At 42.2% G+C, this 127,123-nt stretch overlaps 4 protein-coding genes and 1 long non-coding RNA gene across 8 annotated transcripts; 2 read left to right on the top strand and 3 right to left on the bottom strand.

Annotated features, from left to right (window-relative positions):
- Positions 1–60,827: 60,827 nt before the first annotated feature.
- arf2a (ADP-ribosylation factor 2a) lies at positions 60,828–71,237 on the bottom strand. Its single transcript, XM_034711125.1, has 5 exons — positions 71,180–71,237; positions 63,363–63,520; positions 63,137–63,247; positions 62,924–63,048; positions 60,828–62,438 (listed from the first exon to the last, which is right to left on the bottom strand). Exons 2-5 carry the CDS (start codon positions 63,508–63,510, stop codon positions 62,277–62,279), a joined length of 546 nt encoding a protein of 181 aa, XP_034567016.1. The 5' UTR covers positions 63,511–63,520; positions 71,180–71,237; the 3' UTR covers positions 60,828–62,276.
- A 3,953-nt stretch (positions 71,238–75,190) lies between these two features.
- wnt9b (wingless-type MMTV integration site family, member 9B) lies at positions 75,191–81,155 on the top strand. Its single transcript, XM_034711544.1, has 4 exons — positions 75,191–75,387; positions 75,891–76,144; positions 77,548–77,813; positions 79,211–81,155. Exons 1-4 carry the CDS (start codon positions 75,302–75,304, stop codon positions 79,670–79,672), a joined length of 1,068 nt encoding a protein of 355 aa, XP_034567435.1. The 5' UTR covers positions 75,191–75,301; the 3' UTR covers positions 79,673–81,155.
- Positions 78,027–91,967, bottom strand: LOC117832427. 3 transcript variants are annotated; one of them, XR_004635181.1, is made up of 5 exons: positions 91,916–91,967; positions 89,942–90,039; positions 88,987–89,145; positions 83,861–84,012; positions 78,027–79,656 (listed from the first exon to the last, which is right to left on the bottom strand). It is a non-coding gene; the product is annotated as an uncharacterized LOC117832427 (long non-coding RNA). The 3 variants fall into 3 exon arrangements; XR_004635182.1 differs by lacking the exon at positions 88,987–89,145 and having other exon boundaries at positions 78,027–78,212; positions 78,302–79,656; XR_004635180.1 differs by lacking the exon at positions 88,987–89,145.
- Positions 91,963–95,377, top strand: gosr2 (golgi SNAP receptor complex member 2). Of its 2 annotated transcripts, XM_034711545.1 has the most exons (6): positions 91,968–92,193; positions 92,452–92,516; positions 93,161–93,269; positions 93,727–93,859; positions 93,951–94,091; positions 94,590–95,377. In XM_034711545.1, the coding sequence occupies exons 1-6, from the start codon at positions 92,165–92,167 to the stop codon at positions 94,749–94,751; spliced, it is 639 nt and encodes a 212-aa protein (XP_034567436.1). In that variant the 5' UTR covers positions 91,968–92,164; the 3' UTR covers positions 94,752–95,377. The 2 variants fall into 2 exon arrangements, with proteins under 2 accessions (XP_034567438.1, XP_034567436.1); XM_034711547.1 differs by lacking the exon at positions 93,951–94,091 and having other exon boundaries at positions 91,963–92,193.
- A 295-nt stretch (positions 95,378–95,672) lies between these two features.
- gpatch8 (G patch domain containing 8) lies at positions 95,673–126,744 on the bottom strand. Its single transcript, XM_034711548.1, is given in 13 exon segments — positions 95,673–97,404; positions 97,406–97,551; positions 97,553–97,767; positions 97,770–100,029; positions 100,031–100,320; positions 100,373–100,800; positions 101,137–101,267; positions 101,395–101,538; positions 101,689–101,775; positions 103,686–103,753; positions 111,732–111,804; positions 119,765–119,842; positions 126,620–126,744. Coding segments are annotated over 13 exon segments (4,497 nt in total). The 5' UTR covers positions 126,665–126,744; the 3' UTR covers positions 95,673–96,872.
- Between the last annotated feature and the right edge of the window lie 379 nt (positions 126,745–127,123).

Here is a 127,123-nt window from a genome sequence, read left to right as displayed (position 1 = left end):
CCTTGTGGACTAAACAGACTTTACATGTCTCCTGGCTCCCTTAGTAAACAATCAGCAAAAGATCTTGCCTGATTTCAGTGAGAAGTGCTTTGTTGCTTGTTTAGAGGACGCGTGGAAGACATTTCCCATGATACACAATATCATTGTCCGTAGTGAATAAGTCTTTTCTATTCTCTGGTTATTCCCGCTCTTCAAGCTTATATGATGTCTTACGGTGCTAATGCATAACCTTGACCCTGCCTGACTCATAGGAATAATTTATACATCCGGTCCATCTGCCTCTTCCCTTCTTCCTGTGTGTATTATTGACTGGCTGTCCTTACACCATATTTATGAGACACTAATCTCCACATGTGTGTGCCTGCGTTTGGATGCACTTTTTCCCATTCATTCAGCACACAACAATTGATCTTTGTGCACATGCATCAAGGGTATCAGCTTGCTTTGCCTGCTTATAGGAAATAGAGCTTTTTCACTCCTCCTCCCTGATGCGCTGCCTCCCTCTCTGTCTCCACCACTGCTGCATGTGCTGCAAGCGTCTGAATTGGGTGGTGAGCAAAGGGATGAAAGGGGTGGGGCAGCCATACAGAAGGATGCCTGAGTTTCTATGGTGATGTACTGTAGGTGAGCAGGGGAGAACAGCAGGTTGGCACGAAGGAGGAGGAGGAGGAGATGACGAGTTAGACATTAACAAGCTGTCAGCGCCAACACAACACAGCACCCACAGAAACAAACAAAAACAGCACAGACAACCCCCTGACAGGCCCGGTGTGTATACAACAACCCAACAGACATACATTCTGGTGCATCCACAGTGAGTAGCTTTGAACCGTAGAGGAGAGGAGCAAACCACAGGTCAGGTTTGGACAAGTTAAAAGTAATGAAACTAATTAAAGAAACATTCTGCTTGGAACTGTAGTTTCACCTAGTAAAAGTCAGGAAAAACAGCAGCAAACTTTCTGTCCCCCCAACCTCGATGTCTCAGCTTTCTCCCAAAGGCTTACCACAGCAGGACGAGGATTAGCCAGTGTTGCTAGCGCCACTTCAAAACTTTCTTCAACTGCAGCAGTCAAAATCGATCAGCCAAAAAGAAGAGAAATGTTCAGATGTGCTCTGTGTGGGTGAGTTGACTTTGTTTTTGACTTCAGTGAATCAGCAAAACATTTAACACTATAATTCTCTCTTTCTTGGTTGATTCAGCTTTATAGGAGATCTAGAAATGCATTTAAACATCAAGGAAGATTTGATCAAAACACATTTTTTGATTTGATAAAAAGTGCACCACTTCTGATCTCTTAATGCTTTGACCAAGAATTTCCCCCGCTATGCTCCTGGTATATTTTCAGTTACTCTGTACTCCATGTTAGGTTCAATAGCTGGAAGGCTTTAATGCAGACACACTAACAGTTTACTGAAACTCAAAGAATCACACCAGTGTTATCCTTATTTACAGATTCTGCATACAAATTTAGAGCCATTATTTTAGTATGGAAAACATTCTGGTGTTTGTTTGTGGTACATTTGTAGTCCAAGCCGTATTGACCAATCAAATATCAGCAAGCTCTGGTGTACGTAGGAGGAAAAGTCAGGGTGGAAAGCAAAGCAGGCAGAAAAAAATCTGCAGTAATGACTTTCCAGCTCCCGAAGAGATTATTTAACTCTAAAGATACAAGCAGCTAACAAGCCATTCTGCATGAAAATTTAAACAAATCTGCTTGACGCTGTGTCATGAAGGCCAATCTAAATCAACCAATACAAATTACTTTCGAAGAATCTGCACCATGGTGTTGTTTTGGTATATTAAATACCATTGATTTCAATTGATTCATTAGATAGTTGGTTTGTTATCAGATTGTACGCTAAAGTAAGCCAGAGTGAACGCTTGACTGTAACTTAGCTGTTTACAGGAATCTGAGACTCACCAGAGACAGCTGAATGGCTGTCCTCTTGAGGATGTAATTCACCAAGAAATGACTGCCTTTATTTTGGTGGTGCTTATGTTTTGGTGGTTATCCTAACTACTTGATAGAGAAGTGGCTGTCGTTACCAGAGTCATATATTGTCATACATGATAGCTAAGGAGCTCTATATGACACAAGTTAAAATAAGATTCATTATTGGTCCTGGGCAATGTAATTGGCAGTATTAGGCTGTAGTGATGAAAACCCTTTGAATAACATCCCATAGAACTGCTGCCTCTCTGGGCATGCAGGCTGGCTATCAGAATGGTGCTAAAGCGAGAAGAGTTAGAAGTCCTGTGGGGCCATGTGCCCTTTAAAAAGTGAGAACACAGTACCCTTCCTATAAATGGAGACATCATGAAACGTCTCTATTTGGTGATAGTTACTTCCCTTTATTCTCACACCTGCACGCTGAATGAAACTGAAATCTGACAATTGCTAAGTGTTCTGCCCCACAGCCCCAGAGCACTTGGCAGAACGGCCCATGCTAATCCAGTAAGCACTCGAACTGACTCCCAACTAGCTGGGAGACAGATAGAGATTGAGATTGACAAAGAGCAAGAGACAAAGCATGCTACAGAAAACGAGGGGCTACGATTAGAAGTGGATGACAGACACAGACGGAAATGGGAATACAGAGGCTGGCAGAAAGAGGTGGTGAAGAGGAGACGAGTGGATGCTGCAAAAAGACAAAACAACTGGAAGTGCAGAGAGAAGTGGGACACGCAGGATGTGTGGATACAGGGAAGCAGGGTGAGAGGGAAGAAACTAAGAAAGAAGTGGGTATTGGGGCCAGAGGCCGGATGAGTTATGAAAGAGGAAGGTGTACAGTGAAGGAAGCTTAGGTGAGCAAGGTGTCCTCCAAATCTATCTGTCACCCAGAGACTCATTAGTGTTTAGTGGACATGTTGTTATAAATAGGCTTGAAGCATTTGTTGACAGGAGGGAGTCTAGAATTGGACGGCAGGACATTAATCTCAGCAGAGAACTCCCGGGAAAGATGGTGGGCTTGACAAACAGACGGATGCACCCAAAACAAGACCATATTTTATCTGCCAGCAACCCCCAACTACTGTCTCCAAACTCCAGCCAGTTTCACTTTTCCCTGTGTGCACCTGACACTCGGGTAAAATGTGTCTTGTTTGTAAGAGCTGTTTTAAAAGCAAACTCTCACTCTCTTCTGTCATGCAGTCCTCGCTACTTTTTGTCTGCATTTTCACTTTTCCTCCAAGTCTTGACCGCAGTACTCTTCATGCTTCGCTTGGCACTTTTAAAATATTTCCTGTTCCCACTTCAAAGCTTGTCAGTCTCTTACGGCATGTTCTCCCACTTCTTTGTCCTTTTAGACTTGCAGTGGTTTTATTTGTATCCCTTCCCCCCCGGTCCTTAAAATGCAACACTTTCACTACCTTTAATTAGAAAAAAGCTATCCTCATCTCCAGCAGACATCTGGTATGTGTTCTGTTTCTAACCTGCTGCTCCTCTCACCCTCTGGCCACTTGGAGCAGATGTGCACAAATGCTCCATTTTTCTCCGTCTGTAGATGGCGCCTCTAGCTACAGCTCTGCCCTGATGTCAACCCCCCCCCCCGCCACCACCTCCTGCCATACACAAACTATTTCAAGCTCTACAAATCCAGTCCCGCCAAGCATCAGCATGGTTTCTCCGCAAACCTACAGCCCCCAGGTGGCTCCTTGCTAACCTCAGCAAGGCCCTTTGCCCCCCCCCTACACTGTGGATCATGGTGACATAACCTGTCACTGAATGAGGGGGATGAATGGAGGCAGCACAGAGCCACAGCTCAATCGTGACCTGAAGCCATCTGCAAATAGTCAACCCCGAGCTGCTTTAGACTGACTGATCACTACTAATGACTGGTTTATTGATCCTGTGTAGTTCCCTCACTCCTCAGCGCCGCCTCACTTGTGGCACCAGATTTCTGGTAACTGATATAATTCATACAGACACAAACTTATGGAAACTACAAGAACTTGAAACACAAGAAAGAGAAATAATTATGGTACACAGCACTTACACTGTATATGAATGTGAGGAACTTGTTAGTTTGCAGATGAGGTTATGCTTAAAGTTATAGCTTATCCCGGGTATGCGAATCACTGTAGGCGGGGGGGTCATTGCCTTTACACCCACTGGATGGCAGGAAGCTCATATAACCTGGTCGGGAGCAGATTATGTCCAGAGTTTCGACTATAATTCAGCCGAGAGGCATCGTCTATTTCTTAATATTTTATAAGGGCTGTTCAGATCCTCAACTGAGATAATACATACATAGAAATATATAGAAACGTTATGTCAATAAATCTACCGAATGAAGCCGTGCAGTTACAGCGTCACATTACACGCAACCTGTCACAGGAGCCTGGATGCAGTTAATGATCTGACACCCGTCTAGCTTCCATCCATCTTCTTTTTCTACCCGTCTGCCTCAGGTAAAATGAACACTGAAAAGTTAGAAGATTATCAGCACAGTAAAAGAAAAGACAATGTAAGCATAGTAACTGTGGATACTGGATTATGATTTTATGCATGCTTTCTGATATCCTAGAAAGGCTGTTTAATATGGATAGTTTTTGCAGGGACAAATAATCATTTATATTTTAACATTTACCACAGATTCAATTAAATCAGTAGAATAAATTTGACTTCTTTTTGGTTGAATACTAAGTTGTTCCATGTTGTTTTCATGAAGTTAAGGTTGACTAATAAAGCTAATTGCAGACCTGACTTTGTGTATGGTTGTGTTTTCGAGTTTTACATTGTAAAAGGAAATTAAATCCATCACTGATTAAACTGGGCCTTCAGGTTTTGCTTTGTTTACTTCCCTGACTTTGAAATCAGATAAAGAAATGTTAAGAAACCAGATTTCTGGACACATCAGTTTCAATATTCCAGTGTGTCTTTAGTTAACTGTAGAGATCTCAGATGAGTATCTGCTTACATTCAGGTCACTTGGACTCAACTGTTTTAATAAAGGCATGAATGCAGCCATGTTGCAGGCTGTTTTGCCACTCAGTCAGACAGACGTGGGCGAGTACTGGTAGAAGCATCCCCTCTTCAGTTTAATAATTTATCATGTTAACAATGTAAAAGACTTCACCACCAGCGTTACTCTATCTGGACTAAACAGCAGACATTCAGACATGAATCATTTAGCAGCTTAGAGTTGGTGGTAGGGACCAAAAATGAGCACAAAATGATTTTGAAAGCTTGTTAAATTAATAGGGTATATAAATTGCATATGTTTGGTTTACTGAGATTTATAAAGATAATTTAACCCCACTTAGTTTACATGGAGCACAAAAGGAATGAGTTGAACAACATGGTCCTGAGGCTATAATATCGGATTATTTTTAGAAGCAAAAGCTTTAGTTGAGTATATTATATTGATTCTCATATTTCTGGCTTCGGACAGGCTGATTTTGCTTTGAGGTGGTTAAGACTTTTGAGCTAAGATTTAAACTAATATTACATTTTGCATCTTGTAAGAGATAAACCCTTGTGTAGGTTTAAAATATTCACTACTACTTTAAATCCTGTTGTTCTAAAATTTAAGCAGACCTCTGTCTGAAAAAAGAAGGACCCAAGCCCATACAGTAAACTTCAATCATTAAAAAAAATTCAAAAAGTGTCAGGAAAGCTTAATTATCGGAGAAAATCTGCCATCACTGATTACTTCAAAAGGAACACTCGGTGGTGGGAACACAATCCCACAGAGAGCCAGTGCCACAGGTCGACTGTTCATGTCGTGCCAACGTGACTGCACAGGAAAAGGAAAACACATCACAGGGAAACATCACTAAAGGAGAATACTTGAAATACAGCGAGCCACAGCCCTTCATCGTCTCCTCGCTCTTCACGACCAATTTCACCCGCACATCTCACTTCTTCCCTGCACGGGTACTGACACACACTGCAGAGGCTGGAGTTTCAAGTTTGACCCGTGTGCGGAAAAAAAAGTGAGGCTGGGTAGAGCTGCACCTTAGTCTTCAACCAACGACCAGATTCAATAGATTGTGTTGTCAGTTTGATGTTATATATAGAGGTTGTGTTAAGAAAGTTATTTTAATCAGAGCCTAAAATAATTACAGTTTTCAGATTTTGAGATTTTCTTTGTTCTACTTCATTGATGGTTAATACTGGAGGATATCATTTAGGGCTCTCGTAAGAGGTGGTTTGCATTTACAACTAGAAAGACTAACCAGATAATTTCTCTGTCTTAAAATAAAAGGTATCTAAAAATGAAGGGGAATATTTCTCTACAATCCAAGTTCACCTGAGGTTAAAAGCTGGTAAAAAACACAGTCCTATAAGCTGCCTCCTTCACACACACCTACGTTTGGTGTATTAGGAGAAATTGCAGCATAAATACAAGTCAACAGCCTCGTACGTTTGTCGCCCACTGCTTACTCCACAGGTGTCTTGAATCCTTTAAACCCATTTTAAAGAAACAAAGGAGGTGTGTTTAGAAGAGTGGAATAAGGGAAGTCATTTAAACATTTAGAGATCCTCTGTTTTAATCTGTGAAGCTGCTGCTCTGCTTAAAATGCACACTTCTTAGTGTGCACGTGTGTTTTTGATCATCTCACTCTGTGAACCCCTGCATCCTGCATTAATGCACACACACATACACACACACACACGCATGCTATCCAGTATTAGGATGGAACAGAGAGCATGATGAATAAATTATGGTTTTAAACTCTGGAGGTTCACTTGACTAATTAACAGGGGAAAAAGATTCTTCAAGAGAAGCAACATTACAAGAGAGCGAGGGAAGGCCAAGCAGTACATCAAGGATCACTGCACAGGCATCCACACAGACACCAACACACACATTCAACATATATATATATATATATATATATAAATATAAATATAAAGACACACATATGTGCACATTCTAATTTGCAATTCAGTGCTGTGAAGGGAATAAGACAAGAGAGGAGAAGAGAGGTGTTGGCCTCTATTGACTCAAAACCATGTGGGCTAATGAGCACTGTAACACACAATACAGAAACACACACACATTTCTGTCACAACACAGTGGTAGAGTGTGATCTCACCAAAGCCCTCTTCATATAGGGTTGTAATCGAAGAATATCAAGCAAGAGGAATCCCAGATACGTCTTATACTTTGTTGCTCTGTCATTATCGTGCATCCCACTTAAACACACAAACACATACACACACTGTTGGGTCATCAGAGTGGTATAATTCTGAAGAATAAGCTATCTAGCTGGCCCAGCTGTCCTGCAAACAGCATCAGGCTAGTTTTCCCAGATCTCAAACATTCAGTATGAGCAGGCAGCAGAGCGACCGAAAAATTAGAATGAGGCATAGTTTGAAAAAGGGAGTGGCAGCACTGACTGACTGACTGACTGAGAGACTTTTTTTGCCATGCTGACATCTCCTTCAAAGGAGATGTGTTCGATAAACAAGGAGTAGCAGGCACTGTCAGAGGGAGGTAAACCTAAATATGCTTCGATGGCAACAAAAAAACATTTATTCACTCTCTCGCATACATGCAAATGTGGATCAGCACAGCAGCACAAGACGCAAAAGTAAAGTGACTGGCAACACATGATTTTAAAAAGTCCCAAAGGGTGCCCGGGAAGCCATGACAGAGTTTGTGAAGATGCTTGTCATGAATGAGGCTACAGCAGAACCAGCAGCAGCCCGAGTCCTGGAGGAGCCACGGAGTTCCACTGCCTTGAACGTACAGGAGGCAGCAGCAGACAGCAGAGCTACGTGACTCCCATGACAACAACTACAATCACACAAATACACAAACACACAGCCACAGAGTCCCTCAGTGCTGGAATAAAACACCAAAAGCGTTCAAGAAAATGCAGCAACTAAAAGGCTGTCTAAAAACAAAGTGAAAGAAGGAGACAGGAGATAGAAGATGGAGTAAATACACAAAAACAAACAGGAGTGGGAAACACAGAGAGGGGGACCACTGCAAGCGCCCACCTGAGGGTTTCCCAGCATTCTCCATCTGTGCTTCTTTCAGCCCTCTATCCCTCACTCTCTGCTCTCCTCTTGGTCATTCCATCCCTCCACCCAATCTTTTCCTCAGTCATCCCCGTCACTGCCTCACTGGGACGCTGGCTCAGGCGGAATATTGTGTAAAAAGAAATCAAAGAGAGGAAAAGCAGGGAGGGACAAAAGGACTGTGAAAGAGATGGGAGAGAGGAGGAGTATAGGAGCAAGGAGCAAGGGAGAGAGAGCGAGAGAGAGCCTGCCAGTTCTAAGCAGTGTCTCTTTTCTTTCTTTGTGATTGCGAGTCCCATGCTGGATGTCTTGCAGGCTCCTCTCTCTCTCTCTCTGTGTTTCTCTCATTATGTCCATCTGAGTGGTCCTGTCAAGCTAGCAAGGCAGCAGGAGGAGAAAAAAATTAAGGCTGGCTGCGGACTCACACAACACCTTGCAGACCGGCCACCTCCTGCTGGACACTAACCTGTTCACACTGGTGGTGTGCTGGGGGCCATGGATGTAGCAGGAGAGCGTGTGAATGTGTGTGGGACTGTCATGCCAGCCAGCCAGAGCAGCAGATTACTGACGCTCCAATGGCACGTCCCACTTCATCCTTCTCTCCTGTCACCCCGGCAACACCTTCACTCCCTGTCCACTTCCCCATCATCCTCCTCCTCTCATCATCCTCCACTCCTTCCCCCTTCTCTTCTCCCTATCTTCCTCCACCTCTCCCTCCCCACCTACTTCCCTCCTACACTCATCGTAACCTGAGAAGGAGTCTTTAAATTTAATTTCATCCATCTCCGAAATCCACACCGGCAGAGCTGACTCTGTGTAGCCCACAGGAATAGTGAAGATCGTCTGTCTCTGCATCATGATCTGCTCTAATAAAAAGAGCCCCATCAAAACGATGCGTGCACACACACACATACACATACACACATACACGGCCTCCAGGGTACTTCCATACTCAGATAAAGATATCCAATCACGGGCTAGGGAGGTGAACAGAGTGAAGCAATAATTACACCAGTGGGCCAGGACCTTACATCCGTATCAACACTCCGCACAGCTCTGAAACCACACGACCAACATCTACTCTTAAAATGAGAGGCATGAGAAGGCAAAGGCTTTGCTTCCTGCTCGCTGAGTACAATTTATGATGTTAATTAACTTGTAAGATTCAGTGCTGTTTTCATAAAAAGGCAGGAGAGGTCAAGGTGAGGCCCCCTACAGAGACCAGTACAGGGAAAGAGGCTCTGCAGTCAGTCAGAGGTAATCTGTTTGACAGAGGGAGCGTGTTCATGTAGCTTGTTTGTGTGGTTAAGGTTAAGGTAATGTTACATGTGTTAAATTATGGCAGGAAAAATGGAAGGAAAAAAAACGATTTTTTTTTTCCACAAATGCTATGACTGGGATATAACTCAACCGAACTTGCAGTCAGCTTATAGACAGGCAAAGAGGTGGAACTGAGGAGGACTTTCAGCCTCCATTGTACCTTGGTACCACACATACTGTATAAATAATGGACGTATAGTATCCGCGTCGTCACCCATCTGTTCCTGAGAACTGTTTTGAAGCCAATCGTCGGCGGGAGCCATAATGGAAATGCTGAACTCAACTTAACTGCTGGCGAGCTAATGTGAGGTAAAGAGGCAGGGTTTGAGCCTCCTAGCCAACAGCTAGAGTGTTCCCGCCTGTCAATCAAGTTAGTAATGTCCTTCAATGGGCAAAACTCAATCTTAATATCTTCTGAACCGTTGTGTTATAAAAAATTCACCCTCCATACAGTTTGTGCCCATAGAGAAATTAGCTCTGAAGCAGTTTTTTTAACCAGGCTTTAAACATGTTTATTTCTGCTGCAAAGATCGTCTTCTTTGAATGGGTGTGTATGGGTTTTGGGTGTTTCTGCAGCCAGCCTCAAGCGGACGCTCAGTCAACTGCAGTTTATAACACTTCCGCATAGGCTCATTCTTTGCGACCGGAGGTTGCCTCTTGGTACAGTTAGCTGAAAAGCATACATTTGGGCTGAACAGACATTAAAGAGATGCAGAATCTAATGAAGTTATGACATTTAAATTTGCAGGCCCATAGCTTGTTTCTTTGCCTCTTATTTATCACTGTTGGTTATTGTTTAAGTTGCAGTAAACAGCTGGCATGACTGTGTTGTGTTGCAAGCCAACATGTACACAACACAAACTAAACAGGAAACCGCTCTGAAAAAATATTGCTCCAAAGCATACTTGCAGTTTTCACTGTCATCAAAATGACAGTCATTAGTGTGTGCATGTCTGTGTGTGTGTGACTGTGAGACAAAGGCCCACCCATCACTCCCACAGTAGGGTTGAAGAGCAGCGGATGACACCCACAGATATGTAACCCTGTGCTGAGCTTCACCTGCTGAGCTGTTGCAAGGTTAACAATGACCACATACGGCTTAACAACTGCTGAACATGCAGATTTGCTTCCCACAGGGTTCACACATACATGCACATACACACACATTGAATTATTTACCGGTGTGAGCCTTAGCACATACATAGAGGAAGGGGCATGCCTGTTTTGGTCTTCACACTTTCTATTTTGGTGCCTGTGGGATTTTAAATGACATACAGGAAGCGTGTGTTAAGCTAACACAGAACGATAATGCCTCACAAGGACAAGTAAACAACAAGCATACAAAATGCTGTATCCTCTACCCACAAAGCAATTTAGCACCTACAAATACATACAGATGAGATATTAATGGCTTACTGTGTCCTCTTTGACCTTTTAATTATTCTGATTTGTGTACAGAACAGGCGTGCCATAATGCATTAGCATCTCTGCAGGTCTACTTAATGTTGCAGGAGAGGGAGGATAGTGATCGGGCCAGCAGATACGATAACGTTCCCTTTCTTTTGTGTAGTAATAATCCACTGTGTGTGTTGCTGCTTGAGAGCATGCCTGTGTGGTCGCAGTAAATCTTTAGAGATTTATTAGCTCAGTTACCCTTACTCAAACTGTCTGACGTGCAATTATGCACTATCAGCAAATAAATGATTTGGCCATTACAGGCAATAATTGGTTATGGACCATAGAGTACAATATATTGTCCGTCTCTTTGCAGCTGTTTAACACCCTGTCCAGCTCTTTGCTGCTTGTTTTACTAGAGTACTCTACTTGCCCCCTGTTTGCCCCCTCTTCCTATTCCCCATTTCCTCTTCCCTTTCCTCTGAGTGTTTCCCAGGAGAGAGACCATTGCTCCTTCTTTCCTTTTATCTTTGGAGCAAGGCATCTCAAAAACAGGGTCTGTCCATGCCACTCATCATCACGTTTAATCATCCCAATGTTTATGCAGCTCTCCGCCCTTCCCACCATGCCTACACCTCCCTGACTCTCCTTCCCTCCCACTTGCCTCGCTCCCTATGCCTCAGCTCTTAAACACAGCATCCCTTATCGCCGCGCAGCATCTTTTCATTTCTATCTTTCTCTCTCCAATTGTTTTCTTCCCCACCATCTTCCCTCTGCTTGACAGTTTGTTCTCTTACATTTCCTCCCTGGCTTACAGTGCTTTTGTCCTGGAAGATGCTGTACCATTTTCATATTATAGGATAGAGGACAAACAGACGAATCTGGACACCGGCATTTCTAAAGCTTTGCAGTAATCCCATCATACATAATGTAAGAAAGCTTTCTGTATTCAAACACATAACAGGTGCTGTTCGTCACTGCTACGCTTCTGTGCTGAGGAGGTGTTGGTGTGGTTATCATCCGTTAATCAGATACCTGCTGGCTACATCGCAAGACATTATCCTTTCCCCCAAAGTCTTCGACTTTATCAGATGATAGCCGCAAGGTTCAGTAATTGTGTTGTGAGTCTCACCTCTAACTTTTCTGTAAAATCACGTAAAAGTCTATTTATTTAAATTCACCGGATGGATAATAGCTACTGAATTCCCTACAGTGTTTATAAAGGCAGTGTAAAGCTATGCAAAGACGATACCTGGGCAGGCTGCAGAAGTATTTTTCAGCTGTCTGATATATTTGCTGATCATTTACATTTTTACTTTGTTTTTAACCATCCGCCATCAATGATGTATTCGATCTCTTGTTACTTTCTGTCTATTGAATCAATTAAGATGCAGCGACTGACACATGCTCTTCAGATGATCAGAGAGAGGCAGAGTGGTACTTCTGTGTCTGAATCGATTGAGCCGCGTCGGCTCACTTTAAGTGTGAACCTTCTCATGCTGCTGTTTTGAAATTGATGTGCAGCTGGTTGCTGCCTATGTCACCCTGCACCGTCTTCATTTTGGAACATTGTGAAACGCTATATAATGAACAAACTGTTGTATTCACAGAATATCGAGTGTAATATTTCAAAAGGCTATCTGTTATTTGTGCATCTTATGAGGTCTGAGGTCTGCTGATCAGATGCGTCTTGTAGCAAAAAGCCGACAAAAGACGAGGGGTGACTGAGCTTTTTCAGTGGTAGCTCCTAAACTGTGGAATGAGATACCCACCCAAGTCAAAATGCCCCCCAACCTGGATACTTTTAAATCACGTCTTATAACTCATTTTTACTCCCTGGCTTTTAATACAGCATGACAGTTTATGCTGGTCTCTCTTTGTCTTTTAATGTACTGTATTTTAAAATTTACTATTATTTATTTCTACTGTTTGTATTTGTTGTGCAGCACTTTGGTAACCTTGTTGTTTTTAAAATGTGCTAAATAAATGAAATGGATTGGATTGGATCTTTATGAAATGAATTGCTGATGAGCACTGTCAAAAGACCAGACATATACCCCTGTAAATTCTTAAGAAATGTAGTTTACGGTGGGAATATTGATCTAAACAGTTTTAAATCAGTGTCAAAAGCTAGGCTGTTGACACGTCTATGTGATCTCCCCACAGTTCAATTATATTCCTTGCATAGTAGACACTAGTACAGAGTACACGCCAGCTCTACATCTCATTCAAAGCGTTCATTTGCCAAGGTTTGTTTTCGTCAGGTTGTAAAATCCAGACATTGCAGACAGAGTGAAGGCAGTTTTGTCAGGGTGGCAGTAGGTGAGGGAGACTGATGTAAAGCTTTGGGCTACGTTCGGGATCACTCTGCTGCCTAATTAACGCTGCCTCGTTCCGGTTCAACAACCTCTGTGCTGCTGTCCTCAACTGGGACATCCAGGAATGATGCAAACAGAAATCGTGAAGGAGACAGAGAGAGTCTGTGATGACAGCACAGTGAAAACAAGCATGACCTTTTGGGTCAGAGCATATTCTGACATGGCATGTAAACAGTCCTGTCCAGCTCATAGAGTTTCATGGAGAGGGATACTGCTGTTATCGCTCTGTGAGAGGCTGGATGAGGAGGAAGCACATGTCTCATTATACTCCGCCTCGGCCACACAGTACAACTCTCAACCTCGAGCTAGATAAGAGGAAGCCAGAAGAAAACTTTGAGCCGATAAGGACTGGTCTTAGAAAACGCAGACACTGACAAAATAGAAGAAGAGTTTGACAGAAGTGCAATGGGGAAAGGGTGAGGCGAGGCAAGGCAAGGCGAGGTGAGGGAGAGAGGATGGATAGGTTTGCTGAGTAAACGGCTGCAAGCTAATCATGACGCTAATAGTAATGGATAGACAAGGCTGTTCAGATTGCCTCATTTAAGGACACTTGAGTATCGTTTAGGTAATCTCTCTGATGCATTCAGTGGATGTGAGGTGGTGCGACGTAGTGGTGCATGCTGAAACAAATGACAAGCGCAGATTATTTGTCCAACCTTCTTATGCAATGTGGCAAAATATAAACTAACACAAATTTGTTCTGCTATCCTTCCACAGCAGCCAAAGAGCCTGACCTTTACTCTGCACCCGGGCGTTTGATGATGTAGAAATGCTGGATGCATGGTGAGCTGACATAGTGTGAAAGCAGCACACAAAGTCAGATGAAGCTCAAGATGTGTTCCCCGAGTTTTGCTCTCCTTTGATCCTCAGCTGGAGGCAACCCACAAGAATAAAAATCAGTAACCCTGAACAACCTTCACTGAGATGTTTGAAATGCACACACCCACCTCTTCACACAAACTGAACACCAATCCTTCGCCCTGCTATGGCCTTTGAACTCAGCTACAATTTAAAGTCAGGGAGACCTCTATCAGCACTTCTTTTGTTTCTGGAATTCCCTCTCTCCACGACTTTGCGTCTGCTATATATTTCCACTAATCTGTTTTTTTATCCCTCCACATCCCCGACAGCATCTAGGTTTTGTTCCAGTCCTTCGTCTCACAGCACAGTCAACAACACCTCAGAGGACCCCTCTGAGGTGTTGTATACTGCACTGTGACCCACACTGCAGTAATCCAATATTATTGGGAGGGATATAACTCAGTTTTATGTGATCAGGAGCTTGCAGCCCCGATCGCTGCACCTTGTGACAAACGACCAGAGTCAGACCAGGAGTGAGTGAGTCAGCCACACCGAGAGGCCGTGACGACACCGAGTCTTCAAACCTTTTGTATTTCTGACAATCCCGGGCTGGGTGTCAAAAAGTGCGTCAGTCATTGATTGTCGCTGTGTGGGAGAGTTTCTCCATCAGTGTAGAGTCGGTGCTGCAGAGTTACATTAACATTAAATGTGATCAGTCCACGAGGAATCCGAAACAGACAGCACAGCCATGTTGGGAGCCAAGCTTTATGAAATGCTACAATGTAAGACCACAAGTGAATCACAGTGCTGTCTGTTTGTACTGCGCTCTCAGTGGGAGAATCCTGACAGCTTTTCCTTTCATTTAACCCAGAGCTTCTTCGACAGCACACAAGAAGACATTCAAACGCTGCTTGTCTCTTCTTACTCTTGAACCAAGGCAAGGGTAAAAAGGTCATTGTTTTTGTTTATTAGCATTTATTAGCCTCATGAACCAGAGTGCGAGAGGCAAGCAAACAGCAGCTGTCGGCAGATTTGGAAAAACAGAATGTGCTAGTGCTATTTATAAAAAGCCAGAGTACTTTAAATGATTCTGGACGCATTTTTAGATAAATCAATCTGAAACTGAGAGGGAACGCAGCCTTTGACTCCCTTCGCTTTGTCATTGAAAAAATAACTGGAGATCTTCATGAGGTACAGATGTGTCATGAAATTGTGCAGCATATGAATACATGATTGTTAACACATCACTACTACTACTACTACTACTACTACTACTACTAAAATACAGTATTTAACTTTTTCACGTTGACGAACAAAACATCTGCATCATGAATACTGTACTAAAAATAATGAAGGCTTACTTATTTCAGTTTCACCAACTTTCACTAGCAGGACTTTGTAAAATGAGCACATCTCATTTACACTCCCTCCATATGTCTCTGCACAAAGTTTGTTCCAAGCTTCCTTTTGCATGGAGGAACACTTTCAGCATCTAAAAAATATTCCTTTAATAGAAAGTGAAAATCATGGAGAAAATACAAATGAGCAGCTGATTATGCACCAGAGTCTCTTTAAGTAGGCACAAAAAATAACTGTTGGACTAAAGACTGTTTGCACTGCAAATGATATATGTAGAATACGAATTCAGAGTTTTGCAGGGTTTATATCTTTTATACAAAACTGTTTACGTTTTCTTGAACCAAAATGAATATTAATGTTTCCTATAAGGTCAAATAAATCATAAATATCCCACTCAAAAGAAGTCAAGTGAACCTTTGTTCTGTGCTTCAGATTATAGACAGAGCTTTACATTAATCATGCTGCTGTACTACGTCAGCAGTTCTGTGAAGTCGCCCTCTCAAGGTCTATCCATCAATCCTCCGTCCCTGATGACCGCTGTGTTCCATGACGATGGCCAGGGTAGTCCTCTCCTTCTCTAGGATCCCACTAAATGCTCAAAAAGAGGATGGAGCTGTCACTGTGTCTTCTACGTTTATTGCAGCTCAGATGAGAGAGAGCTCTTCTCTGCTGTTTACTGAGAGCGCTTCAATGATCTATATTTGTCACAAATCCTGCACAGAACCCTGAAGATGCATTTATGTGTATTAATTATGTAGATTTTTTGGCACAAAGAACTAAAAACACTCTCATCCAAATTAGCATCAATAAGTTTAGGAGAGGGAAAGAGAGGAGCCCAGTGTACTGTGACATCCTAAGCAGCTTTTTAGAGACTGTTGGAGAGTGCACACAGGCCTGAAGGCAGAGAGGACACATTAGCATTCAGCAGCAGAGAACATAGAGACTCAGTCAGGTCTGAAGGAGATTCAAAGGGAGTAGGGCGGCTCTTTGAATGGGAGGCTGGACAGGACTATGTGACATATCGATCGGTTATTGGCCACGCAGTACTGCACTGAGGGCTCCTTCACTGTCACGGCTACACTGTCACTCCCTCTTTTCGGCTGTTAATTTGTGGTACTCTGCATCTTAACATTCTGCCCTACACTTTGGAAGCCATCACACCCAGAAAGAGGACCACTACATCAAATTGCTGCTATGACAAAAGGAATTTTAACCAATCAAGAGGGGGTATGAATAAAGAAGCAGTTAGAATCCACCATGTTTCTGATACTGTACGTCTACAATTTCTCCTCTGTGTTACCCTACATTCACCTCCTAATCTGTTATAACGTTGCACTTAAACACATTCATTCTTGATTTAGTCTACACCCTGACATTGATGTGCTGCATTATAGTATTAATATTTCCAGGGTGGCAAATTACGAGTGCTTCCTATATAAGAGGCTTTCCGGCTCCAGCAAGCAGCTTTTTAACTGTTCTGCTCAAGCTTATCAGTGCAAATCCAGACGTCCTTGTAAGAAAAAAAGACAAGGTTCTGCTGACAATAAGGCGGCAGAAGTGGGTTTTGTGATGTAAAAAGTAAAGTTTCTGTTCAGTCTTTGTCCGCGCAGATGTTGACTTGGATAATCTATGAGCAAAGCAAGAGACTGTATCACTAATGAATCCATTGATTGGCTCTGTAATTGGCTGCAGTTAGAGAGACATCTGTATCAAACAGAGAGTTCAAATATCAGCAGTAATGACCTGCAGTATCTTAAAATGTAAATACCAAATGAGAGGATCGAGGTTACCACAGGGGGAAAGAGGGAGAGAAAGGGCAAGATAATAGGGAGGGAAATATCTCACGGTGTTAAAGAGGCAAAAATACAGGAAAATAAAAGGTTTATGCTTGGTTCTCTCTGATGAAAAGGCCAGCTCCGGGCCTTTTGGGGGCCCTTGATAAAATGCAATTTGGTCTCTTCATTCCTGACTCTGTGTCAATGCCATCCACACACCCACAACAGTTTATCTTCCAAGCATGACTCAGTTTTATAAACAAAAGACAACATATGCTGGCTTTCAAAGCAAAAAAAAATTAATAAAAATGAAACATTTGAATCTATGAAAAAATACAGTTCAACAACAACAAGTAAAAGAACATGTTTCAGAATGGTTTTATTTGTGTACACTTAGGGGGGAATTCATGGTAAAAGGATTGCAGCTGCTGATAGCACCAAGGCATATCATTTCTCACTGCTATCTGCTTTGTCTAAAGGTTCAATTCACACAGCACATTTCACTGATGACATTCAAGCGCAAAAACGCAGCTCCAGTCCATACAGTTTGCTCTTGTTTCGCAATTACATAAGCTGTCGGCATCTCCACCTTTTGCTGTATAGTTCACTCTCATCCTGACATTGCTCAATTCTGTCTACATACAGATGATGAGATGGATGGAGAGAGGCACTTCTTACCAGTTTATTGTGGAGCAGAGGCATGACAGATCAATTTCCCAGTTTATATCCATTTTTCTTCCTGGAGTAAACTAGCAAAAAGCAGCTTGTTCAAAAAAATAACCCAAAAAAACAGTTGTGCGTAATGGCCAAGCCACAAACAGCCCAGACTGATTCAACCCCTGGTTATTATGAAAATAGTCTCAGTATTATTAACAAAGTTATCATATGTGTATTTTATTCATAGGTGGAATTGTTGTCACAATCACTGAAAAGTTTAAGCATTACATTAGCTCTTATAAATGCTGGAGCGCAAATACCTCCAACTCTCAATGTGTGTGGCTGTTTGCGCTGGTGTTTGTGAATTAGGTGTTTTTGAAATGAGGTTCGTTTGAATGGAAATGGACCTATTTTGCCCCAGATGAATGCATAATAGCTCATTTAAATGTATGCAAACAAAACCCACCCACAGTGACTATGTGCTCTGCAGTGCAGTCTGTTGTGCATTTAAACATTTGGGCCTGCTTTGAGAATTAGATGATGTCTATTTGGCTGTTTTTTTTACAGGTTTAGCAGGCACAAAAAGTGTGCCATCGTTTGGTGATCCAGGCTCTTAAATTATTACCTTAATCATCAGCTTGAACTATGATTAAATTAGCTGCAAAATATTGAGCTCTCCAACCATACTTCTTTAACAATGGCATGCCAAACCATAGCCTTTGCTTTGTCAGACAATTCTACTCTGTCTTTTTGTTAAAGACATAGACACTTCATTTTTGATAATTCCAGGAATAGGACTTGTCGTCAGTAAGGCACTGTTTAAACATCAGAAATGGGTCATTAAAAGAAAACATGTTGGTATTTAGGGAGTAAAAGCTGATTTATGCAGACACATGCACCAAAGGGAGGCACCGTTTTGGAAACAAACCTTAATGCCACTAATACAGCATCTCTGACTAATATATAGAGTGTGTATGGTATGTTGGTGTGGACTGGCAGGTCAGGTCTGCTGTTGCAGAAAGCCATGAGTGTGGGCGGACAGTCTGTCTCTTGAGCTGCTAGCAGGCTGCAAGCAGAGCCATCTGGGAGAGGAGCCTGCATAGCCTCACTGCGGCAGAGTGCCGCTCACAATTAAGAGCTCACAAAAAGTTAATTCACGTTTCAATGCTGCTGTTGCAACAAAAAAGGCTTAAAACAAAAATATTCCCCTGCAAAAAATCATGTACTTTTTTTCTCTGCAGTGCCCTCTGATGGCTAAAGAGAGATGGACCTCACTGGTTCATCCTATGTTGTTCCATTACTCCTACAGTGACACATGCAGCCCATAAAACAGACAGGGTTTAAAGCCACAGCCAAATATAATTATTATTACTGCTGTCAAGTAATTTAAATGTTCCTGCTGCCCTGGTGTAGAGGACCACTGTGAATTTAATCACAATTAAAGGTCTCCTGTGGACCAATGTTTCTATGAGTCCCAATCCTAGCTCTGGTGCATGTGCACAAAGACACAAATACACATACAGGAGTTGAGGATTAACATTCAAGTCATTGGTTACACAACTCCACTGATCATCAGTTGGAGTTCACGTCTAAAAAGGGTATTCAGAAGAAGCATGTGAAGATTAATGTAGTGTACATGACACAGTCTGAATCTTAGAACAAGAATGAGGTTTGGTAACACTCTGAGGAATGACTTAAGAGAAATGCACATTTAAAATGTTAAGCACAAACCGAAAGTAAGTGTTGTTCTTGTCTCTTGTGTCAAAGCTTTGCTGGATGCCTAGATATGAAAATACTTAAATTAGTTTAAGAGCGCTGAGTGTTTCTTCAACTCACACCACATTATCAAAGCCACCGACTGACGACATCAGAGGCATAACAAAAATAATTCCAAGCTGTCTGCTTGACCATTAACAGGTGTGGTGCGGAGTCAGAATTACAGGTTATTTAAGAAAACTACATAAAGTATATGTATGTGTAAATAATGCCACAAGCTGGTCTTTTTTTAAAGTTTAGCTAGGCCCAGGGTACATTTATGTTTACATTTGCTGTCATGTTCCTGAGCTGTAAAAGTATGCAACGTCCGGTTGGTGATGCTCCTGAGTCTACTCCTCTCATTGGTTATTGCCATTATTCCTACAAGAGGTAGTCCGACCTGGAATCCTAAATATCAAACATGTTTGATGGTGCATGTTTGATATTTAGGATCCCAGATTGGACACAATTTGGACAAATGGGTTATGACCTCTCCCGATCATTGGGGTGGCAAATCTGGCCCTGCGGCAAGTCGAAAACAAACATCTCTAGTATCTGCTCGTATATTCCTGATGCATCTCTTCCTTCTTAATTTCCCTTTCATTATATCTCCTCTTTATTTATGAATGGCTTAAACATGGCTCAGAAAGTGTTTTCTTCCTAAAAATAATGACCTTGTCTGCCATCACTTACACTCACTAAGTCATGGTTGGCTGCCCTAAGCTCAAGAGCAATCCCAGTTTCTTGTTTTCCTCACAAATCATTCCGATCAGCTTCATGCCGTTTGCTTCACAGATATTTAATTTATTAAAAATCTATTAATTAGTGTAACATCAGTAAATCGGTATTAGCAGCTACCCTGAGTGAAGGTACTGTTAGTAAAATCACTCTGTTGAATTAAGCACTAAACATCAAGGTTTCAGAAGAGCACTACTATTGTGGATGAAAGGAAGAAACAGTTATCTCTATACACAGACACAAACACACACACACACACACACACACACACACACACACACACACACACACACACACACACACACACACACACACACACACACACACACACACACACACACACACACACACACACACACACACACACACACTGTTGCACAATTACACAGAGCTATACGTAGGGTTTTGTTTTTCTTAAGAGATCATTTTGGCTCTTGGATCTGACGTGTCTCACAGGGATTTCCTTAACTTTTACTGTCTCAGCTAAAAACACATTCATGTGCATTGATCGTAACTTTAATCTTTAAGTGTTGTGACAGAAAACAAAACTATTTTGTACATTTTAAAAACTGAGGGCAACCAGCCTGTCACCCCTGAACAGCACATCAAACCCCTGTGTTAACAGGTGAGTAGAGAACCAGCAATCCTGGTTTCTGTCAGCCAGTTCATTACATTAATCTATAAGATGATCCCCCAGCCTTTACCTGAACCCTGCTTCCAGCCTGAGCCTCGCCCTGGAACTGCAGTAAAACTTTACCACCCATAATAAGTCAGTGCTGTTTAAGAGAGGCACTGATCAAGATGACATTACATGACAGACCTTGTGTTACTGATCCAAACTACAACAACAAAGAAAATAACCCGTCATTCAGCCTGTTCGGCAAAAATGAACTCCTAAACCTGAGAGCAGAATCTGGGACATTTTGTCTCTCTAAGAGCACGAGAAATCATGACTCTCCTACAGTGAATCCTAATAAAACTCCAAGGTTGCATAAAGGTCATGTTTTCATAACTTACTTTGATCGTGACACTTAACGCGAGCAAATCTCTAGAGGCTCTCGAGGTTCATCATCCTTTGGTCATCGAGACCTTCAGGGAGTGAGATTTAATGGACTCCAATCAAATGCTGCTATCTATCCTGTTTAATCCCCCTCTCTGCTGCAGAGATTCCTCATCTGTCTCTATAAAACCCCATTGGTCTCCACGGGACTGTGCTGAAACTTGAGAGGCCTGTTCACCTGACTGAATATCAGACCGGAGATCTGATTCCCCGGTTACTGCAGTGGAGCCATTGCCATGGAGCCGACACCTAAGAGATTCATGCATGTGATTAGGGCATCCTCAGAAGTGTGGAAGTGTCTTCCGGAGAGTGTGTGTTTTCACCTGGAACATTAAAGCAGGTACAATCATCCCCCATATCTTCAGGTCAAAGGAAAGGCTTGACATTTGCTTTGTTTGTCTCTCCTTCCCGACTGCACATCAGTGTCACTGGCAGAAAAAATTAGGAAGCATGCAGAGTGTGCCGAGTGTTAATAATGAGTGAGCAGAGGAAATAGAGAGAGAGGTAAGAGGTGTAAGAAAAAAGAAGAAAAGGGATTCAAAAGGAAGACTTGTAAATATGAAAGCAACAGATGACAAAAACTAGAATAAATGATGAAGTGAACTGAGGAAAACAGAGAGGCGCAGCAAGGTCTGAGAGCAGCCCCTGTCATCTGTTGACAGTCCAGAGATGGAGGGAGGGTTGCCTGCCCTTGTCATTTCGACATCACCATGATGAGAACCCGTGTAGTGAACCGCAGAATCACTACAAGTCGAGGTTATTACAGTGAGTATCTAACAAATGAGATCCTGCACTTAGTAAACCTTGAGGAAAACCCGCTTCCACCAACAAAACCACACGAAAGAGAAGCCAGACATCTCACTTGCTGCCTTACTCACACTCTTGGCTCAGTGTTGGGATCTTAATATGCTTTGAGTCCTCTACTTTCAGGGATGTGTGAGTGTGAATGTGTCAAAGGGATACAGGATGGGACACCCATGGGGCAGGACGTTCAATCCCATTGCCCTGCCCTGCCAGGGGCAAAATAGGAGGAAAGCACTCAGTCCTCCTCCTCTCAACCAACCTCTTCCCCTCTACCCTCCTCGCACTTTCCAGCTCGTGCCCTTTTTCTCCTTTGTGTGTCTGAGTGGTGATAATGGCAGGCTGTCCGTCACGCAAGGTCTGACCCAGATTCACTCTGGGAGGAGAACGAGGACAGTGAGTGGGGTGATGGGAGATATCTCAGCCCATCACCAATGGGACCTATCCTTCACATGGAGAGCTGCACACCCCCCCAGACGAGGTCAGCAGGAGGCAGCAAATTCAAGGGTGCTGTCTCACCAGCGTCTCCTGTCTGTGCCACTGCAAGAAAAGTCAGACTCTATGATTAGGTAGCTGTCTGATATGTGTGCCAGACGAAAGCCAATGAACCTCAAAGTTTGAGGTCAAATATGATGCCGGATAAAAAATGCCAATGCCTCTGCCGGTCCTAGGACATCCAATAGCCAGGCCAAAATGTTGCCGCATAAAGATTTTGGACAAATCTGATTAATAATGAAGAAGAGATGAAGCAGAAAGGGGCAGCATGGAAAGATGAGGGGGGATGGACCATGTGCGAAAAAAAAAATTGTCAATGATTTAAGAATTTCACTAAAAGATCAGGGTACAACATTATCAGAACAAAGAGGTCAGACCTGGATCAACTTTCATATGTCTGGAAAATGCAGCTGAAATATTCACATTGTTTTTTATTGTTTCTTGTGAATGTTATGTTACAACTTGTTGGAAAAAAGTCACCCTGGAGCGTAAAGTGTGACCTCAACCTGCACAATTATGCAGTGTATTTACAGCTCTGTTACACTCATAAACACATCTGGTGAAGAAGCTAAGATGGTATTTGATTTGTCATCGTTTCCCAGCTTCCTTACTCATCATCAGGCTGAGTCAAATGCTTGATTTTGATAGGTCAAAACCTCTTATTTAGGGGTCTTGTCTCACCCTCTTGGGATTATACCAGCTGATAACTATAGATTATCAAATAACCAACATAATTCAAATCAATACTCCTTACTTAGATGTTAAACAAAGTTTAATACTGGAAATCATCCTCTGAGGAAATTGATTGTTTGCACCAAATTCCATACAACTACAGATTGTTAGAATGACTGACCAACATTGTTCGTCCTACAGCTAGGCTAGCAGCAATACTATAAATAGTAGACATCGAGAGACAGAGTTGTTTAAGCAGTGACCTCGATACAGTACAGCATCTCATCATAATCTGACCAATTAACAGTCAATTCATGGTGATGGGCACCAGTGGTAGTGAAGCAGAAAAGTGTCAGGAGAGGGAGATTCATGATCAGAAAAAAAAGAGACAAGGAGAAAAATCTGAAAATAAATCTGAAAACTTGTGATCTGAAACAGTGACTTTTATTGGAACGAAACTGCAATGATGTACTATCACCTGCACACTTTTTAAAATGAAACTTACAGACTAGTTAAGGATCCACAGGAACACTGCAGAGACACTTTGTTTCAGGTTAGCAAGGTTGCACTTGGGTTTGAGAAAACACAAGCAGACGGCAAACAGAGATAAAAAAGGTTGACATTTTATTGTAGGAGTCTTAATAACAAAATGTAACTGCAAAGAAAAGTAGTGTCATGTAGAACAGAAACCAGACATCCATATTAGATTCATTCAATGTCTGAATCTGTTGTTGTGATGTTAGGATGTGCTCAAAGTCCAACTTCATTACAAGTATAGAGAAGAATTTATCACAAGGATTCAATCTGTCCTCAAGGTCCTCTCTCTCTTTCATGATACATTATCTTACTAGGGCTGCAGAGTGACTCGAAACTGTCTTTATAAGCCGTTACAAATCCCACCATTCATCACTATGTGGAGAGGAGTTTATAATGAAAGCTAGTGTTAAGTGCTTATTTTGAAAGACTGGTTTATTTTTCAGGAGGGGCAACACTTGGCTTTCTTAAGGCGCTCTCACTAGAGAAAGAGATACAGTTAAAATTACTTTCTTAAATCAAGGCACTTATTGTGAAAAAAGGGACTATAAACAGAGAACTGGTTTTGAGCACACAGGCTCTTCTTCAGGGCGTGGTCAAGAAGAGTCAAGATGCAAGGATAGAGGAAATAAGGTTTAATTAAAGGCATTAAGTAGGAATAACACTAACGTTTCTATGAACCATTCAGAGACATGCTGGCGTAACTGCAGCTGCAACACTGCACATGAACAGGTCAGGGTAAGCAACATGTTATCAACCACAAACGAGAACGGGTCTGCCTTTGGTGGATCGACTAATTCTATCCTCATATTTTACAAACTCAGCAAACTATGTTCCAAAACTACATTGTCTAGCTTATGTGTTTAACTTCACACAGTTGCATTTACAAAATGAAAGATCTGGCAGATTAAAAAAAAAACGCAGATTGTTAATGCACAACTTAAGACTTTTATACCTCTTTCCCATCATTACTGCACATTAGATTTGACCAAATATATATAACTTGTTATCTTTTGCTGGACTTTATCATTGCATACATTGTTCGTTCTAATGGCATATTAATGTTTTTCCTAATAGTGCGTTCTATGTAAAGGATTCACATGGGCAAGCGAGACACAGTACACCTGAGCACTTGAGCTCCCAGTATCTCTCTTTCCTTTCCTAGGTTTACTATTCAATATTTCTTTGAAGTAAACAATTACAGGTTTAAGATGTTTAAGGGAACTATCAGGCTTTTTCTTTCTCTCATTCAGTTTGAATGCTCTTTGCCATCCCCCCTTCCTCTCTCTCTTTCTCCCCTTCTCTCTCCCTCTCTGTGTCCTTCATTTGTCCTTGCGTGACAGTGCGACTGCAGCGTGCATTCACAGTTTCAGTGGGAGGTCTCTCTGGGATCCCAGTGTGTGGGAGAGGACTTCTGCCTGGCTCCCCATCTATCTGTCGCTTATCTCAATCATGCACACTCCTGCCATCCCTCCCACTGTCTCCCAATCTTTCTCTCACTTTCTGCTGTCACATGCAGGAAAATATCACCCTGCCATTCAGCTCTGCCCTGCTTCACTTTGGTTGCGAACAGAGGGAAATTTCTCAGTCAATCATCCAGATGATAACCGACAGGGGTTTGAGGCACTTGTTGTCGTAATTCCACTGGGATCTTTTTGTTTTTAAATGAATACTTGCGATGTGGAAAATAGTCCACTGCTTCATTCATCTGGATGTTATGTTTTTTGCTTCATTTTGAGAGTGATGTCATTTGAATGGCAGCCATGTTACTCAGGTGAATGTGAGAGACTGCTTCCTTCTTCTTCATATCCTTTTACACAAACTGTTTCCAGACTAATTCACCATCTTTAATTTGCAATCACTTACTCTGACATCACACTTAAGGTAGGTATTTCAAACCTGGTCTTATAAATGTAGGGAGTTAGTTACATTCTGATTATTTTACCGCATGTCACGTACTCTGCTACTAAAAAGACATTGGATAGTGAAAGTGTCATTAGGCCTTATTTGAAAGGTTAAGCAAGCGACCTTTCAATAGTCTAAATTTTAGCTTTAGCAACAAATCTGCTTGATACTGTGTCACAAAAGCAAATTAGCACCAAGATTTCCTGACTTCCTGGAATCAAAACCAAAATCAAAACCAACTGATCTTACATCCACTCCACAGACAAGTATTTTAAAATCATTTTTCCTCTCCTCTTGAGGACAGAGCTGACAAAGCTTGACTTAGTACTTTTTGATAACACACATCATGATGATGTTATTTCAGCAAACTTAAAACCCAAGTAAATTATAAGAAAATCAGAGTTTCTTTTGGATTATACTGCTGAAGTGAGCCTGAGTGACGCCTTTGTGTGAGACTCACCAGTCACAACAAGGGCACAGAAAAAACAGTCTTGGCTTGAAGTTGCAAACTGCTAGCTACACCACAGTCCTGAAAAGTTAGCCATCGCTCCCAAAGTTCTATGTTGTCGTCAGATGATAGCCAATGGGCTCTGTGATTGACTGTCTTGCTATGCTTTTGGTTACAAGTTCCCCATTTCCTATCATAACATGCAACAATTTTAGCCATGAAGTGTTTGAATGCCAACATGAGCTTTTGTCAAACAATAAAATGTGTCGTTTAACCTTAATATATGGCTCAAATAACTGCTTTGATTTCACTACCAGTAGTCTCCTTCAGTTGCTGAATAATGAGTAGTAAGCAGCGAAGTCATAAATATTTCTCAGATTACCTCCATTTCCTCCATTTATACAATTATCACAAACCTGGACCACAGCGGTACGGAATCATAACAGAATTGGAATGATCCAAGATTGTTATTAGCTGCTAACAGTGAAGGACAAAATCCTGCTCCCACCTGATAATCATGATTAATAATTGTCATAATCACTATTTAGCAGTGTAATCAGGACTGTCACAAACACACAGACACGCACACACAGATTCAGACTTTTTTCTCATCACAGCTTATAGCTGCAGAGAATTTCTCCTGATTGAGAGTGCTATAGCGCCAGATCTAATTAACAGCGTTTGATTGTCTTGCCGCAGAGGTGGAAGTCATTACCACGTTTCTCTGTGAATGCAGAGTATGGTGGTAAAAGTGCTGGCAGATGTTTGCTATGAGAGTACATTGTGGGCAGGACTAAATCACATCTAATGTCTGATCATATTGAAAAGTCTGACATCATCCCTGATTATGAGGAGGATGGATGCAAACAGGGTGGACGTTATGTCGTTTCTTCCAATGAACTTTTGACAGTTTTCACATTTATTATTATGATCGTGGAAGAAGAGTCCCAGCTTTCTAATTTTCCTACCAGATACGGACTCTCCAGCCAGTTCTCACTCACTTCAAAGTCTTTTGAACATTTTGAATGGGATGGAGGAGACTAATTAGCCTCCCTGCCTGTACAATTCTGGCCTTTGAAAAGGAGGGAAGCAGACAGTGGCTTATAAAGCGAAAGGAGAAAAACAGGAAGTTGTACATCCTTTCCCCATTCCTTTCCCAATGATCAATCACCGCTTAGATTTCAGCAACCCCCTACGTTCGCCTTTACTAAAACCTCAAATTATTCTTCTGGACATCAAATGAGCTCAGTAGCACAAAAGGACCACGACACATTCACACACACAAACACATAAAATCTCAGTGTAATGACAGAGACAGATAGGGGTATGAATACAGGAGCTAAGAGAATCTCAAAGTAAAAAACACTTTCACACTGCTGTGTGAAATGTTCTCCCAGGCTTCACTTGGCAGACAAAGTAGGCCTAAATGATTTATGAGAGGCAACAAAGCTTGCCAGTTGTTTGTTTTAGATAAATGCTACACAAAGCAAAAGCTAACAATCCTGATGATTGGGAACAAAGAAAGATGAAAGTTTTTGGCATTTAAAAAAAACAAAAAAAACAGCACCCACTTTTCTACATAGCCATTGTAGTTCAGTCCTGCAGGCTGTGCAGAGCTTGGCACTGCTCGAGGCTTCTCTAACAGTGCAATCGATTTACAAAGGCAGTTTTTTCAGAGGAAGTGATTGGCGTTGAGTTTGAAGTGGAATGGATCCAGGCTTACCTCCTGCATTAGGATCTGCGTGTCCCAGCACCAACACCTGGCCGAGTGCCCGCCCATCAGAAATGAGCACCTGGTAGTCCTGAGCAAACATCCCCTCCCCCTGCAACGCCAGCAAACAGCCTCTATCCATCCAGAGTACCCGTACAGCTGTGCTCAGCTCAGCACAGCAGAACCGACACAGCAGACTGAGTGCTGTAATACACCGTACTGCACCGTTATCTACTGTAATGAAACTGTACAACACTATTCTCCCCATAAAGTAACAGCATGCCTCAATGACTATGAATGATTATATTTAGAAGAGATAGTGAAGGTAAATTATAGCAGAGGCCTTAATAGGGAGGCCAGCATATTGCATTGTGAACATACACAATGAAAGAGCCCTACTAACGGCATCTCTTACTCTTGTTTTCTTCTTCACACACACTACTATACATTCTTTCAAAATCTGCCCTCTTCATCATCAGCAGCGTGCTCATTCACGGTTGGGACTCGGAGACGAGCGCTCGGGGCTGCAGAAGCACTTCCCTCTCCTCCGTACCCCTCACTCTTTCTCTTCCTTGATCTCACTCTTTCCATCTTTCTCTTTCTGCGTCTGAAAGGTTTCAGTGAAAGGCCCGAGATGAAAGGCTGCCCTCAATGGGAGCGTGATTGCAGAGACAGCGCTCGAGGCTCAAGGTGTTACCAGAATTGCCTACTCAAAGCTGCTCCAACCCGACAAGGATGTGCACTGTAATCGTCCTCGGTTTGTGTGACATCAGAGAGATGCTCAGTTTAACCCTCTCACTTACACACATTTATATCCAGTGGTGTGAAGACAGTTTTTGTACACAGGAAATTACATGAGTAAACGTCATTAGGGCTGTCAACAAGTCAGAATTTTACCAGGCAAATCAGATTTCTCTATTCAGTAAAAATCCTTGGTGGTTATTGCCTTTTTTTCCTGATAGTCAGTTTTTAAGCAAATGGACAGACTTGAAAAGTTTCCAGTTCACAACTTCTGATTCTCTAAGTAACCTCACTGTCATATCATCTAAATTGTTAAACCTGATAAGAAAGATTTGTATTTCTTTAACCAATTTTAAACACAACCTGGGCATCTAAAAAAAAAAGGTTGTGACAGAATATCAATACAGCAATATATTGTTGTCCTAAATTGTATGATCAAGTTACCCATTCACCATGCTTAACATGGATATTTCCAGCGAGGGAGAAAATGCTGATCTAGTCAGATTTCCCTGACAAGCTGACTCACTGCGTCACTAATCAATGACTCCTCGCTTTGGTGCTACGGACACTAACAAGCGTAACATGGAATAGAAGTTGAGTGGCCGAAGAAGAAGTTGAAAGAGTGGAGTGAGAGGAATGATGGAGTATGCACACATACAAGTCTGTTATACATGTCAAGCACTAAACTGTTTATTTATTTTTTAAAGTACCAGATGTTCTATGCTCTGTAAAATTAATTTACAGATTAAAACATTTCATCTAAGGGGCGCTTGTGGCCTCATGGTCATATGCCCCACATACAGAGGCTCTAGCCCTTGTCACAGAGCTCGCCTGTTCGATTCCCGGCCGTGACCATGTGCTGCATGTCTTCCCCCACTCTCTACCCCCCCAAGTTTCCTGTCTCTCTTCAGCTGTCCTGTCATGAAGGCAAAAATGCCCCCAAAAACATAACATTAAAAACATTCCATTTAAGTGAAACCAAACCAATGTACCAAGGTTTAAAAATCCTCTCACTCCATGCAGGGTAATGCAGCTTCATCTATAGGCTCCTGTATTATAGATATCACCATGTGCGAAAAGAGCAGCTAGTTTTATTTAAGCTAATTTGTCTGACAGAATATGAAAAAGCACCTGGATACTTATTTTGACAAACGCTGAATCTCTAGTAACACACAGGTGATAAAGAGTGAATGCAGAAATGAAGGGGGAAGAAAACCTGCTGCCTACCAGGGTTAGGTTCAGTTACCTCTCTTTCTTGAAGTGGCTTGAGTTACCCCTCTTTCTCGGTTTTGAGTTACCTCCCTCTTTGAAACAGAAAACGGAGTCCCCCTCATTACAGGGTTAACAGACTAAACCTGCTTTGTGAAACAGGCCCCAGGTCAGACTGATTTGGAGAGAAGGAGATAATTCAACTCTAGTAGAAACCTTGAGAAGATGAGAAGAGTGCTGAGACTAGGTTTGTAACACTTACAACCTGCCATTCTGTTTCTCCCCGGTTCCAATCTGTGTGATGACAAAGCTGAAACACAAGAGGGCAAAGATTTGATGATCAAGACGTGGGTCAGCTTGGGGTCCTCTTCACTAAGGATTTGAGTTTCAACTCTCAGGGGCAGCTCGAAACATCATTTTATATTGGGATGATGTGATATGCAATAGAGTTCCTTAAGAATATTCCCATCATCTCAAAGTCGAGCATGCACACACATAACCTGACAAACCCACTTTTTTATTATGATGAACTGCTTCTCTAATCTGCTAATCTAATAGCAAAAGGCCTGGGGACTGATGCAGATAGACTCCAGCATGACACAAACGTCTGCCCTTGTGAAGCGGAGTCCTTGGAGAGGAAGCAGGACAGACCAGACGATGGGCACTAGACTGACAAAAAGTGCCAGGAGGAGGAGATTTATGGTCTCAGAACAGCCAGAACCCCAGACAGTAAAAATCTATATTCACCTCTCTTTGCCGTAAGAGGAAATGTTCTTGAGAAAACGAGGACCACTTTGGCTCTTGTGGGTAAAAGCCACCAGAAAAGCAGAGTTTGGAATCAATGTGAAGGGTGCAGTGATCTGTCTCTATGCAGCTGGCCTGCAGCTTTGAAGAGTTCAGACACTATGCAATGTGTTTGGTGCGTTGAGAGAGGGACTAACATTGAGCATAGATAACATGCAAATCATGAAATAAATTACTGGGACAATAAGTCTTTGCTTTTGTTGATGTAAAATCTGAGATGATTGTGACAAGCAGCTTTTTCAGCCTTTTCTTTACCATTCAGAAATGCTACATTATACTTTACAATTAGTTTTCTTGAATCTAGCTAGTCTAGCTCTTTCTGTAAGATTTTAAAAGACGAAAACTGATTTGTGAAAAGTAAACACTGAAAAGCAATCTTAAGATTTAATTACATCCTGCAATCACATAATAGAACCACAGAGAAGCACAGAGAGTCCTTCTCAGCGTGTCTTGGTTACAATAGCACATTCTTGTCTGTTCTATAATAAGAGAGACTGCGGGTCGATAATGCAGAGTGATGTAGCTGTAATGTAACCACAAACCTACTTTACTTCCAGGGTCAGGATGAACAGAAAATGTTGAAAAACACTGCAGTCAAAGAGCTTTAAACCGACCGGATGGGACTGAAGTAAAGGGACTGCTTGGCTTGATTTATAACACATGTGTTTCTGTCATGAGACATGATATAGCATGTAGGGAATTTGATTTCCAGAAGCAAGTGACAGCTGATGAGTTACCGAGAAAGGAGCGCTGAAGCAACCTTGGTTTTTCTGATGCTATATGAAATACGCATGAAATGGCTCCAACAAAAGTCAGCTGTCAAATCTAAAGAGAGACAGACAATTACTTTCCAAATCCCAGAGAAAATATTCAAACACAAGCGCAGAGACATAACCTCTAAATGTATTCACATATTTGAGAGGAAACAGAGGATTTTCAGAGCAATTCTTCCAAATGCCTCTCTCAATTTCAATCCACCAAAAAATTGCCTTTTATAGCTCCAGTTCAATTAAAGCGATTATGTGTCAGAGGAGGATGCATAATATGATGATTAGGATAATGACAGTGGAAAAGCAGACGTCACTCTTTGTGAATGAGACACAGGTGCAAAGAGAGACTCAGGCAGCTCCAGCCGGTGCAGAGGATCTGGCACCAAAGAGACAGAAATATGCAACCGTTCCAGGCACAGAGAGAGGGGATAAAAGCCAACCCTTGAACTCCAGAGACAGTAATGTGCCCTCATTGTGGAAAGGGCACACAGGTGTCACAGCCCAGAACAGTTTTTTGATTGCTCTTTGGCTGATTTTAAGCAAGAGCGATGGGAACTGGCACCAGCAGCTTCCTCTGAAGTGGTCGGCGGGGTTTAAACACAGCCTGGAATTAATTATGATGCTTGAGTGATGATATTAATTGAAGTGCAGCTAAGAAATTTGACAGAATGTGAAGAGAGTGGATGTTAAATCAGGATCATATTTGCTGAGGTCCTGGTACTCACATAATTCTGAATTTCCTACGGACGGAACAATAAAACCGTCTCCATACCGTTGTGATCCTGTGATGGTGGGAAACGATAGGTCTACACAATAGGCGTGGTTTGTTTCAGCTGCAGTGGAGCAGAGTGGAGGGAAGTGGGGACCACAGGGACGAATGTTCCATGTGTGCCTATCCATTGGGCTCTGCTTGCTACCTCAGAAAGCGTGTACAATTCAGATAATGGACTCTGGTGTTAGTGGCGAGGAACAGAGAGATGATTATGAAATTGTGGATGCTACAGTGGCTTTAAATCTGAGCTGTGTTAGTATTTTGATTTCCTTATGTCAAGAAATAGGGAAGAAGACCAGGTACTAGGTTACTAGTCAGTTATCCATACTGTCCGTATTGTAGGCCCAAAATGATGGTTATATGTTGTGTCAAAGTTGTAGAATAGCCTTTCATCACTAGCTGCAGTGTAACTCCTGCCATACTGCTGCTATAATGCTGTAATGATCTACTGACCATATAAAACAGCAAAGTAGAGTGATAATCTGTTCAAGGTTTGTCAGTATTTTGATTCAGAAATGGAGATCATTTTGTTTTTAGTCTGTGTTTAGTTAAACTGGCGCATAACCACACGACCAGAGCAAAACATAACCAGCACAGGCATATGGACGTTAAACATGCAAGGTGGACTCAAGACTGGTGGTGCTAGCTCTGCTAACATTATCCACCCAACCAGCAAAGCAATATTTCAAAGTGATATTTAGATTTAAGATATGAGCTGGAAGCATCGCCTTGTTACTGCCTTTCCGAATAAACAGTGATTTCCAAAAATATAACACTACTGTTTTTGAACCTGTGTATATGTGGTTCCTGCTTGTACATGCTGTTCATGATAACTACCTGAGGCCTCTATCTTACAGCTCTGAACACATGGCGATTACTGATCCTAGCTTAAAGCAGTAAATAGCACATTATAGTTTCTCTTGGCTCCAATCTCAAATCAAGCGACTGTATCAACAGCCATTATAAACTCTATTAGTCCACCAATGGATTTTCCACTAACTGTTTAATATACATGAATTTCCAAGGTGCTCTGCATTCAATCACTGAGATATTTTCTTCAGCATTTAGAAGTAGTGCTGTGAATTTAGTGAACCCTGCTGCTCTGTTTTTTTTCCTGTTGGGGCTCCACACTGTGACACCAGTAGGGCCAGCATTCAGAGGACGCCCCATCAGGTGTGGGGCATGTGGAGAAAGACAGCCTTTTTTTGTGAGGCTTGGATAGGCTGGAACAGACTGAGGACATGGAAAAGGAACAAAGGGGCCACAACAAAGCCCCGTGTGTCCCTGAACTCCTGCGTCAAACACCCACCTACAGAGCAGAGGAAAAAGAAATCAATACCGACTCATGCTATGCCCAGGCAGCATCAGGTATATTCGAGCGTGAAGACGAAACAAGAAAAAGAAGGAGAGAGAGCACAGGAGGCGATGAGGAGGGGAAGACAGCGATGAGGCACATTTTGAAGGCAACGCTGCTCCCTATTGTTATCAGACAGCTCCCTACCCTCCCTCCGCTGCATGATGCTCATATTCTTTCTACCCATGACCTTCCTCTGTTAGATCTTCTTGTACTCTTCCCAGACAACCCATCTATTGTAGAGCCTCTGTAGACACGGTTAATCTATTTCAATCTGGCTTTTCAAGTTGTCTTTAATCAGGCATAGCTCAAGTGTCAGTAGTCCCATAACAACATACGAAGTAAGAAAGGTTGCTTTTAGTCCAAACTGAAAATAAATGAGGAACTCGCTAAATCGGTTGGCATTTTCCACAACGCTTTAGGTAGTCATATCCACGAGCAAGAGATGAACAGGTGACCAACGGTCCCAGAGGGCTGAGTGACACCTAAAGGGCACAGCTTGGCTTTTCCAAGACATCTGCAGCTTGTCTCATTAGTATTCAGCTATGAATCATTCACACACAGTCTGCTATCATCATCAACAAAAGAAGAAGACAGACACACAAATACACAAGCACGCTTGCTCACGCATACACACCCAAAAAAATCACTAACACCAGAAAATGTTGCGACACTATTCTGCACAGATAGAGAATGAAAATGCAAGAGCTTTCACTACCGAGTGGATTAGCAGAAAATTGATTCTCCAGGTCAAAAAATGCCTCAAAGTCTCCATTTGACTGTGAATGAAATGATTTTGGAGTTTGTGGAAGGACAAAAGGTCTGAAGATGTCTCCAACAAAATTGCAATAGACACTCTCACTGCTTGTTAGTTCAACTATTTTAGCTGAACTACTTTCGCTAAAAAAACATGTTAAAATATTGATAAAGGCATATCACAGTTTTTAAAAGGTTAATGCAATGCCACAAAGTGTTTTGTTTGGTCTGCCGAACTGTCCAAATGTTAGAGATATTGAATATAACTTAACGGGGAAGGAGGAAAAACAGCTCTCTACACAAGGTAAGACCTCTCCCCAACAAAACCTCATCTGCATGCTGTGCAACAACTGTTTGTAGTTATCGTACTGACACACAAACCAGAACAGACTATTAATGCAGCCAGGATCAACTTTAAACAGAGATCCTCCACTCTGCCTCTGCATTCTGTCAGGGGGCTCATGCTCATTGGAGATGCAAAACCACAAAAGCAAAACAACTTTGTGTCCTCACAGTTTCGTCGCCGTGCTCGACATCGGTTGCCTGTAGCATTATGCTGTGACAAACAACAAGACGGTCAGTGATAGCCAAGTGAGTTACAACACATTTTACAATTTATTCTGGACTCAACATTCACTAACCACATCCCATCTAATGTCCCCTGAGGGCTCCATTCTCTTTAAAAAATTACATTAGCAGATGTGCTTACTGTGTTTACATGCACATATCTGCTACCTGAAATGTGTTCATGTTATTCATTGCAATGTAAACACAGACATGTAAACATTAACCTCAACACGTATGCATATACAGAAGGTGGAGCTGATATGAATGCACATAATCATCCCTTCAAGCAACATTTCAAACTGTGTTGAAATGTGATTCGATATTCTCAAGTTGCACTTTGCACATCACATCACAGACGGTGAGAAAGACACAAAGTAAGCAGTTGTGCAATTTCAGAGACAACACTGGGATGACACAAAGCAATAAGTGTCAGCTCACAGTGGATTCAGCAACCTTTTCCTGGCATTTTCTCCCACAGCTGTGAAACTCGATGTCTTCATTAAAGAAGTAAATTCCAACCAACATCTATCCCACCATTCTCAATATGATATTGAACTGCTTGGTAAGGCATCAACGCTTCAATGGGCTCTTGTGAAGTGCTGTAATTTCACATTATAATTGTCTCTGAAATATCCTTATGTGTGCCTGTGAGTCTGCGCTGGGATGAAGAAACTCCTGCAGTGTGTAAATACACAATCTCTACACTGTAAAGTTGGGGACTGACAAATACAGGGTGTGCTTTGATGTTGCTGTAGGCGGAGTCACTGCATGCAAATCCAATGAATGGCAGAGTATAGCACAGAACACTGAAAGCACAGATTTGCACCATTAGCATTCAGCCTGAATGTGGCAAAAAATGCAAATTCTACAGAAAAGGGTTTAGGGTGTACTTCAAATGTCAACGTTTTCAGTGGTACAAATCTGGCTCTCTTTTAGCCTGGCTATATCAGAAATGCTAACTCACGTAGTAAAGCTAACCCATAGACTGTACAAAATATGGACGTAGTATCCGTGACGTCACCCATCTGTTCCTGAGCGCTGTTTGGAAGCCAATCGACGGCGGCAGCCATATTGGAAATGCGGAACTCAAACAGGCAGAGTGTGACTTAAAGGGGCGGAGTTTGAGCCTCCTAGCCAACAGCTATGTGTTCCCTTCCGGGAGTCAAGTCAGTAGTGTCCTTATTTGGGCAAAAACTCGTAATCTTAATATCTTCTGATCCGTTGCGTTAGAAAAAGATTCACCCCCTGTACAGTGTGTGCCGATAGATAAATTAGCTGCGTAGACCCGAGCCATTTATTGAACCAGGCTGTAAACATGTTTATTTCTGCTGTAAACATTGTCTTTTTTGAATTGGTGTCTATGTTGTTTCTGGTGTTTCTGCAGCCAGCCTCAAGCGGATTTTCGAGGAACTACAGTTTCTAACACTTCCGCATGGGCTTCATAGTTTGAGACCGGAGGTTGCCCCTTGAGCTAACTAGGTCAGGACCAGGTTATGGTCCGTGTTTTAGCTTTAAACACACCAGGAAGCGCTGTCCTTCCTGTAATTATGACATAACATGTTTTTAGTGGACAGTTTAGATCCTCATCTTAAACTAATGTCAACAGAAACATTTGAAACTGTAATTTTACATTAATAAACCATAACCAGTAACCATAACCAAAAAATAATGTATGTATTATACCATGGGACAACCGTTTTGTTGCATCCCTACTAGTTACTCATTGCTCCAGTGAATGGAGTGGTTATAAGTCACCAGCCTACATACATCTTTATCTTTCTCTAGATCAAAATACTGCCAAACTATGCCACGCTATGAAACGCCATCTGTCATCTGTACTTCTATACATCCAGGTGTTAAAGCATTCTGACAGTGGCATTTAGCTAGTGGCGAGAGGCTGCTCCAGAATAGACGGCATATGACTGGCATTTTGGACCCACAGGAATAAAAAATATTCATAAAGCGTTTAACTGACGTGTGAAGCTGGTGAGGTGACATTCAATTGTCTAGTCGACTTAATGCGCACATCATTAGATCTTAAGACAACCAAAAGCAGCCAATCTGCAGAACAGAAGGCCCTTAACCTTCATTAATAGATTATATTCCTCTTTGGATAGATTAATTGAGCACCTCAATTGGATGTAGTAATAACAAACAACACGATTTTATAAAGGAGGGACAGGCCTTAAAAAAGCCTTTGACCAGGTGTCTGTAATCTCATAATCCCACATCCACTCCTTGTGATATTAAGCTCAATGAACAAATATAATAGAGGTCTGAATGACAGGCAGCAACCCATCTGTGTGTACTCCTCCAACTTCATACCAGCTGTTTGGCAGTAGGAGGGAGGGGATGGGCTGGTTAAATCCACCTGCCAAACCCTGGAGCTCCTCACTGCAGCTCTGCAGCAATCAGCACAACACTGCTGCTGCCATCTAGAAGGTGGAGCTGATATTTTACCGTGATGGCACTTGGCACCCTGGTGTGCCAAGATGAAGTGTGAGGAAGGGGAGAAAGCTGCAACACTGGACAAATAGCCAGCATCCAGTTCCAGGCCAAACAAAAACACATCTGCCAAAGCAAAGAAACAGGCAGGAGTAATGCTGCCACACCCATCTCTCTACAGAGTGGGGGAATAATAGAGCTGAGGAAACACTACCATCTTGCACTACAACTACCAACACAAAAACAAACTAACAGCAGGCAAATACACATGCATTAAGCATATCAGCATACACATGGGCGTGCACCAGCCGATGCAGAGATTGTAAGGTCGGGTTGTTTTTAAACACCTGCTGGAAGATCAGGTGCTTGATGTATTGCAGGTTAATACTGTCTGCATGCACAATGAGATTAATGAACTGTTTATCAGTGTGAATGTGAATGTGTGCATGTGTGTGTTTTTAGGAGACATGGGGACGCACGGAATGACTGCTGAGATGTGCAAAAGTGAGAAGGGGATCAGGCCGGTTTGAGCTGATGTGTATGTATGATGTGTATTTATGGGCACCGAGTGCAAGGAGAGTGCAGTGTGCGCACAGGTGTCAGTGTAGTAAAGCCAACAAATGCGATGACAGAGATTTAATGTATACAGCATCCAAGATTTATAAAGCGTTTAACCCTAGAGCCTCAATTCTGATAATCACGTTACCCCGCTTGCTGCTGGTCTGCTTCCTCGCTGCACCTCCACAGCCTCAACAAGCTCCTCTGTGAGCCTCTTGTTTCCTAGTAACTGTGAGAGGAATGTAGGGCTCGGTGAGCGGAGGGGTTTTTCTAATTGTCAAATGTCTGTCAGTGCATGCATGCATTGATTTCCAAGTGATTACATTTGTTGGTGTTTGTTCGATTTTTTATGCATGAATGTCTACAGCACCAGGGGAATAGTTGCTTGCGTTTGATCTGCATGGATCTAAAGCAAAGACATCCTTTGGCAAATCCTGCCCTGATGAAGCTTAATGCTCAGAGGTGTTGATATGTTTTTTTGGCAAATTTATATCAAAAATAATATGTGATGGAAACACCATTTAACTCAACATGGTTCAACAGCACCTTACATCTTAAAATTGTTAGGTTGAACCAACATATTACACAACAGCTTCAACAAAAACACAGTGTACAATTCAGGGTAGATTTTACTGTTTGAATGTTGTAGATCAGGTTTGTTTAGTCATACCAATAGACTGTTTAAAACACGAATAGTATGACAGTTTCCTAAAAGTGCAGCCAAACAATTGGAGCTTCCTCTGCAGTATAAGTCATAAACCCTGCCTCCTCCATATCCACAGATGGGACACTGGTCAAACGTTAGCTCTCATCATGCTGATTTTATGTTAATTTTCCTAAGAACTTGAGTTTTAATCAGTTATTTAATGCGTTAAAAAAAAGGATGTAACACCATGATTAACAGTTCTGTTAACAAATTCATCTCCTGCAGCAGTGTTGAGGAGAAACAGTGAGAAAAATGTAACGAGTCGTTGAGCTTTGCATAATCAAAAGTATCATCTTCAATCAGACTCAAGCTATTCTGCTGTTGTTGGTGGATTTTAAATGTTTTGATCGGCATAAAGGGCAAGATGTCATTCCCAGGCTCGAACAGCAGGCCCCGACTGTGCAGACTGGCTCCAATTAAGTCACCAACGCAACACGTGCACATCAGGAAGGTTATTTGGTTACAATTTTGTACAGCATGAAGATTAGGTGATATATACTTTCTGGTCCCATTCTGGTCATATTCTACAATGTGCTGCGTTGCTCTGTGTGATATGGCTGTAAATCAAATCATTTTGGGCTTTGGATCAAAATGTGAACAACAAAATAATCTGCAATAAAATAGTCATAAGCGGGGGTCGTAAAATATACTATAAAACAGAGCAAAATGTCCACATCATGGCAACCTTCAACATCCTTGTTATAACCTGCATGCAGAGCCCCGGCTTTGGCAGTGATTACCTCTGTGTACAGTCCTCAACAGAGCTCCAGTTATTGAACAAGGTCAAACATTAGACGGCAACTCCTTGCTGCTGAAATTATGACCACTGAGTGACTCTCGACAACAATAACAAGGCAGACAGTTTTGTTCCAGCACTGCCATTTCCCTGCCTCCTACTCTCTCTCTCTCACTCACTGCTCAGCACAGTCAGAAAACCAGTCCATCTTTACACTTTCTCTGCTCATAATCTCAGAAAATCTCAGCACAGCGGTCATATCTCTCCTTCCTGTCAAGTAATTCTGTTGCTCACAGGCGATGTTTCAAACCTGCCAATGCTGTGTGCTATGTTAGAGGCCCTGCTTCCACATTAATGCCTTGTACTGAGGAGATGGATGCCATGCAGGTAATCGATCAGGAGACGCACAACATGCACTGCACCAGATACACCACAGGGATACAGGACTGTGTCAGGGGAAAACAGTGCTGACCTTTTCATACCTTGCTCTCCTAATAGTTTATGGCAGTGGGTTTGGGCTCATGCATGAATTTCACATGCAAGGAAGTGGTTCCAGTTAGTGCAAAAATCCATCTTTGAAGCTAGGCTGGACTACCGGATAATGCCAGCCTGTATCTGCTTCCAAGCCGGTTATAAGTCATTACATGATTATTAGTGGGCGATAATGTTGGAATTGCTTTCCCTGTCAGAAGGGAGCTCCTAGTGGGTAAAATTATGAGGAAATGGAAAAGTGATCCACAAGGTTGCAGCAGAGCACAGCCCTTCTTGCTGCAGAGACTTGCATTTGTATGATGGAGACTACACCCACGAGGATGTGCAGACTGAAATGAATGGGTTATTGAAGAGATTGAGACTGGTACACAACTGTCAGTGAATATGATGACGGTTTAAATGTTGACTGGGAGCACTGATGGAAACCTAAATTGCAGCTGAGCCCTGAGGCAGCGCAGGCATATTTCATGTTTTAATTCGCAAAGTTATTTGATATCTCTCGTTACAGTTTGATAAATCAACCTTTACCCTGAACCTTGAGAGTCTCAGGAAGAGGAAGGACGAAAAGGGAAGATGGAAAAGGAGTCTTCTGAGACCGAGACCAGAATGAGATGAGGGATATTTGGATCCAGTCGGGAGCAGAAGGAGGCTAATCTGCCAAAAATCATCAGAGCCTGCGCTGCCTGCTTTGTATTCCTGCCTGAGCATCTTGGAATGAAAATCAGAAGTGATGGGAGGAGAACGTAGGAGGAAATGGTCTGTGTGAGAAGAAAGAAGACTATTACTGCTCTTTCTAGCGCTGCACTAACACCACCACCATCTTTATTTCCTCTAACTCGCCTCCTTTATTCCTTCCTCTCTTTCCTCAGAAGTAGTTTAGGGAACACCTGCTTCCCTCTGTCAGGTCTGTGTGTTGCTTCTAGGTTCAGCACCCTTTGAGAAATGATATGGGTGCCAGAGACAAGTCCTTAGCCCAGATGTGAGCTAACTAAGGCTCCTTGAGACACTACAGTATTTGACAAATTCATAATTGATTCAGCTCAACTTTCTCTGAACCCCTGTTAGCATTAACCCGCTTTTCTAATGTTTAATATTACCCACAAAATCATGCCTATGTTATAAAATACATCCTTTGCGGTGAGGAGAACGGCGCAACATGATCTGCATGTCCTATGTTTAGACTGCTGCTGGTGTGTGCACTGGAAGGAAGCACATGTATTTGAATGTGACACTGTACGCCCCATTTCTACTGAATTTTAAAAACAGAGTGTATGCATGCTGCTATTTCAGGTAAGACAAAACACCAGGTGAGACTCAAATGGATGCCAGATCTCTTTGTTCCACAGGAATATAACACTACTTGATTTTGGAGGTGAAAATGCTGAGCTATGAGGAATGGATGCACTAATATAAAAATAAAAAAAACCTTCAGGAAAAAGTTACATTTGTTTTATGTTCTTCTGCACTCAGATGAGAATATAGTGCTTTAAATGTACTGTGCAGACACTAGACTGGGAGAAACAATAAGAACAAGGGAACAAAACATCAAACTTTTCTTTTAACCTGGATGAAGCTAAATAATAGATGACTGAGACATGGCTTATAAAGACAGTGACCGGAAAAAGACAAAAAACAACAGACAGAGAGGTTATGTTTCGGTTCAGAGGCTTCGTTCGTACGGCAGGACTGACTCGAGGGGCTGAAACATCATGTATTTAATATTACCACTAAATGAAACGTAAGAAGGAAAAGCATTCATATGCACACTTTAAAAACCACACAGCAGTTTTACAATTACAAACCTAAGGATTAATACAAGTGATTAATTAATCTGCCAAAGACACTGTATTTCAGAATGAAAACGCTCACTCATTTTGTTTCAGACAGTGCTGAAAGAATTGACAGCCACAGGCTCGTTGGGCCTTAGGGGCACCTAGTTATAACTTTGAAAAATAAAAACGGTTCCATTATCTACTCGAGCTAACACCCTGGTGAAAATGAAACCGTTTTTTAATTAACTGGTGCAGTTTCATTTACATGTCTATAGAAAAACTGATGAGTTTTTCAAAGATGAAAAGGAAAAAACAGTGACTGACAATCCAAGCAAATAAAAAAATATATTCTGAAGTCAATCAAATGCCCTTTGCCTGCCATATTTAAATATTCAACTCATTATTTCTTCGTTTTTCACAAATTGCCTGCTTCACTGACTGCTAGGAAAGCAGAAAAACAGATGCCACCTTCCAAATAGTGTCATTACCAGAAGGATATTTTAACAATACATTTGAATAATAAATAGCCAAAAACAGAAATGTAGAATTTTTGCAGCCTTTAAACGCAGACTATGGCTTTTTTTAAATGGCCTGCGACATACTACCTACTAATGTAGTAGACAGTAGGTACTGCCTACTACATACTGCGTTTGCTATGTAGTATGACTGTTCTGTTTGATCTGTGTTGTATAACGCTGGGCCAGACGTCACTGAATTTCCGGTTTCGTAAAGCTGAAGTAAAAAAGGGCCAAGCTGATAGTGAAACTGCTTCGTTAGCATCCACTTGTGATTTAAAAAGTTAGGAAGTGGTTTATATGGAATTTAATATTTTTCCCAGTACCTAAAAACTGAGTTCCCCCCGTCAAAAAAAGAAGAGCAAAGAAAAAGCAGAACGAGCGCTGTGCATTGTGGGAAACAGTATCCGAGGCAGACTGGTCCGATGCATACTGTGAAATTTTCCTGAATCAGTACGACATCCGAGGAGTTTTGGTATACTGCAGATTTTGCTCTTTTTCACATACTACTTACTACATACTGAATTTTGGCCAAACCAGCACATACTGCTAGTATAGTAGGCCATTCCCGAAAACAGCCTATGTGGTGGTGGGGCATGGTGCATGGGCTCAGCTGCAGGGGAGAGATGTTTGTTGGAGCAGTGCAAGGGTAATTAACACAGGTGAAGACTGTTTGTTGATTGCTCCCCTTTTTTCCCTGCAGTAGCATGCTGGACCTGTCAGAGAGAGGAGAGAAGAGCCACAGGAGCAAGAGCAGTCTCCTGCCATGCAGCTTCTGAGTTATCGTTTCTTAAAGCAATAGAAGTAGTTTTGTGTTTGTAAAATAAAGGAGAGCTCACAGTGGACTCTGGTGTGGTCATTGGGCCGAGGAACTCTGCAACACAGTCGTTTGTTACAGACATGTTTTAGCAAGTGTGTAGGTTATGACATTTTCAACTACAATTCCAAACTAGGACCTTGCTGAGTTCTTGCTATAGCAGTCACTACTAGCACCTCTCGATGTCAGCACAAAACTACTTTGATTTAGGGTCCACTTTTTTATGTCTCACTACAGCCATCTTAACACAGACAGGTTGTTTTACGACTACAAGGCCGGAGCTTTTCAAACAGCACATTACCGCACTAATACTTCAGGTCACCATAGACTGACTGGAGACTGTGAGAAAATGCAGCAGGATAATAGAGTAATGTTGGCCTCCTGGACCACAATGTAGTAACTCTGGGATCAGTTCTACAAGCTGCTATGGAGCCATTTATAGCCACTTTAAACCACAAGCTACTCCACCTTAAGATGAGCCTGAGAAGAAGATGGAAAAACTACAGGAAGTGATTGTACCTGATTGTTATAGACAGCATTATATCATAAACAATAACCTCCACAGTGATAAAAAAGCTCACACTCTTGACAAATGTTATGTTCATGCAAACAAAAGCCCTCCACAAGAAGAAAAGTTGGGTGACATTATTATAGAGAGGATTATACATCATGTAGGAAGGAGAGGAATGAAACACTGATGCATACACCAACATGTGAAAAAAGGGAGTACCTGTATTTATGTTTCACTTGAAGCACTGGTTACAGTTAGTTCTCATCATGCTTTGTCATATCCAGTTTGTATTTTCTTTGAGAAGTTTATCTTCAATTAATAATCCGATGCCATCAAAAAGGCGGACAATGCCGTGATTAACCGCCCTGTTGACTCTTATAGAGCTTTGTGCACCCAAATAGCAATATAGCTCACTGCAAACTGACACAAGAAGCTGTAATGCTGTAAAGTGTACCAGCCTGAGGGACCTTTGTTGTTTCATTGGTATCTACATATGTGTTTTGGTTAGTGGAAAGAGAGGAATGACAATGCTGTGGCTACACCAGCCAATCCATACTGCACAGACTCTGGCTCCAATCCCTAATCAATACCATAATGTCCCTGAACACCCAACCAAAACTGAACACCTCAGTGTTTTCACAATAAGGATGACTGTGGCCCCTTGTGACTAAATAAAAGTTAATTAAAACAGTGAATCAAATCAAGACATGACAGAATAATAGTTTTAAAGTTGATTGGTAAAATGTGACCAAAATCAAGTTCTCTCACTTCTATCACTACATTTGGCAAAGCTATAACAGAGACACAGAATCTACTTCCATCAAGACACTTAAAGCTGCAGAAGCAGTCATTAATAAATACTAAGTCTTAGTGAATATCGTATTATATGCATGTATGTTTTTTCTCGGTTATACCTTGATATTTGAAGGAGTATTTTATCATAGTGCAACATGTTGACTTTAACATTTAACACAACGATTATTGTGCTACAGAGACTAAAGGTTGTTCAAGCAGCGAAGAAGCTACATATTTTCTTCTTCTGTTTTTACAGAAAAGGTCAAACTTTAATAAACTAGAGCAGGATTTACTCTTCATTCCATCAAAGACTGAAATACTGCCTTACTGTATTAAATAATTGAAAACTCCTCCTCTTTTGTCATTACACAAGACTTTACAAGGATGGCTCTTATTATGCACAGATAGCGAACTCTTCCCTGCACCTGATGGTGGAATGAAAACAGGACCTCTGATAAATGTATGTAATATTTAAACTCTTGCATCATTAAGACCTTGAGAGCTAACTAATGTGCTTACAACTGCCTCTGAGAGAGCCTCATAATTATTGACCATGAGCTGCTGGAGTAAAAGCACCAACCATTCACAAAGAATTTGATCTGGATCTTGCAATGTCAAATTTAAAAGGGTTTCCCTCCAAGAACAAACTTGTAAAAATGCAAAGCCTCTTGAATGAATGTAAATACAGTCCCACTCTGCACTGATCTTTTATCAGGAAACAATTATGTGTCATTGAAGCACGCCTCGATTACTTTACTCCTAAACAGCCCAAATGTTGCAGTCTATCTCCAGCCCTCTGTGCTATAAAGCGGAGTACATATTTGCACACATGCATGCGGGTGCACATATGTAAGCTTTTACAACTTGCTGTGACAAGGACACTGCATGAAGCAAACACAACATAAGGACCAGCTTGCCAGAGACGTCTGGCATTTTCCTATCTCACAATTATCATGAGCTCAGCCCCATTAATGCATGCAAGGTTGTTCCCCAGTGGAATCTGTGTGACATGTTAGTATTTTGTTCGGCACACTTTGGTTATAAATCAGAACAACTGTGGCAGACGCTTCTCCAGCAGGTCAATTACTTCGGAAATGCCCACATAACACGCAGCTCGTCTGCCATAAAACATTGCATCATCATCAGCCAATCACAAGGCAGCTTCATGTGGCTTTGTGTGATACAAACCTGGGGAATAAGCAGGTGCATGGGTACAAAATACTGACTACACACATACTGAGATCCACACATGATTGCATGGGCTGTGGATTTGAAAAGAGACGATCATTTCCACTTAGAACTATTGTTGTCTGTGAACTGATCCGTACTTGACAAAGACAAGGGTATAATGTGGTTCAGTCGAGGCTGTGTCCTCTCGCATGTTAGATAAATATCCGACGGGCACATGATGATATGACCTGGCACAGTCCACCTGTCTTCTGCTTTCAGTATTGTCCTCTGAGAAGAAAGGGTGAACAGATCAGCAGAGATCAGCTGGTTTTCAAACTACAGAGATTATCAGAGCAGACAAGCATTTCTCTGCTTCTTTTCTTTGATACTGTCTTCATGTAGCTTACATCAGCTTGAAACTATGTACTATGATGTAAATATGAATTAATAATGTCCGACAAAAATATGACTGAACTCGCTAAAAAGACTTTCATCCAGACTCTTACAGACTTATTCAGTCGTATTTAGTATTCATCATGTTACAAACACTTTGTGTCGGTGACAAATCAAAATTCCCCACATTAGCTGTGATTGAATTTAAACATATCAAAGGAGATACAGCAAGAAACACCAGTCTCAGTCAAAATGGTACTGGATTGACTCTGCATCCGGTAACAGCATGTATCCATAGAAAAACATCCTGTTCTGTATCACACAACCATCCACACCTACACCATGCTTATGTCTCTACCAGTAATCTCCTTTAACGCTGTGTAGCATCGCTTCAACATGCAGAGTAGCAGCACCTCAGCCACTGCAGGACCCTGTCAGTTCTGGCTTGCCTCACCAGAGACGATCAGAACAAAGACAGACGTGTTGACATAAACCACAACTGACCATACGCGGTATACAATGGAGAAATAAATCTACCATGATCTGTCTCTGCACAAAAGCAATAAGTGGTAAGCATTTGCTCTCCAGCAGGGTAACACCAGCTTTTATGCTAGACTCTGCTCTATACTATTCTTTACGGTTTAGCCGAGCAGTGGAACTGGTAGCACTCTAATGGGCTTATAAAGATGCTCCTAAGCGCTATGATGGGCAGTTATAAATCACAACCACCAAATGCACGTGTGATACTTCTTACTGACCGCCTTGGCAATGCTAAGTCTGATCTGAGACATTCCTGGCTCACTGTGGAGCGAATGCACAGCTGAACATTAACATGGCTTGTGGCAGTGTTCTTTGGCTGCATTAAGTTTAATCAGCTGCTTTGATTGCCCCCAACGGCCTTCACAGCACTTTAAAACTTCGAAAAGAATCTCATTGCTGTAACAGTTGGAGAACTCAGTCCTTCATTACACAAAATGAAATTTTCGTTCCGTTTTCTGCCTGATCCATGTCAACCTTTCCAAGAACGACACGGAGTACAGGCAGGACTCTGGCTTTACAGTGATGAAGCAAAAAAAAATCCAAACAGACACAGACCTCTGGCCACCAAAAATAGGTCTTATGACACCGCAGCTCCTGTCTGCTTTCACCTGAGCCTCAAACCCATTTCCTCTGCCTTTAACAGACCGATAAGACTGTCTGACAAGTGAGTTCAAACATCAACCTGAAGAAATGAGATCTGGCATCTTCCAAAGGCCATCCTGCGAAAAAAAATAAATCAAAACCCAGCAGAACAAAACTGACCAAACAAGTTCAGGGCATCAAAATTTTACACCAAACACATCCTGAGAAGAAGCTGACAAGCAAACTATTTTGCTTTAATTTAATCCTTGAAGTCCTCTGTGAAATTACCTCATTTAGACACTATTAATGTGAGTGTTGCATCTTACCTGTCCATCTACGCATAAACCCTCTTTTTCCTTTTTGTCCTTCAAACTTCCATTCATTCTTACGTCCTCTTTCACAGCCTCTATTTTTTAGTCTCGTCCCCCCTTTACCCACAAACTGCCAGACTGTCCCTGGGTGAGAGGAAGGCATGGACGAATGAGGAGGAGTGACGGAGAAGAGAGGAGATATATAGCAGGTGAGGGAGGATGAAGAGTTAGAGAGGTGGGAAATGAAGTGGATGAATTCGGAGCTGTGCAGCACTGTCCCTCTCTCTGAAAAGTGAGGCTTCGCCCTTTTCACCTCTTATCCTTTCTTTTTCTTTACATCTCGACGGTTGATTTTCCTCTGTTGCGGTCAGAGAGGGTCTTTCAATCCCGAGAGCGCTGCTGCTATATTTACCCCAAAATCTTTCTGACTTTCACCCACATGCCCTTTGCACTCTTTTTCTATTGCTTGACTATACATTGATGCTCCCTCACACCAAAGCAGAGGTGTCACACATGGACACAAACCAAGGTTTCCTGTAAACTGAATGCAGATTTCTAGATTGCATAGTGGAATACAGAGATCTTCAGTTTATACTCAACCATGGCATTAAAAACATGCAACTGGTATCTCTCCAAAGGGTTGTAAAGACAAAAGACTGAGACATGATAAGAAAGATGAAGGGATTGGAAAAAAAGAAGAGAGAGAGGCCCAAAGGGAATAGAGACAGCATCACAAGTAGGAGTTGACCCACCCAATCATCCGTTTATAACACCATCCCCCAGTCAGTCAACGCAGAGCTGCTCGTCCCTCATTACTGAAACTATCACATCTACTCATTTTATTTAGCATAGAAATGTTTGTCTTCTTTTTCCTCCACACACACCCTTTGGAGGGCTTCACTGCCCAGAGGTCATCCATGTGGTTGACAGCAGCGATCCAACAAGCCACTCCAACATACACACACACACACACACACGCATGCATGCACGAACACTAGCACACAATTTCACACTTTGTGCTCAACTACACACACACAACAAAATCTCTTACCAGTCACCCTCTCTCTCTCTCTCATACACACACACACACACCCACCAGCACCACCTGCTACACTGATGCCTCCTCTGCTCTACAACAGCCCCCTCCCATTTCTTGCTGCTCCCACAAACAGCGCCTCCACCCAGTGTTCCCAGCATCTCCCAGCACCTCGTCCTTACATTCTACATCCCTCACTCCGAGCCCACTGCCCATTAACTGCTGCTACCTTACAGCATCACTCTCCACCAGCCCTCCGCCCAACCCCCATCCTCTGCCTCCACAGAGTGTAACAGGAGGACGGCCAGCTGGTTGGATATCACAACAACGCAGAATCAAGAAAGATACCTGCTACACAGTATGCAAAGAGAAAAGGGGTTGACATGCCTTGGGATGGTGCCATGCCCATGCTGCGACACGGACCGCTGCAGCTGACAGTGATCGCGTTTCCTGTTCCCCCTCCTCTTTTTTTTCCTCTCTCCTCCTCCCTCCTCTGTCCCTTGCTTTCTGCTCTTCACAAAGCGCACGGTCGCTCCTTCCTTGTGGCGGCTCCCCGCGCTCCTATTCGCTCCTCTCCTTCTACCGTCCTCCTTCCCTTTGTCTTGCCCGTGCTCTGGCTTTCTCTACCCTCCGCTGGAACCTCCTTCGTAGAGATGGCTGTGGTCCAGCAGCAGCGGCGCTCCTGACAGCACTGCGCGTGTGTGACCGCGAGCACGTGTGTGTGTGTGAGAGAGAGGGAGAGATAGAGAGAGGCACAGGTTCGGCGGAGGAGCCTGGTGTATGTGTTTGTTGAGTGAGAGAGAGAGGGGAGTACTCTTCTGCACTATGAGCCGTAGGAGACTGTGCATGCCGGTGCAGAGATGCTCAGCACACAGCTAAGAATGAGGCACAATTTTTGCCCATGATAATTCACACTCTCTCACCCACTCTCTCACTCACTTGCTCACTCCATGCCTTATTTCTTCTCTATTACACATTCTCTCTCTCTCTCTCCCTCTCTTAAAGACATAGGCGGCACGCTGCATTGCTACACGCCTAGGGCACATCTCATGATATGGTAATAAAGGGGAGTCCAGGGACAGGGTCCTGCGCAGGGCTCGGCAGCTGAGCTAGCAGGGGGGCGGATGGAGAAGTGCTTGAAGCATCTACCGTACCAGGAATAAGGGGAGGATGGGGGAGGATGGTGGGTGGGTGTTGCTTGTGATGCAAGGAAGGGAGAGACTTGAGTGAACACTTGAAATATTCCTCTGTGACAACAGTAAATGATGAAGCTGTGTTTGGCCTGAGGCAAGCCTGTAAAGAATTGGCATGGCAACCAGAGTGCATCAGCAGGTGAGAGAGGAGAGAAGGACGCTTCAGGAGGGCGGCAGCATCACTGTGGTCTGCAGCTCCGCCCAGCTGATGTTTGTTTGCAAGCATAAATTATTACTCTTTTGATTTCCATCACCAAACAGGCACCGACAAACAGCACAAGTGGGACAAAGTCCAGCTATGTGTCAGCTGTACCAGAACGTCCTTGAAACACAAAGGAGGGAAATCCATACCGAAATCAATCATGTAAGATAGATACAGTATTGATAGAGGACAAAAAAAGGGACAGAACTGAGCTACAAGTAGCAAAGGGGAGCAAAGATAGAGTGGAATAAAGTAGTACAGAGTGTGGAAACTGAGTCCCTCTCATCCTCAGTACCTCGACAGAGTGCTGCTGTCATTGAGAGGTTATCCTTGTGCAGCAGCTAATGGCTTCTGGTGAATTAAGAGAGTAAGAGAGAGAGAGGAGAGAGAGAGAGAGAGATAGAGAGATGAGAGAGGATGAGAAGAGAGAGAGAGAGAGAGAGAAGAGAGAGAGAGAAAGAGAGAGAGAGAGAGAGAGAGAGTAAGAGAGTAAGAGAGAGAGAGAGAGAGAGAAAGTAAAATGTCAGGAGATGGAGAGATACAAGAGGATGGAGGGCCATGATGAGAATGCTGAATTATTTATGGTTGGGCTACACATGACTTACCCAGCACACTGGCCTGTCCGTCATGTCCAGCTGGCTCACACCTCTCAAGGAGGAGAAGGCTTCAGCTTGTCAGCTGGCGCCTGTCCGCCTGAGCTGACAAGCCGATAAAACCCTGCAACAGCACAAATTAACACACAAGATAAAAGGTTAGGTAAGGTAAGTGAAGTTTCACAGAGCATCTTAAGGATTTCAGTGCAGGCTGTACAGTTGAGAAATCTTGCTGGATAGGTTTGGAAATGCATCCACAGTAATCAAACTCAATCATTAAATCAATACACCACATGTTAATGGATGGTAAAAACAGAAAATAGTAATTGCTAACTACTGATAACCTCAGGAATCTCAAGTCTTTTAATTTCTATCCAGCAGAATCATCGGTGAACAAAACCAAACACTACTTGAAGCTGTTGTTGGAGCTGGTGCTGCTAATGAAAAAAGTGTCATCCATAGAGGATTTATAACTAAGGAAGCTACAAAGGTAAACACTGCCCAATCAGACAACTTGTGTTGCATGTACATTTAAGTACTTTATTGGAGCACAAAACAATGACTCAGGAAATATCATTGTTCTTAATGATGTTAAATCATAATAATAACAATAGAGCAATTTTGAAATGGAGTTTCTCAAACCTACATTATTAATGCATCCACTTCCCATAGGAAAAGAAATCTAGAGAGGAGATCTCAAAGTGTTTCATTCATGTCTCCTAGACAACAAGGAGATCTGTTTCAAAGCAAAATGAGACTATAGCTTATGTCTCCTGTCTCTCATTCTTGCCTCCAGAAAAAAAGTTGTAAAAAGTCTCAGCTTAGTCTCCCTTTCAGTTCAAAAGGAGATCTGGTCAGAATCTGAAATGATTCTCAGGTATTTCTCAAGTGTTGTGACTCCTTTTGAGCTCAGGTGGAGAAATCAGGGAGCTCTCTCAATTGTCTCAATCTAACCTCATCCATTTGTTTTTGTCAGACTCAGTTTTTGTGTCTCAAGTTGAGCTCAGATGGAGCAAAGAAAGAGCCTGAGCTCATCTTTTCATGAACATTTATAGTGCCCTGCAAAATTAAGTTTTCAATGTAATTGTCCACAAACTTACAATTCTCATTAAACATTTGAACCACTTGCAAGATCAGCTATTTAGATGTGAAATGATCTCTTCTTTGACTTCACAGTCTGGTCCTTCCTTTACAAGTCTGTTGGAACAAAACAACTTCACAAAGATTTAGTGGATTTGAGAGAAATTACAAAAGATAGAGATTTCATACCAGGTATGACCGACCATTTATTTAAAATATGGGCCGCAAAAAGGGCCCGACCAGATTTATCCAGATTGTTACAATTCAAGAGATTGATTGGCAGAAGCGCTGGTGGCCTAGTGGTCTAAGCAGCTCACATACAAGGCTACAGTCCTTGTCGCAGGGGTTGCTGGTTCGATTCCTGGCCAGTCAACCATTTCCTCACTACTCCCCACATTTCCTGTCTCTCTTCAGCTGTCCTGTCAAATAAAGGCAGAAAGGGCCAAAAATATATTTAAAAAAAGAGAAGAAAATGAGCCATTAATGAGATCTCTCATTTAAGTCTCAAATAAGACTCATATCATGGTCTCAACTATTTCTCCTAGTGAATTTAGGAGAAACTAATGAGAACAATTTGAAACTTGAATGAGGCTGAAGTGAGAATCTCAATTTGGTCTCCGGAGACTTAGAAGAGAAAGCCTTGAGCAGGAACATTTTCCTCTGGGTTCTTTCTTTTCAATAAACTGGGTTAATACAGAGGGAACCTAGCAATGTCACGTAGGGGGAAAAACAAAAGGAGGTCCATTTACAAAAGCAAAAATCAAACAAAAACGTATTATAATGTCCATTAAGAAAATCAAAAAAGGTCCAAAGAAAAACTCAAGGAAACTTTAGGTAGAAGGTGAAACACAAGCCACAGGGAACACAGGAGACAACCATAATGATCCAACACACAAGGGAGGAAATACAGGGACTAAATACACACTGGGTAACGAGCAACAGGTGTGAGCAGCACAGGACACAGGTGAAACTAATCAGGTGCAATCAAAGTGGAGGGAAAAATAAGGGCAGGAAGTGCAACTAAACCAGACTGGCAGGGGGCAAGAACTACAAAATAAAACAGGAAGTACAACAAACTTCACTAAGAAACATGAATGAAAAGACACACAAGGAATACAACACAATACATTTTAATCAAGGATTAAAGGACTTATGTCTCAGCACAATGCTCGTCCATGCATTTATCTTTAGCAGACTAGACTACTGTAACAGTGTCTTTACAGGACTTCCTAAAAAGTCCATCAGACGGCTGCAGCTCATACAGAATGCTCCTAACAAGTACCATAAAATTAGATCACATCACTCCAGTTCTTAGATCTCTACACTGGCTTCCTGTCTGTCAGAGAATATACGGTAAAATCCTGCTGAGGGTTTATAAAGCACGGAATGGTTTAGGCCCAAAATACATTGCTGATCTGCTGCTACTGAATGAACCATCTCAACCTCTGAGGTAATCAGGTACTGGTCTGCTTTCAGTTCTGTGAGTCAGAGAATAAAACATGGTGAAGCAGCGTTTAGTCATTATGCACCACATACCTGGAACACACTCCCTGAAAGCTGTAGGTCTGCTCCAACTCTCATCTCTTTTAAATCAAAGACTAAGACTTTTTTATTTGCCACTGCCTTCCTATCTTAGCTTATTTTAACCTTGCTTTAAATGCAAATTTTAAATTTACTTTACTATATTTCTAGTTATCCTTTTCTTTTCTGTTTTATCATATTTGTCATTTTAATTCTGCTCTTTTATGCTTGTCGGAATGTTTCCAATGTTTTTAATGTTTTAATGTAAAGCACATTGAGTTGCCCTCGTGTATGAAATGCGCTACACAAATAAAGTGCCTTGCCTTGGCTACATGGTTCTTATCTTTTCAATTCAATCAAGCAGCTGGCAATGCATATGTCAGAAGAATGAAAAAAGGCTTTGAGGCTTCATTTAGGTTTACAATTATAGGTTAAGTTACATGATGTCAGTTAACTTAGTTAGTTTGGTGGCTTTCAAGGTTGCTATACAATAGGACTGCCTGCAAAGGCTGGGTCTATCTCATAGGAAGCAATATTAAGATTTGAACTTTTTTTTTTCAAAGTTTTACTCTAAAGTTTTAAAGGAGTGACAAGGGGGAAATATACTTTACTTCTCCTGAAGCATAAAATGACATGACTGCAGGGTGCTGATAGGTTTAGAGCCTGGGTTCTCAGTACCTTAATTATACCACAGCTGTTAATGTTCAAGCAGCTTATGCTCTCAATGGCTCCAAAAACTTATCTTTGAAATTCCCTTACAAAACTGATGCAGGATTATCTAAGAGAGGGGGGACGACTTTGAAGTAGTAAAATCTCAGGTATTCTTGGTAAAATCAGCACTTATATGTATATCCAAATATCTATTCAAAATCTTATACCCTGTATCTTAAAGCAATCGTTAGGAGCCCTTAATTTAGTCTCTTTGGCATCCCCTGGCATAAAGTGGTACCTCTATTTCCTGTATCTGTCTTAAACATGACATTTCTTGTGTAGCATTCTATAAAGTAAAATCAACCTGCCTCTTTTTAGGTGATTGATGCACAACTCACAGTGAAACTTGTAGAACATGTGAGTCTTTTGGCGTGCATGCTGGAAATCACTACATTGAAATCAGACCAGCAGCAGTGACAGTACTTCATGTTCTTGTGGATGTCTGGTTTTCTTTTGTAGGTCTGGGAGGCATCAGTATTAATGTCTGTCTGTTATATACCAGCTCAAAACCACTCACTGCACATGTACAAAAGTGTACTGCTCATCTTATCTCACAGCAGCACTAATCGATACCTGCTGGAATATGAACTCGTCCTTGGTTGGATATTCTCACAAAGACTAAAGAAACATTACCTTCAGTTGAATCTGGTTGACTTGAACTAGGAACATAGTTGAATACTATCATTATTAAGGAAGGCATCTATATTTCATTATCAGTAATATTCAATTATAATGAGCATGAGATCAATCCCTGGTCTCCACTGTTTGCAATATTTCATGATGTCTCCCTGAGTAAAACTGATAAACAGATAAACATAAAGCTGCAGCAGGTCTAATGAATTCCCAGCCCAAGGACACTGTGGTGGTCACGTTCCACATCATATCTGATAATGCTTTCTATACTATCGTCTGATACATACTTCCAGAAACACTGTTGGCGATTATGTAGTGCTGATGGCATGTTTTGCCTCGGGGCTTCTCTCATATCCCGAGCAGGAAGCTGCTCATTGCAGAGGTGCAACTTGCTGAGTAAGTAGGATGTGTGGAGTTGATGAGCGTACTCTGCCACTGTTTTCTAATAAAATTACATCTGCTGTTTAAGTGTTCGCTCTGGGTCCAACTGTATGGTGTAGTGAATTATGTTTGTAAATATTTGGCTCTTTAAGATGTTATTTCACAAAATGCACATGAATGCATTGAGAAATGTTTTGTTGTCCCTGAGGAGTTATATGAGCCCAGTTTGTCCTGGTTGTCCTCCTTCCTCCTCTCCATCTCGGCGATGCGAGCTCATCGGCCCAGAAACCCCTTCAGCACATTCAGTGGCACAATAGATCTGCCCTCGCTTCAGTGGAAACTAGCCATCTGAGGTTATTAGAGGGGGGCTGGGGAGGATGTCAATGACATTGTGACTTGGATGCAGAGAAAAAATACAACCTCAACAGCAAGGTTGTCGACTGTGTTGCTGTTTAACCGTGAGAAAGAGAGAAGGTACCTCTCGTAGTGCATCAATCATCTTTCCATCTTTCCTTCACAACATGCATAAACATTCCATATGCAGCACACACATGCATCAAGTAAACTGTTGATATTTTATTGTAACCTTCAGAAAACTGTGCAATTACTTGTTAGATCTGCAGCAGGTAGATCCTGTGGGTACAACAAAAAAGGTGACAGGTATAAGACTGTATATCCACAATGATAAATATCACTCCTCCATATATCCACTGAACCTGCAATACGCAGTGAACCAAGACTGTTCCAATTATATGAAAAAACATTTATCATCGCCCCTTTTAATATTTGCAGGAGTGCTGAGGAAACAATAGAGAAAAATGTTTCATGAAACCAATCAGTCTTATTACAGAAGCAGACACAACGCCTATCCAACTTATCTGTGGAATCTGTGTGTGAGCCCAGACCAATATATACCCTGTGCTGAACTTGAGGTGGCCATTAGTTGCACATTGAGTAGTTTAAAATTCATTTATTGTCACAATCCTCAGGGATCAGGGCATTTTTTTTCTCTAATACATGATTGATTACCACAGGTTTGACTGCATGTGGGAAAACACTGCTCTCACATCTAGTCCTTTTGATGTATAGGGCCCTGTAGCGCCTACCACAGGGGGGATGTTGAAAACAGGTTGTGTTGAGAATGTGAGACCATATGTCAGCATGCAACAAATAATTGTGGGAACTCAGACAATGCATGGCCAGGAGCAGACAAGAAATATTTTGATAAGCAACGAACGATCAAAAGAACATATTTAAGAGCTTAAAGCTGTACAGAATGCTGCCGACTGAAGCTGCAGAGTATAAAAAACATGCAAGTAAAGAAACTTTGGCTGTGTGGAAGACAAACATGTTTACATCCCTGTAGCCAATGCATATTATTACCCTCAACTTGAGGCTGTGTGGGGCAAACCAAGAAAAAGGAAACAGCAAGAGGGAGGCATACTGCAGAGGAACTTAAGGCTATAAACAGTGGTGAAATAACTAGGTTAATTTATTCATGTGTACTTAAACACATATTTGAGGCACTTGCAAAACAGTCAATCTGGGATGACTTCCATGAACACATTAAGGGTGCTAGATCCTTTGAGTTTTCAGTAAACAGAATATAAGTGACTAATCTTTACTTTTATTTAACAGTCTGATGGATGTACTATTTTGAGTGCAGCCTGGTACAATCTTACAATGTCATTTAGCAGACGCTTTTATCCAAAGCGATGCACATACGAGAACAAGAACAACACAAGCAAAGATCTAGACAAGAGGAAACAAGATCAGTAAGAGTAACAATGTGCTTAAAGTCAATTTGGGTGCAGGTCCTGCCAAGCAGTGTAAAGGCAATGCACAAAAGCAAGTAGTAGATGTAGTACTGTGGTCCAAGAAAAGAATCCCTCACAATAAATTGTGTCCTTATTGTTATCCTTAGGAACACAGTGCTGGGGGGATGTTGCATTCTTGTCATTGATTTATTTCTTTAATTTGTCATGTTACTTATTTAAAAAAAAATCAATTATAACGTTGTAGGACTAAAACACTTGAAGAGCAAATTCAGAAGATAATTTAAAAGGGAATATATTAAACCCACGCTACTCATGCTGTAATATCTTACTGAGATAATTTAGGACCAAAACACTCAAAACAAGTGAAACACTCTATAACATAAAACTACTTAATGAGAAAAACTATCTTATTAGGCAAAAAATAAGCAAATTTCACCCTTATCTGAGATATTCAATCTTACTTAGATTTCAGTTTTTGCAGTGTGCAAGTCAGGTGAGACTTTTTGACTCATTGACTCAATTAAAGGGACATTGCATAAGATTAAATTACAAAATTTGAAAATAGTCCTACAGCAGAACTGCGCATTACATTTTTGGACTGTGACTATGCATCTTTGTGCAGCATTACTTTAATTGTGCAGCTTGTAATGGGGGGTGAGGGGATTTTTAAACCCTAGGCTGCACCAGTTTAATTAGTATAAAAATGGAAGGTTCAGGCTCAACAAGTGAAAAGGGGAGGCCAACAACACAGTGATCACAGTAAAAGCAGATGATATGATTACTGAGAATCCAAATCATAGCCCAAAATGAGCATTTAACCCCAAAACAGATCCATATGTTATTAGAAGTCCAAACTGCATTTATTGGCAGAGATTAATTCTTGATTAAATGATTAAGTGATCCAGCTTTACAAATAATAATCTAGTTTGTTCTTTTTAAGCACACATGAGACATCTTTATTCGACTATAAGACTACACTCAACTATATTATAAAACCTAAGAGTTCTCAGCTTCAGTGTTTGTCCACTGCCAATCAAGTGCACAAATCCTGTGTTTCCATGGCAATAGTAAAGGCTAGAAATGACTTGTCTGGATAGAAAGGTGCAGTCACTAGTGAACTCTGTCTCCTTTGGTGTGTGGGTGGATGGACAGGATGTAAAATACCAGCCCAACCACAGACTCACTGCTGAGCACCTTCTGTGACTTCTGCATGCCAAGAAATGCAAGTGACCGTTAATGTTCGATGTGCATGCGCTGAGAATGAATGTTTTATGTCCGAATATCTGAATGCAGCAGTGAAAAAAAAAACAGACCTAAAAGTAAAATGTAGATGTTTGCACACTCTTTTGTTGCTTGTTATTCATCATGCAGACAAGCAAATGTAAAAGTGATAGAGGTTGTATATGTGGCTGCTTCTCCATCTTCTCTGATTGATCTTCATTGATTGAAATCCAATGAGTGAAGCAGATAATCACAGACATTTATGTAATGGCTCCATAAATAAAGATAGTTATATCTTCATTTATTGAGCCATTCAGGGCGAATCCCACACTACCTTTCCTCCACTGAAATCTTGGATGGAATCCATGTCTATATGTGATAAGGATCATGCAATCCATTGTTCCCAAAGTCTGAATGGAGCTGGGTAAGGATGCCTTTAGGTTCTCTGCACCATGGAAAAATCAACAAACTGATTTTAAACTGCAAAACTTGTTACCCTGAATGTTTTGAAAGCCTCTTTAAAATCTCAAGTTCGGGCTTTCTCTGTTAAAATGTTGTAGTGGGTCATTTCTGTGTATTTTTATCTACTGTGTGGGTTTTAATGTTTTATTGTTGAAACTGTGCCGCTGTGTTGCTGCTATTTTTGGTCAGAAATCCTTATAAAAGAGATCTCTGATCTGTATGGGATAAATCTGGATGAAGAAAGGTTAAAAAAGGAAAAGATGAGTTCTACTTTAACCTTCTGTTTTCATTTCTGGACCTGTCTCTCATTTATTTCTTTTTGTACGCATAGTTTGACCCTTTAGGCTTGAAACAGTAATTCAAATTGAACCAACTGAGAATATTTGACAGGAAGCTTCTCTTTTGTACAGCTTCTTACAAGAATTAAGAGGAGGGACATAAACCGAAAAGATTGGGAACCATGGGCTTCATAAATGCATTTAACAAGCTTATCTAATGTTAAAATCTGAAAAGAAGCAATCAGAACAAATGCCAGTACAATAGTACACCACTTCTCTGAAATGTAGAGGATTAAGGAAAAACGTCATCCCCAAAAGTTCCTCTCGCACTCAGAACATCACTTGAGTTAATGTACTTTGCTACAACCCTCCACAGGAGGACAGAGGTGCAAAGAGGGATGCTGAAAAGTTGACATTGTGGGTGACTGAGAGGTGAATGAGCTGTGAAACTCGGTGTGATGTCACACATCAAGGTGAGATTTAGTGGAAGGAGCCAAAGGTCAAGTTATGTGTGAGTGTGTGGAGAGCATGATTTTACATGTCTTATTAGAATTACTCCTGGCTCCATCCAGATTTGTGAGATTGTCAGGGGATGTGGGAGGCTGAGGCTGATTATGGCAGGAGAAGATGTCACGTACTTGAGGGTAGATATGTTGAATCAGTGATTCAGGTCCACAGCGCTGTTAAAAGACAATATCAGCTCAACATAAAACACATAAGATATAAAGCAGGACCTTTCCAATGATACATCACTGGATCAGGTCATCAAGCTAATATGACTCCAGTGTAAGAGATGATGTTTGTACAATGATCTAATTAAGGCTGCCCTCTGTTCAATTAAAGGGCTCTGATAAAAGAAAGAACGACTTTGCCTTCTGTCTGCACCCCTGTACGTCTCACTCTCCATGTCTTGTCTCCTGCCCTCTCTTTTCCATGTCTACTCAGTCCCTCTCTATAAATACATAAGGTGCTGTTTCCAAGGTAACAACTCCATGGAGAATTGGCCACCTGAAATCTAGATGTAGCAGAAAAGGAGGGTGAGCAGTGGTCTGCAGGAGAGAGACCCTTTTCTTCAGTGCCACCATCTGTCCATCTTCGCCCCTTGGGAGCCTGAGTCTGCATTAATGCATACCTTTCCCTGAAAGCTATATCTTGTTAGAAATGTGTGTGTGAGCATGTTTTAAGATGATGGTAGCAATGGGTGTTTCTATGGTTTATTTTTCTTGCAATGATGGAACTGTCGGTCTGCTTGGTCCTCCTATGGAAACAGGAAATGTGTGCGTCAGTGCACACTGAAGGGAGAAAAATCAGTGATTAGTGCATATAAACCAGATGTCAATCTGCATGTTTATTAAGTGTTAATAATACCAAAATGATAGAAACACCCTTGTAGGTTAGATTTGTCCATACAAGGATCAGTTGTCTAGGCTGGAAAATTCTACTTCTACTTGCATTAAGGGAGAGATGACTGTACACTGATCCTGTATCTTCTTCATCATGTCTTCTTATGTCCTTATTTTGAAGTCTTAGCATTGGCATCTTCTTTCCAATTTACATGTGTTATTCCAGAATTATAAGAGTTCACTGCCCTCCAGTGGTTGCAGAAAAAAAATGCCATAACACAGAATATTGTTACATTTTTTTTCACGTTTCTGTATTATTTCATATATCGTAAACATGTGCCATGTTACAGACAAAACCATGATTAAAAAAGAAACAAAAACGGGTTGTTGTGTGACTTTTTCAGGTTTTTCAAAGTGCTGAGTTGATGCTCTGACATTTCTTTTTATCCTGATAAATGAAATAAATCCTGTTCTTGGTTCGTCTTCTGTATTCAGTGAACATCAATGAGGCCAAAATGCATTTTAATGATTTGAGCATGATAATGCAACACAATTTAAGTTAATATAAGTGATGAGACTGTCAGGAATGGTGTAAAAAAACGTTTTTTTTTCTGCTGGGTTTGGAGAAAAGGTCATAATGGCTATCGGTACTCATCGGTAAGTGGAGTAATGTGAGACTATTGCGAAATCTCTGTGTTATAAAATGTCTTTGTATCAAGCAAGGTTATTATTCCCCTCGTTCTTGTTATGATGGACCAATCATAGATAATCTCCAATCATCTGTCCTGATTGTTAAGCGGCGGGCTCTACTACGCCCTCAGATTTGTAATGAGTCTGGCACTATCATGACTGCACACGCCGATCTGTGTTGGGGGATAAGAGGAGATATGGTTGGGAGGGATAGTGTTCACATTCGAAGTCCCTCTCTCTGAACAGATGTTTATTCTGTGACTACCAACAGCAGCTTTAACTAAATGTAAAGTTAAAATGTTCCCACCTTTTTTCTAATTTGGATAATCCTGGCTTACAGCTCATAAATAAACCACAAATAGAGTATCTTGAATTATTAGAATATACTTTTAAGATCAATCAAACAAGGATTTTAATACTAAAATGTCCAACTTCAGAAAAGTATGTTCATGTGTACAGTCAATACTTGGTTGGTGTTCTTTTACCACAAGTTACTGCATCAGTGCAGTGCGACATGAGATCAGCCCCTCTTTGGCTAACTTAAAACAAATTTAAAAGGATTAAGTCCTTTTCTGTGAGAAACGGTCATATGAATGATGAGTCGGTAAGTGACGTGTACAATAGAGATCTCTTTATTATAGTGCATTTATCAGATGTCACACGATGAGATTAAAAAAGCATAAAGAATAATTAAGAATTACATATGCACATACCTTGTCATTTGTACAGAAACAATGTTGAAAATTAAAGCTTCACGTTTGAACAAGGGTATGAGGATGACTTCAAGTTAGAATACATTTTCTCACTGAAAATTATATATACATTTATATTTGATGCTGTATATCAAATCATGTCACTTATCCTACGAACCGTGCAGATGTTAAGGAAATACCATATCATACCATACCGGGGAGAGCCCAAAAGAATAATTCATGGAGGGAAAGAACGGAAACGTCCAATTACAGAAAAACAAAAAAAATGGAAATGAATGTTGTAAGTGAGGGGTGTGCAGAGTTCAAAGTTAATTACTGGTTGGAGCCTTTGAGACGTAGTACGCGTGGAAAAAATATTCTGCTGTGAAGTTAACTGGTGCAACATGCCTACTTGCATGTTTTAGCGGTCTGCTGGTGTAGAGCAATGCGACATATTATTGTCTATGGGTTCATTGCTATGGCTGATGGCTAATCCACTGTCTTCACATAAGCCTGTGTTGTGCTAGCTTATGAGATTGTGCAAATGGCATCAGAGGGAATTAACATAGTCAACTTCCAGGAGCTTGGTCCTGGCTACATGCAGGAAAAACGCCATAAAGCCTGAAGCATTGAGGAAGCATTTACAGTATCGATAGTCCAGAGCAAACGAGTAATTAAATTGTACCATGTATCGCAGTGCTGAGTTTTTGATCAAGAAAAGGTTTATCCTCTGGAATCACGTGAAGGGGGCGATCATGAACTGAAGCAAACACAAGAAGCCCTTTTCTGACTCTCACTAATTTGGTCCCAGGAGCAATTTAAAGTCAAGGTCAAGACTGCACACCTTGCACATAAGGTCATGCGTAACTAACCAGGTCATGCGGGCGATGAAAGAATACTAAAAAATCATGATAAAAAGAAAACAGACGAAAACCCAAAGATCTAAATACAAGAGAAATAAGACCATCTGTAATAAAAAATAAAATAAAAAGTCAGAGTGGGAGCACCTCTAAAAAGGCCTCACCCCTCGAAAAGACTACAAATCCCACACAGTCCGCACTCAACTCAACCAAACCTAAAGGAACTGGTCTGAGCCTGTAGTCTGTGGGGAAAAGTCCCTTTGGACTGTGATCGTGGAGGGATGAGGTGTTTGAGACATAACTGTGTTCAAGGCACAGCAGGACTGCTTCCACTCAACACACACTCATCTATCCAAAATACTAATCCAAACACTCATACAGTGAACAGATGCAGAGGAGCACTGGCCAACTGGTCCAACGCTTCAGATGAAAGAGAGGAAAACATAAAGAATGGGACCAGGACCAGTACAGTCCCAGAGATGACAGTAGCGAGGTGACATGATGAATCACTTTGTGTTCTTTAGCTGGTTTGAAAGCCAGTCGAGACCCTCGTAGAGACCATCTCCACTGGTGGCGCATGTGGCCTGGATATACCAGTTTCGTCTGTTGAGAGTCTGCAGCTGCAGCTTGTCTGTGATCTCTGCTGCATTCATGGCATTGGGCAGATCCTGGGCGAGTAGAAAACATTGTGAGGAGAGAGAGACAGAGAAAGTTAAGAGTTAACTCCCAGTTAACACTTGTGTGGAGAATAGGACCATAAATGCATACCCCTAAATGCACCACAGAACGCCACAGGAAGTCATTCCTGCCTGTGGTCATCAGACTCTACAACTCCTCCCTGTGATGACTGAACTATATTCTGTACTCTGTGCAATGACGTGCAATACACTGTGCAATATCCTTGCCACTTTAACATCCTGTATACAATACCTTCATTCCCAGTGCTTTTGTACATAGCGAACTGTAACTATCCAGCGTTTCTGTATATAATTATTATTAAACCAATTTATATTATTTCATTCATATTTATATCTTATTCTATTCCTTCTTTATATTAATATTTTAACTTTTTCATACTGTGTATTAGGGCATTCTGTAACAACTGAATTTCCCCCCCGGATAAATAAAGTATTTCTGATTCTGATAAACTCACCTGTTTGTTAGCAAACACTAGTACCACGCAATCCCTCAGCTCATCCTCAGACAGCATTCGCATCAGCTCGTCCTTTGCCTCCCCGACTCGTTCCCTGTCGTTACTGTCCACTACAAAGATGAGGCCTGGAAACGAAAGCAGTCATGTTTTAATTCTAAAGAGGGTAATGGTTTCCAGACTTTAAAGATCTGAAAACAACAGAAAGTCTCTTACCTTGTGTGTTTTGGAAGTAATGCCTCCAGAGTGGTCTGATCTTGTCCTGACCGCCCACATCCCACACCGTGAAACTGATGTTCTTGTACTCTACCGTCTCAACATTAAAACCTGCAGATGAAGGGAGAAGAAAAGGAGATCATGTTAAGAGTTGTCACGCTGTAGTGTCTTTTTTATCCGTCACTCTGTGTGAGTGATGATTTTAGAGATGAAGGAGAGACGTTACCAATGGTGGGGATTGTTGTGACAATCTCTCCCAGTTTGAGCTTGTACAGTATGGTGGTCTTTCCAGCGGCATCCAGTCCCACCATCAGGATTCTCATTTCCTTCTTGCCAAACAATTTGCTTAAAAGATTACTGAAAGAAAGTCCCATCTTGGCCGACCTGAGGAAGAACAAAGAAAAAATTGAAACAACCTTCAACAAAGAGGATGCCCTGTTCTTTAAATGTTCTTTGTAGACCTTTATGGTTTCAGTTTGCTACTTAGGTAATATGATGCGACATCATTCAGCACACAATCGGCCAACTGTTCGCAATCTGGTTGATCATAAACCTCTCTGACAAGTTGCTGCTAAATCTTTCTGTAGCAGTTCACCAGGTTGGTGGACAAACGCAGAACACAAGAAAGAGCAAGTGAGTCTAACATGTCTGTCGGAAAGGCGTAAACCTGCACTGAACCATCAGGTTAATCCACATAGTTCATGAACAAGACGCAGCCCACACAGCCTCTGCTTGATGTTAACTTCTCTTGTTATTTGAAGACCTAATGTGGTCCAGAGAACACTTCCTGTAGTTCTGTTGCGTTTCTGAACCTGCAGCTTCCTTTAAAGGTCTTTTTGGAATGGACCATTGACAAGGAGAGAAACCGTGCCTCGGCTTGTTCTGCTCAGATGTGTGTAGTAGATGTCCAGGTGATAAGCACAGGGAAGTAAATGAGAGCACATTCCTCCTGTTCATGATTCGTAAAATGAATGAAGAAGGAAAAAAAACGTCATATGGAACTGTTGAGACTTGGAGTTTCCTTGCCTCCTCAGAGAAAAGATTGTGTTGTGAATGGCTGTCGGCTGACGATGTTACATGTCCTGGATTCTCACTTTATCCAAACATGGAGACCTTCTGTTCACCATTTATGTTTTAGAGCAGTGTTTCTCAACTGGTGGGTTGCGACCCAAAAGTGGGTTGCGGACTCGTTTTGAGTGGGTCGCGGGCCTTCGGCTGGGGAAAAAAAATTTAAATGAAAATTGTGACATCATGCTTTTTACAGTGTAGAACAGAGGCCCTTGTGGCCCCGAACGGTTATTCCTTCACTCTGTGTTTTGGTCAGGTCACCGCGTGTTTACCATGTTTCTCCATGTCAACGATACGCAGACAGGCTGTTACTGGGTCACTTAGAGTCCACTGCTGCGAGTGCAATTTTTAACTTTCACTTTCGTTTATGGAGCAGTTCGCATAGAACGCACGAAAACGGTGTGTTCCAAGTTTGCTGCTCAAATAAAAGTGGACGGTGAAAATCAGCGATTGAAAGAGAAATGGAGTGAAACTTCTGAATTCACTCGCCCTCCAACCACCACAAAGCCCATGTGCTTAATGTGGCAGGAGACTATAGCTGTGCTGAAGATTTCCAATTTGAAACGGCATTATAAGACGCAGCATAGGAATTTTGAAGAGACATTTCCTCAAAATTCAGACGTAAGAACTACAAAATAAATGCACTGAAATCATCATATAAAGCTGCAAGTATGACACAAAAACACACAACAACAACAAAAAACATTTACAGTTGTGCTCATAAGTATACATACCCTGGCAGAATGTATGGTTTCTTGGGTAGTTTCTGTTGTCATGATATAAAAAGAGTAAACACAGTTGTTTGATAATAATTTGCTTCACCTAACCACTAACCATGAGTGAAAAAAAAGTTTCTCTTATCTTTCATATTCTCTGAAATATGGCCAAGAAAAATCACAAATACTGCCAGGGAATGTAAACTTTTGAGCACAACTGTAGTTCAAATTTTTGTTGTTATTCTGAAAGAAAAGGACCTTTTGTTTTGAATATTACAGAATCATTGCATATGGTCTGACCGACCTCATTAAATGGACCTTTGGCTCATTGAAAAAAAGTATTTGTGGCCCTTCAAGGTTAGTATTTCAGTACCCCTGGTGTAGAAAAAGACAAAGTAATTTTTTTCTTATGGGAAATAAGCATGGCTAAACACAAATAATACAGCGACTACATTAAATATGGACTTTATTATATTGATAAAAAAAGGAAGCCAAAAACCTCAGTGTGTTGTGTGCACCGAGGTGTTGGCAAGTGAAAGTATGAAGCAGTCAAAATTAAAGCGGCATTTGGAAACAAAACACTCTTCTCTCTTTTAATAGCATAATTTTTGTTCTGACATGTTATGTTATGCCAAAACTACATATTTTTGAATCTCTTTGAAACTAGTTCTCACTAGTTAGACTTGTTTCATGTTTGTGCATTCTTGAAACCTTGTTTCCCTAATATGCATGTTTTGATTTACATTAAAATGCAGCGAGAGTGTGAAAGGGCATATTTCTTCTTCTAGCATCGCCACTTGCTGGTCGTTTTGGGTTTACCAGTACACTTGTTTATTTTGTGTGTTGGCATTAGGGATGTACATTTAAAGTATTTTCCATGATCGATTTTTGGAAATGTTAACGATCAATTATCGATTAATTGATAAAAAAAAAACATTCTTCTTACGTCAAAAACATGTCAAATACGTTGTTTTCCCCCTAAATTATATTTTCTACAGCAACAAAATGCATATAACTCACAGGATTGAATACAGGTACATGTTTGACAGGCTCATACAAATATTCTCCGCGGACATAATCTGATAAAGTGAAGGCTGAGACTACTAACAGAAAAGTACTTCAGACTCTCAGTGTCCAGTTTTCTGTCTACTCGTTCTATTTGAGAGAAATAAACGTGTATTTGATCAGGTGTCAGCCAGGAGTGCAACCGGGTCATAATCAGTCCAGCGTCAGAAAAGCTCAGACAGCTCTGATGTTGTTGGTCTGCAATCATAGCGTACCTGAATTTCCCACCTGTCTGTTGCCTTCGTATCCAAAGGTGGGGAACTGTCCTGTTTAAAGCTGTCAACCTTCGTGTTGTTGTTATCAGTTTTGTATTGATCCTCTTTTAAAAAGCGCACGTGGAGACCTGACGCGCAGCCGCAGCCCTCAGCTAAGCGTCTCCGCTGTGCGCAACACCTTTAACAGCTGATTCACATCGAAACATGCTATAAACCTAAAATATCTCCCTGATAGCCAAGTGTAATATGAGACCACATGATGTTTGTTCCACGTGGCGGAAAATTGATAACAAAAATGCATGTTTCGAGTAATTTCTTAACAATCAATTAATCGAGTGTCGATTAATTGATTGTTAAGAAATTACTCGTGGCCATCCCTAGTTGGCATAATCTGATATTCTGTATCTCAGGTTCAAACTGCACCATCTTTATATTAGATGAATTTGATAAATTGAAAAATGTTCCTTGATTTGGGTCGCGACTTATTGCTAAGTTGTGATGGTGGGTCCCGAGACCAGACCAGTTGAGACCCACTGTTTTAGAGGATTGAAAAAGTCTGATAAACCACACCTGAGTGTATCTGTTTTCAGTGACGACAGGACGATTAAAACCAGTAACTATAGAACAAGTTTAGGTCTGAATATGTGAACAATTTAAGTGTCGGCTCAATTATCCATCATGGCGGAAAGAAAGTCTGTACCCGTGACAGGCAGTGCAGGATAATCCATCCCCAAACCATGAGTCACAAAAGCCTGTTTCCTCAAACTACACAATAACTACACAAACCACTTAAGAGGGTGTGGAACTAGAAGGAGACAAGCTAGGTTTGTTTATTGTTTGTAACGGTTCAACTTGTGAGATCACTGGTACTGCTGAAGTAATGAGGTGATCTAGAACATTAACAAATTCACACCACAACACTGTGCTTATCTACCGACAGACCATCTGTGGTGGATCCACCCTGACCCGTTAGTGGGATGTGCCTTAACACATTTTGTCTTGATCTCTCTCTCATCGTCTAACATGCATGATCTTATGATCAAGATGGAACAACAGCTGAGTGTTTTAGATTGATCCAGAAAGTCTGATATATGTTGAAATAAAGGGCGTTGTCACAATTGTCAACACATATTACAATAAGTTCTCAGGTCAGGTTATTACGGTGGCCCTTAAGGACAAAACAACTTTACAAAAGAGAAATTTACATTTTGGAAAACATTTTTACATTTTATAAAACAAAAATTACAAAATCAAAAAAACACTGTTACCAAGGACAAAACAAATTTACATTTAAGAAAACTAATTTACAAAATATTAAACACTTTTTCCATTTCTGAAAACAAATTAACATTTCAATTTTAAGGAAAGGGAATTTACCAAATACCTGAAGTGATCGAGTGAGGGGTCAATTAGTTTGTTTTGATGGAGAGGAACCAAACGGAGGGACATGGTTTACATATAAGGACATCCTCGGGTCTCCGAGTGAGGTGTCAGACTTCAGCTGAAACAGCATCATGTCTGTGGAAAAGCTCCGTCATATCTCCGCAAAACCTTCATCATGTGTCAGAATTCAGATGAAACAGCCTCAGACCACAGAGCCTCAGGCATAACGGAGTCAGGCTAAAAGAAGTCAGACTCTACAGTAAAAGTGTTCTTTCGTTTGTAAAATTGTCTCCAACTTTGAGAAAGTCATTCGTCTTTTATAACTTTGTTTTCTTAAATGTAAATTTGTTTTGGCCTTGGTAAAAGTGTTTTGCTAATGCAATTTTGTTTTCCAAAATGTAAAAATGTTTTCCAAAAAATAAATTTGTCTCCAACTTTGTAAAAGTGTTTCATCTTTTGTAAATTTGTTTTGTCCTTCAGGGCCACCGTAGGTTATAGTCAGTCAGTCATGATGACCGCAATATTGGGAGATCCTCTCTTATACAAGCTCATTCTGAGTCTGTTTGACTTGATAATAAAGGGTATGATATTGTGCTCTACATTTGAGGAAAGTTACAACCAATCTGGCAATGTTGCTGATCATTATGTAAGAAAATAACACCACCAGGAGGAAACAGACAATGACAGAGTCTTTAGGACTGTTTGCCAAACTGACTTCCAACAAAAAAACTCCAACACAACCTCTAACTGGGGGTAGATGGCAGGCACATTAAACTTGGCTCCACCCAAATCATAAACACCTCATCAAACTAAACAGGACTAACTCATAAAGGGAGTGTCCTGAAATACTGATGACATGTAAAAAAAAGGGGGGCAGGGACTATGTAGAGGGATTACTGCCAACTTATTCCGCAAACAGCTTCTGCTTTGCTTCTTCTCTTCCCATTTTTTTTTCAAACATCCCAATCAAAAAGGTCAGATCTCACGTGTTAAAATATGAATTAAAGATGCATCAGCCTTGGGATTAAAGTCCTGTAATGACATAACAAAACCTCCCATGTGTCAACTTGAGTAAAATGTCAGATACTATGACCACATGATAAAGGGCTTGGCTCATCAATTCACAATAATGCAGTCAAGCAGGGACAACCGAGGTGAATGATATCGAAGAAATGCAGCAGTCGCAATGAGTCGGGCTAAAAATACTTGAATCACAAATATTTATTTTGAGCCAGGATGAGGTTTGCATCCACCCTGCTGTTCAGAGCTGCACTCTAAAGCAAACAGGAATTACAGGTTCCCGTTAACCCAACCCAGGACAAGAGGAACTCATGATACTCAATTTGAGATATTAAAACGGATCATTGTGATCCAGATCTGCACATCTTAGAGGCTGATTATTTACAAAATAACCAAATCAGTTATTCGTAGCAAGGTTATGTGACTTCACAAATGATCGAGAAGCAATATGACAGAAATGTCATTTAAGTGCCTTCAGATTTAAGTCTACAATTCAATCAAACGAGCATTGAACACTAAATGTAGCTCTTGTTCTTGTTTTATCAGGCTATACTGGAGAGTATCATCAGGTACGGGATGACAGCATGGTATGGTAACCTCTCTGTTCAGCCAAAAACCAAACTCTCTCGCCTGGTGCAGACTGCCATGAATGTCATTGGAAAGACTGACAACCCTTCCCTATAGGCCATTTATGAGCAGTCTGCTCTTGGGCAGATCTATTGCATATCCTTTACTCTGAGTATGAACGTTTACCGTCTGGAAGAAGGTAAAGAGTCGCCAAGTGTAAATTGAATATTTTTAAAAACTCCTTTGTGCTTATCTGTATTAGAATTTTAAATAGTAAATAGCCTGTTACAGTTGAGACAGTGTTACGGTGCTCTCTCTTTAAGAGTATGCTGTGTGTTGTATGACTGTGTATTATTTATTGTATGTTTTCTTTTTTATTTATGTATGTTCTTGTGTCATTGTGGTGATTTTTTTTAAAGAGCAAGTCACATGTGCCGCAATGATGTCCCTACGGGGACAATAAAGGACATCGTATCGTATGATGCGCCGTTTTAACCCTCCTGTCATGTTCGTTTCTCTGGAACGGCAATAAAGTTCCTGGGTCAATTTTATCCAAGTATCAGAACCCCCCACAAAATGTAATCTAATTTTTAACACCATTACTAACCATTTAAATCAAGATTTGGTCCATTGGTGTTCTTTAATTCTCACAGATCATGGTTCAATGAGGATAACTCACTCATTTTCTTATTCAAATTAATGTTAAAACTTTTTAAATGTACATTGGAGAGCCCTAAAGATTGGGGCTGCTGTGGCAATCGAAAGGTTGGCGGTTCGATCCCAGCTCTGGCAGTCACATGTCGAAGTGTCCTTGAGCAAGACACTGAACCCCAAATTGCTCCTGCTGTTGTTCAGCGGTGTGTGAATGTGTATAAATGAGAGATCAGCTAATACTGATGGTTCCTTACATTAGCAGCCTCTACCATCAGTGAGTGAATGGGTATGAATGGGTGAATGTGGTGAGTAGTGTAAAAGTGCTTTGAGTGGTCAGACAGACTAGAAAAGGGCTATATAAGTACAAGTCAATCCAAAGATAAATACAATTGTTTGACATGACAAAGATTTTTGATTATTTAATTTAATTTCTTTAATTTCTTTTTATGTTAATGTTTATTTATTTGCACAATTTAAAGAACAAAAAGTGCTAAAATAAATAACATACTGTGCAGCAGGAGGCTGAGAACTCAGAGAACGTATCTGAAGCCTCCACCCAAATAGTGTTTCGAATATCAAAAATTCATTAAAAACACTAAATTGACACATATTTATTTATGAAGTGATGTTGATAAATAAACACGACACTTCTTCTGTCACATGCAGATTTTATGCTACATTTAGCTGGTTTGGAAGGCATATATTGCCTAAAATAGACTTCTAAAAAGGGTTAAATTTGACCTGCAACATAACAGGAGGGTTAAGCTAATAGGATGGATTCAACTCTATGACACAGAGTCCACAAGTCAAAATGTCACACAAATGGCAGTAAATTGTATCTTATTTTGAACATAAGGTAATAGACTTGAAGGAAGATGGATTAATACATACACCAAAAGAATAAACCCCTCAGCTCGGTGAGCTAACATTAGCTGTAGAAGCTAGGTTAGCTTAATTCACTTACGTTATATGCTAGCCTTTACGTTAGCTTGCTAGCCTAGCTGTGTTTTCAGAATCAAAACAATGAAGTTAACACGGACTGAACGCAACGTGAGGTGAACTGTGTGTGTAACAAACACGGCTCTGACATATACACTCGTGTGTTGTGATTTAGGAGACACTACAAGTTGACATTAATGAGATGTTTTGGAACTTCTTCCATCAAACACAACGTCGCTTCAGTTAGCCCCGCTAAGGAAACAGCTAACGACATTCAAACGGCTTGTTACGAGTTTACACGATTTGCAGGAACATGAAACAGCCCAAGTTGTCTACTGGTTTTCAAACCAAGTGGAATCAAATCGAATCTTTATCAAACTACAGCTACATTGTCCTGGATAATGTCTTTTTTTTACCTTGATGATGATTCTAGACGCTTCTTCAATGGACCTGTCCAACAGCAAAATGGCGTTTTCCGGCGACGTCGTCTTCTTCGTCGTCATCATAATCATCGTCATCGTCTTCTTCTTGATTTTTAATGTTGGTAGAAAACGTCGACAATGCGCCACAGCGGTACCAATTGGCATGGAGCGTGAATAGCAATAATAAGGCGCCCATTGCAACCAGGTGAAGTCAGTAGAAGTAATAACTAAGCAGAGGTGTCAAAAGTATTCACATTCATTACTCAAGTAGAAGTATAGATACTAGAGTTTAAAAAGACTTCTGTAGAAGATAAGATAAGATAAGATATTACTTTATTTATCCCCCGGGGGGGGAAATTCAGTTGTTACAGCAACCCAGACATAAGTACAATCAAGAAGAAGTTTCAGTAAGTAAAGTAAAATAAAATAAAATAAAATAAAATAAAATAAAAATGAAATGTAATAAAATAAGATAAGTAAAAATAAGAATAGATAAATAAAGATAGAATACAATTTATATATTCATATATATACAATGTTACAATGGAATTGTCAGTGGTCGGCGTGGTGCAGTCTTTGGCCTCCTCAGTCTTGCACCATGGTGGAATGATGCACTGACTGAACGAGCTCCCCTTCAGCCACAGCTCATCATGGAGAGGGTGAGGGGGGTTATCCAGGATGGCTCGCAGTTTGTCCATCAACCTGCTCTCAGCCACTGACTCCAGACTGTCCAGTTCTAGGCCAACCACAGAGCGGGCCTTCTTAACCAGCTTGTTGAGCTTGCTGGCCTCACCTGTCTTGAAGTATCAACTCAAACTTTTTACTCAAGTAAACGTGTAAAAGTTCTGGTTTCAAAACTACTTCAAGTGTAAAAGTAAAAGTAATGTAAGGGGAAAAAAATGCAATAAAGGACAAAAGCTTATGTTGTGCCACAGGGGCATATAGTGCACTACCCTCCATCCATCCATCCATCCATCCATCTTCTTCCACTTATCCAGGTCCGGGTCGCAGGGGCAGCAGCCTCAGCAGGGAAGCCCAGACACTCCTCTCCCCGGCCACTTCCACCAGCTCTTCTGGGAGGATACCGAGGCGCTCCCAGGCCAGCTGAGAGACATAGTCTCAACAGCGTGTCCTGGGCCTTCCCCGTGGCCTCCTCCCAGTCGGAAATGCCTGAAACACCTCCCCAGGGAGACGTCCGGGAGGCATTCTGACCAGATGCCCGAACCACCTCATCTGGCTCCTCTCGATCTGGAGGAGCAGCGGCTCTACTTTGAGCCTCCCCCGGATGTCTGAGCTCCTAACCCTATCTCTAAGGCCGAGCCCAGCCACCCTGCGGCGAAAGCTCATTTCGGCCGCTTGTATTCACGATCTTGTTCTTTCGGTCACTACCCACAGCTCGTGACCATAGGTGAGGGTTAGAACGTAGATTGACCGGTAAATTGAGAGCTTTGCCATCTGGCTCAGCTCCCTCTTCACCACAACAGACCGGTACAGCGTCCTCATCACTGCAGACGCCGCCCCGATCCGTCTGTCAATCTCGCGCTCCCTCTTCCCCTCACTCGTGAACAAGACCCCGAGATACTTAAACTCCTCCGCCAGGGGCAAAGACTCCCCTCCGACCCGGAGAGGGGAAGCCACCCTTTTCCGACTGAGCACCATGGCCTCAGACTTGGAGGTGCTGATCCTCATTCCCGCTGCTCCACACTCAGCTGCAAACCATCCCAGTGCGAGCTGGAGGTCACTGTTCGATGAAGCCAATAGGACGACATCATCTGCAAAGAGCAGAGATGGAATCCCAAGGCCACCGAACCGGACACCCTCCACCACTTGGCTGCGCCTAGAAATTCTGTCCATAAAAGTTATGAACAGAACCGGTGACAAAGGGCAGCCCTGGCGGAGTCCAACCCCCACTCCCAAAAAAACATTTTTCTAAATGACTATAATGTTATATTAATATTTTAATGTTGAAATTTTGGGTTGCACCTGTTTCCGCCGCATTTATGCCCATTGAAAATGAATGCATTTCCGTACATTGCAAATACATTAAAGAACCATATGTGTGCATTAACGTGTCTCATGGAGCGGAAGATAACAAGGCTATTTTTAAAATGTAAGGAGTAGAAAGTACACATAATTGCGTGAAAATTTAAGGTGTAGAAGTAAAAAGTCTGAAAAATAATTACTTCAGTAAAGTATAGATACCCAAAATTTCTATTTAAGTTAGGTAACAAAGTAAAGAGTAAAGTAAAGTTATGTTAGTTCCTCTAGGAAAATAAACTAGATGCATATAAAGTAATTGTACTTGAGACAACACTTGTAAATTTGAAAGGGGAGGGCCCAGTGTCCAAATATTATAATATACTGGTCTCAGGTAGCACTGAAACCACTTAAGATAAATTAGATGCATGGAAGATAGACATAAAGGATGATATAGATGAGACTGAATGGAATGATGCATGTCTGAAAGCACAAAATCAGACCATAAATACAAGATATAAACTGCTTCAGTACAAGTGGTTAATGACATAACCCCCGTCAAACGTCATTATATGTCTGCCAGTATACCAGTTGTTGCTCTAAATGTTTGGATGAGAGAGGAACTTTACTTCATTGTTTGTGGGAATGCCCAAAAATTCAGATGTTTTTGAGGGATGTTGTTGGGTGTTTGTCCGAGATGTTTGGTGTCAAGGTCCATTTGAATTTTAAACTTTGTGTGCTTGGAATATATCCGAAGGACTTTAGGCAGAGTTCAGGACAGATCAGACTTCTGGACTTTGGACTTCTTCAGGCCTCAGAGAGCTATCGCACTATGTTGGAAAAGTATGGATGCCCCATCTTTGAAAATGGAGAGACTAACATATATTAGGACATGAAAGATTGTTCTGATGAGGGCGGGAGAAATGTGTGACTTCCGGATACTTTTACAGTCAAAATTGTGACACTCCTGAATTGTAGCATGATTGTACTATCTATTTGCATGTTGTGATGTTTAGCTTTATGACAACTTTGATGTGAAATGTTCCTACATATTTGATATTAAAACTATACCACATTCTTTATCAAGGAAATAATCTGCAGATTCCTAAATTACAGTTAAAAACAATCATCACCATCAGTTTGCACCACTGGACTAATCGTTTTCAGAGTCTTTCTTTATAAAATCAATTCAAATTTCAATCTTAAATTTCCATACTGAATCCACTAGATGGGGCTCCATCCATGTTTTTGTTTTTCTCTGATGCCAAGTGATGTTCCCAATAACAGGGTTTGATGTCAGGAAGGGGCTAAAGGGCCTTTAATAATGTACTGTGAGATTGTGTCCTTTAATATCAGACTTCATGGATGATTTAAAGATTCTTTAAATGCTTTGATTTTATTTGCTTCAGGCTTTGTGGGTTTACGCCACCTCATCACACCGTTTACCACGTAATAATTTATAGATACAAAATGGGTAAATTCTAATTTTGGTTTCTAATAACATGGTCAGGGATTTATTTGGTTTTAGAGAAAGCTTGGGAAGGATGAAGTAGATACATGATTTGTTCCTGTTAGAAAAACTCAGTGGAGATTCAGACTCCAAAAATCATGACTTACTCTAAAGGTGCTGAATTTAACGTAGTCAACAGAAATAAAAGTAATGCAAAGTCAAATCTGAGGGGAAAAATACTCGAGGAGTATTGAGACAGACTGACCACAATCAAAGAAAAAACTCTGACGTCAAACAGAGACATTTTTTGAATAGCGAGTTTCCCTGGTCCATAATAAGGGCTGACTTTGAGGTCTGGACTCGTGGAGCTTGGAGTCCTGTGCAGTGATACAGATGAGATTTATATAATACAGCAGGTAAACCCAGTCTTTTTGCATCTCCGACCACCTGGGTGGCGTTGCAGTGGGAGGGAACATACAGTAATAATATTGAATCCAATGAGGGTGCAGCAGGATGATGCCCACACCTCCTAAAAAAAAGTCCTGCCTCCAAGCGAACCACTGGGCCTGGCGCACCGGGTTGAAAGTCTGTGTGCATGGGGGGCCGTTTAAAGAGATGCGCCGAGCACACGGCACAGACTTTCTCCACTGAAGAGTCAGCGAGATGAAGAGCAGCGCCAACCCGGCACCATGCGCTCCAGGCTCCCACGGACCGCCTGCCTACTGCGACTCATTGCACTCTGCATCCTTCTCTCGCAAACTGCGGCGTATTTTGGGTCAGCTGATCATATTTTTTGTTCTGCTTATCATGATTACTGATTGCATATGTTGCCGTTGTCTTCGGACAGATCACAACAACCTACTGCAACCAAATTACGCACGCGTAATTGCGCACAAACTAATGCACAGTGTTCGTGTGTTTATCACACGCGCTAAGGTGTAGCTCAACTGAATTAATTCACATTATTTTGGATATTATCTACACTTTTTTCTGTTGACTTGTTGAATCATCTTTATTATGCTTAACAACAACAAGGAAAACAAAATAATTTCTTTTTGTATAAATTTACAGATTTTTTGGGGAGGCAGGACCGAGTTTAGAGCGTAAAATAACGTGATTATATCACATATTAATGCTTCTTTTACAAATATAGTAGGACATCAGTAGCCACTTATTAGCCCAGCTGATCACTAAACTTTGGACATAAGTTGTATGACTATGGCTTTGATAAAAACAGCCCAACTGAGTCTCAAATGAGCTTTCCTTTTCTTCTCCTAGACTGACAGGTCGGGAGCCCTTGGTGTTCTTACCGGGTCCGTTCTCCAATGAACCCCCGACAGGTAAGGCGCACCTGAAGCAGTGCGAGCAGATGACTCTGACCAGGCGCCAAAAGCGGCTATGTCGCAGAGAGCCCGGCTTGGCCGAGACTCTGCGGGAATCTGTGCGCCTCAGTCTGCTGGAGTGCCGCTATCAGTTCAGGAATGAACGCTGGAACTGCAGCCTGGACGGCCGGGGAAGCCTTCTGAAAAGAGGTGGGCTATAGATTTATCCTTGAACTGCAACACAATGAACTGTTTTGTCACCCAAATGCAGCGAGTGATGGGAGCGTTGCCACGACAATCCAGCTCGGTCTCTAACCTTTGTGTGTTTTTATCATTTACCTCACGTGAGAAAAGTGCAAAACAAGTTATTATCCACAGCAAAACTTGGCAGAAGGAACCCCACTCATATTTATTATTTTAAGTTAAGCAGTTGGACATATTTGGGGTCAAGATTGGAGACTGTAACCAGAATAATTCTGATCTAAATGTAATAAAAATAATTTTTTTGATAGGCTTTAACTCGACGTACACTTTGAAATAAGACCGTATTGATTTTCACTGAAATTAGTGCTCCATAAATACTAATACACTACACCCATCTCTTTCAAATTAAAATCAAAGTTAATTTAGTTTTTTGAAGACTTACTGCTGTTGCTGTTAGTTGCTGCTTAATGATCACAAAGTTCAAAGTAAGACCCAAAAATAATCAAAACGTTCCTTCAGCCTCTTCTGCTATTTATCAAGCTGCATCTGTGGAGAGTGCTGCATGCTCTTTAGTCATTCTGTCTTCCACATGCTCGTATACAGGAGAATATATAGAGATACTAAACTCTGTCTCTGTAATTCTGTGTTAAGTCATGTGTCTCTGTCTCTGGAGAATATAACTCCAGGAAAAGTTTTCTCAAAGTTGTCTACTTGACAACTTTTTTCCATGACCTGATACAACTATTGATTATTTACACTTTGAAAGGGAAAGGTCCATACTAAATCACCATAATGCACAACACCCATGCAAGTCTGCTGTGCACAGAAAATGCTTTATTGCTTATGGATATCAGTGTGTGGGAGAACATGAACAGGTCAGCACGGAGGTAATGAGGGAGTAGAAAGCCAAGAAATGTGTTGCGGTGGAAAGCGCTCTGGCCCTGTGGTTATTTTTATCTCGGGAAAGCGCCCATTCCCAGAGGAAAAGGGTGGCATGATTATCCACTTTCATCTGGGAAAATCCTTCCTAGTCAAAATAATAATTAATTGGATCAAAATATAGCCTGGTGGTGACTCTTGGTGAGGCAAATAACAGTGTGTAACCAAAAGAAAAGGTCAGAAGACGAATTATGACACAAGAAAACTTGCAGAATAATGCTGAGGTTTAGAAAAACCATGACAACGTCATGAGGTCTTGGTAAACATTTTGGCTTTGAGGCTTACTCAGAGCGCATACGACATTTTGATGTTTGTAAATTATAAATTAATCCCAAAAATGTCTGCACAGATTGCACTCAGAAGATGTTTTTACTGCTATAAATCTGTCCCACATAGAAAAACCACTGGTATACATTTTGACCTGTATCTAACGTTACTGCATCTCCTCTGATGTCTTTTGTGTAATGCAGCATTCAAGGAGACGGCCTTCCTGCTGGCAGTGTCCTCTGCAGCACTGACCCATGCGCTCGCCAAAGCGTGCAGCTCAGGCCGCATGGAGAGGTGCACATGTGACGAATCCCCCGGCATCCAGCATCGAGAAGCATGGCAGTGGGGGGTCTGCGGCGACAACCTGAAATACAGCACCAAGTTCCTCAAGAAGTTCCTCGGCCAGAAGAGGGTCAGCAAGGACCTGAGGGCTCAGGTCGACGCCCACAACATTAACCTCGGAATCCGGGTAAGTGTGAGTGAAAGAAGCAGAGTCCAAACCTTGTATCAAACATGCTGCAGCGAAAAAGCTTCCTCCTTCGTTTATGAAGTTGCCTGCCAAGCCCGAGGCATCGAAAACATCACACATACCTGCACCAACACCTTGCTAAATTAGCTGGGCTGCAATTTAACACAACAATTACACCCCTGATGCACACGTCCACAATCAAATGCAACAGAATCATGATCCAAACCTGTTTATTTTGCACAGTGCCAGCCAGACAAACACCCCCTTATTTGTTGCCGTCGTTGGCCTTCATGAAGAGCACAGACTTAAGGGGTGAGGCGGCACAGCAGGGAGACAAGAAGGCTGTGGGATGGTTGGAGCCAGGTGTTCTCAGGCATGATAAAGCTTGCTGTGCGGGCCCTGCAGAAAATTAAAGGTCTCGTGTCAGAGAGAACGATTATAACCATGGCCTCTTTTTAATATACGAGCAAGCATTTTTTTCCACTTACTGGATCACTGTGCTCTTCATAAATCCAACTAATGTTCATAACAAGCAGTGTGGAGCAGTGAAGTAGCAGGCCCCAGGGTGCTTCTCCTGTAGCTCACACTTAGAGCCAGAGACAAAAAGACACAAACACGACAGGAAGAACTATCTTATCTCATCTAAACTGAGGTAAATGTTTTCCTCTCTTTACACCTCTCTGGAGGAGAGACCATGAGCCAACAAAACAAGGAGAGGTCGCCGCCCCCCGATCTCGCAGTAATGGCTCTCTGAGCCCCCTGAGGGGCTCATACCTGCGATGGGAGGAACGGAGCAGAACTTTTCAAGCCACAAGTCCCCTCTGGCTCTCTCTGTTTGACCTGTCTCTGGCCCCTGATTCACGACAGCTGCTCTCAGGCTGAGTGATGGCACTCTCATCGCTGACCACCAACCTCATGAGCTATTACCCAAAATCTGAGTGCCATCACAAACCACTGCTCGTTTTTTTTGTTGGCACTTCTTGCACAGAAATTCTTATCAATGTTTTCCATGAGCAGGCATGTACAAAGAACAGGGTGGAGAGATTCCACTGTCTGCACTGTTTGTCACCTCCGCCTCAGGCTTCATGAAGAGAGACAGACCGAGCTAGTTTCAACACATTGGGGGGAAAAACAAATTCAGGAGCTGTCCAAGTGAGAAATGTGAGGTAAATGAAATACGGCATGCTGAGCAGTCCCCACTCAATCCATTATGTCAAAATTTTTGACTGAGGTGGGCTAAAGGTGCACGATAGCAGACCACCAGCCCGAACCCCCTACCCAGCCTGCAGGAAACTGTCTCATTCTGTCCTGATAGACCTCCCAGATAAGAGGCCAGGTGATGAATCAAACTGAAGGAACTGACATCTCTCCCTCCCCTTCTTTTTCTTCCATCTCAGGCAGTGAAGAGTGCCCTGAAAACAACCTGCAAGTGTCATGGAGTCTCCGGCTCCTGTGCTGTACGGACTTGCTGGAAGCAGCTGTCTCCTTTCCACGACACCGGCCGGCTACTGAAGTATCGCTACGACACGGCCGTACGAGTGCTGAGCGTCACCAACGCAGCCACCGGAGAGACAGAGCTTGCAGGCCCACGTCGACACGGCCAGAGCCTTCGAACCACTGACCTGGTCTACCTGGAGGACTCCCCGAGCTTCTGCAGACCCTCTCGCTACTCCCCGGGTACAGGCGGCCGGTCGTGCGCCAAAGACACCAGCTGTCAGAGCATGTGCTGTGGACGAGGTTACAACACGGCCATGCGACTCACCAGCCTGTCCTGCCACTGTCAGGTCCGCTGGTGCTGCCACGTGGAGTGTCAGACGTGTGTGAGGGAAGAGGAGGTGTATACCTGCAAAAATGCATAGCACATGAGAGACAATGAGGAGAGATGTATGCAGAGGCTGAAAAACATGCTGAACATTAAGTCCTCACAGACAATCCACTGAGAGATCTCCAACTGAGCATGTCTTCACAAACTCTATTCCGTTATGTGAGGAGGAACAAACATGTAACACTAGAATATCGCCGGTCATTTGTGCTCGTCACCTGTTTGACATGCTGCAGCTTATTGTAGGTGAGAATGCTTTTAAGCTCCTCTGCTTTCTCTTACTGGATGCACTGAAACGCCGCTCCTCATGGACTGCAAAACGAGCTCTTAAACAGGTACTGGACTGAACGTTACCAGCAGTGCAACATCAAACAGTGACTGCGTTGTAGAGAAACTGATCTGCCCTTTCCACTTGACTATTTATTATATCAGTCATTGTCTGTTGTACTGCTGCTTTTGAAACCTTCTTGTAATTCATTTTTTGCCAGTGAGGCTAAAACGGCCTTAAAAGGAATCCACCTGTCTGTCTGTCTGTCTGTCCGTCCGTCTGTCTGTCTGTCTGTCTGTCTGTCTGTCTGTCTGTCTGTCTGCTGTGTACAGTTTGTTTCTGATTGAAAAAAAGCACTTAAATTGCTACATATGATACAAAGTGTACAATTAAACTTAAGAGTTAGTCTAAATGTTTGAATAGAATCACTGGAGGTTTGGAGGGTGAGGTTGATGCCACTGATACATTGTAACTACATGCTGTAACAGGGAAACAAGCCTGGTTTCAGTTGCTCTTATGGAAATGTCTATGGAAATGCCCACATATAGCCTGATGGGAGCTTCGGCAGAACAAAGAGAAACACTTGGAGTAAAAGCGAGGGAAACACCAAACAATGTCTTTGAAACACAAAGAATGTAAAACACATCATTTCTGAACAGCCCTCCTCTTCGTATTTCCATACACACTTTGTTGTACTCATTTGAAACATTTGGTCAAATTGGCTGCATCTTTGTTCTAAACGTCTTTGAAGTGAGCCAATCATGCTGCTTATTTTCCAAAATTGCTAATCAAAGAAAATCACCATGATTACTCCCTAATGCTCACTTCAAGGCCAGCCGTACGTTCCCATGTGTGCAGGTCAAAAGCTTTATCTTTATGCTTTATTTGAGCGATTCTGAACTGTATTTATGATTCGACTATAACTCATGCTCACGGCGTTTGACAATGTGGAATCATAATTCTTCTACCTCACTTCATCTTTTGGCAAATATCAGTAAGATTTATGAGCGGTGCAGAGTTATGTCTTCTCATTTTATTGTTTCATATTTTAGATTTTTGAACGGATCTTTTGGATTTGATAATATATGTACATCCATAATTCAAAAGTAAATGTTTTTTTTAATCATGTTGCATTACACTCTTATTTAAAATAAATAAGATTTATACACGCGCATATTTGTCAGAGATTAAGTTGTGTCTAGTCCACACACACTCCACCTGTCCTGAAACTCTGCGCTCTGCATCTATCCAGCTCAACCACTTCCTGCTGATACCGCCCAGCCCTCCTTTTCATCTGAAAGGCCTGTGGTCTCGATGCATCATCGTTTCACCGCCCAGCAACAGGCGATGGGCAGGTGGGTGGAGGACATGCTTACAGGTGTTGTGCCTCCAGCCAGTGCACGGACATCCATGACAATCACAGTGATGATGATGACAAAGTTGATGACTCAGAAAAAATGTGACTGACCCCTGATTCACCATCTGAAAGTAACATTCAGCTGCCCCCTCTCCCTCAACCCCTCCACCAAAGAATGACAATGAGAGCAGTTTACGTGCTATTATCCGTGAATCATAACTTTCCACTCGTTTGTGCGGCAGCAGTGAACCTACAGCACACAGATGGCTATTGTACGAGTGCGTGCTCCGCTGCTTTTGATGTCGCTCTCATAATTACTATGATTACACATTATTATTCCTTATTAAAACATCAACCCGGAGCGTTTTGGTGAATTGTGGGACAACTTTTAATTCATCACTTTTTTTTTCTTGCAGGTTTAATGACCTTAAAATCTCTATAATGGATGTACAGTAAGCATGAGGCATTGTTGGAGCAAATTATGTCTCAGTGTGACGGGGGAGCTGAATGCCTCCGGGACAAGAATTAGACGATTTAATGTGACCTTTAGGAAAAAAGTCCAATGAAGAAAGTGAATTAGATTTTTACATAAGTGGAATGTCACTCAATTCAAACCATGATACAATAGAAATTAGAATTTTCTTCAGGTAAAGTGGGAACATTATGGAAAAAAAGTTGTTCCTCTTCAAGAGTTCTATTTTTTATTTCTATATTTTTTTACATTGTTTTAACAATAGACTTAATTCTTAAAGACATTCAATTTTAAATTTGAAAAAATGCAGCGTTCATTGCTTTTAAAAAATCTGCATTTTTTTTCTTGTCTTCCAGAATAAAAAACAAGTATCTTCAAATCAGGGCAGTTTTATTCATTTTGAAAGAACCAAAATGAAATCAGTAAATACTGGAGCACAGGCCAACAAGACTGGCCAAAGAAATATTTTCACAGAACTGAAAAAGTTTTCTGAAATATATTGTTTGAACTGGAGAGAGACAGTATGTGTTGTCAAACTAATACCGGCGTAAAGTTGTACATACAAACTTTTTCTCGTTTCCTTTGCTTCAATATTAAATTCCCCTCCTAGACTAAAGAGTTCCCAGGGAAACATAAATGTGTCTGTAGCCTCTCTGATGGCAGAGGTCAAACAAGTTCACAAGCCTACGAGACTACTGACTCACTATATTAACTTGTCACATTGTAATACTGTGGATCAATATTTAACCTTACTCAACATGAAAACTGTATCGTAAGAAAACGCTGTTTTTCTCAGCAGGAGGAGGAGGAGAGAGGGGGGAGTGTGTCGCAGAGAGCAGGGTGCATCAGGGTTGAGAAATTGAGGGACATAAAGGAAAAAGATGAGGATGGAGGGATGAAGAGGGTGAGTTTTTGGCCCCAGGAGGCCTCTCCCCTGCTGCTGCTGTTGTTGTTTTATAATGAACTCCTAAAGCCTTCATTTCCCTCACTGCCCTGAGTGGAGGGGGTGCAGCGATGGGGGCTGCTGAGTCCACAGCCGGATTCGCACGCACAAGCCCTGAGGGTGGCTGCTTTGAGCAGGGTGGGGGGTTGGACAGGGCAGGGGTGCAATATGCAAGCTCCTGTGTGTGTGTTTGTGTGTGTGTGTGTGTTTGTGTGTGTGTGTGTGTGTGTGTGTGTGTGTGTGTGTGTGTGTGTGTGTGTGTGTGTGTGTGTGTGTGTGTGTGTGTGTGTGTGTGTGTGTGTGTGTGTGTGTGAGAGAGAGAGAATGAGAGAGAGTCCTGACAGGACACAGGTGAGGCCAGAGAGGCTTTTGCATATGTGTGCGTGCATACTTGCCATGTGCACACCTGTGGTCACTTCAGTGGGAGTGATATGTGAGTGTATGTTTGTTGTTGGGTTTTCCCGTGCGGGTGTGGGCTGCTGTCGGTCTGCTGTATGCTGAAGCTGCTGGAGCTTCTTCGGTCACCCTGAGACACTGAATGACATAGATAATGTAGGGTGACGCTGATGGTAACACTATCTCTTTAGTCTACCTCGGCCTGGTTCAGGTAAAGGTTACTATGGCGGGTTAGGCTGCAGCCGTGCATGCTGCTCTGATGGATGAAGATGAATTGGCACACATGGGACAAGGACATTTTTTTAAATATGTATTATATTTGTGTTGCTTAGCAAAAAGATATTATTCAAAGCAGCTTACATAGCCTTCAGGTTTATACATCACTCATTTGGGTAAGAACAGTAGATGTTAACTGAAGCGTTGAAGGCTCGGTGGATTCTTTGCTCTAGGACACAAAGCGCCGTCCCGTCCTGTAATCGGATCCTCTGAGCCCCAGGTCAAACATCTAAACCCTACAAGACTTCCGCCTATATAGAGAAGCTGCTCAGATCACATCAGAGCTCGGTCTAATCCTGACACCCTGACATGGCACAGAGAGAAAATCAGACGATGATGAGCAGAAGGAGAGGAATGGATTTGGTGCAGAAAAAGAGGGTAAAGACAGAGAGCGACAGAGAGTTGTGAATACAGCATGGGGTAGGAATTTGGAATGTGAAATGACTAATGCAGTTGCTCAACCCACAACAAGAACATGCACTGCCTAGAGCTATGGCAAGGTTGAGTGCATACCTCAATGGGGGGCCGACCTCAGAGGCTGGGGTGGACTGGGACAGTGGCTGGGTTTGTCACTGTGGCCGACGAGACACTTGGGTGTAGAGAGGGTGTATACACGTGTGACGGTCAATTAAGCAGGCAGCAGGGCTGAAATGATTGATTTTCACCTGTGGATGGAGGAAAAACATGAGGGTAGAGAAAATCTTGGTACAGTTGGAACAGTAGCAAAGTAAACATACACCAATTTAACCCTATGACACTATCGCCGGGTGATTTTCATCCGAGCAAACACATTTACATGATTTTCATTATGTTGCGTTCGTCTGAGTGTCATGGGTCCCTGGGTAGCTTCAGCATCGTCTTTGACGTCTTTTAAGGCATGGGTGTCTCCCTACTCCAAAACCTGCTTTTTCCTACAGGCACGTGTTCGGGTGATTGTCACCCTTTTTTGTTTCTCTCTCCTGCAGCTGTTTTTCTGTTAAGGAGACTGTGCCTTCACGTGGGAAGTCTCAAATGTCCTAGGAATGACTGGACTGAACACCAAGTTTCATCATTTTTTGTTTGGGATATTTTGGTCCAGAATTCCAATTTTTCAGTAATTTTGGAGCATTTTTATAGGGTCACCCCCATGTTACATTTTTTTTTTCATTTTGTTGGACATGGCACAGTTTAAAATAAAAGAACACTACTCTAATTTGTCATGTATTGTCATATTTTGATATATTTTGATGACAAGTACTTTTTATTTGTTATATTATATAGGGTAAAAAACACCTGGTGTTAGTGATGGTGTTACTAATTTTAGCGATAGTGTTCTAGGGTTAGGTATGCATCATGAATGGCTTTCTATACAAGTTTCATGTCTCCAAAAATATCCAGGAACACATCCAGCATGTTCTCAAAAACCTGAAACACAGAGGATGTAAAGGTTCCTAAATGATAAACAGAGATGTCTCATCTTGTGTTCCAGAGCTGCAAGAATCAACCTATACTTGTGAAAATTATTTCCAATCCATAAAATTGGCTTTGAGTTATTGTAACTGGCTCTAAATGGACCACTTTGCTATCTTAACAATTAGTATGGATAGCATTGGAATTCTGTGCAGAGACGTGTTGTTTTCTCAGAATAAATCTTGCAGACTTTGATTCCCTCTGTTTGGGAAATCATAAGGTCAAACTTTTCACAACTTTTGTCATAACATAATGAAATGAATAGCTTCCATAACACTGACTTAAGCTTCACCACTAACTAGCAAATGTTAGTGTGCAAACATCAAACCGACCCAAAGCAAAGATAGCGAGTATGCCAGTCATTCAACCTGCAAAACATTAACATGTTGGCTTTTCCATTGTAGGGATGGTAGCATGATGACAAATTTAGCTAAAGTCATTGTTGCCCTGATTACGTCACGATTAAAGCTACTGTTGGTAGTCGTGATATAAACATCAGTTCAGAGAGAGATTTCGAATGTCAACACTACCCCTCCCTTCTCTGCTGTCATAACCCCGCCCACAAAAGATTGTTGTGTGCATTCTATGAGGAAATAGTGGCTTCCCAGCTAAACAAGGCGACGTAGTGGGGTCGCCACTCGACCAATCAGGACTGAGGATTGGAGATTAGCTATGATTGGTCCGTCATAATGGGAACGAGGGGAATAATAACAATGCTTTATACATAGGCATTGGAAAACACAGAGATTTAACAATAGTCTCAAATTACTTCACTTACCGATGAGTACTGATGGGTATTATGACCTTTTCTACAAACCCAGCAGAAAAAAAGTAACGTTTTTGACACCATTCCTACAAACAGCAGCTTTAAGAAGTGCTAACATGGCTGTATAGACTTCATCTTGTTTCACTTTTTGGGCTAAATAAAAAGTTAGCTAAACAAAAAAGCTTCAGTATCTGTCCACTAAGAGACACCAACTAGTGTGAAACAGGCTATGATGGGCACCAGGGTACAACACTATTACATTTTATAGTATTCAGCAAACAAGCCTGTCAAATGAATAAAGCACTCAAAAAAAAGAAGCTAAGAGGGCTGGATGCTCAAGGATGTGGCTAACTTCTAGTCGAAAGACAAAGCACAAAGCAGGAGATAGGACAGCTCAAGAAGTGTTTCAGTCTTTTCACACATGATGTCTCGCAAATGTACACTGGTTTCCCACTTCACCAGACCAGTGTAGGCACCCTCTTCACTGGGAATTTCCTGGGGGAGGCTGTTCCCATGCTGGCTGACAGAAACACCTGCAGCCCTCACAGCAGGGTTTACATTGCAGCCTCTGTGATAGGACGTGATAAGCCCTCATGCACCTTCATAACTCACTCCCTATTATCAATGTATGGTACTCCTCTGCTTTTCTCTCTGCTGCACACACACACACACACACACACACACACACACACACACACACACACACACACACACACACACACACACACACACACACACACACACACACACACAGACACAGACACACACACACACACACACACACACACATTAACACATTGACCTCCATTACATCCAAAACAAAACTTTCCCAGATCAACAATGGTGGAATAACATAGATAAAGACAGAGCTGTGTGTTCCATTCAGCAGCAACAACTCTATGAAATACGTCTGGAATGTCGTCTGTGATTATTTTTCATATCTAGAGTTACAAAGCAATGCCTTCTTTTGTATTTACAACCACAAGTGCACCTATTTATTAAATCATCACAGCCATTAAAGGATTCAGAAACAATAATGTGTCACCGCAAATACGACTTAATCATGACTGTGGGTAGGAAGCTGTTAGGCAGGGGAAGCACAGCGCGGTCCTTCGTGCCATGTTGCTGTTTGCTGTGATCCGGTCCTGGCCGAGCCGTCATCCAACCACAGCAATGGACAGCATCTCTCATCCTCAGAGGCCTGGGTGTCACAGGTGGTATGGCCACAGGGCTGTGTGTGAGTGTCTGACAGCTGTATGATCACTCTTTGCTCTATGAGGTCAGACTAAATAAAGCAGGAAGGGAAAACTACAGCGGGAAACAATGAGGCTGAATACTGTCTCTCATCAGAAAGGAAGCCGCTCCTTCACATCAGAGAGATAATTAATAAGGATTAAACGCCTTTCTGGGGTGGCTTAAGAAACTTAAAAATAGAGGAACCTGGTGTACAGGTTCAATTAATGCAATTATAAAGTTTTTGATTAGCTTCTCTTTGATGTTTGCCTCCTTTTGTGTTCTTAATGTGTCTGTGTTGCTATTTTGCATCCCATTGTAGACATATTTTGTCTAAGTAGCTATTTTGAGCCCTATTTTTGTTTGTTCTGCCCGTCTTTGTTGTCATCTAGTAACTATAAACAACTATTTTGCCTTTCTTTGAACTTGTTTTGCATCTTTTTACATCAGTCTTGTATCTCTTTGTTGTCTTTTTTGCGCCTCTCAGTAGTCATTACAAATCTCTGCTTTGTCATTTCTTTCCTTTTTGTGGTCTTTTTGCCTGTTGTATCTATTTTGGGTCTCTGTGTACTTGTTTGCTGTCTTTTAGCCACGTTGCATCGCTACTTGGCAGTTTTGCCTCTCTTCAGAGTGTTTGTCGTGACTTTCTTCTTTGTATCTGCAATGCCATTTTGCATCGTTGTTTGTTTCATCTAACTTAATAGTCATTTGATTATAATTTAATTGTCTAAATAGCTGTTTTGCCTCCCTTTGAAGTGGTTTTGCATCTCTTCACAACCACTTTGCATCTCTCTGTAGTCATTTAACATCCTTGTTGGTTCATTTTGTGTAACTTTGTTGTAATCAAGCATCTTTCAAAATGATTTAGCATTTCTTAGTTGTCATTGTAACCCCTTTGGTTTGGTCTTTTGTGGATATTTGGCTTCTATTTGTTGTCATTTTGTCTTGTCATGCTGGGTCTATTTCTGCTTGCTTTACACTATCTTGTTACTTTGCATCCCCTTTCTATAGCTTAGCTTCATTTTTGCCCCTATGTGATGTTCATACGTTTTTTCTTGTGAGCCTCATTTTGGTCTACTTCTGTTCGTTTGCATGTCTTCTTGATGAGTGTGCATCAATGTATGTCTCTTTTGTAATATTATTTCTCTTTCTGCATTTTCTTTTTGTCTTTACTGTAAATATGAGTCTCTTTGTGTTTGTTTGGCATCTCTGCGGAAGTTTCTTTTCTCTCTGAACTGATTTTGCATCTTTCTGAAGCAGTATTGGGTCCCTCTCTGTAGTTTATTTACTTCACCACATAACATGTTAGTCGTCACAACTTCATAAAGAGGTTCTGCAACCAGTAAACCTATGCCATCACTGTCTACCTTTCTGGACCCTCCTCTGGACCCCTTTCTCCCACTGAGACCCTGGGAGCTTATGAGTTTCTCCTGTCATCTCTGACAGGCCCTCATTTGCTTTCATTCAGCGTCTCATCACAGCTTCAAAGACGTTCAAAGACGAGTGGATCATCTCCCTGTGGAAGGGGGGGAATCTGCATGCCTTCAAAAAATGACTGGTATCCAAGAACTGTTGACCCAAGGCCATTTTGCTCCTCATAATTGGCTTCTTCACTGTCTGTCTTGGGCAATCATTGGAGAGTTACGATGTATTATATTGCCTGAGATACATCAATAAGCACATTGTGTTGATGTGATTCAGTACCTTGTAATTTTCTCTTGATGAATAAAACAGTTGTATGCATGGGGGGTAGTCACAGAAGACACTGAGCGCCTTATTCCTGTCTACCAAACAATAACACTGCTGCCATGTTGTCTAACCAGGACAGGAGACTGATCCAGGGCTAAGTTGTGTTTGGTTCCTGGAGCCCCCAAAGACTCAAAGCCCGGCATCAGGAAATGGCATTCTTTGACGGTCCTGTGAGGTGGCCACACACATGCAACAAAAAACATGGACGTTGCTGCGTCTGGATCCAGATGTGTGTTAAAATACACAATAAGATAGAGGACACGTGCACATGCGCCACGTTGTCTTCTGTTTACATTTCAATAACAGCATCTGTTGTGGAATACACTGCCAAACTTAATTTTGTTGGGAATTTTAGATTCAATATATACAAAAAAACAAGTTTTCTTAGAAGTAACATGACCTAAGTCTTTGTATGGAATGTGCATTAAACTCTGGTACTGACATTTTTACATCAACCTTGCCTTGATGCAACCACATGATCTCTTGGTCAGTCTGAGTGGCGTGTTCCTGCTCCACACCTGCAGTATGGATTCCAGTTTGTGCCCGTTGGTGCTCAGGTGTGGAGGGAAACCAGTAAGCTCATCTCATCCTTTCCTCAGGGCTGAAAGATAAAGGACAGACAGAAGGAACCCCACGACCTTGAGAGATGAAGAAAGAAGGGGTGTGTGTGTATGTGTGCATGTGTGTATGTGTGTATGTGTGTATGGAGGAGGGGGCGGGGTGGCTCATGTACTGTTTATAAATGGTTTGTGGGGTCTTATTTCTCTCCAACTTATCCTCCATTCCAAGCAACAGGTTAAAAATGTTCTTCCCCTTGGGATGTGTTATGACAGCCAAAAAATGGTGCACGGTGAGAGCAAGAAGTGGCATGAACAGATCTCAAGGTTTCTGACATGTGGGGGTGGCTGAAAAAGGACCTCCGTTGAGAAGTGTCTAGCCTGAAGATACAACCATCAACTCAAGTAGCATCAGGCAGCCATGGAGAACTGTCTGGGCTGCCCTCCACAACGCTGTGTTGAGTAAGGTAAACAAACACAGCTACTACTAGCAAACAGGAGCTTCTAACCGGTCATTGCACAATAAAGGGTGCATGAATTTGCATTAGTTGCTCATTGATTTTCCCCTCCCACTTCAGAAGACAGCTCAGCCTGTGGTGCAGGGTTGGAACAGGGTGATTGAGATGTGGTTTTGTTAAGGTGCCAGCCTGCCAGGTAGCGCCCCAGGAGGATTTTCCTCCCAATAATCACCAAGGAATGATTGTGAAATTTTCAGAGCTTGTTCTGGGAAATCCAATCACGCCACTTTCACACAGCACTCAGTGTCAAACTAATCTGTGACAGGAAACTTTACAAACAACCTGTCTGCTTCCTCACACATCCTCTCTATTGTGATCTCACCTCACAATGAAAAGTTTGATACGTTTCGTTTTGGTGTCTCTGACTGCAGGCAAGATGGAAGCCTCTGGATGGACAGACAGGGACATTCTGACACCTATCTGTGGAAAAAAAAAAAGAGGATGGTCTAATTAGACTGAATCAGGGAGAGCTGACAAAAGCTAGCCTCAGGACATGTTTCACAGAGTCTTTCCTGTCACATGTCTACATGTCAACAGATTATGCCCTCACAGCCCATCTTAGAAGGGTAGGGGATCTCTGCTATAACAGCTGTCAGCCTCAACGTTAAAGGGAATATCAAATATAATGGAACACACCCTACAGCCTACATTTAAATTTGGCATGTTTAGCATCAAGTGTATAACTTTAACTAAGAGGTTGACTTGTCTGTGAAACACCATGCATGACTCAGTACCAGCAAGACATTTACTACTCGCATTTAGTTACAACTCTTGCAATTGTGTTTCTAGCCCATTTGAAGCACCCCCTAAAAATGTAATCCCAGCACCCCTAAAATTTTAGAGATTTCTTTTTTTACTGTATGTCCTTTTTAACAAGCTAGAAAAGTTTCAAAACCATACAGTACTAGGTTGAAACGTCATATTTTAACAACAAAAATACAGCAGCTCCACCACCACCAAGATCAAGAACAACCAGGTAAGAAAACTGAGAATAGTGGCATACAAAACCAAAATTAAATTATATAATACAGACAAGAAGGAAAAGGGAAGAGAAAAACATTGAAAAAGTCAATTTCTGTTAATGTGTTTTACATGTTGTGCGTTGCATTTCAAATGAAAGTCCAAAAAATAACTCCAGTGTCAATTTTTGGTATATTTGGTAGTCACTATAGGGGGCTGGTTTACTCCAGAAACATACATACTGTTTATGTATATGTTGCGGAGCTGCTGTATCAAAATGAGTTGTGTTTCCCCAGAAATTAGGGTTACTATATGTTTCTTTTATGTTTTCAATCCAGAATCAGAATCAGAATCAGAATCAGCTTTATTGGCCAGGTATGCTTGAACACACAAGGAATATGACTTGGTAAACTGTGCTCTCTTTGTACAAGGCATAAGAATAAGACATACAAATAAAAATAAAAATATAATAATAATAACATCAGCTATAAATACAAAAGAACAACAAGTAGGCATGACTAATATGTACAGACTAAAATAATATGATAGTAGTGCAGTGGTGAGTAGCAGATCCATTTCTCTTTTGCTGTGGCTCAGCATTTAAATCACCTTTATCAGATTTAATGGTTTAGTCACAGACTTTCTCAAAAAGTATTATACTTTTCTTTCACAAATGTGGGAATGAAATTGCATTAAAAATGTACAAAAAAGTGAAATTTATCTTGCCCGGGCGGGCAGCTCTCTGAGTGCTCAGCAACCCTAATCATCCGATCCTAGAATCGCCCCTGCTTGAATTAGGGTTTAAAAACAAACTGGGAAAAGCTAAAAAGCACGTTTTTAAACAAATATTTAGTGTCTTCATATCTTCATAGTATGCAGCTGAACGGCTCAGTACGGAAGAGAACTGAGTCTGAGATTAAGTCAGAATAATTCTCAGAATTCTGACTTTATTTTCAGAATTCTGACTTTAATCTCAGAATTCTGATTTTAATCTCAGAATTCTGAGAAAAAAGTCAACTTTAATCTCAGAATTCTGACTTTTTTCTCAGAATAATAATTTAAAAAAAAAAATGTTGACCTTAACTTTTTTTTCAGTGGCCCTAATCCTCTTCCGCAGCTCAGACACTAGGTGGTGTTTCTTTGGCAAAATTCGCAAGTCAAAGATCAGTAAAAGGAAGATCACAAACATGGAACTAATCTTACTACAGTGATAGTATGTCTATTAAACATCTTTCACTACCTTCAAATGTGAGCAGTAAACGCTACCTGCAAGCAATGCTTTTGTGCACGGGCATTTGGTGAAGTGAATTCAGTGTAAAGTTCCTCCCACACATACCTGTGTGCAGTACAGCAGGTCCTGACTCTGAAAATCCCCCAGAGTGAGCGCTCTTCGTGTTCTTCCCTCTTTGAGGTGACGCAACTTCCGCTTCGTTGTTTCCGTACACAAACGCTTTCGATGACGTGTACACTCAAGCACCGTTAGCTAGCTAGCTAGCTAGCTCAGTCACCTGTTAGAAGTAAGGTGTTGTACCATCAACGCTCAAAGGGCAAAACAAAACAACAACGTGTCAAGTCAACACTGAAGATGGAGACGCTCTACCACCAGACGAACAAGTAAGTGTGTCTGTAGTTTGTAGAAACTGTGAAGAGTCTCTCTAGTAGCTAACAAGTTTCACAATTGAAGCTAATTACAACTGGTTTCTTCTCAGCTGTTATTATAGAAACTCATTCAAAGCATGTTAGGAGGGTTTAGCCATTCATTCACACAGCTGTTCGTTGGATTTCCTGTGGCTTCAAAAATCACCCAAAAGCCAGCATGTCAGCACCCTATGTGAAACCACATTCATTAACGTTGTATTTTGTCTGAATCAGGCAAATCCAGGAGGTCCAGTCTCGTATGGGAGGTCTGGAGAGGACGGATCGTGAATCAGTGCACTGTGAGTAGTGAGGTGGACATGTTAAACTTCATGTGACAGTCAGATTCTCCTCTTCTCCTCAGTGCTGGTGTACTCTCTGTGTTGGTTCAGACCCTCTGGTCTATTTTTTCTCAATGGTCTCTTCATTTCTATTCAGCTGTACTTGTCCCTCCTTGTTATGGCTACTGTGATATAAAGACAGGAGGGGTTGGTGTCTCATTGTTTTTCGTGCTTGGTGCCTGCCCAATCAGTTGTTGGACCGGCTGGTGCCAGGACAGGAAGAAGAGGGGTGGGTGTAGTGACAGAAGCAGGGAGGGCTTCTTCTAGATAATGGTGGGAGCCTGGCTGTGGACAACCTTTTACTAACCTTTCCTTCCCAAATTATGTCATCAGCACGTTTTAGCCTTATTTTAAATCTTTACACTTAGTGTAAGGAGGGCATCAGTGTCCTCACACTGGAATAAACAGGCACCCACAGTCTCAGCATCCTGAAAACTGGAGTAATAAAGGAGTGATTGTGCTAAATTTAACAAGGTATATTTAAATGGAACATTTGGAATGAGTCCAAAGGGGAAATAATAGTCAGTGTTTTCCTTCCTGTAATTATCCTTGATTGATGGCATGATTTTGCATGTTGTAATTGTTCTTTGTTTTTCTTATCACAGTGCTAGAGAACGAACTGCAGGCCAGAATCGATCAGATCTTCAATCACTTAGAACGCCTTGAGATCCTGGCCAGCAAAGAACCACCAAACCGCCGCCAGAATGCCAAATTGTGAGTATGGATTGATTTGAAGTGAAGGTGATCCTTAAGCCTCACAAAGCTGAAAAGGGTGCGCCGAATCATATAAGGCCACGGGAAGGGTGTAGAAGATGAGACAGGCTCCCCTGTCCTGCCCTGTGGCAATGTGGCTCTATGAAAACATTTCCTCAGAAGCCCCGTCATCACGTGCATTCCTGCTGCATTGGGCAAAGATTCATTTCCAAGCAGGGTAAACAGGCCTTAGGGGACACGGTACACCCCATCCCATAGCAGTCCTCTGATCTCTGCAGAGCTCTAGTGAGGCCTGAGTGACGCAAAGTAGTTACTATCCTCATTCCAACTGCATGAGATTTGAGGGGGGAAATGTTCTCATCATCATGATTTTTTTCTTTTAAGTGAGAGCACTGGGCAGATGTGCAGTGATCACTAATCACTAATAATTAATTTAAACCACCCTTCGTTCCTTTAGACGAGTGGACCAGCTCAAGTACGACGTCCAGCATCTTCGCACAGCCCTGCAAACCTTCCAGCACAGACGCTATGCCAGAGAAGCCCAGGAGAGAGAGAGGGAGGAGCTCATGAGCAGGAACTTCACCACCAACGTAAGCCTCATGTACCCAAGCTAGCTTTCTCAATGTGACCTACAAAATGACTCACAGTGAATTCAAATACATGTTTGTTCTTACTCAAAAGGACGCAGATACTTCCATCCACATAGATGACACCATACATTTAAACTCCAACCTGCAAACCGCACACAGAGGCATTGACGAAATCCTGGACACCGGAAGTGGGATCCTGAATGGTCTCAGAGATCAAAGGTCTACGCTGAAGGTAGAATTAAATGCAAAATTCAGTACGCTTTAAATCAGCCTTCATTTAAGAGCGGAGGCTGTTCACTTTTTTGTGATTTCTGGAGAAGAAAGCCGGCACAGGGATACTGTGCTTGGAGGAAAAGACATGTTCCTCATCACTTTTTTTTTGTTGCCATGTCCACACTGATCTCAATCGTCTCATTGTGCCGAAATGCTCAGCTGTAGGGTGAGTCTGTGTTTCCAGGGAGGAGATGGTCTTCCTGGTTTTGCTTCAGGCCTCCTCTTATCAGGGTGTGTCTGCTGCCCAGTTGTCTAGCCGTGAGAAACTTTTGACAGAGTGGCGCGTCAGGGGAGGGCGTTGGCACTTGGTGACTCCAGAAATCAGATGAATTAGTGCAGATAATTACGATGTCGTCATTAGACGGGCTGCATTTTCCAAAGCACTGTCTATGCATGGCTGTTATAGTCTGATCCAATCATCACTGCTAACGTTGGTTTCTGTTTCAACTCTTCACAGGGAACCCATAAGAAGATGCTGGATGTGGCCAACATGTTAGGGCTGTCCAACACCGTGATGAGACTGATAGAAAGACGAGCCACTCAAGATAAGCTCATCATGATCGGAGGCATGCTGCTGACCTGCGTCTTCATGTTCTTGGTGATCAGATATCTGGGCTGACCTCCATCTTTCAAATGAATGACACTTTTGATCAGCCGTGGACATTTCTCCAGCACATTGTTCCGCATCATTTGAATAATGGCAGAATTGAATTTTAACATCTGATTGAGGTCATTTTTTGATCAGCTGTGACCATTTTTTCATCCTTTTGGGCACCTTAAAAAAAGGCATGGTTGAAGACCTTGATTACATACAGTATTTTACTCCACCTGAGACCCCTAAAGAGAGCATTGAACTTTGAAATAAGACTGCTACATATTACTGTCACACACCTGCAACCTAACCTTTCATCAAAACCACTCTGGAACTTTAACTCTTGTACCCCAACATCGCTTTTAAAACCACATCAAACTCATCTTTTTACTGAACTGGCTTTGTGAATCTTTCTTTTTCCTTTTCCTGAATCTGTCAATGATGCTGTCTTGTGTCAGTCTCCCATGTGAAGCTCAGAAAAATCATGTCTCTGAGATTATAAACTGTATGAATTAATCTGTTCAGGAAATCAAAGAAAGCATTTCTTTTGAAACTGTTAAATCATTTCTCTTGGACTTCTGCTTCTGTCTAGTCTCACTATGTGAGTGACTTTGTCTTATTAATATAATTAAACATGTTTCATTTCCTTGGTATATCACTATGACTCTACTGGAAACATGACCTGATAACATCTCTAGCATTGCTGCTAGTTAGAGGTGTTAACTCTCCTCTGGATGTGGCGTCACCGATTTACCGCCTTCATACTCTATTTCAGGTAACTAGGGCACCATCTAGTGTTTCATTCCTGCACAGACCTCTGCAGGGATTTCTAAACCTTAACAGATGAAGTGATGTCTGTTGTTTTATACATATTACTGCAGACTAGTTAAAAGTTTAAAGGTTTATATGTGAATGTAATGAACCTTACATATTACAGAAGAAGACACGTGAACTCAAGATTTTATTTGCTGAAACAGTAAGTATTTAAAAAATAGAGTTGCTACTGTTTGACCAATCATTATTCTTCTATCATCTCAGCGATCTTAGCCGGGGTCATTGGGAAACAACCTTCATAAAATACACACGTCCGTCCATCTGGTCATTCTGTTCTTACCGATGCCAATCTCAACCTCTAGAGTGTTAATAGGTTAATCTACAGCAGTTATATTTACAAAATTACACAAAAGCAAAACACAGCTCCTTTCAAAGAGCATTTTAGAAAATAATTTAAAAACAGAAAAATACAATTATTGCAGTATACTACAATCGTATTGTTACAGGATGCACACGCACCACTTCCATGTACATATTTCAGTGCAATTTATTCAGGCGTCCCGTCACCACAGGGAACATGAGCTTTCCTCAGAGCATCAGGGATGATTAACCCCCACATCACACTGCCCCTCGCTAACAGAGGGGGTCCTATGTGAACATGTCGTACAAATTTGGACACCATGGCTGTAAATCTAAATATGACCATTGGTGTGATTCTTCACATTACACACTGATATATGTACAAGTTACTGCATTACAAATTATTTTAGACCATGAATCCAATAGTAGTGAGTAGTCATATGAGAACAATAACATATTATCAGTTATTCTAAATAGTCTGTCTGAAGGAAACAGAATCTAAGCAGTTTGTCCCTACAACAAAAACACTTAGTCCTCACAAGATTCTGCTTTAGCTTCAGTCAGTACCTCTCCTTTTGGCTTCCAAAAAGAGCAACAACTGTGTGGGAGAAAAAAAAAAATCCAGTGGTTTCTCTGACTTAATCAAAACAAGTTGGTGTAAGTGTACGATAAAACTGGAATATAAACCAGTCTCTCGAGGGAGTCTCTTTAACTCAAGACCCTGATCCAAAAATTCAGGGAAAAATACAAAATTAAAAAAAAGAAAACACAAAAAAAGACGAGCCAGAATAAACGGGTTGTGTCAATCATGACCCAAAACAGGCAGCACCACTTTGTGGCTACAACTTGCTGCACTGTACAGGCCAGTAACATGTTGGTTTAATGACGCTTCCTGTCTCACTGCCTGCATGTGACAAAGACTTCATCTTACGGCCACAAACCAAGACGGTTTTGGAAAAAGTCTTTCCTCCAGTGATTTGGTGCTATGAATACACTCCTTCACTTTAACACTTCTCAAGAGCCATGGTTTAGGCGGGTGCTGGAGAGGTCCTGCCCTGAGAAGATGGGGTGAAGCAGAGGGTGGAGTTGGAGGGCTGCTGCTGCAGCAGCTTGTGAGGGCCGGGGTGTGAACAGTGTGGGGTAGAGGGCAGCGTGAGGTACATGGTGCAGGGCAAGAGGGGTGTGGTGAAGTGCAGATGCTGGGATTATATGTATGGGCTGTCCAGAGAGGAAGGCTGTCGGGTGGGCAGGAATTAACCCTGCGTGTCCAAGTGAGTGTCCCAGAGAATGACTGAGGGAGTGGCCTAAAGGAGACAGGGAGATGGGGGTTAGGTGGTGCTGGGGAATGTGGTGTACCTGGGCTAGTTGGGCATGTGCAGGGTGTGGGTGGTGGGCATGAGCTGGGTGGATGCCCATGGCTGCAGCAGTAGCAGCATGGTGCTGCAAGATGGCATGTTGCACTGTGGTGATGGATGTGCCAGAGGCCACAGACACAGTAGGCTGCTGGATGTGGATCTGCTGCAGGGCAGGTGGAGGGGGGGGCGGGAGCTAAGTTTGCAGCCGCTGCTGCAGCCGCTGCAGCCGCTGCAGCTGAGGGAAATGTCTTGACCTGCTTGGCCATAAGCTGTTGTTGGATGTGCTGCTGTGCAGCCTGCTGCAGCTTGCTGTACTTCTCCATCTCCTCTGGAGTGAAACGTAATGGGCTGACTCTCCAAAGGAGCCAGTCCATCCTCCTCTGCCTCCATGCCATCCTCCTCCAAGCTGGGTGGTGGGTAGGCGGGGTAGGCATGCATTTGAGGCTGCTGCTGCATTTCTGGCATCAGGGACTCCATCATGGGGTTCTGTGAAGGGTCTTGTCCCGGTTCTCCTTGGTACTGAGAAATCATCATGGAAGGCTCCTGTTCAACAACGGTCGGGGTTCAGGATGCACCTGTGTTTCAGCAGCAGGGAGCTGGGTTTCCTCCAGCACCACTGTGGTCTGTGGAGTCTCTTCAACCTTCTGTACGGGTGGAGCTGGTGGAGGTGGTGGAGGGGGGAACTCCCTTATAGGCTCCACCAGGATGATCTCTTGCTCCGCCTCTGAGCTCTTCCCTGCTCCTGATTTCTCTCCATCATCAGTCTGGTGAGGGGGATCAGTGGCTTTTTTCCCTGCCTGCAGCTTCCCAAAGAGTGGCAGCATGGCTTTGCTCCCCAGGGTCGGGGGTAGTTTGGGACCAAAGTAACCCTGTGGAGGGTCCTTTATCTTCAGCCCAGATTTTGATCCTGTGGTTGAATCGTCAGAGCTTTTCTTAGACTGAACCTTCTCCAGCAGCTGGCGAGCAGTGAGGGAGTTCTTCTGTTCCCCTGCATCTCGAGATGGCCCTGGCCTCAGACCCAGTGAGCTTGATGAATGCGTGTTGCGGTTAAGGCCTCGGGATGTAGATGAGCGTGGAGATTGAGAGCGGTAGATGTGAGAGCGGTTGAAGTCTCTGCGGCGAGTGTCACTGTCTGCTCGACTTCGGGGGGCTCGTCGACGTGAGGAGCCTTTGGTGGAGCTGGAAGAGCGGCTCGCTGAGCTGCGGCTTCGACTGTAACTGCGCCTCCAGGATCTTGCGCTGGTGCTGCGGCTCCAACTACTAGAGCTTCTTGAACTGCTCCGATGGTGCCGCCTGTGCCTCTTCCTGCGACTGTAACTGCGGGAACGTGAGCGGGAGTCTTCTGAGGAGGAAGAGGAGTACTTGTGCCTTCTGGATCGTCTACGTCCTCGACTTCCCCTTCGCTCATATTCAGAGTCCGACGACCGCTTTGAGCGCCTGCGTCTTCGACCCTCTGTGCTGTAGTCGCTGTAGCTGTCTGAGTAGCTGCGGCTGCGGTAGCTGTAAGCGCTGCTTCCTGCCGAGGACCGCTCAGAGCTGCTGGAGTAAGAGTGACTGCGGGACTTTTGGCCATGATGGCGCCCTCGACTGTTGCCCCTTCTGTCCCCACGCCTTGAGGAGCGGCTGCAGGATCGCCTTGATTCATCGCTGTGGTGACGGCGTTGTTGTTCCCGAGGACTTGACCTGTGATGGCGAGAGCGCTGAGTATTAGAGCCCCCTTCTTCTTCACTTTCACTGCTTGGAGGTCTACCTGGACCGGGACTCTTCTTAGCTGAAGTTGAGCAGGAGGCACTTTGAGGTGCACTGGAGTCAGTCTTTTGTTTCTTGGCACTGCTGTGCTCCTCTGAGGAGTTGGCCTTCTCAGTGCCCTTCCCAGCTCCTCCTTCTTCAGCTCCAGTCTTGCAAGGCACTTCTTTAGCAGGACGCTTCCTCTTCCCCGGTTCTACCCCTGTGCTTTCTGTAGACCCTCCTCCTCCTCCAGTCATGAGCTGAACAGAGACAACAGCTTTTTCCTCTGTCTTAGGTTTTGATCTTTCCTTGTCATCAGCTGTTGCCTCTTCTTGATCTGGCGCCTTGTTTTTGCTCTTCTTCCGTTTGTGTTTTTTCTTCTTTTTTGGCTTCTCCTGCGTTGCCTCAGTCTCTCCCTCTCCTTCTTCTTTTGCTCCCTTTTCTTTGCCTTTGCGTTTTGAGTGCTTTGCAGACTTCTTGTGCTTCTTCTTCTTCTTTTTCTTCTTGGCATTAGCGCTGCCTGTTGCAAGTTTTTGCTCATCACCTTCTGGTTGGCCAGGCTCTCCCTTCGTCTCTGGCTTGTCTTTGTCAGTGCTGGTCCCAGCTTTAGTCGTATCTCCGTCAGTTGTCAAGGTGGCCGTCTCTTGGCCCTTGTCCTCGGACTCTTCACTTGGCTTGGGGGACTTAACTGCTTTCCCACCACGAGCTCCTTTGTTGCGGGACAGTTTGAAATCAAAGTAGAGAGGATTGCAGCTGTAAGACAGGGAGGGCTGCGCTTTTGTAAATTCAAGGAGCTCCGAGGGCCACTGCAGGGTGGTGCTCTCATCTTTGCTCAAAACAGGGAAGAAAGGACCTGTGGGGATTTTAGGACCAGAGCTTGGCTCCTCCGTTTCCTGTGTGCTTTCAGCTTTCTGTGCCGGGGAGGGGGGCTCTGTTGAAGCTATGTCTGCTACACACGAGGATGAATCCTCTGCCTTCACTTCAGGTGAAGGAGCAGGGTCTGGATCGGGAGTTGAGGTGACATTATCTTGTTCTTTTTCAGTCACGCACTCTGTAACACAGGTCTCCGGTTGTTCTGAGCAGTCTTCATCCTTTTTCCTCTGCTGCCCCCTCTTCCTCATCTGCCTCGTCTTTGCTCGGACACTGATCTGTGGCCTTCATAAAAAGCAGAAACTGGAAGTGTGGCTTCACCCGGCAGTGTGCCGGGGGTATGTAGTGATAGTACTGAGGCTCCTGTCCAGCATATCCTTCCTCTTTTTTCATCATCATTTTCAGTTTGTTGAGGGTGGAGGCTAGAGAGGCTCCGTCATCAGCCTGCTGCTCCTCTTCTGTAGCTGCCAAACTGCTGACCTCTCCTCCGCCTCCGCCTCCTCCTCCTCCTCCTCCCTCCTCCTCCTCCTCCTCCTCCTCCTCCTGCTCCACCTCCTCCACCTCCTCCACCTTCACCTCCTTCTGATCCCCCCTTCGGACTGTCTGAGCTGCAGACAGATATCTCCTCCTGCACTGCAGCCTTTTCTCCCTCTTGGCCCTCCTCTTCTTCCACCGCCTCCTCGCCGAGATCAGCGAACACCGCTGCTGCTGTCTCCAGCTTCACAGGGGCTTTTTTAGCGAACGAGAAGGACACACTGACTTTGGATGCAGCACTAGAGGTCGGAGAGGAGGCAGTGTTCTTGCCCAGAGAGAAGCTGATGGTTTGTGCTGGCTTTGGGGAGACTTCCTCATTTGTGTCTGGCAGCGATGCTTCCAGGATAGTGTCCATCACAGCAGGGTTCTCAGGTGTCATGGTGTCACTGTCTTCAGCCTTTTCTCCATCTACAGCAACTGTAGTGGTTTTGAACATGGGCCCACTTCCTGGAGTTCTGAAACACAAAAGCATGATAATGATGTGACGTGGGGAAACTGTATCACTCTTAGGAAGTCCCAGACGTGACTACACAAGCTGTTTAACAGATCTATATGCCTAACTACCTCATACCTTGATGAATCAGTCTTTACTTTGAATCACATATACTCACAATAAGATAAATACATAAACCCTAAAATGCCACTTAAACAAAAACAAATCTATATTTTATTTTAAGGTGTGCCCTTTGTTGACCAAACAAGTTCCTTAATGTTCCTTTACAGCACAACAATGTACTAAAAGTGGTTATAGGAAACGGCCAGCAGAGGGCACTCGGGGAACAGATCCTTACCGGTCCTGTTGTTTCCTCTGCTCAGCGAGCTCATGCAATCGACGCAGCATCTTTTCTTGCTTCTTTCCACCTTTCCGGGACCGGGATGACACATTCCGGGCAAACTCTCTTTGCTTAAGCTCCTTCAGCCTCTGAATAACAAAAAAGCACGAGAGACAGCACAACATCAGGATCTCCACTCTTGCAGAGAAAAAAAAAGACGTGTTTTCGGGCGACACAGATCTCGATCTAAAGAGAAAAAGTCTTAATCACAAGTACCTGCTTGTGAGCGTGGTCATAGGAGTTAATATGGTTGTCAAACTCCTGGTGTTTGGTGTACTGTTTGTCACATAGCTCACAGTAGAAGTTGGCTCTCAGGTCTTCAAGAGCCTTTGCAATAGCTTTTTCTTTTTCCATCTGGTCCTGTTACGGATGAAAAACAGGAGGGAATCAGAATTTAACATAGAGCAGAGAAAAAATGTAACAGTATAACAGAGAGCTTGTCTCCCATTTCTCTGTACTTTAAGCCATAGAAATACAAAATAGAGAAGACAGACGCATCCAGGGCCTCACCTTGTATTTCTGCCGCAGCTCTTCTGTGTCCTCCTTCTCCACTTCAAGCACTCTTCTCTTCTCTGTGGCATCTTCTGCATAATCCAGCTGAAAGGAAAGATACCAAAATTAGAGCACTCACAGCAAACAAAATGCTCCCCAATAGATGAGAGCGGTCTAAATTCTAGTATACCTTTTGAATGATTCATTCATTGTGAGGACAAGCAGCACAGATGCCGATGATGCATCCGGGCTGCAGGGGCCGTGATGGCTCAGTTTGCTCTGCTTGTATGTTTGACATGTTTTTGCTGCCAAATGTTTCAGTCCGACTAAAATCCTGTTCAGTGAAATGCTTCGAATTGTCACCAACATTTGAAGATGCAAGTGGTAGATTTTCCCTGATAAAAGCTTTTTGGTTCCTTTTTTAAAAGTCTGAAGAGGACAAAGACGTAGATCTGATGATTTCTAGTTAGTTTAGACAACGAATTTACCCTGACAGCTTCTGTGAGTTAAAGTTCAAAGTCTACAGCTCCTGTGCTGTTCCGCAGTATGTTGTATTGCCTGTGAAAATGCTGACCTTTCTTCTTTTTGTTAAGCAAGTTCCCCATTTTAGACAGATACCCGACATTAATCAATCCAACTCGGGACGCATCATCACATTTCCCCTTTATCATTTTGGCTTTTTAAGAGATCTGGGGCAGGTATCACAGACATTTGCACAGGATCAGTTAGTATGTCACCGAGTGTTGTGGCACTTTAAACTTGTCTTCAGTTGAGCTGAGGAACAAGCTCGAACTGTTATTCTTTTGACACTGACTAATTTGCATTTGGCAACAACTCATTCATTCCAGTAATGTTTTTCTGGCATCCACACCTCACACTCAGATATGTGTGTTAGACTGCCAGCCGGTGAGGCCGGATTGATAGCTTAAGAGAATGTTTTCTCTGCTCAACAGGCCAATGCTGCCGAGATTTACACGACTTCAGCTTAAACCTGACACTGGAAACGGTGCCGATTGGCTCATTTTGATGATTTTTAAGCCATAGAAATTTATTTGGAAATGGATGCCAGTGATTCTTCCAAAGGCGTTTTGGAAGTCGGCAGTAAGCCCTGCAACCAAGAACAGATTTTCAAAAATATAAGATTTGCTATGAGGTAATCTGGTTCTGTGCTCTTGGATTTTTCTCTGGGTTTATTCCACTGAACAGTAGCAGAACTCAAACAGCTGTTTATTGTCAGTACCATGCCGATTAATTAGCTGCCTGTTGTGTCTGGTGAGTTTAACTGTGTTGATAAATGTTAACACAGTATTTCTTGTGGCGTTCAGGCAGAGTAATGTCAAAAAAATATTCACGCGATGGTTATCTGAACCTAGGTTCAAAGTGTTCGACCAGCTGGTGGAATCCTTTGTGTTCAACAAGTTACAGTCGCATCTTGTCCAGTATAAATAATCCAGCAACCGTCTCCGTTATTTTCACACCTTCAAACCATCACCGGGAAGTTTCTTTCATCCGTGCAATACAGCTGACAGCATTACCTGTTGTTTCAACTTCTGTTTTTGTCTGTTTAAATTGGTTCTTTGGCTGAGCATGATGATTCTTGAGATGCTGGATTAAACTGGTTGTGTTAGATTTCGCTATGTTACAGCCTTTCCTCGAAACATGAGCTTTGCACATATTGCCGTATGAGCTATCTGAGTCTGAAACAAGTGTGAAGTACCTCCAAACTGCTGAGCCTCTGTAATTGGCTCCCTCCGTGCTATATTAGCTCTCTGCCTAGAAAAATGCACAGGCTTACAAGTGCTGGTGATGTAGTATGCGCACATGGTTGTTGTAAGCGCAGACCCCTGCGACGAGGACTGTAGCCTCTGTATGTGGGGTGCTTAGACTGCTAGGCCACCAGTGCCCCAAGATCCAGCTCTTTGATTTAGTATCTGACTGATACAAGGATTGGATCAGTGCATCTCTAATAACGACAACATATAAGAATAGATAAAGACAAAGATAAAGCATCTTACCTCCATCTCCATGCGTCCCATCCCCATGACATCATATTTGAGGATAATGGGCACAGGGTCGGTGCGTCCTGGGGGAATAGAGACAGAGAGAGGACTGGTGAGTGTTTGAGACCGGGACAGAGGGCCAGCTCGGAGACAGCCTGCTTTTAGAGCATAGGGTGCTGGGGTTAGAGAATTTTGCCTTGAAGTGCAAAGAGACCAGAAAGCTACAGTGAACCAAACACCAGCCATTCTCACAGCTTACTGCAGCCATCAAGCATCGATCAATTTATCTAGCTTTCCTGTTACATTTGACCTGGCTGCCGTTTTGCATTTTGAATGAGTCGAATTAGCTGCAATTGTGGTTTCACAAGTAAAGGGTACCAGGGGTATTGAGCCTTGTTTACTACTTTAGACAGATTAATTAAAACGGTGTTTCAGCTTTAAGCCAGTCTGTCTTTATGTCTTCTCTGTGTGGTGCCACCGACTACCTCTCCTTCACCAGAGCATTGTGCAGTCCTATTTAACCAGAATGCCAGGTTTATCAAGGACGCAGCAGCTCGAGGGACTGTGTGTTCTGTGTGTGTGAAAAAAAAGAGTTGCAACAGTCCTGTGCAGCTGCTGCCACTGCTCACTACGCGCCACTGCGACATCCTGCATGAGGGGAACAAAGCCTTCCCATATTATCTAAAGCCTATTGCATCACCTCTTTCTGAAATGTCTGCAGGCTGGCTGACCCTTGAAAGCCCCCTTCACTGTCATGAGTTCCAAATTTGTCCCTTTGTCCCCGACCCCCTTACTCATTACGACTTGGTCTGAAAGATTACTGTCCTGTCTACTTGACATGTGTTACGTAAGCTGTGAAAAGAGCTAGTTCAGAAAGAAATTAACTGTAGAAAAATAAACAAACCAAAGACAACCAAAAAGAAAAAAAAAAACAGAATGAAACATTAAAGATATAAAATATATAAAAAATCAAAACTACTTTGGAGATTGACACAGAATTGCTTAATCCACTCATAATCAGCCAAACAAAGCAGAGAGACAGACAGAGTACAAATTAAAAAAAGGACACAAGCACTGAACTACAGCAGAGTGACGTCACAGGCCAGGTATCGCCATGGTGACAGTGCAAGGGATGGGGATACTTACCTGGTAAAACATGGTTATGGGTAGGGGGAGAAGGAAGGGGAGGACAGACAGACAGATAGATAGACAGGGGAATCTCAACACAGAAGGCATAAAGAGAATTTGGACTAGTCTGCTGCTCCTGTTGCCAGCCAGATACAATAATCGATCTTACTGATAGTGATTATCAATTTAGTTTGGTTTCAGTTTTTTTTCCTCCCACATTTTTCATCATTTTCATGAATCAATTTGCTGTGTATACCATTGGGCACATGGAATCACTGCAAGCATTGTGCTTGGGGACATTGGATTGTTTCAGTACCTGTGCCTTAAGGAGATTAAGGTTTTTCTCTGATGGAGAGAAAAACCACAAACAACAATATGCCTTATTTTCCACTGTCCTGTGGAAATATTTTGAGCCTTGAGTCAACGTTTGACGTACTTCAAATGTCGTGACTTATCACTTTAACTGAAGCTACTTCTTAACACATTCTTACCTTGCTGGACAGAGCAAGGGAAGAACTCAATCTGATGTGAATGTCTGTGTCATTCCTGAGAATTTTAGTCATCACAGCCCAATGACATATTAATTCTGAAATCATAGACGCATGGGCATTGTAACATAACGGCCTGCTTGAGCTTCAAACCACTGCAGTGTCTGGCAGCTTGGTGAGCTTTAAAGTGGAAACCATACGCTGATTACGTGACTGTGGAGAGCTTATTGTAGGGAGAGAGAGAAGAGTGATTGTGTTATATCCGGATCACGAGACTCTCTACTGATAGGCGTGTTTGTCCACGCTCTTTGCCCCACAGTGGTAGAGAAGTGAAACCAAAGTAGCGTTTGTGTGTTTGCCAGCCACTGCAGTGGTCCAACTGAATGGCATCACAAGCCAGGCCCAGAATTAAAGATTAATGAACAATTACAGTCATCCCAAACTATCACCAATCTCTGAACACAGTGACAATACTTCCACATTACCCATTCCAGTGGAAAAGAAAGGGACCAGACAAAAACAATGTGCGTCTAAATCACAGGGTGTGAATCACAAGGTTTAAAAAAACTGAAAACAAACAAAATGACAATGTTCTAAGAGTAATACATATGCATGATAATATACAAGCAGCAGAATGAGGACTAATACAGAGAGAATTGAAAGCCTATGTAGCATTGGTGCTCTGATGAGAGGAAAACAAAAAAAATGGGAGAAATTAAAAGAAAACAAAATAAAAAATAAACAATTCAATTGGGGGATAAAATAACATTTACCACTAAGTTTACCATCAGCACAACATGGGCAGGATCAAATCGCTGTAAAAAAGAAACACCAATTGGTTAAGCAGGAAGATTGAGGCACATAGAGAAGGGAGGGTGGGGTTGGGAGTGTGGCTGTGGGGTTTAGAGGGTTTATTACCAGAGGGGCATCAGTGTGTCACCCCCACCCCCCTCATCCCTTCACTCAGGGCTAGGTGCTTACAGGGATCTCCTCTCACCACTCTCTCCCAACCACTCGTCCCCGTCCCCAGGCCCCTAGCCTGGCGTCTCTCACCCAGAATGTGCCCGTAGGATATCAAACTACCACCCCCTAAGAAGAACGCCAGAGGTCCTGGATCCCTCATCCTTTTTATTCTTACTTTCGCCAAGCAGGAAGAATTGGAAAACCCACCAGATGAGTACTTTTGGAGGAGCTGTCTAAAGTAAGACTAGGATTTTAAAATTCAGGGATCAAACGTGACTTCTACTTCCAGTGTGTCTGATACAGGTTAATAACATGTCTGCTTTAACAAAGGAGATCAGATATCTAATCTGAGGAGATCAGATGACTCTAGGGACAACCACCATTTTCCCCCTTTGAGCTTTTGCCTCAGAGACGCTTGTCAGCCCAGTTAGCAAATCTCCCAGATATTCCTCCATTCTTTAGCTAGCTTACAGCCAGAGAGGCTGTTTTAAAATGTGCTTTACCCCAGAACACGTGAACACATGACACACATAAAATGTACCTGAGGAAAGAGCCAGCAAGGCTTTGAGCAGTGCTTAGAGCGGGGTCTGCTTTGCTGTATAGCAGCAGTTCTACCAAAGTACACTTAAAAATGTGAGCAGTGAGAGTGTTACATTTGACTCTATCGTGTGAAAGTAATACTTCAGTGTTCAACCTCCAACACTGCTTAAAGCCCCAGGTGAGTGTGACAGTTTGAGGCAGGCAGGAGTGCACCGCTGGGACAAACATGCTGTGCAGGAGGGGCAAAGAAACAGGGGGGGAAGAAGGACGGGAGCGTGTAACCATGGGGACAGAGACATTCAGGGTGTCGAAGGGTGGTGAGGTTTTCCCTGTAAGTCGACACTAAGGCCCGGTCAGTAACAGACACACTCACACACACGTCTCAGTCCCACGTAATGACCACACACATACACGATTTTCACAGGTTTGGAGGTAGAAACAGGCAAACAAGCAGAGGGGGGAAAACTTCTCTACTCTGCAAGCCATTCAAAGTCTGAGCCGTGGTTACAGCCAATCAGATACCCGACAGCAGCAACGGAAACTCAAAGAGGAAAAAAAAATCTAAAGTACGTTGAGAAGATGATTCTACGGGATGTGATGGAATCATGGCTTCCTATAGCTATCTTGATTTCAAATGGATTTTTGTTCTTTGTTCAAATCGAAGCACTTTACTCTTGTGCGGATTATAATAAAGGTTTAGTGATTATGAAGCAAAGAGGAGGAAGCTGACAGAGGCCATTAGCCTACAGTACACTGTAAAAGGGGTGTTACATTGAGGTCAACTGCAGAGTGGGAGAAAGAAAACACACCCACACACACACACATACTGACATACAGAGGGGGTCCAACAAACCTTACCTAAAAAGGGGCAAAAAGGACAAAAGAAGAATAAGAACAAAGTCAATACAGTGAAAAACTTAAAAAGGGGACAAAATGCTTTCACTTCAAATATCAAAAACCTTCTCTTCTGGCAAGGAGGACAGGAAAGGAGAGGAAGATCATAATGATTATCCAGCAGACTTCAGTGTGATGCTTAAGTGCAATTGTGCTGCGAGTCTCGTCTACTCCTTGGATGCCAAATCTGAACAGCGATAGTGGGTTCCGAACACCGAGCCATTAATTCCTACACAACAACTGGACACAGTTTTGCTGCAGTCTCATCTGCCCACAAAGCAGGATGGTTACGTAACTGCTCGTCTGTGGTGCCAGCGGCAAAGACAAGAGCACAGTCAGCCCCGACAACGCGTCCTCTCCTCTGTACAAAGCATTCATCCTCACCACGTCAAAAGATCGCTTTTTCAGCTGCTCAAGGCCAGGTGGAAAAACACGACCACAGACACCAAACGCACTGCTCAGAATTTACTGCTCCGTGGTTTGTTTCAGATACGCTCGTCAACCTGCCGAGAGCGAAAGCAGCATCCTGGCCTGCTCTGGTGACTGGCCCACAGACACCCTGGAAATACCTATGAGACGAAACGAGAAACCAAGGCCATATATGTACACAAAGAAGAGGTGGCAGGGCAGCCACTACACTGTCAACAGACCTGTGGGTCTCTATGAGCTCACACTAATATTTACTGTCCAAATGTCAGACCACTACTGATGCAGTGAGAGTGAAACAGATCAGATGCAAACTGTGTCAGCAGGCCTAATTGGTTACACTCCCTGTGCGTCAACACATTAACAACATTCATTGAACACATAGATTCAAATCCCAGAACATAACAATCTACATTTCTTCACTGGATTCACATGTAGATGAATCTTCAGAGTCTCATAGGTCTCTTTATACCCACGAGTAAGGCTAGTGGGCATGTGCTCAGAGCTGCTCTTTTACTGAATGAGAGGTAACTCAATTTAAACTGCTGCTAAGCTTACTGGAAGAGCACCGCACTTGACCAATACTTCCCAGTGAGCAGCAAAGAAAAATAGAGTGGATTGAAATGAGAGTATGAGAGCTATAGAAATGGATGTGGGAGACCTGAGGTCTAGATGTTATGGACTGAGGGGACAGAGAGAGTGTGGGGGAGGTGGTAATCAAACTGAATATAAGTCTGAAAATAAGTGGGGAAAAAACGTCTCCTTTTTTAGTTGACTGCAAGAACTCATTAACTTGCCAGTGACGGCATCACTCATGGACAATGTAATGCATCGTCCTCATGGGAGAAAGTGCAGGAGGAGGGTAAAGCTTCAAAAAGGGGCGTAAAGAGCGACTAGAGGGACTAAAGATACTGATGAGGAGAGGAAAGAGGGTGAAGAGGCAGGAAGAGGCTCAGTGGAAACATGCCAGGGCTCTGCACTAGTGCCTCTGAACCAATGAGCCTATGAGCACAGCAGGGTTGAGCTAATGAGGTGCCAGTGTTAGCCAAGACCAACCCACTCACTCAGCTCTGTTCAGCCTGCTCCCTCTTACACCCAGTCGATATCAACTCTGCCATTCAATTACATCTGCCTCCAGAAAATAAACCTCTTTCATGCAGCTTTCTAGCTCAACGCTTTCTATGTCTTGCAAGATTAATCCACATGCAGAGCTTTCAGAGCTCTGTGCTGCTTGATTTTTATTTCACCGAAGGAACTGCGTTCCTCAAAGTTAAAATAATAGACAAACGTTCAACATACATAGTCTGTAAAAGATTGAATAACTACAGAAGATTTGGACCTCCAGTGCAGGTCTGGTAAAACCTTGAGACACGATCCAAACAGAATCCGAAACTCAGACTATTTCTGGTGCCTTTTGGTTCTGGATTGGGTCCAGTTTCAATGCCATAGGGACCTAGGGTCTCATTTATAAAGGTTGCTTACGCACAAAACGGGGCCTGAAATTGGCGTACGCCAGTTTTCACGCCAAGTTTGTGATTTATAAAAAACAAACTTAACGTGAAAATGTGACTACCGGTAAGCAAACTGACCCAGGCGTACGTACATTTTAGAGGCAGGGGGAAATTGGCAACGCAGTTGGTGAGAGGGAGAACTGAAGTCAGATTATATTTTGATGCCTTTTACACATTTCATTCATTGGATAACAACATTATCAGACCCGCGTCACCATCATCACTAAAATCTACATATTCTATTTGAATGTGTGTCTGTGGTGAGTGGTTTCCAATAAGCTGTCATTAAAAGATAAAAGCCTGACTTAAAGTTCATCAAATATTTAATCAGCTTTGTCTCACCGTCACATTTCTCCAGTTTCTCCAAGTGTAGAGGAAACACAACGTGTTCGTCGGGAGGTAAAACCAAAGTAACATCAGAAGACGTAAATAAGCTGCCGAGCAAAGTGACAGTCATGTTTTAATGATTCTAACGCTGTGCACAGACACTGAGTGTAGTTAAACTTTTAATAAAGACTGCTGTACGGCGCACGTGGAGCGCAGAGACACAGTGACGGCTGCCTCACACACTGATCACATCTTCATCACCTGCATGTGTCTACTGTGTTAATGAGAACAGTGTGGAGTAAAGCCATGCCCAGTTCTCGCATTTATTATCTTACATATCATCATAATCAGTCAAAGCGCAGGCCAAGCTGCACGGGATGAAACCAACGCATTAAAACTTATATTCACGGATCAAACTTCTGTCAGATAATATCAGAGAGGAGATCTCTGAAGGACGTGAGCTCTCTGTATTGTGAAATAAAAGTCTGTGTCCTGTAAACATGAAACACTGCAGTGAGACCCGTGCATAATGATGAATGATGGATGCTCTTGCACTGCTGACGGATACATGAATGCTGCAGCGACGTGGAGTCACTCGACATTTTTATTTTTATTTGTATTTCTTTTGTGTCCCTCCTGCTGTAAGAAACGAACAATGCGTGCTCTCTGACCTCTGCTTCTTTCACGAGGACCACGGTTTGTGGTTTGTCAGAAACTTTATTTCCTCCGTCTTCCTCTCCATTGTTGCCGTGATTCACCGTGAGAACCTTTGATCTTCCGGCTCATTTGTATGCATGTTCATTCATAAAGTGCTTTGCATTGACCGTATATGGTTATTTGTGGGCGTGAAAAGGGCGGAATACGAAGCTGAACTACTTGCGCATATCTCCAGGTGGTTTGTGATTTATAAACGGAACATTGTGTAAAGTTTGCGTGCAAATGGTTTTATAAATCAGAATTATTTTTGGCGCACGCCATTTCCGGGTTTTCGGAGTACGTACTCTTTTAGTAGGGATTCTACGCACTCTTTTATAAATGAGACCCCAGGTCTGTAAATACAACTGACCCATAAAAATCCCCCAAAAATGATTGAATTATACATGTAAATATAAGAGCTTTATACGGCTGAAAGAAGGCTCCCCGTTGGATGAAGTCCTGGCTAACATGTTTGCAGATACCATGTAATCTTCATTATCACTTCTGTATTACTGCCCAGAACAACATAAGAAGAAGGCCCATGTTTCAAAAGAGAAACAACATTAGCTCCTGAAACCAGATTATAATCTAGTGGGGTAGGCTTTTAAAGGATGCTTGTAATCTGGGGTTCAAAGTGAGATATAAGGCAGACATGGCAGGGCATCGCCAATGATCACAAGAACCTTTTCTGAGAGCTCATTGGTTAAAAAAAACGGACTAAAACTGGGACTCTGAAGGGGGAAAAGGCCAACTGTAATCTGAGTTGTGTAAACGAAATGCATCATCGGAGGACGACTAGGCATTTCCCACCCGCTGCTATAGCTCAAAATCCTTCATCCTCTTCTTCAAGTTTGAGGGAACGGCATCACGAGAGCAACGGGTACAACTGGAACAATGTTCCTTAAATACAAATGCTTTTTACCCAGCAGGGACACAGAGGGAGAGATCAGAGAGAGTATGAATAGAGAAAAGTAAATTTGCTGATTTAAAAAAAACCTGGAAATGTGAGGGGGGAGAGAAATGACAGAGGGCAGTGGCCCAGTACCAGCAAACATTGAACATTGGTGTGGAGAAGATTGAGTCCTTACCCTGCATGGTTTTGCCAAGGCCTTGCCCCAACTTCCAGCCATGTTTCTGAAGCAGCCGGTGCCCGATGTTATCCTACCAGAGAGAAGAGAGGAGAAAAAAACCAAAAATATTCCAATAATAAGAGAAGCTTTTCCCTGTGGGCATTGATCAAAAACAAACAAATAAATTAAAGAAAACACTCAGATCACGCTATCATCATCAGCACAATCACCACTACCATCACCATCATCATTATTGTCATCCACATCACCTACAGCGTGTAACATCAGTGTCTTCCAGCACAAGGAGTGGAAAGGGCAGTTGGGGAGGGGGAGGAGGGGGGGAGATAAGGGGTAGAGGATTGAGAGGAAGGATAGTTTCCACTAAGAGGCTATGTGTAGCTTGTAAACTACAGACACCCAGCTAAAGTAGGAGTGCAGTTTTTTTTTTTTTTTTTTTTTTTTTTTTTAAAGGCGGAGAAATTGGGCATAAGCATTTCTAGTGTTTAGAATATTAAAAGAAAACACATCAAGTCTCATCCACTAACAGGTGTTAAGAGGAGGAGGAAGGAGAGGGCGATATATGTATCACACGCATACATATATGAACCACTACAGAGCAAGATCTTAGTACACAAAGAAAAGTGACACAGAACAGGTATGGAAATCTTGCATTAACAAAACAAAAGACCAGAAACTCCAAGCTTGCTGTGATTCTGTAACCATGACAAGGGGGAGCACCATGAAACGAATGCAGCTGTCACAAAAATAGAGCAAGAGGAGGAGATAGAAGTGGAGCTAGTGGGCCTTGGATTACCATTACAAGGCCCAGGGTGGACAGAATATGCACATGTGAGGGGGGTATGTGGGTGTGCAGGTGAACAGAGGGAGACAAAGTGTGCATGTGGCCCCATCAGATTGAATAGAAATCATTATTGTGCATGTCTTCGGACAGCTCCAGCATCTCTGGTCTTTTATCGATGGTCTGACCCCAACCGTGTGATCAATCTTGATTCTATCCCATTGTTAGACACATGACACTGTAATAATTTGATCGTTCTAATAGTTACCCTTCCCTATATGATAAAAAACAATCAAAAAGCTAGATTATGAAAACCTTGCTGTGAGGTAGATTTAAGAAAGAAAGCACGAATTAGGGGTAGGAATTGAAAACCGGATCCGACTTAGAACCGGTTCCAATTGGTCGATTTCATCGGAATTGTACACCTCAAATATTATCGATTCTTCTTAACTATTCATTTCCCAGCACGACGTCACGTCACGTCACTTTGCGGCATGGTGCATTACTTCACACACTCTGCGACGCAGAACTCCTTCAACCACGAGGAAACATGGAGATGAAAAATGTTTTTCCTCTCCAAATTCAAAGTATTTTCCTCCAGGCTACAGGAGCCTTGTTCGTACTCACGCGGCCGAAATTGAGGCACCTAGAGCGGGGAAAATACCTCCGTGATGACCCCTGGAGAAAAATCGCTTTTCCTCTCCAAATTCAAAGTATTTTCCTCCAGGCTCCAGGGGCCACGTCCAGACTAACGTGGCAGAGAATGAAGTCAACATATTGTTCAGTATGTTCAAGTTGAATATGTTCATGTTCAGTCTTGTGCAGACATAATTTGGGGAAAACTAAAATGGTTCCTTTTAGTGCGGAAGACTGTTTAGAACTACTTTTTTCCCCCTCAAAAATATACTCAGGAATCGTTAGGAGAATTGATAAGGAATTGGATTGATAAGCAGAATCGACAATGGCATTGACATTGATAAAATCTTATCAATTCCCACCCCTTGCATGAATGTTCTTCTGGTGGTTCAAGAGCCATGTTTTACAGAAGTCTCCAAATTTGTAGACAGACCTTCAACTCCAATTAAAGTTGTTCATGCTTATCTTTTAATTATTGTTGTGACAAATCCTAACAAAACTACAGTTTTGTTCTTTCTGGTTGAGATCAGATGACTGAGAGAGATTCAAAGAGGCTAAAGAGAAGAATGAGAACATGCACAACAGAAATTCCTAGAAACCTCTGGGGCCAAATGTGCATGTGTCTGAGACCGTTATATCACTAGTATGAGTCAGCAGGAAAAAAAAAACATTGAGTGATATGCAAGAATGTCCCACCACTACACACTACAGTACATCCTCAAGCACAAAGAGACAGGAAACAATGAGATTTCTTAATGAGCAGTGTTTTTATGTTGTGATAATAACTATTCCAAGCTTGTCTAACATTCACCAGAGTGCTGCATTCTACCAAAGTTAATAAAAAACCATACAAACCAAACAAAAAGATATTTATAATCACAAAGAGATTGACATCAACGTTCACAAACAGAAAGTGAAGGGGTTGGAACAAAACAGCATGCAGCTTTTTGTTAAAGACTTTTAACAAAAAGGATCGTCGGTGTTAGTAGTGCACAATGAATGGCACACATACAAAGGGGGAGGTGGGCTTTGAAGGGAAGGTGAACAGAACTCCAAGTGTGTTAGTCTCGGGTGGATCAGGCACAGAGTGAAGGGTGATGGCTCAACGGGGCTCGATTAGTTCTCTTCGACAAAAGAGGAGGTCGGGACAGGGGGCAGAACAGAGCAGGCTGAGCCATGGTGGAGGTGTGACTCTTGGGGGGGTGGAGGTGAGCTGGGCTTGTATGGGTTAGTGCTTGTGAAGGGGAATGGTGGTCGCACACAGCACACACTGCATCTCCGCCCGCAAAATCTCAATTGGGGTAAATTTGGTGTGATCCTTCTGTTAACCACCATTACTGAAAGGTATTTCAGAGCAAACTGTTGCCTTTCTTTGCCCCATTTAACATCAGAACCTAAATCCCACTGTAGCACCATGGCTGGAATAATAAATACATCCAAAACATCTGTCTGATATTTGCCCCTAAGCCCTGAGGGAGGGGACTGGACGGCTTCACTTCCTTTTTCTGTTTTTCCCTCCATTGCGTGGATGTATGAGCTGAGCTCACTCTGTGTGACAGTCAGATCCTGTGCGCTGTGGGATGAGATAAGAGAGGAATGTGCGCTGGGCCTAACATGGTGGAGAGCTGAAGACAGCCGACCTGCATTACTTCTACGATTACAGCAGCTCCATTAAAAATTCTATCACAGTGTATTTGATGTCCCTGCCTGGCAGTTCTAGAAATCAAGGTAGATATCATTTGAGGCCGTTTGGCTGAAAGAGTGTGTTCCCTCCTCCTGGGTGGACAACACGTCCCCTGACTTCACAGTGTAGGAAAACACTGCAGAGTTTGCTGCAGTGAACACCTCCCCTTTCAGCCGACATTGGGTATGCTTCTGTCCCTTACTGCAGTATTATGGTGCAGTAACACTGCACACATGATCATTTGTATTGATTTGGGGAATTAGCTGAGATATGAGAGCTTAGAGCAAAGAGGAAAATAAAATGCTCCCTACCCTCCCTGGCTGATAAATACTCCTTCTCGGCCTCACAATCTTAACTGTGAAGTGTAAGCTAAAAAAAGCATACACCTTACCTGGATTAAACCTGTTCTTCAAATCCAGCCATACTTTTGTCCTTTTTTTTTTAATCTCAGTGAGATTTTAACAAACAATATAAACAAGAAGGGCATGTACGATGAGGCATCAGTTGTGTCTGGATATGCAAAATAAATGAGTTCAGAGTGGTCTACGCAAAGGTTAGAGGGCAGAGATGAGGCGCAGGCTGTGTGTCGAACAACAAATAAGTGCACCAAAAGAATAGACAGACAGACGGATGAAAGCAACGACGGCGAGTCCAACAGCAGTGCAAGTGGAGTGAAGGCATTTCCATACGAACCTGGCTTTAAAATACTGGGCTGTCAAAGAAACAGTCACACGTGACACAACGTAAGAAACCAGCCAAACGCTTTCAACTGCAATTCTTCTTGCTTCACTACTTCTTAAAAAATGCAAATCTCTCTCTGCTTTTAAACAAACATAACACTGTACAAAAACAGAAAAGGTAGGTGTGTCAATAAATCCACCAACTGACTGTTAATACAGTAGAAAGGAAAACAGAAAATAACCAAACAAAAGAGTCTACGAGGGAGGGGGAGGAGGAGGAGGAGGGGGGGGTTGCACTGTGCAGTCACCGGCACAGCACATGGGGAGAGAATTGGGTCAAGAAGTGATATGCAGGGGACGTTGCCTACAGAGTATGTAGAAATCTTACTGCTTCTCATGTCCGTGTGTGCATGGTATGGGTGTGTCTGTGTGTGACTTCATGGTGATAGGAGACTGCTCTGGCTGAAGAGGATGCAACAACCATTGCAAAACCTAAATCAACATGTCTCCGCAACAGATTGGAGAATCTGCATGTTTGGAAAAGCAAACTGAAACAGGCTCTCTTGCGAAAGAAGGGCTGCGGCAGTAACTCATCGTTCTCTCCAGCGTCTCTGAAGAATGTCCTTTTGGCAAGGGCTGAAGGAAGACGGGACCTGCTGTCTGCTGCTGCTCATAAACCCTTACAGCTCCCTTGTGTTTGCTGCTCTGTGCTTTCCTGGTCAGCCTCAACTATAGCAGGTGGGACTAAATGGAAACAACAGCTTCAGTGCAAATGAGTGAAACAGAGAGCCCCCTCGCCCGCCCGCCCTGTAAATAGAGGTTAAGTGTAGCTGCGTCAGGCTAACATGAGGGGGGATAAGATTTCATTGGCTAAGTGATGGAGGAAATGACAGAGAAGCAGAGTCCAATTCATGTAAATGTTACTTACCTCATTATTGTGAGGGGACAATTCATCATCTGGAAGTTTATCAAAGTGTAGTTACATTTATAAGACTGTTTTTTGAAGAGGTCCCTGAACAAACACTAACCCTCTTTTTGTTTGAGCTTTGGCTAGATGTCCGTGGTGTCAGCACGATGCATGTTTGTTTTATTTTGCAGTGAACCAAATACCAGCAAGACTGACGCAAGATAGTCAGACTGGTTTACAGCCTCAGGTTAAACATGTTTCCTCTGCAGTCTTACAACTGTCATGACAGAAACAAAGAAGTCCCAGGAACCTCAGGTATGACCTTGAACCTATAAGACGTTGTTTTTGTTTTCATCCAATAGGTGACGAGTCCCACAGTAATTCAGTGATAGCTGATTTGGCTACGTGTCTTAAAAGATAGTGAGTCAAGGCTACCACCTGGAAAAAAGGAAATAATAGAAGAATACAATTCTTTTTTAAAAATTTGATTTCTGGTGGTTTCGTGTGTTTTCTGCGGCTCTGAGGCTGCCTGCTGCATATCACTCAGGGACAGAGTCAGGAGGAGAGGACGTAGGGTGGAGGGACTGGGAGGGGGGGGGGACGTGGGAGGACTGAGTCTGGGGGGAAAACTGTAATAGTGATTAGGACAAAGTGTTGAGAGAAAAAAGTACTCAATGCTACCAAGTTAACACATGCAATGCAAAAACAATGTTAGAGAAAAAGAGCAAAGACCAAAGGGGGAAGGACAGAAAGAGAAAAAAGATCCCAATAAAGTACCACAGACCTCTAGCTGCCTAAAGATCACACACAGTAAGTGGCAGGGAAGAGGCTCTGAGAAGCTGGGCTGAAGCATTCACTGACAGCTCTGAGATGCATCGCAAACAGATCAACCTGTGTGCCTGCCCGACTACATGTTATCATAATGAATGTGATTCTATGTGTTTTAACAGACACGTGTACCGTGACTCATTCCTTTATGTCTACTGTGATGCAATGCATGATTACACACATGTCTATGTTGGCAGTTGCTGCGGGGTGTTTGGCTAACATGTTACAAGCAGAAGAGGTTTCATTTCTATTGTAAAAAACACTTGAGTTAACTAACACTTTAACAGTTCTAATTAGAGGCAAACTTTCATAGTGCATAACCTGCCTGCAGATAAAAAAGTCTGCCACTGTCAGAGAGCATGCATGTTTGCAAACATCATAATAATTGGTGAGTAAGTAAGAGCTGACAGCCCCGCTGATGTTGCCTTTTCGTTGCACAGATGTGTGAAGAACTGTGTGATGCTGCAGCGCAGCCCTCAGCGCCCCTCCACAAATAATAGCGCAGGAGCCAAAGAGCCACTCAAGCCAGGTGAGCAGGCCACCTCTCTCCCATTCTTTTCTCCCTCTCCACCACCCACACAGTGGGATGTTCATGTGTGCTTGTGAGCAAGTACGTCATACTTCAAACTAAACTGGAGTATAAAATTTCAATTCACTTGGTTAACTAGACTCTTGCTATTAAATAAGCATGTTCAGGTAACAAGTGTGATCATACAGGGAGGAATAAAAAAAGGAATACATTTAATTTCTCATTTATTTTTATCATAAGCAGGAAGTTGACTTCCTTGTGTGTTTACCTAAAAACTGAAAATACAGAGGCCTTGTGACATGTGTATGGGTTACAGCTCTTTCCTACTAAAGTCAGATATTAAAATGTCCTCATTGTTAAATCTTATCACTGATGTATTAAATCAGAAAATTGAAACAAGCCCGTTAAGTGTTTCCATTTTTTCTGAGCAAGCATTATTTCGTTTTTTGTAAGTTCATCAGAATAATCAGTTCCTGATAATAAACAGAGCTGCTGAATGCTGCTTAAGGGAACTGTAGAATGTTAAACTGAATACCTGTAACTCTGTTAACCTGTGTTAATTGCCCTCTGGTAGTTGATCCTGTATGACTGGCTCACAGAGCACCTCTATAACGTTGAGGAGAGTTGATCGGACACTGTGGGTTAAAGGAGTTTGGGCCTGCTCACCACAGTGCTTCAGAGACAAAAAGGGGGGATGGAGAGAGATGGAAAGACAGAAAGAAGAGAGCTTCCTGCGCTATTATCCATGTGCCTCTTCAGCAGAAAATGCAGTCCCAGTTGCACAAGCACCATGCCAGCACAGAATGACAGAGGGTACTGTACACCGAATCACTGTGTTGTAGGGAGGGAGCGAGAGAGGTAGAGAGAGAAGATGTAGAGTGTGACAGCAGTGAAAAAGACAGAAAAAGAGAGAGAGAGAGAGAGAGAGAGAGAGAGAGAGAGAGAGAGGAGAGAGAGAGAGAGAGAGAGAGAGAGAGAGAGAGAGAGAGAGAGTCAGAAGCGTTACAAGGACCCTAAAGATAGGAGTAAGAAAGCAGAGCGTGCAAATACAAACCGGGTCATTGCTGCTTAGCTAATAGGGGCCAATTCGCTGCAGGAGAGAAATGTCGAACACCCCAAGTTGTGTACAATAAGATAACTGTCCTACAGGCACAAACACTATACACTAACACAGAAATTCTAAAGCTACATAAAACACACTCACTCAAACACAAATGTAGCCATTCACACCATCTAATGTCGATCTTTTCTTTACTAAATGGAGTGAAATAAGCACAGTCCTCTATTCTTTATAAGACTACTTTGAGCTACAGTAAGATCATCAGACGTGAACTCCTCAATCAAACAGGCTTCTTTAAATTCAAATGAGCTAAATATGCTTATTTTGTTGTTTAACAAAGTTTCATTTATAATACAACCCTTTAAACATTTTAAGTTACCATATTGTTTGAATGATCAGATGAATTGTTCCACATGTATGAGGATATTTATCAAATCATATTAATCCAGGATAAAATCTTACTGGTATAATCTCTTAAATTTCTTTGGATTAGTCTAAAATGGATGAAGAGCTGAAGTTAAAACAGACATTCATGACTGTGCTTTATCCACTCCATGATTCAGAGTCGTTTCATCTCACAGTGCTAAGATGACTAACAATGACTAATGGGAGACTGATATCAGAATCAAACATGTATCTGTAAGATCTTTATAAAAACAGGTAGATCTAGTTCTTACATCATTTTAACTGTCACACAGGAAATGGAGTAGGCAGAGGACATGGGAAGGGGGGAGGACTTACAGGGTATATTAATGGACATGAGACAGGTGATTCTACAAGTTAGGTGACAAGTGTGTTTAAGAAAACACTGGATGCATCTACATGGACAGAATGAACTGAGTAAACGGTGTGGTTCTTATTCCTCCCTGGACCAATCATCCACTCTCACAGCTGGTCCAATGGTGCAGAATGATAGATGTAGCCTTACCGATTCGATGGGCTTGTCCAGGGACGCCTGCTCCAGCTCCAACTGGCCCTCTTCATACTGGTCGAAGTGATTCCCACCCTGAGAGACACACATTCAAAGGCTCACATTAGAAATGCAGAATACAATCCTACTTGATGTGAGGATGTGAGATGGGGCAAAAAGACTCAGGCTACTGACAGAAACATAAAATCATTACTGATTGAACTAAAAAACGAAAATACTGAGAGTACTGTTGGGGGAAAAAGCAATCCTGATAATTCAAATAATTTCCAATTGTTTTATTTTTCAGACAAAGCAGTTACTGGGTCAACTAAGAGATGGGAATTCATGTTTGTGAATAACGACCATTTTTAAAGTAAAAATCTAGTTTTTTCTCTAACTCCCACCTCCCCCTTCATTTACTTCCACGACACACACAACAACACGGCTGCAGACGTTAATCAGGAGTTAGTTCCCAAAAAAGACACATCCTCGTCAGTCGTTTGGAACTGATGAGGATGACATTCAATGCCATTACCTTAGGCACTTAAATTATACCAAGTATTCAAAAATAAGAAGAGTATACACTAATATAACATGCAGGAAAACATCTCCAGCTCTGATTTTTAGTTCAATACACTCATGGACAAAAGGAAAACTGTGCAATGAGTGATTGTGTTAGCCCCTTTGTTCCTTTTTACACCGTAACAGCACATCATTTCATTTCACAGTTATTTGCATAGACTGTATAAATAATGGACGTAGTATCCGTGATGTCACCCATCTGTTTCTGAAGTACCGTTTTGAGGCCAGTTGGCGGCGGGGGCCATATTGGAAATGTTGAACTCGACCTAACTGCTGTCGAGCTAGTGTGACGTAAAGAGGTGGGCTTTGAGCCTCCGCGCCAACAGCTACAGTGTTCCCGCCTGTCAATCAGGTCAGCTTTGCCTCTCATAATGGAAAATTCTTAATTTTAATATCTTTGAAATTGCGAGGTGTGTGCCGATCGAGAAATTAGCTATCCAGACTACACTCGTCTTTTGTACCAGGCTGTAAACATGTTTATTTCTGGTGTAAAGATCACCTTTTTTGAATTGGTGTGTATGTTGTTTCTGGTACTTCCAGAGCCAGCATCAAGCGGACACTCGAACTGCAGTTTTTTACACGTCCGAATGGGCTTCAATTCTCGCATCAAAGGTTGCCTCTTGGTTATTTGAGAGCTTTAATTGTAGAGTTTGTGTTTTAGCTTACATTCAAACTGGAAAATACTTCAGTTTAATCAGTTGTTGATTCAAAACTGAACCTATCAGAGCTGATTTGTGTCTCTTTCTTTCTTGGTAAATGTATTCCAGCAGAGGCCTCAGTGAAGAAAGCGTCCCTCCTCAGGCTGTTTGTTGTCTGAATTTAGAAGGCAGCTTTGTTTATACGAACTGAATGTTTGAAGAACATGCCCTGCGTGGGACACAGAGTAAGTAATGGGCTTTCTACCCCAACTAAACCAAAAGGAGGGTGTTTATAGAGCAGTTTCTGCCCTGTGACAGATGGCTTCCTCTCTTTAGCAGCAGAGGAGAAAAGAAGGTCACGTTTGTGGATCTGTTTTCTTCTGATCTTCACACAAGAAGAGAACTGAACAAATCTAACACAGTCCATGGATGTATACTATTTACTGGTGGCTGGCATCTACCAGCAATGGGCCAACTAAATCTTATAGTACAAATATCCAACAACCTGAGGTTATTTCACTCACTCACCGAGGGGTGGGGATCCACAGTGGAATATCTACATGTTCCTTTCTATCACTGCAGACTTTTTATTAGCTGCATAGCTGAGCATTTAACATTGCTGTAAAAAGACAGGCTGGGCCGTGAAAAACAATTTTTCCCACACACTCTCTTGGGTAATCTGGTTTTGCAGAGATAAGCGAATGCTCGAAACAGCCTGCAATAATGAGGTGATCTGAAGCCGCACTTTAAGGCATTAATTCAGAAGACACAGGTACCTCATCAGCAGGAGTGATGCTGTGGATTATGAGGAGGAGGAGATGCAAAGGAAGTGCACAGGACTTTCTTAGGAATTAATCAATGACTCTGCCTCCCCGTCTCTCCTGCTCAGACCGACCGCTACCCACTTTATGTCCCATCAGCACAAAGCCTAGCTCAATGACTTCTTCTTTTCACTGCTGTTCGTTTTCTCATTGGCTTGACTGGAACACAAACAACACAGCAATGCTGAATAGCGCTGATCATCACTCTGTCCTCTGATGTATATCAAGAGAGTACATTTCCATTTGTTCTACTTCAGTGAAATGGATGCTGCACACCATCCCACTTTAAAAATGAGAGCTTCTGCCAGACGGCTCTGTGGAAGCTTATAAATCGCCCGCTGTGTTTCTACAACTCAAGGTTAGCCGCATGCAAAGGCTCAAACAACAATGTAAATCAATAGAGCTGACTGAGCTGTTGGACTGGTTGTGCTGTCGATATTAGGTAGACCATCTGTGGGTGTTTCCTGCGCCGTGTTGCTTGGCAGCAGGCTTCAGTCTGTAGAGTCAGAGGGAAACTTTCTGAATACTGAACATATGAATGCCTTCACAGCAGATCTCAAACACAGAGCTTCAGTGTGCCGAGCTGGAGCTGCTCTCAACCGACTCATTCAGAGCGTACAGCAGTTCACCTCTCGCTGACAAAACACCAGAATACTGAGTTCCCACTGAACACCAAGACAGTGGGTATGAAAAAAAGCATCAATTCCACTGTTTGTTACATAAACACAACGTTAAGAGTTTTAAAGCTTATTTTGTCGTTTTACTCCAACAAGAAAGAAACTTCTTTTAAAAAAAAGATCAGCTGATTACATTTCAAACCAGGCTGTGTGGTCCTTTTCAATAACACTTTTAAAATGAGGCAATAAAGACAGGACAAAATGCTGTCAGCAAAATGTAAGAAAAAGCTGCAGGGTAGGTGTTGGGATTATTCATCTAAGTCCTTCTCTGACCCTGAAGGTCTCTGTTTACTCAGCAGTACTCAGAAACAAAGCAAACACAGATGAGAGGAAAAAAGCCTCTGTGTTTAGATGAGCAACAAATACATTTACCGGTTATTATTATATTCACATTACAGAACAATGGACAGAGTTGATTTTCAATAACAAACATAGCACATCAGCACCCATGTAATCGGAAAACTGAAGACTTCAATTTGAGGGTGCTTCTCTTTAATTAAGTCAATCCATGATACCAGAATACCACACTGATATTTAGAAGAAACTCGTTTCACACATTGATTTGCTTCAGGGAAAAGATGAGCATGGTGAGAGTAACTAGAGATGTTTCACTTGCTCTTCCAGCAGGCAAATAAGCACATCACAATCTTGTTGAGGAAGTCCAAACCTGTTCGGTGGCTTTAAATATGTAAATACACAAAGTGGAACTGATGAAGAGTAAAACAGGGAGAATGTAATGCCACCTGAGGGATTTGAGAGACAATACATGTGAGGAGTGACTGATGAAAAACCCTCGTCTTTAATTATGGTCTAAGCCTGTTTTGCTGTCGAGTCTGTGGTGTTGTGTTTGGTTCTTACTGGGTGCGGTTGTTGATTGCTGATAAGCTTAACAGACAAACAGTTCAAATATGGGTTGGGAGATTCAGGAGCATAGCTCTGACACTTCTGTCATCGATATACATCCTATAATCATGTCTTAAAAGCAACAATATTATGCATTGTCAGTATCAACAGTTGTATCAGCATAGTACACACAAAGCCCCTCAGAACTAAGGAAACTCAGTTGTAACCATTTAAGGCAGGGGTGTCAAACATGCAAAACCGGCCTGCCAGAGCTTCCAATCCAGCACGCAGAACTGCTTTGCAAAGTGAAAAAATTACAAAGAAGACATTAACTGTAATTTTTGAAGTAACTGCTATTTTGAATTTGTTCTCTGGGGGTCGCATAAAATCATAGTGCTGATGGAGCGCTTTTTTTTCCCGGGACTTTTTTTCTCAAAGTGAGAAAATAGATGACTTGCTGTTTGCATAATCCAGTTGAGATTCATAAAGACTTTTTAGAGCACTATAAGATGATCCACTAACTACTTACTACTAACACTAGCACTACACCCCTGCATACAACACTGTCCAGAAAGCAAACTGTTCATGCTGGAGCTGAGGGGTCCAAAATAGTCAACTTTACCTTCTTCATTATTATAATCTATCTGTTCTGTTGCAGTAAACATTACACTCCGTCAGGTGAATGGGTAACCTGTGTGTTGGCAGCAGGTTTCAGGGTTTTAAGAGTAAAATATTCGACCCCACAATGAGACTCATCATGGCACAAATACAACAGCTGTTTTTGTAGAGAGATAGTTCATTAAATGTGAACATTTTCCTGAGTGTACTAAGGGAAAAATGTAGAGCTGTCGTTATTTATAGGTTATTATGTTAGGATTTTGCTGGTCCGGCCCACTTCAGAGCACAGCTGTATGTGGCCCCTGATCTGAAATGAGTTTGACGCCCCTGATTTAAGGGGTTTGACCTTTTATTTGTTTGAGTTAATAACACATTTTAAATGCATTACAGACACAAAGAGACAAACTCATGACAAAAATAGAAAACAAGTAGTGTAACTTTACCAATAGGAAAAACATCCAATTACTATAGAAAATCCATGAGATCAGTGATTGAGGGCATGTTGTTTCACTGAAATCAATCGTATTCCCTGCCCTGGTATTTCGTGACACATCAAATCTACTTCTCTGTAATGTTGAGAAATAAACAGATTAATAACATGACTGGTTTTATGTCATTTATCTGACCAGCTGTGGTTATCGCTTTAAAGCTGTGTGTCAAAATGAAACAGCTATTTCATTTCTTGACCCCTCCGCTTCACGTCGGTGTCTTTTCTCACCCTGGCGGGATTCTTTTTCCCATAACAACCTGCTAACCATATATTATCCTTTACTTCTTCCATAACATACTTTATTATTATATTTATTACTACATGTGCACTCTGGCTTAGGCTAATTTAACTTATTTCATGTCTTTAGAAGTACTTCTTTACCTTTCTTTGTACAGATCGTCATTTCATTTCAAATTTTGGATTTGTGTTTAGGTTTATATATTTATTGCCTTTACTGTCTTGTTGTGTCCTTACAGTCTTATTGTTTCCTTACTGTCTTGTTGTGTCCTTACAGTCTTATTGTTTCCTTACTGTCTTGTTGTTTCCTTACTGTCTTGTTGTTTCCTTACTGTCTTGTTGTTTCCTTACTGTCTTGTTGTTTCCTTACTGTCTTGTTGTTTCCTTACTGTCTTGTTGGGTCCTGACTGTCTTGTTGTGTCGTTATTGTGTCCTTACTGTCTTGTTGTTTCCTTACTGTCTTGTTGTGTCCTTATTGTCTTGTTGTGTCCTTACTGTCTTGTTGTTTCCTTACTGTCTGGTTGTGTCCTTATTGTCTTGTTGTGTCCTTACTGTCTTGTTGTTTCCTTACTGTCCTGTTGTTTCCTTACTGTCTTGTTGTTTCCTTACTGTCTTGTGGTTTCCTTACTGTCTTGTTGTGTCCTTAATGTCTTGTTGTGTCCTTAATGTCTTGTTGTGTCCTTACTGCCTTGTCGTTTCCTTACTGTCTTGTTGTTTCATTACTGTCTTGTTGTATCCTTACTGTCTTGTTGTTTCCTTACTGTCCTGTTGTTTCCTTATTGTCTTGTTCTTTCCTTACTGTCTTGTTGTGTCCTTATTGTGTCCTTATTGTGTCCTTACTGTCTTGTTGTGTCCCTATTGTGTCCTTACTGTCTTGTTGTGTCCTTATTGTCTTGTTGTTTCCTTACTGTCCTGTTGTTTCCTTATTGTCTTGTTCTTTCCTTACTGTCTTGTTGTGCCCTTATTGTGTCCTTACTGTCTATTTGTTTCCTTACTGTCTTGTTGTGTCCCTATTGTGTCCTTACTGTCTTGTTGTGTCCTTATTGTGTCCTTATTGTCCTGTTTGATTCCTTACTGTCTTGTTGTTTCCTTACTGTCTTGTTGCAAAGTAGTGTTCCATTCACCATGTTCCTTTTGTGTGCTAGCTCACTTGGCAATAACGCTTTCTTGAATTTGAATCTTGAAACTAAGTTGTTAACATTTAAGGGGTTTGACCTTTTATTTGTTTGAGTTAATAACACATTTCAAATGTATTACAGATACAAAGAGACAAAATCATGTCAAAAATAGAAAACAAGTAGTGTAACTTTACCAATAGGAAAACCATCCAATTACTATAGAAAATCCATGAGATCAGTGATTGAGGGCATGTTGTTTCATTGAAATCAATCGTATTCCCTGCCCTGGTATTTCGTGACACATCAAATCTACTTCTCTGTAATGTTGATAGATAAACGGATTAATAACGTGACTAGTTTTATGTTAATCGTCTAACTGGCTGCGGTTATCGTGATGAAGCTGTGTGCCAAAATGAAACAGCTATTTCTTGCTAATGACAGAAACCAAATGTGCGTACGTTAGCCTCAGCTAGCTAGCTGTGCATCGTTAGCGTATTTCGATAAATAACCAGACTATCCAAGGTCACTAACAAGCTGCTTATACTTCAATATATTGTTGCAGGTGTGTTGTTAAGAGAACCACATGTTGTGCACAATGTTACAGTTCACAACTCATGACAGCACGCAGCCAAACCCTGGTGCGTAAGGGAAGTTAAATTCAAAGAGCCGCAGAGGCTTGTTCGCTATCGTTAGCTTAGCTTGCAGTGCTAGCAGGCGTCATCCGAATCGAAATGCACGAAGTAGTCTGTGATAATGAATCCCCGTCAGCAGAACTTAATTCCGCAAGTGTGTGCTAAAACATTCAGACATGGTAATGTGCGCAGTTTTTACTCGTGTAGCATGCATTACCTGGAAATCACGCTCTTCGTTGAACCTAGAGAATCTGTCGGCCATTTTCTGAACCCAGCAGCAGCTTCTCTGCTCGCTCTGTGTCCGACAGCAGCGCTGTGCTGATGATGTGAGGTTCACTGACGAGTCCGTGTTTTCAATTGACCTTTCACAGCGTTTTTCTACCCATTGTTTAAATATCACCAATAATATTTGTAAAAGGCATCCTTTTAAAGTGTCCTTTCTGTGGTTGTCTTATAATCCCAGTGATTTATGCCATATCTGTTTTCACAAATATTTCCTTACATATTTGCTTTGTAATCATAGGATTATTTTTTACATTCAGTGGATGTCTAGCAGCTCAAAGGTTCAACCAAACTACCCACCTGTCCACCAACATCTTTTTTATGTCCTTTGTTTGTATTAATGTTGTTCAAGAGTATCTGATGCAGGCACTGCAGCATCAGGTATTTGTTTATCTATTTTATCTTTTTTTTTTGTTTTATTATTTAACCACAGAAAACC

This window comes from Notolabrus celidotus, chromosome 20, assembly GCF_009762535.1.
Source record: "Notolabrus celidotus isolate fNotCel1 chromosome 20, fNotCel1.pri, whole genome shotgun sequence".
NCBI classification, from domain to species: domain Eukaryota; kingdom Metazoa; phylum Chordata; class Actinopteri; order Labriformes; family Labridae; genus Notolabrus; species Notolabrus celidotus.
This window is presented reverse-complemented; position numbering and strand designations above follow the sequence as displayed.

Excerpts from the sequence above, each read along its gene's own strand:
- arf2a (XM_034711125.1), bottom strand. The coding sequence starts at position 63,510 with ATGGGACTTTCTTTCAGTAATCTTTTAAGCAAATTGTTTGGCAAGAAG. Across the intron at positions 63,248-63,362 it reads CACAACAATCCCCACCATTG|GTTTTAATGTTGAGACGGTA; the intron begins GTAACGTCTCTC and ends CTTCATCTGCAG. Across the intron at positions 62,439-62,923 it reads TAGTGTTTGCTAACAAACAG|GATCTGCCCAATGCCATGAA; the intron begins GTGAGTTTATCA and ends CTACTCGCCCAG.
- wnt9b (XM_034711544.1), top strand. The coding sequence starts at position 75,302 with ATGCGCTCCAGGCTCCCACGGACCGCCTGCCTACTGCGACTCATTGCA. Across the intron at positions 75,388-75,890 it reads CAAACTGCGGCGTATTTTGG|ACTGACAGGTCGGGAGCCCT; the intron begins GTCAGCTGATCA and ends TTCTTCTCCTAG. Across the intron at positions 77,814-79,210 it reads ACATTAACCTCGGAATCCGG|GCAGTGAAGAGTGCCCTGAA; the intron begins GTAAGTGTGAGT and ends CTTCCATCTCAG.
- gosr2 (XM_034711545.1), top strand. The coding sequence starts at position 92,165 with ATGGAGACGCTCTACCACCAGACGAACAA. Across the intron at positions 92,194-92,451 it reads CTCTACCACCAGACGAACAA|GCAAATCCAGGAGGTCCAGT; the intron begins GTAAGTGTGTCT and ends TGTCTGAATCAG. Across the intron at positions 93,860-93,950 it reads GCAGGAACTTCACCACCAAC|GACGCAGATACTTCCATCCA; the intron begins GTAAGCCTCATG and ends CTTACTCAAAAG.